General features: G+C 42.2%; 6 protein-coding genes and 1 long non-coding RNA gene across 10 annotated transcripts; 3 read left to right on the top strand and 4 right to left on the bottom strand.

The window, feature by feature from the left end:
* Positions 1-50056: 50056 nt before the first annotated feature.
* On the bottom strand, positions 50057-64520 carry CRLF2 (cytokine receptor like factor 2). The gene is made up of 10 exons (XM_053385266.1): positions 64443-64520; positions 63005-63052; positions 62017-62122; positions 59971-60134; positions 58501-58637; positions 56748-56901; positions 55325-55442; positions 51744-51828; positions 50848-50983; positions 50057-50090 (listed from the first exon to the last, which is right to left on the bottom strand). The coding sequence occupies exons 1-9, from the start codon at positions 64516-64518 to the stop codon at positions 50855-50857; spliced, it is 1017 nt and encodes a 338-aa protein (XP_053241241.1). The 5' UTR covers positions 64519-64520; the 3' UTR covers positions 50057-50090; positions 50848-50854.
* An 8156-nt stretch (positions 64521-72676) lies between these two features.
* On the top strand, positions 72677-79064 carry LOC128412401 (granulocyte-macrophage colony-stimulating factor receptor subunit alpha-like). Its single transcript, XM_053385277.1, has 7 exons — positions 72677-72764; positions 74531-74663; positions 74760-74941; positions 75431-75558; positions 76267-76293; positions 77687-77813; positions 79015-79064. The coding sequence occupies exons 1-7, from the start codon at positions 72677-72679 to the stop codon at positions 79062-79064; spliced, it is 735 nt and encodes a 244-aa protein (XP_053241252.1).
* A 10354-nt stretch (positions 79065-89418) lies between these two features.
* Positions 89419-102658, top strand: LOC128413247 (granulocyte-macrophage colony-stimulating factor receptor subunit alpha-like). 2 transcript variants are annotated; one of them, XM_053387308.1, is made up of 11 exons: positions 89419-89806; positions 90268-90395; positions 91744-91869; positions 93778-93910; positions 93998-94179; positions 94699-94829; positions 96017-96043; positions 97331-97457; positions 98765-98858; positions 99247-99319; positions 101865-102658. In XM_053387308.1, the coding sequence occupies exons 3-11, from the start codon at positions 91785-91787 to the stop codon at positions 101946-101948; spliced, it is 936 nt and encodes a 311-aa protein (XP_053243283.1). In that variant the 5' UTR covers positions 89419-89806; positions 90268-90395; positions 91744-91784; the 3' UTR covers positions 101949-102658. The 2 variants fall into 2 exon arrangements, with proteins under 2 accessions (XP_053243283.1, XP_053243282.1); XM_053387307.1 differs by lacking the exons at positions 89419-89806; positions 90268-90395 and having other exon boundaries at positions 91623-91869.
* An 898-nt stretch (positions 102659-103556) lies between these two features.
* SLC25A6 (solute carrier family 25 member 6) lies at positions 103557-110275 on the bottom strand. The gene is made up of 4 exons (XM_053387310.1): positions 110054-110275; positions 106693-107179; positions 105133-105273; positions 103557-104182 (listed from the first exon to the last, which is right to left on the bottom strand). The coding sequence occupies exons 1-4, from the start codon at positions 110162-110164 to the stop codon at positions 104025-104027; spliced, it is 897 nt and encodes a 298-aa protein (XP_053243285.1). The 5' UTR covers positions 110165-110275; the 3' UTR covers positions 103557-104024.
* Positions 110276-110475: 200 nt separating this feature from the next.
* Positions 110476-121935, top strand: LOC128413249 (uncharacterized). The gene is made up of 3 exons (XR_008330285.1): positions 110476-110893; positions 121324-121382; positions 121669-121935. It is a non-coding gene; the product is annotated as an uncharacterized LOC128413249 (long non-coding RNA).
* Positions 111896-133629, bottom strand: ASMTL (acetylserotonin O-methyltransferase like). Of its 3 annotated transcripts, XM_053387304.1 has the most exons (13): positions 133433-133628; positions 131636-131767; positions 131105-131152; positions 129808-129872; positions 128746-128807; positions 125453-125561; positions 121356-121770; positions 119886-120048; positions 118913-119094; positions 117196-117328; positions 116403-116546; positions 115913-116035; positions 111896-114233 (listed from the first exon to the last, which is right to left on the bottom strand). In XM_053387304.1, exons 1-13 carry the CDS (start codon positions 133523-133525, stop codon positions 114016-114018), a joined length of 1887 nt encoding a protein of 628 aa, XP_053243279.1. In that variant the 5' UTR covers positions 133526-133628; the 3' UTR covers positions 111896-114015. The 3 variants fall into 3 exon arrangements, with proteins under 3 accessions (XP_053243279.1, XP_053243280.1, XP_053243281.1); XM_053387305.1 differs by lacking the exon at positions 131636-131767 and having other exon boundaries at positions 133433-133629; XM_053387306.1 differs by lacking the exons at positions 128746-128807; positions 129808-129872; positions 131105-131152; positions 131636-131767; positions 133433-133628 and adding an exon at positions 127484-127577.
* An 8204-nt stretch (positions 133630-141833) lies between these two features.
* On the bottom strand, positions 141834-143495 carry LOC128413245 (P2Y purinoceptor 8-like). The gene has a single exon (XM_053387303.1). The coding sequence runs from the start codon at positions 143411-143413 to the stop codon at positions 142334-142336; it is 1080 nt and encodes a 359-aa protein (XP_053243278.1). The 5' UTR covers positions 143414-143495; the 3' UTR covers positions 141834-142333.
* Between the last annotated feature and the right edge of the window lie 339 nt (positions 143496-143834).

Below are 143834 nucleotides of genomic sequence, written 5' to 3'. Positions count from 1 at the left end.
AGCAGGGCTGGTGAGATGCATGTTTTGAAAGCGAGGATGTAGCCTCGAGAGTCCCAAAGGCCTGGGGAGCTGTATGGGGTCCCAGGCCTAAGGTTCCCCAACCCAGACCTGAGGGCTATTTAACATATTACATGTTAACAGCTAGATACAACCCCCCTGGTCAAGACAAGACATTTAGAATAACTGTGTCCATGAAGAAGGCAACTGTGCTTGACTTCTTAGTGATATCTGTTTTGCAATTTGGAGACCACATTACGTGACAACTGAGAAAACCATGACCTTTTTTGAGGGCAATACCATAAGGCATAAGCAGTTCCTGGGCATTGTATCTACTATGGTGTCCAATGGTCTTGCAGCAGAGAGTTTGATGCAAACCTCGATACATCTGACCTTTCAAATTATTATTACAAAATTCCAAGGTTGTTACTGTAATGCAGAGTTTCCCAAACCTGGGTTTCCAGCTGTTTTTGGACTACAACTCCCATCATCCCTAGCTAGCAGGACCAGTGGCCTTTGGATAATGTCCAAAAATAGCTGGAGACCCAAGTTTGGGAAACACTGTTCTAATGGATAAAAAATAATGTCATTCAGGTCTATGACTGTACTGTTTTTGACACTGTAAATCCGAAAGACTACAAAAGATAGATAGATAGATAGATAGATAGATAGATAGATAGATAGATGATAGATAGATGATAGATGATAGATGATAGATAGATGATAGATAGATGATAGATGATAGATAGATAGATAGATGACCTCAATTGACTATGAACTGGAAATGTTTATTTGTCTGAAAGACATAGCTAGACTGATGATGAAGTACCAGATAGGTACTGAAGGATGGTTGATATATAACGTTGCTGAAACACTGAGGAGCCAATTACACATTACCTACAAACACATGTAAAGAAGCCTTGGGAGCTCTTGGTTTAATTGAAAAGCAGCTTTGAGGGGGCATAATTCTGAAAGGTGTAGTAACAGCAAGAGGGATGAGCTACTTAACCCTTTCTCTGCTGGCAGCTTTCCTGCTCCAAATCTTGTGCAGCTGCTTTTCACCCCGCTTGGGAATCGAGATTGGGGCATGCATGACCTTCAATATTCTGTGCATATATTTTTGTTAAGTGTGTTAATGGCCACATGATCTGAATAACTAAATACTCTACTGGGCTGGTGGTGGCATAGTATGGGCCTTTTGCATAGATACTTCTTAATCTCACATTGTTGCTGTTCTTATGCTTAGATGCTAGAAGCAGAAGAACAGACAATGGGAAATAATAATAATAATAATTTATTTATTTATACCCCGCCCATCTGGCTGGTTTCCCCAGCCACTCTGGGTGGCTCCCAACAGAATATTTAACAGAATAAAACATCAAACATTAAAAACTTCTCTAAACAGGGCTGTCTTCAGATGTCTTCTAGAAGTCAGGTAGTTGTTTATTTCCTTGACGTCTGATGGGAGGGCATTCCACAGGGCAGGTGCCACCACCAAGAAATCCCTCTGCCTGGTTCTCTGTAAGTTCGCTTCTCACAGTGAGGGAATCGCTAGAAGGCCCTCGGCTCTGGACCTCAGTGTCTGGGCTGAATGATGGGGGTGGAGACACAGGGCCGAGGCTGTTTAGGGCTTTAAAGGTCAGCACCAACATTTTGAATTGTGCTCGGAAACGTACTGGGAGCCAATGTAGGTCTTTCAGGACCAGTGTTATATGGCAGCCACTCCCAGTCACCAGTCTAGATTCTATCCTTCTGAGAGATTTATATAAGATATCTTTCTGGTGCCTTCCAGCTCCTCGTTTGTACGACGATATGGCCTACAGTTTAGATTTCCCCCCTTTGGGCACAGCAGAAAACAAACATGTTAAAGAAGTTGGCATGCTGAGAGTGTGCCAATTATCTTTGTTTGGAAGGGATATTTTTTTGCACCTTTCCCCTAACCACCACAGATACATTTCTGATCCACAACGTCATCAAATTATTTCACATCACAAGGAGGAAGATGCACCTAAGTATTTATCATTGAGAAGGCTTTATCATACCTATGGCTAGAAAATGTCAGAGATGGCCATCCCAAAGACAGTTGCATTGCTGTTTTACGATCATCATTTTGTTACGACTTCCTATGGGATTACAGGAAAACACACTGATCCTGACATAGTTACCATGCTGGCCTAATGTTCATAAATGCCAGGTTGTCAGTCTCATCAGGTCTAAGCAACTGAAATAGAAGGTGCTTTTTAATGCTACCCCAGAGTCAATTAAAATACAGTAATGCTGACATCTGCAGAATATGGAATGATCAAAGTAAAGAATGCCCATACAGCTTCTGACATAAAAACAGTGTGTTTGGCGGCAGAGTGACACGGTGTAACAGGTCAGGTAATTATGAGAAAATCTATGATGTATCTGTTGCAATTGCTTAGCTTCTTCCCATTATCAGAGCCATCAAACAGAACAGCGCTCTCACTTCTCCTGATGGATCGTAAAGAGAGTGACACCCTCGGTCTCCTGATACAGAAGGTATCTCAGGAGCGGCTGAATTAATTTGACAGTAAATAGGTGATAGCAACTGCTGTCTTTCTCCCTCTTATTATTATTTTTTAATTACACCAGGACATATTTTGGCAGTTTGAAGAATAGCTCCAAAAGCCAGCCTTCCATGACTTGCAATCTACCCTTCTCCCCTGCTCAAACATACACACACACAGACACACACGTATGCACGTACCTCCTTCAGCTTGACTGCTGCTTTATAACTACACAATCACAACAATTTCATTGCCCTGCTACTGTATCAGTTCTCATACCAATCCATGTTCTATACCACGGCTTTTCATTATGATGATTAAGGGATCCTCTGCATGGGTAATCTTGATGTGTTTATTAAATTATCCAAAAAAAAGGTGGGTTTGTATGCTTAGAGTATACTTATGTTAATACTCTGGATATATTTGCTCATTTTCTGCCGCTGTATTGTTATAATTGGCTTAATGGATTTTCAGATATGTGTTAACCCTTCCTAAGCACTCTTCTCAAGCAGACTAATTACAGCTTCTTACATTAAATTCTTATAGGTTTCCATTTATCCCCTCTAAATTGTCATGGTAATTGCAGTAATAAATTAGGCACACAGAAGCCATCAATTAAAATAATTTGAATCTGGCATCACAGCACAACACAAACGATGGCTCTTAACTGTGCGTTCAAATATGAGCTTCACAGTATAAACATCATATGGATGTATCTCTTTTGTACCACACAACACACAACTTAGAGCACCACAATTCAAATAAGCAATGCAGAAGGCAAACAATTTCCTAATAAAAAATAATCACGTTTATAATTCACAGAGCTTCATTTCAGAAATATTTTACGCAGATAATATTGTTAGTTAATGTGAATTCAGATGAAAAACTACAATGGTGAAGCCACACTTTGACAATGTTTTGTTGTTGTTGTGACAACTATGCATGTGACTTATTTGATATGTCACAAGCAAGTGATCACAGCCCACTGTCTCCAAGAAATCCTTTGAAATAGGGAGAGAGCCAGGTGATAAGCTGGGATTGCATCCTTTGTCTGTGAAGTATCAGAATATTCAAATAAAGCCTTACCTCCTATTCAGTGAAACAGTGATGGGGGAAAACTGGGCAGATCTGGCCCAATATATTTGGCTTCCTGAGGCAAAAGACAAGATGGTTCTCCTCACTCCCATGAAGTGACTTCCACATACCGTGAAACTGTCCCATTTTAAGTGGGACATCCCAGATTGACAGAAGCTGCATTGAATAGCACCTCATAGTTATGTTCTCTGAATGTCTTCCCCAAACACAGACATGATTCATGGATGCAGAACATGGCTCACATGAAAGAACCTCTGTGTAGATGCCACTGCCAGTTCTTGATTATGATTACTGTGATCATGGCAGCACATTTCTCAACATATTACAGAAATTGCCCCTCAAAATCTGAAGGCTGTAATCCCTTGTGAACTTGATTCACTTTAGACCTTCTCTGAACAAACATGGCCTCCTGGAAGCAACTTCAGAAGGAGACAATAAGTAAATTTATGAACTGACGAACTGATCTATGGTGAAGCATTAGATGTGTTTCATGTTTTTAATTGCTTGTCAGTGTTTTAAATATGTCATGGCCCACATCTGCATTATGATACTATTTTAACAGCCACAGCATAGTTTGTAAACTGTGCTGAAAGTTGTCAAGAGATCCCTATTCCCCTCACAGAGCTACAATTCTTAGTGTGTTACCAGCTTCCCCATTTTCCCATGGAACAATGGGAATTATAGCTTTGAGAAGGAAATAGCACCCTTAACAAACTACAATTCCCATGATTCACTGGGGGAGGCAATGACTGTTAAAATGGTATCATAGTGCTTTAAATATATGGTGCATAGATTTCTAGACTGCAAACCACAGATTTTGACAGAACAATCATGAGGCCTAGGCCTCTTCACAGAACTATGTCTCAGATCCTCTTCACATGTGTTTCAAGCTTCTTAGTGCCTAAAGAACAGTTATTATAAAATTAACCAGTATAGTTCAAAGAGTCAACTATCTCACCTCCTAATTCTTCCGCCACACGCTGCTTATGAATAATGTAATGGCTTCTTGCATTTTGCCTGCCACTTCCTCACATCTTCCAGACCTGATGGAGAATTCTGGAAAGCTGGAAAGCTTTTCTCATCCTCCATCAACAGACAGTGGCTCAATAAAATATCTTACCTGACAACACCCTGTTGCTTTCTACGTGGTGTCATCACCAGATTGTTTATAGCCGCTGGACACCGGGGAGGGGAGTGAAATCATCAGTGAAATGAAAGGCAACGATGCATAATTAGCTTCAAATTAATTCATGACCCAGTTTAAGAGGACACGGAAGGGGTTACTAATTAATTAAGGTGGGAAACCCTGTAGGCTTGTGAGATTTGGAGAGTTGTAGCTCATCAGCCAGGTTAAAAGGCTTTCTGAGGGTATACCCAGCACACATGGAACGCAAAGCATGACTAATAATAAAATAAAAGGGAGAAAATGAAAATAGATTTCAGGGGAAATAAAAGTGGAACAAAAAAAATACAATCAGGAAGAATAGTTAAGAAATTCTTTGTCAGAAATTGTCAAAGATTAAATAAAAGTCCACAGATCACTGCTGGATGTGAATGGCATTTCAAATGTGGACTGACTTGTCGTAGCGCAGTGATCTTAGGTAATAATATGCCACAATTCTATGAGTCTTCTCCCCCCCTACCCTTCTCTCTCTCTGTTTCCATTCTCCTCTTGAACCATTTTCCATAGTGCCTTGAAAGCTTAGAGAAAAGGAAAGGTACTGCAGCTTTCATGTGGGAGAGAGGTTGAAAATTCCTCCCTCTCCCACCAGTCCAGTACAGAAATGCAGTAGTACCATTTGCTCCGGCTGAAGGAAGACATTGATACCTTCAAGACACCAAAACTTACCTCAGACCTATTTGCATGTATAAGCAGCTCACTGGGTGCAGTAGAGCCATCAACAGCTGGATGGTAAACTGAGCAAGGGGTGCACAAGTCATGTGATCACAGCCTAAACTTCTGTGATGAGTTGTATTGTGCTTCTGTTCAAATTAAAGTAATTGTTTCTGTTTCCTGACCTTATTTATTTCAAATAAATAATGTACCATACTTTTCCATGTATAAGACTAGCTTTTTTTACTCTAAAATAATGTTCAAAATCGGGGCTTATCCTATACACGGATAATGCAGATGGCGGACGGGCAGTTGGTTGCAGCTGTGAGCAGGAGGTTGTCAGCGGTCACTGGGTGGGTGATTGGTGGCTGTGACAGGGGCTGCTTTGGATTGGCTTCTGCTGCAGCAATTGGGTTGGTGATTGGTGGCTGCACCAAGGGCTGCTGTGGATTGGCTTCCGCTGTGGCAATTGTGTGTGTGCCTGGTGGCGATCGGGCAGACGCTTAGTGGCTTTTGTGATGCATGCGATTGGCAACATTTATCAGTCTGGGCAACCCTTTCCCAAAAAAGCTCAGCAACTCTGGGCCATCTCCCCCCATTTTCTCAAATTCAAGTCTCCAAAAATAGTGGGCATCTTATACGTGGGGATGTCTTATACATGGAAAAATACAGTATATGTGCATCTATACACATAAATTAGCATGCTCTCTTGTCTCCTTTTTTTTGGTGATGTGCAAATTGCCATCCCACTCCCTACATGTGCTAGAATGTGAGCAAAGAGAGGCACTGATGATGACATCAGAGATGTTTATTTCTGGACTTCAGCCAAAATGAAGGAGAAGCTATCTTCCTAGTTACTTTCACATCAGCTTGTACTAGATTAAACCCCTCTAAATTTTGAGACAGTGAGTGTGTTCATCTTGCACAATTTATTTCACTGTTCATCTAATATAAAATTGACATGTTCAGCTGAGGAAGGAGAAGATGTTTGGTTAAGTTCACATTTCAATGCAAGCCTCTCTAACTTCCACTTCCTGGAAAACACACACACACACACACACACACACACACACACACACACTGAAAGAACACCTATTCTTTGAAAGTCACCATTCTCCCAAATCTCCAAATGTTGTGATTCAGTTCTGTGACCAAAAAATGTATACCAAAAAGCTTATAAAAATGCAAATATTAGTGAAGGTAGCATACAAAGTTTTTTATATTAGGCGAAATTGCTTGCAAACACAGTGCATATTAAGCAAAATTGAATAGAGGTTTCATGAGGACTTTTTTTAAAAAAAAATGCAAACTGATGTGGAAATATGATGAACTGGATTTCAAGCCGATGGAAGAATGAGATACTGAGTGAAACTGAAATTGACAGTTTCATCCATTGCTATAGACACTGAAGCAACAGTTTGCTGTATCAAACATATGAATCCCACCACTGGCCATCATTATTTCTACCATATACCTATGGTCTTCTCTCCATTGTACCACCACATCAAGGACAATGTTGTGAATTTCCTGCAAGCAATGCTTGCATTTGAGATGGAGCACATGGCTCAGAGTTGGCTTATTTAGCCAAAGTTACAACAACTGAATTGTCCGCTTCTAGCAATTATGGCTAATGGCTTTCAGCTGACTTCTAAAGCCAATGATTTGTGTTCGCCAGCATTGGCTGTGTATATGTACTTCTCCAAATCTGGGGGAGGGAAAACCTAATTGCCATTTGAACAGACTCATGTTGAGAGTCACAATGAGAATAACCATTTCCCCTTCCTCCCCAGTTGCCCATCTTGGAATATCAAGAATTGCACAACAACAACAACAACTACTACTACTACAACTATAACTACAACTACAACAAAATATAATGTGCCAGATGAAATTAAATCAATGCAATACTCCAAACCAATAGAAAATTATGGGGGAAATGGAAATGATTATCATGGGAGAAAGGCCTCTGCTAATGGAATTTGGATCTTTTACACATGTAAAAGCTGTCAACTTGGCTGCGTTCTCCTAATGTTCCCTAGGCAGGCAGCAATCTTCATTTCTTTCTTTTTTTGCTGCTCTTTCCTTTATGATACCGCAGCATTTTGGAGTGAGAATTTTGAAATTAAATCTCCTTATTGTGCAGGCAGGATGTCCAGTTTTATTCTATCAAATGCCACAGAAACAAAGGGAACAATCCATTTTTCCTGATAGAAGCCAACAGATCGTAAGAGGTTTGAGATGAGTGTGAGGATACAATTTGCCTAGAGAGTGCCTGAGGATCAAGACAACCTGACTTTCCACGGAATGAGTCTGTCAGCTGGCATCTTGCGGTAATTGCTTCCCATGGCAGGACCTCACCAGCCGAGGGAGGGCTGCTCTCGTCAGCTCAAGAATCCATTTTTTTATATTAAAAAAAAACAACCAGTGCTGAATGATAATTGTTTGCTAAGGCTGAGGGAACTTGTTGCCAAGTCAAAAAAGAAAAGGGTTCTGGGGCTGTGATTGGCACTCGTTAACCCGGGATTTGGATTTGATCGTTTCCCTATTCAAAGCAAGGGTATTTGGGAGGAAGTGGAGAAAGAGGATGCTCTCTTGTTTGGTGAAAACAAATGAGCTCAATCACCAAATGGAATATCAGGATATCATGCCTGAAAGCAAAGAACTGTTATTCACGCAAAGGGGACTGCATAATATGGGCAGTTGGGTAAATCAAATGTTTTTCTTCAAGTGTCACAATCACTTTGGAATTCTTTCCCTCCATCTACACTACAAATTAGCTTGTTTTGTCCATTAGGAGACCTGGATCAGTCACTCTTCAAGTTGTGTCACTTGGCTATGCCAACAAAGAAAGGACTGATAATAATTAAAAATAGGCCAGATTATGCAAAATAGGTCTAATTGGATTTGGTTGGACATAAGAAAACCAATGCTTACCTTTGGTATATGTTGACTTCTGTGCTGTATGATACAGGGGAACCTATTTGAATGTGGTTTTCTATTTCTTCATTTCAATATTTGTTGTGATCCATGTACATTGCTGAGTGGTGGCAAAGCCAGAGGCAACTGCAGTTGTTGACAACCACCATTATATTATTTTTATTCAAACCAAGGAGGGTTTCTTTTAATAGGCAACGTAAATAAAATCAAAATTAATGTCAGACAATTGTAAAAAATAAATAGCCACTTCTAACGTTATTAGAACTTGGTATGTTTCCCAACATGCAACTGATTCAGAACAAATCGGAATACTGTATTAGTTTGCTGCCACTGCAATACGGGGTGAATTAAATAACCTTCTTGGGTTGTATGCAATGTGGTGCTAAGTAAAGTGTTCTGTCACCACAAGGATTTCTGCTTGCACAGTGGAAGTTCCTCCCTCTCCTCCCAACCCTCTTAAATCTGTTCTTGGGATTCCCCCAACCCACCAAAACAAATTTGGGGAGTACATGGGGTGTACATATGAGGAGGAGAGAAGTTTCCATAATGTAAGTGGAAAGCCTTACACTGATTAAACATTTTAGTTGGCTACCACTATATGTCTCTCCAGATTCTACAGCTCTGAGTGGTCAAGATCAAAACTTCATGGTCAGGTGGACCCTTTTGTCCCACATCATCTGGGTGGCTGAAGTAATGGCTGCAAAGCTGCTGCAGCTTAGCCTTCACTGAACAGTTTGTGGAGTTCCTCTTTCTCCCTCTACGGTGCAGAGAGATTTTCTGCGTACACTACACTGTGTGAGTGATGGGCAACAGCATGTGAGGATCTTCTCCCTCATCAAATTATACCCCAGGAAGTATGCGAGACTTATGTTCTCTCGCCTAGGCTTTGATCAAAACTCTTGATTTGTTTGCATAAACAACATGTGCAAAACTTCCAGTCTGCATTTCATGTAGGTTTAAAAGCATCCTAATTGCAACTGTATGTCCTGTGTGTAGTCACTTAAAGAAGGGAGAAAAAAGGCATTTCACATCAGCAGTGATGCCAATTTAAACTACAAACCATAGAACGTTTGCTCCAATATTTCCTTCTTCTTCTTCCCCTATCATGTTTGCAAACATGTTTGCAATATTGGGATAATATTGAACTTCATTCAGCTTATCAAAAGTTTGTTACTATGTGGTTTGATTTCAGCTTTATCACTCTTTGGATCACATACTGATGAGTCATTTCATGCTCTTTAATTGGCTGAACTACCATTATTTATTTAAGTTTATTGCCCATTGGATCCTGATGGTTTGTGACAGAGAACAATATTCAAGCAGGAAAAAACACACAAATCAATTAGAATTAAATAAAATTCAAGTTCGAATTATATATTCCAGCCCAAACAGCAGGAATATACTCAGAAGGATTCAATTTTCATAAAGCCAGTTGCATTCTGCAGCAGCTGCAACTTTTGGACAATCTTCTATTTTAGTTCACCCTTGTCTGGATTCAACTTCAGCTGGCTTGTGTGACTTCCATCCCCCTACATGCATTGAGACCATACCAGCTTCAGAAAGTTAGAACAGCCCCAGCCAACCAAGAGACTCAAATTCCTTGACTGGTTTTTATGGCTCAAAACAGGCATGGGTTTTAGTTGTAAATACTGTCCCAAACAATATTATATATGCACAGCCTTGATTTTAAATTACCTACATCACTTGAACCAAAGTGCCTCCTACATATCAGATAACGCTAGGGATAGTATTATCACTATTATCACCCTCAGGGTTTCATACAACAAAGTCATTGTGGAGTTTCTCCTCCCTCTGTCCCTCATGCACCTTGTCTCCATCCCCAATTATGCTTTTGGATTTCCCTTTACTCTCCAGAGTATATTGGGGTGTGCAAGGGCAGGACGGGGAGTGCTGTAATAAGTCTCAGTAGATTTACAATCTGTGCAGGTTTGTTTGGAGTCCCAAAGAGTTAATTAGGAGCTATTTCTGTTTAACTATTAGACTTTGCTTTTAGAATTAGGTCACATAGCCAAGTGGACACATTCAGAATGTGTAGATCCATGTAACATCTGCTCTGTAGTGTGGTGGCTGCTTAGTAAAGGTGAAATAAAAATGGTAAAGTGTTAAGTTGTGGGTGAACATATCAGATGACACAGCAATTCTTCAAACAGCTCTTGTTTATTCACAGGCCAAAACAGAACTGGGCTGAAGGGTTCAGCCAACCTGATTATATAGAGCTCAACTACAAGGCAACAGTAACAACTTTCTGTAACTATCCAATCACTGAACGTTACTTTCAATTCCTTATTTGCATATGTGGACCTGAGTGAAAACTGTCTACAGTATCCCCCTGCTGACCCACGGTGAGAACTTCAGTACATAACACAAAGCACCCCTGAATGGTTAAGTTCAGTCAAAGGACACTATGGGGTTGCAGCGCTCATATCGCTTTCAGGCCAAGGGAGTTGCGTGTTCAGACCTTTAAACCTATCCCTTAAATAAATTCAGACAAAACTCAAATTTTGGTTTGGTTTTTGGCAGAATTTAGGGCATAACTTTATTGATTGTGAGTGGTTGCATAGGCTCTGGTTCGACTAGCTCCCTGCACCGTTGCAGGTAGCGCTGACCCAGGGCACCAGCATAGGTCAGCCTAGGGTGAACACCTGCATAAGTGGAAAGCTGGGAACAGGCTATCTCCACCACCCAAATGTCCCCCTGGACTCAGGCACAGGCACAACCCCCTCTCAGGGGTTGGCCAAACCATCGAGTCCCTGGATTCCTTTAACAGAATACCCTTCACATAGGGATGGCGAGAGCGTTCCCCCATCCCTATCATCTGAACCAGAGCCTATCCGCAACCTTACAAGTTGTGACAATTTGCTACGTGGCACGCAAAACGCAAATGGCACCAGCCAATCAGCCAAGTGCGGGAAATTCCTGCCATGCCCCTGTCCCAATGACAGACGACACACGACAGCATAGCAAGGTCAAGTGCACAACCCCTAAAAGTAGGGAGAGGTGTGCGGGTATTCCGATGCACGCACCGAAAGAAGAAGCTCTGAGTCACGTGCATGGGCATAAATAGGTCCCTTGATCCGTTTAGCTTGCGTCCCATTTGTCTGATTAAACCCTGCAACAAGGGACCTACCAATTGGGTGTTGTGGCTATCCAATCTTACCCACCCACAACACAGGGTTTGGTTGCCAGGTCTCACTGCAACACGTGCCCTCTTTAAGGGAGGACCCAATCTAGCATTTGTCCACAGACAGCTTTCTGGGTCATGTGGCCAACATGAATAAACCGCTTCTGGCACAGCAGAACACCGTGATGGAAACCAGAGCGCACGGAAACACCGTTTACCTTCCTGCTGCAGCGGTACCTATTTATCTACTTGCACTGGCATGTTTTCAAACTGCTAGGTTCACAGGAGCTGGGACAGAGCAACAGGAGCTCACCCTGTCACAGGGCTTTGAACTGCTGACCTTCCAATCGGCAAACCCAAGAGGCTCAGTGGTTTAGACCACAGTGCCACCCACACTTAGTGCTGCTTAGTGACCGTCAACTCTCATTCCATTGCATTCATTTAGTAAGAGTTTGAAGTTTATATTTTCAGTGTTCTTGTACACCACCTTAAGGCCCAGTAGGAAAGCTCAGATAAACTTATTTTAATTAATAAATCAAATAGCCAGCCATGGTGTGGCCAATGTGAATCAAGTTGTTAGCCAGGCACATGGTAAAAGAATCATCAATGCTCCCTAGTACATGCATTTCATGAATCATCTCAATCCACATACGGGGCTGACTGTATAAAATTGGATCAAATTTGGCAGACATTCTATGCACATTTGTTGTTGTTGTTTAGTTGTGTCTGACTCTTCATGACCCAATGGACCACAGCACTCCAGGCACTCCTGTCTTCCACTGCTTCCCGCAGTTTGGTCAAACTCATGCTGGTAGCTTCGAGAACACTGTCCAACCATCTCGTCCTCTGTCGTCCCCTTCTACTTGTGCCCTCCATCTTTCCCAACATCAGGGTCTTTTCCAGGGAGTCTTCTCTTCTCATGATGTCGCCAAAGTATTGGAGCCTCAGCTTCACGATCTGTCCTTCCAGTGAGCACTCAGGGCTGATTTCCTTAAGAATGGATAGGTTTGATCTTCTTGCAGTCCATGGGACTCTCAAGAGCCTCCTCCAGCACTATAATTCAAAAGCATAAATTCTTCGGTGATCAGCCTTCTTTATGGTCCAGCTCTCACTTCCATACAACACTACTGGGGAAACCATGGCTTTAACCATACGGACCTTTGTTGTCTCTGCTTTTTAAGATGCTGATGCACATTTACTTAGGTGTAAATATAACTGAATGCAGTAGGCGTAGGAGTTGGTTTCAGGCAGATGGTCAAGTTGCAATGCTGGCGTGTTTAGAATGTAGGTGGATCTGAGTATGAATGCATACACTTAGACATGATCTAGGCAATGTTGAACACCATTTATTTAAACAATAACATCACCCACTGAAATATGTGCTTAACTGCTTAACTCTGGCTAACATATTGCTATTGTTGTAAGGAAATAAAGAAAGAAAAACTTATCTAGGACATTTCTAACAAGATTTAATTTTACGTTGTTGGTTGTTGTTTTTTTCTTTTGAAGGATTAGGTTCAGGAAGAGAGGGGATGGAACTTTATTCTTAAAAAAAAAAATATTCATTCAGTATTAACTATGTGCAAAGCATTTGCAAATGGTTGTATATCATTGCATATCAATGAAAGGGCTGCCAGAAGCACCTAAGAGCCAATGGAAAGGTTATTATTATCAGTGAGATAATATCAGAGGCAGGAGAGTCAGACCTGAATGAAGACAAAACATACACAATTGAAAGCAGCAATGTCTTCAAATCTGCTGGCAGGATGCAAGAGGGACAGAGCAGGTTTGAAAGGAACAAAAAGCTGGGAGCTAATTTCAAAAGCATGAGGACAAAAAAAATGAAATTGGGCTGTTGCTGTTAACCTTTGCACAGGGAAGATGAGAGAGAGAGAGAGAGAGAGAGAGAGAGAGAGAGAGAGAGAGAGAGAGAGAGAGATTGTAGGTTTCTTCCATTCACAAATTTCAGCAGATGCTAAAAACCTCAATGTCTTCATTCTGGATCCCTGTCATATGTTACAAGGGTCTGCCTCTTCCAAGACATTGTGCATTCCCACAAAATGCCCTTATATAACTTTATCTACATCTTTACAGTTAAATGTATTGTCTTCTTCCTCGTCATCTCTCTCTCTCTCTCTCTCTCTCTCTCTCTCTCTCTCTCTCTCTCTCACACACACACACACACACTCTTATTATTATTATTATTTTGCTTCATAATGGAGGGGAAAATGTTAGATTAGAAAACTTCAATTAAGCCTTTAAAAAGACCATCTGCTGAATGCTGACTGGGGTTTCATGTAAACAAAATGCCTGTGCTGGTTACAAACAAATGATCTTATCTATTGTATTGTGTTACAAATTAAAATTAGATTACGCCACCTACATGGTACCGCTGCTGAATCTTAAATTTCTTATGGAAACTGAATGTTTGCTGCAAGTGTTCATTCGGCCTGATGAGAGCCTCATTATTTTTGTACCAGCAGTACACACTGGGTATAGCATAATCAAAGCCTGGGGGTACGTATTAATTATCCTTTTGAATAGTGATGAAATTTTAAAAAGATCTCCTTTAGGCTCACATCATCAGCAGATGAAACAAAGCTTTGCACAGCTTGCGAGCAGTGGCTCACATGTGTTTTTACATCTGTTCAGGATATTTCAATTTGAAGCGCAACAAGCCAAGTCTGGGATTAAAGACCAGGATAAAAAATAAAAAGCGAAGGGAGGGGGGGGAAGGATGCAACAACTAACTGCCCACACCCTCCTCAGGCTGGTGGGAGCCGAACTCTTGTTTAAAAATGCACACAGAAGACACCATCATCATCACCATCACCATCACCATCACCATTATTTTTATTATTTTTATTCCTTGGACTAATTAACCAGTCACTTGATATTCTTTGTTGACTAGTGAGCCAAGCAAGATTTCAGTTCTGTGCCCCTGGCGCTAGATGTGGACTTTGAAACTCACTATATATTTTTTATGTGTGGTTTTTTTTAAAATATAAGATTAAAAAGAAAGGGCTAATCTTCCAAACTTAGATGAATTTACAGAGAAGCAAGTCCCCTTGATTTCAGTCTCATTCACTAAGCAGGCTAGTCCTCCAGAATTCAGAGATGTGTGCGGGTTCTTCAAGGAACCCTCGTGGAAGTCATTAAACAGTCTAAATTGTCTGAATGCATCAAATGTAAAATATTAGACAACTGAGAGAGGAAAGTAAGAGGAAGTAAGAGAGAGGAAAAGCAGGGAGAAGGAGTGTTGGGATGGGCATGCAGGCTTCAGATTCTTGGTTTACATGAGATATTTGCTCATAAGGCCAGAATCAACTTGCTTAGGCCTAAGGAGCATAAACTACTGACTTATTGCTTATATAAATGGATCTCTGTGAAGTGACATCCAGGTCCTATGAAACAGATAAATCAATCCTGCACTTAAAAAAAATAATGAAATGCATTCTAGCATGACTCTCTCTCTCTCTCTCTCTCTCTCTCTCTCTCTCTCTCTCTCTCTCTCTCCTTACTTTAGCTCCCCCCATACCTGCTTTTCACTTCTCCCCCACTTCAGTTTTCCCCCTATTACTGGGGGGCGGGGAATAGGGAAAGAAAATTGGGAAAGCTGTCATTAGCTCCTGTGGCTTACCTTAAATATTGAGCTTTTTGAATGAATCATAGTGATATACAAAAGTGTGGTGTTTGTTTCCATGTTGCAAAATATAATGCTTCAAAGCCAAACAAAATAGATACCCAGGTTAGGGATAGGACAGAAATTCAGAGAAACATTAATTCAAGCCTACCTAATTCACACTTCCTGAAATGATGTGTGAACCAAAACACAGCTATACAGAATGCTCTGAATTCAGCAATCCAAACAAAATGTGTTTAAAAATGCAGATATTTATGCACATAAAAATGCACAGATAGTGAAGGCAGCATACAAAATGCATTATATTAGGGGAAATGGCTTGAGATATATATATATATATGCATGCAATATCACATTCTAAAATGTGCAGACACACACTAAAGTGCTACTGAATTTTCACAAGCCCATTGTTGTTATTTTGTTTTTAAAAATGAGACAAACTCAACTTAAGACTGGAAAACAGAGAAACTGAAATAAGACAGATTTGTCCACCTAGCTCAGGAGAAGGAAATTCAAAATTGTGACCACAATGGATGGGGAGAGGGTTTCTAATGCTTTTCAGCACAGTCCCAGCGAAAATCTGCCTCCAGAGCTGTCATTTGCTGAGATACAAGGGCTCAGGTATCCTGGCCCAAGTTGTTCAGGGCTCTCCATACTGTATTAACCTGGCCAGGTAGCAGATGGGTATCCAGTGTAGATGTTTTGGCAGATGTTTCACATGCTGTCAGCTGTCTGAGCCCATCAATAGTCTAGCAACAGCATTCTGCACCTGCTGAAGCTTCCAGACCAGACCAGAGGGCTTCACTACATAAAGCTCAAATTAAGGAATTGCTTGACAGACTACATCATGCTACATTCAAATGGTGCATATTAAGACACTGGTGGCTGCTCCTTCTAGGTAAAGGTAAAGGGACCCCTGACCATTAGGTCCAGTCGTGGCCAACTCTGGGGTTGCGGCGCTCATCTTGCTTTACTGGCCGATGGAACTGGCGTACAGCTTCCAGGTCATGTGGCCAGCATGACTAAGCCGCTTCTGGCGAACCAGAGCAGCGCACAGAAACGCCGTTTACCTTCCCGCCAGAGCAGTACCTATTTATCTACTTGCACTTTGACATGCTTTTGAACTGCTAGGTTGGCAGGAGCAGGGACTGAGCAACGGGAGCTCACCCCGTTGCGGGGATTCGAACCGCTGACCTTCTGATTGGCAAGTCCTAGGCTCTGTGGTTTAACCCACAGCGCCACCCTTGTCCCTGCTGCTCCTTCTACCTCCCCACAAATAGCCTAAAAGGGACCCAGAGAAATAGAATGGGGCACTTGACTGCTGCTGCTTCCCCAAAGCACTGTGGACTTCCAGATGCACATTTGTGAGGACCAACCTGCATCTGAAACTCCATGAGGAAGCAATGCTTCGGGGGTTCTTGCAGTGGGAAAAGTGGCGTGCAGAGAGTTAAGCACCCTTTCCTACCATCTCTTCTGCATTAAACATTGCTTCCTCCCAAAACCACTGTTGCCTGGGAAAACCAAACATCAGGTTTTCAATACTCACATTTTGTATGATATTCAGTTTGACTCTTTAAGTCCCCAAGCTGGTTAGACTTTGCTCATCTAAGTAGTCTCTGGATATAAGACTGTCCAACCTTGTCTTTCATAACAGTGCTATTAATGAGAGTTCTTGATTTGATTGCATGTGCCTCCTTGTGTTAGACACTCAAGAAAGAACATCGCCAACAACACAAATGGATGTAGCCATTGCTGCACCAGTACATCACACGTACAAATTAAGGCTGGTACTCCTCGGATCTGATGTTAGTATTGCAGATAAATATCCCAATGCAAATATTTGTGATTTGGCTGCATAGCCCATGGACTGCAATAGGCCTAAGTAAACATGCAGGCAGAACCATCCTATGGATGGTGTTAAATTGTTGCAACCTGTCCTGGGACCGGCTGGTGAAGAGTAGGGAAGAAATTTGGTGGTATTGGTGGTAGGGGGTCAGATATGCCACTCCAACAATGGCAGAGCAGACTCCATCTCCTACACGTGCTTAGTCCTAAAGAAGGGGTAAATTGTAGACACACAGACACACACCATCACCAGAAAGAAGAAGAAGAAGAGTTTGGATTTGATATCTCGCCTTTCACTCCCTTTTTTAAGGAGTCTCAAAGCTGCTAACATTCTCCTTTCCCTTCCTCCCCCACAACAAACACTCTGTGAGGTGAGTGAGGCTGAGAGACTTCAAAGAAGTGTGACTAGCCCAAGGTCACCCAGCAGCTGCATGTGGAGGAGCGGAGACGCGAACCCGGTTCCCCAGATTACGAGACTACCGCTCTTAACCACTACACCACACTGCACACTGTTTAAGTCCACCAATCATGGAGTGCACCAGTGATGCTGTGATTCTTCCTGCATGCCTCCTGCTTACAGAGGAAGCCAATGAACTTACAATGATAAGGGTATCCCCCTGGCAGCACCACACCCACAATATGCACAACAATATATCCAGCAACCTCAGCTGCACAGCCAGCAAGTACTTCAGCACTGCCAGTCCCCAGCCATCTTCCTGAGCATGGATTCTAATGTTCTTCCATGGCTCACAAGCACCATTCTAGAACACACAACCGAATCAGGTAAGAAAGGAGAGGCCACACAGCACAGCAACCATACAACTCCCTGGGTGTAAGGCCTGCAAAGAGCACACGTAACCCTCTTATGCCTGGGAGAAAAGTTCAAGACCCAGCCAAGGAAGGAAAGACCCTCTTGCCAAGCAGTCAAAAGGAAGGGCTTGGACAAGCAACAAGGGCAGCCAAGCATGCACTGACAGCAGCAACCTCAGGTGGTGTCTTGCATAGGGATAGGAGTTGGCAAGCAGAATATTCAAGCCCTGCAGCACCCATTAAACTTGTGCTCCCTGAGATGCTTCCCCACTCACTATCCAGGGAGTCTAGGGGTGGATGAATCTGTCAGTTTTGGTTTCTCATTTATCCAGTCTTATGTTCAGTCCATCCATCCAGCAGCTCTCCAGAATTTCAGACAGGGGTCTCCCCCTGCCCTACTTGGAGATGTTGGGGATTGAACCTGAGACCTTCTGCACATAAGACAGATGCTCTACCACCGAACTACAGGTAGAAATTCAATTTGTGAATGAGTTCAGAAGGTATGTGTGGGGTTGCCAACCAGTCAGTCTAGCAGAGCTTCTCTGCCTTGGGTGATCACTCAACAGAGACAGCATTGTAGCAGGTGCAGCATCCCACATCATCACCATCACCGTCCAAATGGAAGTCCCATGAGTAGTGGAGACCTCTCACTTCATGAATAGGAGGGCAACAAATGAGTGCAAGGGAAGTGAGCTTAACACACTAATTCCTACTCACCCAGCTTGCATGTAGGATTTACATGCAAGCAGCACACTGAGGATTCAGTTTAAGGCTGGATCCAACTCCATCTGGCTTAAGAATTATTGTTTCATAAATGAATGCAGATATAAACAATTATTAATCAAGTAGGAGAACTAACATATTGACTTCTTTGAGGATGATCCTAACAGTAATAGTAACTAACTCGATTAGAACTTACAAAGGAAGGTTGCATTGAGGGCTAGTGAATTTTGCACACAGGAAGGAGAGTTATTCCCCAAAAAGTGTGCCCACACACAGTTGACGTCAGATACATTAACTAGCATGGGGTCTAGCTGGCCCCAACTGGCAACCCCTCATGCAAATTTTAAATTCAGGATTTGTGTGAACCCTCTATAGGCAAGTGCATACAAGAGAAGTTCTTGGGAAATGCTTTTTCTGAGCAGGATAAAAAAAGAACACCTAATGTGACCTAATATATTTGTCATATTTATTTATTTATTTATTTATTTATTTTTAAATGTGCTTGCAGACTGAGACTTTACATGCCAGGTTTCAGCCTAAAGCAAATTTTAACAACGGCAATTGAAACGCCTAAAAATAGGCGTTTTGTTATGGAAGTGCTGACACAATGTTATCTCTAACAGTAAAAATAGCACAGTGATAATTAAAAGTGCATAGCGCACTTTGACAAACAAGGATTACGGCCTGATCTTGATAAGCCTCTAAGCCCGTGCTTGTGCAAATAAATATATATTGTTGCGAGACACAGTGCTTGCATTGTGAGCGCAAAATCCATACCTGTTGCCCTGGTGTTGTTGTGAGCCAACCTAGGATATTATTGTGTGCGTTGTAGACGACAGCTGCCTTTGTCAGCTGCTGCATGGTGCCCAGCTGTTGCATGGCACAGCTTTGTGGAGGAGAAGGGATCATAGGGATGTCACACCGAGAAGATGCCAGCGTCAACTCATCGACACAGCATTCTAAAGCCATTTGGACCACCACAGAGTCAGATGCTTTGGTACAATGCTGTGCACATAATAATTGGTATCCATCACTTAGAATGGGATAGCTGCTGACATTCATCACAAAGTAGTCAGGATGCTGTTGCACAGAAACTGGCGCGAGCCAGTCTTTCCAGCAGTTCTAATATGTGTATCTCTGGGTTCAGAGTGTCAGGACAACAAACAGCACATTTTTCTTAATATTTAATCAACAACACAAAGAAAGCATGTTATGTTTTGCACCTATGATGTACAGTGGTACCTCAGATTACAGATGCTTCAGGTTACAGACTCTGCTAACCTGGAAGTAGTACCTTGGGTTAAGAACTTTGCTTCAGGGTGAGAACAGAAATCGTGCGGTGACGGCGCAGTGGCAGCGGGAGGCCCCATTAGCTAAAGTGGTACCTCAGGTTTAGAACAGTTTCAAGTTAAGTATAGACCTCCAGAACGAATTAAGTTCTTAACCTGAGGTACCACTGTAGGTTGTATTGAAAGCTGTGGTGCAATTACAGTAAAACATTCAGCAACTAGAAGACACCTACACCTGTGATTTCTTTTACATGTGCACAGGGGATCTGAAAGCATCCTCAATTTCAATCTGTGTGTCTGTCTGTCTGTCTCCAATACATGCGCGTGCGCACATTGCAAGCTTATTTTTAAGTTCAGTAGAGTTTTAAAACCTTCAGGTGTTGGAGTGGGGAGTGCTTTTGGAGTAAATGAAGGCAAAATTGCGTTTCAGATATTGATGTTCCTCTGAGTTGTTCTGCATCATGTCTGTTAGATGTTAGAAAAACCTAACTTTCCAACCTTCCCAGATGCTGGGCAGTTTGAATTATTTCTAGCTCAACTTCATGTTCATTTCCCTCTCCCACCCTCACCCAGAAGGTCAGACCCTTGGCTTTCATTTTTTTTAATAAAGGAAGTAAATTGGACAGCTATAAAGAAAGTTAGAAAGCAAACTGTGGAGGCAACATTCTAATGCTTATAAGGAGGTGCTCTTGTTAAGGATGCTTCATCACTTAATCGCTGTTAGTAAATAAGAATAGGAAAAAATGAGAAACAGAGAGACCAATATTGTCTGATTTATGCATCCCTAGCAATAAATACTTTAATTTTCCCTCTAATGTGGCCACATACAACATTCTGATCAGTTTTAATTTATTTAAATATTTATAAAGCATAGAAAATATAACAAGGTGGTATACAGCATAAAAGACCACTACTACAATAACCGCAACAACAGCAGCAACAAGAGTGTTACTTTCATGTTGCTGAAGGAGCTGTTAAGATAATCTGAGCTGAAGAGAAGGGCCTCAGAAGATAATCTCAGGGTCCAGGTAGGCTCATATGGAGAGGGGTGGTCCTTTACCAAATCACATCACCTTTGGGGGGGTCTTAAATTTTCAGCCCTGAGCAGAAAGGGTATGCCAGATTTTAGTCTGATGCACAGGAAAACAAGCTGCAAACTAATCAAATGCCAAACAAATCAACAAGCAAAATCCCCTTGGAGCTTTAGGCCTGGGCCCATTGGCCCTCCTGACCCCTCCTCTGATGGGCCCCAGTTCTGCATTATCAGTTGCATCTCAATAATATACCTGCCTGAGCTGTGGCTCAGGGTCAGTGCATCTGCTTTGCATGCAAAAGGCTGAAGATTCAATCATTGGCATCTCCAGGTAGATTTAGGGAATGACACCTGGCTGAAACCCTGGAGAGCTGCTGCCAGTCAGTGCAGGCTGGACCGATAATCTGACTCAGTGTGAGGCAGCTTCCTATGTTCCTATCTCCTTTACAAATGGGCTGTATTATTTTAAGACTAAATAGAAGCAATGCAGAACGAAAATTCTTCTCCTGTCTCCTTCCATCATTAATAAAACTGTATTCCATCAAGACTTTTCAGTTGAAGCCTGTCTGCTATATGTCTCTCTGTATTTATAAAACTCTGTTGGACCTAATTTTAGTGGCATAACCTTTTGGGGTGTGTGTGGGGGGTGAGGGCTTTACTCTTAATATTATATTCATAGCTCATAGTAAGTTAATGCTAGTTTTTATTCCGAATTGGGCCAATGCAGGTGGTTTTATTGCTTCTGGCTTGGCTTTTTGCCTGGGCCAGACTATCCAAGGTGTGGAAACAGCCCAGCATAACCCAGGCATTTGTTATGTCTTTTTTTGTTTCAACAACACAATAAGGAAATTAAATAGATTTCTAGCTATGAATCTTATTCTTATGAAATATGAAAGCCCAGAAGAATTTCAGGAAATTGATTGCCTAAGAAAGGATCCTTAATACCTATGGCTGTTTAAAAGAAAAAGGGGGAGAAAGATTCTCCGACAGCACTACAGCTCTTTTGATATTAGTACAAGGTGCACTGCCATGTCCATCTTTACAGATCTAGGATCATACAGCTACGTCGGTTCTTTCATATCTGCAATAATGGGAAACAGCCGTGGTGTTCCGTTTATCATTTCTAAGGCTGGATCAGTGTAAGTTTAATGCCCTCTGCTGGGAGAATCAATAGGTTAACTGATTTCTCTTCAGATCCGTAATCACACAGTCTGATGCCTGAGATGTACAGGCGAAGTCTTTCAGAGACTTTACTCATGTCAGCCACACTCTCCTCTCACAAAAAAAGGAATGTTGTGGAGATGACAGGGCGTGATTAATACCAATTAATAATGGCCTGAGAGTGGACCTCCAGACACAGAAAGGAAATACAGGATGTGAAATTGGATGATGGGATTTCAGCCCACTGAAAAATCTGGTCGCTGATGCAGGTCAGAGACTTGGTAACTCTCATCTTCCCTTGTCTCCTGCTTGTGCCTTCCCTTTCTTCCCTGAGTAGCACCACAAGGGTATTTGGCAAGTGTGGTGATATAGTTTTTGCCTTGCATGCCTAGATCCTAGGTTCTATTCCTGACATCTTCAGGGCTGGCAATATCCTCTGCCTGAAACCATGGAGAGGTGCTGCCAGTCCTAGCAGACCATATTGAACTGGATGGAATGATGGTCTGATTCATAGAATAATAGAATTGTAGAGTTGGAAGGGACCCCAAGAGTCATCTAGTCCAACCCCCTGCAATGCAGGAATGTAAGAGCAATAAACCATTATTTTTATTGGCTTGCTTTGCAGGGCCAACATGCTGTAGAAAAACAATGTATAGTTCATTGTCTTGGAGAAAGCAATAAACTAAGACTGGACACTGTGTCCTATTATGACATGAGGAGTAGATTATCTCAATCTCTCCACATCCCATTGACATGAACTAGGACCTTGATTTCTTGGGAGAAAAGCAATGACAAACCTAGACAGCATCTTAAAAAGCAGAGACATCACCTTGCCAACAAAGGCCTATATAGTTAAAGCTATGGTTCTCCCAGTAGTGATGTATGGAAGTGAGAGCTCAACCGTAAAGAAGGCTGATCGCCGAAGAATTGATGCATTTGAATTATGGTGCTGGAGGAGACTCTTGAGAGTCCCATGGACTGCAAGAAGATCAAACCTATCCATTCTTAAGGAAATCAGCCCTGAGTGCTCACTGGAAGGACAGATCCTGAAGCTGAGACTCCAGTACTTTGGCCACCTCAGGAGAAGAGAAGACTCCCTGGAAAAGACCCTGATGTTGGGAAAGATGGAGGGCACAAGGAGAAGGACAAGATGGTTGGATAGTGTTCTCGAAGCTACCAGCATGAGTTTGACCAAACTGTGGGAGGCAGTGGAAGACAGGAGTGCCTCGTGTGTTCCGGTCCATGAGGTCATAAAGAGTCGGACACGACTAAACGACTAAACAACAAAGGACCTTGATGAAACAAGGGCACTTCTCATCTCCAGGACAGCTATGCAAACTATTAGCCCAAACAGAATGAATGCCTCTTGTTAGCTTCAGGCAGAACTCATTGGCTACAACTTGAAATTTTCATTAAATTGAACAAAATAACAAGGCAAGGAGGAGGAAAAAAAATAGATTACAGAGGATTCCAGTTTAAAGTTGGAAGATTTACATTCTTGGTGGTTGTTAAGTACAGTCGTACCTTGGAAGTCGAACAGGTTAGTTCCTGAATGTTTTGGCTCCCGAATGTCGCAAACCCAGAAATGACTGTTCCGGTTTGCGAACTATTTTTGGAAGCCAAATGTCTGGCAGGGCTTCCAATTGGCTGCAGAAGTTTCCTGCAGCCAATCAGAAGTCACGCTTTGGTTTTCAAACATTTTGGAAGTCGAACAGACTTCTGGAACAGATTCCATTCGATTTCCAAGGCATGACTGTATACGGCAACTTCCTATATATCTTCAACACCCCCCCCTACAAATAAATCACACTCCAGTCTCCCTTTCCCACCCTGCTGAAGTAGCACCTCTGGGAGCAAAGGCATAGAGGTCAGTAAAATTGCTACAGCTGAATGAGACAATTATCAGACAAATACCCCTTCAGGTCTAGGGATGGATGGAGCCATCTATTTTCAGTTTCTGTCAGTTTCTCATGTTTTCCTTCATTGCTCTGTTCTGTCCTGTTTCTGCATTAAACTGCATTTTTAAAAAAATCAACACGAAAATTCATATTTAAATACCACTTTATCTCACTGAGAGTGGGAGGGCAAATTAGGAACTAGTCTTCATATAGATAAATTGTTTTTTTTAATCTTTATTTATACAACAAGAAAAAAAACACACAAAAAAACACAAATACCAAATTACATACAAATTACAAAAATAACCATAGACACATAGTTTTCTTGGCATGAAAATGTTTTATTGTTTGCATATAGATAAATTGTGATCATTATGACCATCCTTTATCAGCAGCTGGAGATCTCTGTCTTTCCAGCAAAAGTTGTCTGCATAATCAGTCTGTACGAAAATATATCATTCAAAACTTCTTCCTGTTAAATATAGAACTCTTGCTACTTAATTTAGCACACACTGTCTGCTGACCTCTCAAATAATAGCCAGACAAAACTGAGCTGAAGCATGCACATTCCCCAAAGCCTGTCAGGTATTATGCAAAATGACTGGATTACTACAAAATTCAGTTGCTATGTGCACATTTCCCATGGTGTGTTGAAGATTATGTTTATTGACCCAGAAATGTGTACAATTCCTTCTTCTGGATTATATGCACATTATCCATGAGGTTTGGTGAATGTGCACAATGACTGACTGTTATGCACATTAACTGTTCTATAGTGACCCTGGCACCTCACTCTGGGAATATTGCCTTTCTGTGGTGCCATTAGGATATATCTGTCCCAGGGCTTCTCTGTGCTACTGAGCCATCTAGGGAAAATCTATGACTCCTGTAGCGATTTAGCTGTGCAGAAATGTGTGGAATCAATGTAGGCCATGCAAAGATGCCATGTAGCTTGTGTGTGCTGAATGAGTGTATATGAACAAGGAAAAAATGCTGTCAAGGAAGAAAAGAAGATATTGGGATGTCATTCTTAGAGTGGACCCACTGAAATCAATTTCTAAATTTAAACATTTAAATTAAAATGGTAGGAAAGAATTGTATGCGGGATACTGCCCCAGATTTAATCACAGGAAATTGCAATGCAAAACTTCTGAGTTATGCAAAATTTTCTGAGTTAGCAGGGCTACAAATTGACCCCCACCCCTGGAAACAATTAACATGGAAATTAGCACAGAACTTCCACTAGATTTCAGGAAGTGGCTTTTTCATTGTGTGAAAGATCACATAAAACACAAAAATTATCAGGCAAGGAAACATCAGGAAAATGAAATGAAGGGCTTGCTTAATGCAGCCTTAGTCTGGCTCCAACCCATATATAGATAGATCTCCCTTCCCTTCTGTTTAGAAACATTGGAAGAGATAATGCAGAGCAGCTCCAGCACCCTCTAAAGTTTGAAAGTGATTGTCTGCTATCTGTGTCAGCATCTCTCTCTTAAATATTTATTATTATTATTTTTATAGCCCTCATACTGGACCTATTCTGCAGCAGTTTTCAGGGCCAAGAAGAAAGGGTAAAACCCCCCACAAAATGAAATCCTTGGCTTCTGACAAGCCTACTCAAGACAAGTCAAGCTAACCATTGTTATTTCAGCTGCTGAGAGTCCCAGCAGGGGGTGGAGAGGTTAATTAATATATTTGTTTTTCCAATTTAGAATGATGTGGTTGGAGTGATCTCTAAGCATACATGCAAAAAATGATAAAACCAGATACGTACATACTGTAATGAGCGGAGACAATGTCAAGTATCGATGGTAACAGAGCAGGAGGAACAAAACTTAGCAACATAGGAAGCTGCCTCACTCTGAGTCAGACCATTGGTCCCAGCTGCCATAGCCTCTACTTTGACTGGCAGGCTGGCCTCTCTATGGCCTCCCACAGATGTTCTGCTTTCAGAGTTCCTTTTAGCTGGACATGTCTGGGATTCAACCTGAAACTTTCTGTGTAAGGGATGGGGAACCTCTGGTCATCCAGGTGTGCTTGGACTACAAGCTCTATATGAAAGTCATTTGCTCTGCTACTGATTCATAGCCCTGCTGCCATCATCTCCATCACCATCAATAACAGACTGCTTCACAGCATTAAGTCATCAAATAATGATAATAATTTTATTTTTTTTATATACCACCCATCTGACTGGTTTGCCCCAGCCACTCTGGGTGGCTCCCAACAAAATATTAAAAACACAGTAAAACATCAACCATTAAAAACTTCCCTGAACAGGGTTGCCCTCAGATGTCTTATAGTTGTTTATCTAAACAAAAAAATTTTTTTCCTTCCAGTAGCACCTTAAAGACCAACTAAGTTAGTTCTTGGTATGAGCTTTCGTGTGCATGCACACTTCTTCAGATACACTAGTGTATCTGAAGAAGTGTGCATGCACACGAAAGCTCATACCAAGAACTAACTTAGTTGGTCTTTAAGGTGCTACTGGAAGGAAAAAAATTTTTTTGTTTTGACTATGGCAGACCAACACGGCTACCTTTCTGTAGTTGTTTATCTGTTTGACATCTGATGTCAAAGCAATGTACAGGGTAGAAACAGAAGGAAACACAGAAACAGAAACTCAAAGAGCAATAGCATCTGTTCAACAAACACTAAAACAATGAAACTATCCATACAAGCTCTAAAAAACACACCATGAAAACATTTCATCAAATATAGAATTGGTCTTCCATAAATGGCTGGGGAGAAAGCCTTCCTGGGCAAAATGTATTCAGTTGGCCCTAACTAAACTTGGAATTAGAGGCCTGGGATCCAAAAAGCAATTTAGCAATATAAATTCAAGGTCCATTCATTCAAGGTGTATCCATCACTCAGTGAAATATTCAACTTACCATACTTTCTTTGGACAGCAGACTTCAATGCAACATCATCAACTTCTTTATGAAGCTGGCTGACAAGCAGTTTCATGTGTGGGACAAGAGGCTGTTGTTCCAGCAAGTAAGTTTCAACTTTCTATGGACACACAGGGTGAATGTCACAGTTCTTTAGCTACTGCTCCTTAGTCTTCCTACCACATGTGTCCCAATTCCTTGACAACATGTTTAAATGAAGAAGGGAACAAGACTCAAAGTCAATGACCTTTTAGCCACCCCATCTTCCTCCCTATTTACACATTTAAATCACCTTCTAACCAGGATCAGGGTGCTTTACAATTGTATAACGTATATAAATTGTGTTGTTGTTAGTCGTTTAGTCGTGTCCGGCTCTTCCTGACCCCATGGACCAGAGCACGCCAGGCACTCCTGTCTTCCACTGCCTCCCGTTTGGTCAAACTCATACTGGTAGCTTCGAGAACACTATCCAACCATCTCGTCCTCTGTCGTCCCCTTCTCCTTGTGCCCTCAATCTTTCCCAACATCAGGGTCTTTTCCAGGGAGTCTTCTCTTCTCATGAGGTGGCCAAAGTACTGGAGTCTCAGCTTCAGGATCTGTCCTTCCAGTGAGCACTCAGGGCTGATTTCCTTAAGAATGGAGAGGTTTGATCTTCTTGCAGTCCATGGGACTCTCAAGAGTCTCCTCCAGCACCATAATTCAAAAGCATCAATTCTTCGGCGATCAGCCTTCTTTATGGTACAGCTCTCACTTCCATACATCACTACTGGGAATCACTATATACATCACTATATAAATTAGTATCTCATAAAACAAAGTCAGATGTGGTATAACTCAATTCCAGTGATCTAGGTGGAGTGGAATAATGAAGAGATCAGGATTTTCCAAAGGCACGTACATTGGTGTTTCCATGTGCAAAGGATATGGTATTCATCAATTACATTAGGTGTGAATTTGACCCCAAAGGGGGCTTACAGGCTGGTTGTCAGGTCTGCCAGTGGGCTTTGAAAGGCACTTTGTAGGCTATGCATTTGCCTGCACAGTTTGATCTCAAACAGTACAGGCAAAAAGGGTTATCTGAGATCATAGTGACACCTGTCAAATTTGTCCTTCAGAGCTGGGGGAAATAATGATCTGATCTCCTGACCAGATCCAGATTCCCACCCCTTTTATAAATGGCATAAGTATCCCTAAGTCTGCAATACCCACAGTGGAACTGACTGCTGAAAAGACATGACTAGGAGTGCACCGTCAGTCTTCCTTAGTTTGTGACGGTCTGAGTTGGAAAGACGATAATATAAAACAGGGAAGGAAACTCAATCCACAAACATTTTTGTGGCACATCTGCACAAAATACAGCACTAATCTGGCTAGTTTTCCATGTGATAGTGCCCTAAGGGCCAAAGAAGACATAACAGGGACAAAACTGTTCAACAAAACAAAATTGATTCTTTAAAACAACAGCAGGAGTGGAGTGGTTCTGATTTTTAGAGTAAAAGTAGTATGTGGGTCAGAGGACCCAAATAACTTCAGATTTATGGTTCCAACTTGGTCTTCAAAAGACTTGAAGGCTACAGAATTTCTTTGACCATCATTAGCTTCCCTGCAGTCTCTCACCCCAACACCCATCTCTCAACCAAATTCACTTATTGGAATCTTGGTGACAGACTGGGGGAGGGGGGGAAGTAATGGGTAGGGAAGACATTTTGCTATCCATGCCTCTCCTGCTCTAAAATTAGACACACCTACTTCATCAGTATCTGAAGCAGATCTGGCTTTAAACCAGGGGTCATCAACACAGCACCCACAGTTGCCCCTGGGTGTGCAAATACTTCCCCTGATCTAGAAACCTAGGTAATTGTCTTCTGCTGAGTTTGACCACAGCCCTACCTTGCTCAGTATTGTCTACACTATCAGCAGCTCTCTAAAGTTTCAGCAAGGGTCCTTTTCTATCTCTTTGTGAAGAGGCTATGGATCAAACGTGGACCCTTTTACGTCCAGTTAGTTGTCAATTCATGAGCTAATGTATTATTTTCATTATTTGTGGGAGGGGTTGAGGAGAGGTTTCACTGTTATATGGATCATACTGAAACAGAATCTGGGGTTGTAGCCTGTTTTGCCTTAATGCAGCACTTGAACTTCACAGCACAATATGCACACGATTCTGAAACACGATAGTGGCGTTAACTATTTGATCTTCTCACTTCCCCATTCAAACCAAACCATTTCCATCAATAGGACCAAATAGGCTGGATTACAAGTATTTTGGGGCTTAATTGGATTGTAGATTGGGCTGCCCATTACAGAGCCCTACTTACTTTCACAGTGCTGGAAATGGGAGTGCAAGTTTGCTGTGCCCTTTCTACGCGCTTTGACAAACCGGGTGAGGTTTTGAGACATAACGTTAAGGGGAGAAAGGGAGAGAAACCGAGGCCTGCAAAAATCCTTACACTTATTTGTTTCTTCTTTCCCCAACCCATCTGTAAACATTTTGTTTTATCCATTTTCCTAATGATTTCATTGACAGGCAACTTCAAAAGGCAAGCTCCAGCCTTCTTGTTGTACAGGCTGCAAAGGGATCTGTCACCCTCAGCAAGCCTCCCTGCCACGAGCCATTTATCGCAACAAAAGGCACCGTGTTAACGACATGGCTCATCATCAGTCAGTCCTGGTGCAGAAGATGTCAAATCCACTGCTGGAGAACAAGGATAATGTGGTCTTTGCTTTTTTTGAAATGAAGAGATGGCAGGGGCTGGGAAGAAAGTCATCGGCAAATTGGTTGATGATTCTCTCCACCGTCAATCCCCACCGCTGACCCCATTTTGTGCGAGAAGGTTCGCCGGCTTCTTAAATCGACTTGGACGTTTTATTCTCCCCTTTAAATATTTGAAGGAAGAATGTAAACAGATAATATCTCTGTGGCGAGCTGTAGAAAAGGTTGCTTTCAGTTAAAAGTTCCTGGCAAAATGTAGAAATTAAAAATACCTGTACAAGCTGATGCTGGGAATCCCCCACATATTACGTCCCTATTGAGAAAGTGGTGCGGAAGAAGGAATTGTCCTCCCAGGCCCAGTCATGTTGACAGACAGACAAGAAATAAATTGCATTAGAGGGTGGCTATGCTTGGCCCATGGTTCTCACACAAATTGCCACTGTGAAGCAGTGTCTGTCAATCTTAGTTTCGTGCAGAAATCTGGGCTTCGGTTTCTCAGTTTTCTTCATTTGCAAAAGGGGCCTCCATTTTCCTGTCCTACTCTCAGGGTACCTTATGGTTGTGGGGTAACCCAAGGGTCTTTAAGGTAAAGGTAAAGGGACCCCTGACCATTAGGTCCAGTCGTGGCCGACTCTGGGGTTGCGGCTCTCATCTCGCTTTATTGGCCAAGGGAGCCAGCGTACAGCTTCCGGGTCATGTGGCCAGCATGACTAAGCCGCTTCTGGCAAACCAGAGCAGCGCACGGAAACGCCGTTTACCTTCCTGCCGGAGCGGTACCTATTTATCTACTTGCACTGGCATGCTTTCAAACTGCTAGGTTGGCATGAGCAGGGACCGAGCAATGGGAGCTCACCCTATCACGGGGATTCGAACCGCCAACCTTCTGATTGGCAAGTCCTAGGCTCTGTGGTTTAACCCACGGCGCCACCCGCATCCCTTTTACTTTCCAGTAAACATTTCTCCAGCACTCTCCAGCACTCATTTCTTTATCTGATAAAGCCCTTCATAGGAAGAGGAAGCTCATGATGTCTTCCCCTGAGCTTTGATTGATGCCCAGGCACCTGGGAGGTGTGCAGAGAGGAGGCCAGGGGTGGGATGATTTGTAGAATGAAAGAAAGCCACAAAAAGAAGGTAAATGCAACAACTCCCTTGTATCCCAAGCACGAACATCTCATTGAAATGTTATTTGGCCTTGGAAATATTTTGAATGTAATATTCGTTCTTTTTCACTGATGGTAGATGGTCGGAGGCGTTGGCATTTCAGCACAGTGCTGGTCAGAGTGGCTCAGCCATTCATTCTTCCATGCTACCACACTCACAGGGACACGCCCGGTCAAACTAGGTATGACATTGATTAAGTGATTGCAATTAACATGGCCATGGGTGTGTGTGGCATAAATAGCCTCCCAGGAAACCCTTTGCAACTTCAGGGCTGTGGAAATGAGGGGTCTGTGGTGTGTGAGAAGAGTTTAGCCCTTTCCCTTCTATCCTAGTCATGACAAAATGACTCTCCAAAGCTGCTTTTGGGACTTTAAGGGAAGCTTCCATTGGCACAGTGGGAGCTTTCCTGTAAATGCGCATAGAAGTGGCTTTATTGTTGTTGTTGCTCCCATGTCAGAAAGACAAAGTGTTAAAGTCTTCTTCCTACCTGCCACAGTCTTGAGGCTGCTGACGTCTCCCTGGGACTGCAATTTCCATAATGGGGAACCATGGCCATTGATTCCATTCACACAATTAACAAGATGCCTAGCTTTACCCTTTAGTGCTGTACAGGATCTGTGGGCGTTTAAGACAGGCTTAGGAGTCCTATTATATGAGGTCCGAAGGACTGACTCCTTAAAGACAGTAAAGGGGAATTTTCACCTAATGAAGAACTAGGACTTGCTTATTGCTCTGTGGCTGGAAATAATCACAAGTGCTTTGAAATAATACATTTGCCCACCTTTCCAATTTACCATTTCAGTTGTACCATGTATATTAGTCCACCTTTCCCCCTCCATTGGATTAAACTGCTAGGATAGCTCAGTCAGTTTAAGCCTCACATTGAATGGATGATTCCTGCATTGCAGGAGGTTGGAGCAGATGACCCCTATAGTTTCTTCTAACTCTACAATTCCATGAAAACAAACCAAAACCTCATTTCCTCCTGACATTTGTGTGACAGTTAACCACAGTAGGACAATAGCTGGCCTATCCATTAGGGTTGCTATGGGGACTTTGCCAGGCAAACATTATGTCAGCAGAGGACTTCAAAACCACTGGTGAAGTACCATGGGCTGATAAGATGTTTCAAACATGTGAGAGAAGGGGGCTAGAGGGCTTGCAATGGAGGCTTGTCCATTAGGTTGAGTGGGACAGAGACTCACAAACTGCAGGTTGCCTTCAGCCAGCCTCCACCTGCCTGTCTTCTGACTTATAACCAGTTGGAGCTTTGGTTATTGGTTCTGGCATCATCTATGGTTAGTCTCCCTGCCTTCTACCCTATCAATCCCAATGGGAACTGGCCTCCACTATTCCACCACACAGAGGAGCCCCATGTCTCTTCTTGGGTTCGATCCAGACTACATTAGTTGCAGCTAGCTCCCACTGATTTAATTAGGGCTGAAGAAAATGTGTTCAGGATTGCAGCCTTAGTTCATGTCCTACCAATGATAGCAAACATGCACAATGGGAAGTCTGAAATCTGCTGTGCATGCAAAAACAAAAAACAGTTTCACTCCAAATACTGCCAACCTCAAAAAAAGTAGAAATAATAAAAGAGCATTGTTTCAGAAGTGTTATGCAGTTCTCTGCCACCACAACCTTTGGCGTTAACAGTTTTACTTTTTAAAGTGAATCATAAATGCATAAACTGAAAGGTAATTACATTAGATTTGGTTCCCCAACTAAAGTTTCCCAGGGCTGAATTCATGAACAATTGATGGTGAGCAAAATCTGGGATCCTGCTTGCGAGATTCTCCCAGGAAGATGATTTTCTTTTATTTATGAACTTGTGAATCCGTGGCCACAAAATGTCACGTTAGAATCAGCACTTCAAAAAACAAATATCTTCCCTGGCTTGTGATTACTACTTATAGTGTGATCCATCCTAGCCATGCTTACTTTGATGCAAGCCTCATCAATTAGCAATGGGACTTTTAATTAAAATGTGATTTCAGAGCTGGATTCTTTGTATGCTTAGTTAAAAGCAAGCCCTGGTGAGTTTACTTCCAAGTAAGCATGCACAGGATTACAACCTTAGGCTTAAATAAATGCATATGTTTTTGGAGAGACAGAGGTGTTAGAAGATAAATGAAAGGATGGATGTAATATATTTGGATTGAGCTAATGCAATCGAAATGATGTCTCCTGAAACTGTTGTCTTTTAATGAATTCAGTTTGGTTTCGATGTGCATTCTTTCTTGTGGCTGGAAGATTGTTCAAAGAGCTTGACAATTTAGTATTTATCAAGTCGAGGTGAAGCGTCTTGTGAGCCACAGTAGGGAATCTGCATTGTCTTCTTTATTTAATATTGTCATTAAAGTTCCGGGATAATTCTGTTAGTGAATAAAAATGATAATGGTTACATAATTCAATAGACACATTATACGAGACAGAGACGAGTGAGGACAAATCATACAGGAAAACATAACCATAGAGACAAAATAAAATAAAATGATAGTTGGCTGGAGGGGGGATCAAAGCTCAGATAACAAGTAGTAAAACAAAACAAAACAAAAACCTACAGTCCAAAATGCAGATGTTGCAAAGTAATAATAAAATGATAATACAGAAAGTGATGGTCAAGTGATGGTAACCAGCAAATTAAAAGCAAGTTATCCTTTTAAGATGGATGGTTAGAAAAGCATTGCCTGTTTATCAGATACCCATCTTTTATTTATATCTGTATATCTGTCTCTGTCTTCCTCAGCCTGGTTCCCTCCAGATGTGGTTGGATTGCAACTTCAGCCCCAGCCAACAAAGTCAATTGCAAGTAGTGATAGAAGTTGTGGTTCAACAACATCTGGAGGACACCTGCCTGATCTATACCTATGCATAGACAAGACTTTCCCAACTCAGTGCCCTGCAGATACGTCAGACTGCAACCACCAGCTGGCATGGCCAATGGTCAAGGATGATGGGAATTGTAGTCCAGAAACATCCAAATTGGGGAACCCTGACAAACTATTGATCTTTGAGCATGTTGATAGGTGTTAATACAGAAGTGAAATTAAATTAAATAATACATGGGGAAAATGCAACTGTATCAAAAGCAGGGGAGATTTGCATGAATCAGACACACAGAGATGCATGTCAGCACACACATGAGTCTGTTCTTGGAGTCCTTTCTGATTGTATGCTAGTGTTGACAGATGCCCACTTGTGTGAGCAATTTGCTCATATGAATGGTCCAGCAACGGAATAACTAACCTCTATGAGACTGCCCTTCTCTTCTGTGAACTGGAAAGGAGTCAACATTCTCTTCAGTCCAAATCTTCTCTCTGCTTTGTCACAATAAGAATGGCTGGTGCCAGGGCTGGCCCACCCATGAGGCATGGGGAAGTGACTGCCTCAGGTGGCAGGATCCATATGGGCAGCAGATCCTGATGTAGGTCTTTATTGCTCTCTTCTTCCTGCTGTAGATCATCACTCACCCCTTCTTCCATGTTGGGGAGGTAAGTGCTACTCTTTGGTCCACCTCAGGTGTCAAAATGTCTCAGGCCAGCCCTGGTTGGACCCTTCTTCTTTTCCTTTTTGGACCTGTCAAGCAGGCTACCAAAAATACCTTTTACCTAGATCACTGGAATGTAGCTTTTCAAAAGCATGTAAAACCTTTAGGCATGAATTATGCCTTTGGCTCTAGCCCAGTCTTCTCACACAACTTTTTAAAGCAATTCTCTCTTGTCTATTGCTCATGAAGCTTAATTATACCCCTTTACTTACTGTTCCTCTGAATTCCAACATGTGTTGAGCCGACGATTCTATTAATAAATCCCCTTCCTTTTTCCTGGTTCTGATTTTTCAGGGTGGGTTCTCCCCCCCCCCACTTTCTCCTTTTAAATTGAGATAATGTTTTATAAGGTATGCCGGGGGATGGGGGCGGGAGGAATTTCCTCTGAAGAAGGATATTCTTACACAAATGCACACACATATGCATGCCTAGGCCCATGACTTTCAGGGGTCATGATCACGCCACTGGTCCATGTGCAGCAACTTCCACATGTACGCCAGAAGGAACATAGAGATATCTGTTTACATGAGTAGCTGGGAACTGCTTAATCGGAGCACCCTATTTTTCCAGAACACCATTCATTTGATTCTAATCTGGACAAGAGGCCACATATTGCATATTCTCTCTGATGCACGCACATCTGGCACATGGAGAAAGCAGAGTTTGCTGTCATGATCGAGAACACCCACTCTGTGTGTAAGTCATACTCTCATACAAGTCATCTGGAAGAAGAATACAGTTTAAAGAGAAATAAATGGCTAAATCCTGCCTTTTCAAAAAGCCTCTCTTTGGTAAGATCACCAGTGTCCTGGGGTTCGTATCTTTGTTTACCTCCACCCAAGTAATTCATTGGGAATAAAAAAAAGAAACAAAGCCCTTTGAAAATCAACAGAGTAGGACTGAAATTGAAAGACTACTTGACATTCCAGGCTGTTCAGATACCCCCCCCCCATGTACCCAACATGGAGGGAGAAGTAGAATGATGCCCAATGGCACTGCAAATTTGGGAGACAATCAAAAATTTGGGAGACAATCCCTCCACAGGCTCTCCATGCCAGAGGGAACCTAGATGAGCTCCTGCTGATGTAGAAAGACTAGACACATGCAATTACACAAGCATAGGCACACTTTGCTCAATACTCCATTGACTGTTCAGTGGTTGGAAACGGGGGATATGCAAATATCAATTCCAACAAGTAGGGATAGGCAAATCTGCCAATTTTGGTTTCTCGTTTCCTCCTTAAGTTCAGTTCTCCACATCTGTTAGCGATTTTATTTATATATATTTTTAGATTCGCCTTTTGCTGCGACTTTCTCCTAAAAGACACGTGCTTGCATGCAGTTCTCCCTTGTTTACACATTTCTACAAAGCCATTTCTCCAAATATAATGCATTTTTTAATCAACACACACATTTTTATGTATGCCTCATTCATTGTTGGGCACAGTGCTTGGCTGGAGAAATACATTGCAAAATTCAGAGAAGTGTGAATTTTGAAGGGCAACTGTGTTTTGGCTCATATATTCATCTTGGATGTTGCGAATTAGGTGACTTTGCTTTCAGGTGTGAAGCCAACTGAATTTCTCCCCAATATCTCCCAGTGCATGCCTTAGGTATGAGTACTAGGTATATCATCTGCACAGCCCGTCACTGTGTACAGCTTGCTAGGAGACAATGGCACTCCTCTAGGGAAACTGCAGCATAACAGGGTCCAGTGTTGAGGCTACATTCTTGCAACTTCACATGATGAAAACTGGGGCAGTGTTCTGGCAAACAGTTATTTCCTGCCACTGAAAATTGAGGACAACATGGCTGTGCATTGATTAAAAACAGCCACAGTTCCATAACACAACAGGTAATGCAGTGTAAAGGGAACACCCAGGATGGAAGTGTGTAATCTGAAAAACTAACACAATAACCCCCATGTCTGAATACATCCTCAGTGTGTCTCTGGCTCCCTCCTCCAAAACCTATGTCTATTCTTTTGGCAGACCTAGATGACATCATTCCTAGCTGGAAGGGAAGTGTGTTCTCTATCCCCTTCAGAAACCTCAAGGAAGATCCAGCTATTTCCTGGCAATTCTGGCTTATTTATTTGTAATTTCCCTGACAAAAGATCTGGCTGCTACAGCTGGTTGCTGTCTGTTAAGGGTTTTAAAATGTCCTCCTGGCCACATTATTCTCCTCTTCTCAAAACCCAGACTCTTTCACGGCAATCATGAAAATCCTATAACAATACTTAGCATAATGGTTAATCCACTCTTGACAGTGCAAGATTATATCAGTCAACTTCTCTGCATCAGATCAAGATAGTTCATCCTTCAGGCTTTTTTTTAAAAACTGTAACAAGCAATAGACTTTTTTATATATAAAGAAAAAACTTTTTCTCCTAGCCATCCATTTAGGAATGCATGGATCTGAAATTTGTTTTAATGCTGAATTTAAGGTTGAACCTTATTTTTAATGTCATTAGAATCCTTACACAATCAACTGAACAGCAACTTTGGAGGAAAAAATACAGTTGATCCCAGACTAAAGCTCCAACTTTGGGGGCAAATGATTCAGGTGCATCAGCTTGCCCCGAGATTGAGGGGGCTGTTGCGGTGCGATGTGCTCGTGTTATGCGTGCATGCCACATAATGTGCAGACGTCTCTGTGGGATATTGAGGGGACTCACCCCCTTCATGAAAACTTGGGGGTGGCCCAAGGCCCCTCAGCCCCTCATAGATGGCACCTCTGATTTAGCTTATATGGTTCCTTCTCAGCTTCATAGCCAAGCAATTCATGTTGATCCATTTAGTACCGTTGTTAAACCTCCACCTCCTTATTTTTTTTTATTATTCATTCATTTTTATCTATTTATCAGATGTGCCTTCCACCCTTCATCCAAAGATCTCAGGGCAGTTCACAGAATAAAAATACAAAATAAAAATACATAAAACACTCCCTTCCCTTTTACAAGAGTGCATGTTCTGCGCATTGTCATTCCTTATAGCACAAGAGTAGGGAAACCTGCAGCTGTCTAGAGGTTGTTCAGCTCAGCCAGGCAACCCCTGACCACTGGCCATGCTGGCTGAGGCTGGTGGCAGTGGGAGCCATGGGTTCCTCATCCCTACAATCAAAAGGTTTGAAGGACAGACACTCTGAAGAAATGAAAATGTGGCAAAGTAGGGAATGGAGGGTGGGGAATGGCTTGTTACTTCTGTTTTCTATTTCACTGTTAATGGCACAAATTATAAGACCTTGTGGGTATAAGTATCTACATGTAGCTCAATGTGGATTAATCATATAATGGTTTGATCTTTCCAGCTGTGTTGCACTCTAGCCCATAAAGCAAAATGCTTTAAAAGAGGCACTTAATCTTAATTGATGAATCGCATGAAAGCCACCCATAGCTGATAGGCCTGGTGATATGCTGAGACTGCTCATTGCCTTTGGAGATGGTAAAGCTGCCACTCAGTTCATAGCTAGGATGGCAGGGCCATGAAATAGGTCCAAATGGACACAAACCAAACATTACATATATTGGAACGTAGAAAAACCAAGGGCTAAAAGTCTGATTTAGGCATCTGTGGATTGGATTCCAGCAAAGGCTGCACTCCTATGTGCATGTACCTGAGAATAAGTCCTGTTATATTTTGCATGTTTCATTCTGAGTAAACGTGAATAAGGTTCACTGCACTTAGATCCCATTGAAATCTGTGGGATGATGACGAACCTGCAGACTTGATTTCAATGGGGCCTTAATTCAATTAACTTACTCTGGATCCAACTAATTGCATTTAAACGGGATGGGGGGACCATTCAGATTAGAATGGGAGGAAGAGGATTCAGAACTGGAAATCCACTCATTTTAACTGTGATTCCCAGGGGCTGAACAAAGATGTTAGGTAAGTAGTTCTCTTCCAGTAGCATTCATTTTTGGTTGGTATATAGATCATGTAAATGAATAAATAAACAAACAACTGCCTCCCACTTGGTAATATATACTGCATTCACTGTTAGCATTCCAGAAGTTGTTTAAAATTTGCTTCTGTTGTTAATCTAGGGAAATATTGGGGAGAAGCATCAGACAAACAGACAGACACATTCCTTGGTAATCGAAGTACTATTTGTAGTCCACACTTCTTCCTTACTTAACTCCCTCTTCCTTCCCCCTTCTCTAATATATACACTTCCCATCTGACTGGGTTGCCCCAACCACTGTGGGCAGCTTCCAGCTGTGTGTGTGTGTGTGTGTGTGTGTGTGTGTGTGTGTCTGTGTCTGTGTCTGTGTCCACAGTCAATACATACCAGACACCTCCTAATTTCGAGTATCTGGCAAAGTCAGCTAGCAATGGCCAACTTCTAAAATGCTGCAGGATCATGGTCGTTGGCAACCAGCTTTTGGGAGGCAACAGTTAACACACTTTTCTGAAGGAATGGGAGGTCTTTTCAACTGCTCAGGAAGGTTTGGGTTGATCCAGTTTTTATTATCCCAAGGCTGCAAGGTGGAGGGTGTTGGAGGCTCACTATCCAGGCTCAAGGAAGAGATTGCTGCCACAGGGGGATAAAGTGTGGGGGACCAAGCGTAGCCTGGAACTTCAGCAAAGACCCCCTACAATTTCAAAACAATATTGTGGACCAAAAATCGCCTTACGGGTACCAGTTACCCATCCCTGCAGGAATTACCTGTGAAAGTTCATGCCAGAACAAAACAAATAGCCTCTACGCTGATACAGGAATGTTTGCATTCCAACACCAGACAAGAATATCAGCGAAAGCTTGCTGAGTTTTTCTTTTCCTTTTCTGGAAATGAAACTTAAGAGAAAAAGGCAAGAGGAAGAGTTCTGCTTCCACCTCCTGGATGCTAGTAAGCACTGCATGCTCTGCGTGCTGTGTGAGCAGAGGAGTTGATGGGTGGTGGTGGATAGCAGGACCAAACTGATTTAGCTCAATGCCGTACATGTGTGGGGAGAGTGAGCTTTGTAGGGATAACAGATTTCAAAAAGTCATATTAAGGGATCCCAATTCATATACTTTGGTCCCCGATTCAACCCCTGGCATCCCATTTATTAAAAAAAGTCAGATAGCAAGACATGTGAACATCCTCTGCTGGGAATTGACCGTCAGTCAGAGAGGATAATACTGGGACAGATAGACAAATAACCTGACCTGGTACCAAGCATCTTCCTTTTTTCCACAGATGCTCATCTGTCTTAGGTCATACCCACAGCATACTTTTCAAAGCACATTCAACACACCTTTAAATGCATGGTTTCCCCCAGAGAATCCTGGGAACTGTAGTTTGTTAAGGGCTCTGGGAATTATACTCTGTAGGAATCCTACAGTTCCTAGGATTCTTTGGGGGAAGCAACATGCTTTCTAACTCGCATTTCTAACTTAGCTTAGCATTTTGTATGAACCAAGCCTATTTACTATTGAAATTCTGAGAAGCTCTTGAGAAGGTGGTGGAAAGAATTAGGAAGATCTGAAATTATTAAAGCAGGACAGTGGGTGCAGGAATGGCTCATGCCTGTTAGGTTAGGCCAAAAGATACCATGATTTACTAAGGACCACTGCAAGGCCCTTGTTTGCACAGTTCAGAGCAGGAAATTCAGGAGTGATAGAGACCTAGCATTGACTGGCAGACTGAGATAATGCAGGAATAATGTCTAGGGACTATAGGCCACCTGTTTTTCTCAACAGCCCACAAATCCTCACAAATATTCTTTGAAAGTGGTCTACCATAGTCTTGAATCTCGAATAATTGTGAGGTTGCAAGCTGCCTGCTCTGGTCCCCCCTCTCCCCAGTGTCTTCTAAAATGAGAACTTTAAAACTGATGACTTCCAAAGGGAACTTTACTTGTTGTCTACCTTCTGCTAAATGTGAGGTTCTTTTGTTTTCCCCAGAGCAGATCCACCCAATGATATTCTGGCAGATCAACATTAACAGAGAAGGGTGTGGGTTGATTTGTGGTTTCGTTTAAGGCAATTCAAAAGGAAATTGTGAATCAGATCTTTGTTTCAGTCCTCAAGGGACTATTTCTGAAGCTCTTATCTTTGGGTTGCAGGAAACAGTTAAGGTGAAGAGGAGATTGTGCAACTAAAAAAAAATGTTCTGGTTCCAGGCAGCACTGCTTGAACTCAAGTGTGCCAGCCCCACTGTTGGCATGACTAAGTCAGTGATCTTGTGCCGGTGGCTGCTACCTTGCCCTTTGCACTGTTCCTGTATCTTGCATGAGCCTGGGGAGCCTGGCTAAGCTATGTTGCAAGAGGGAATTGACCAGATGCTTGCCACATCGGAGGTGGATGCAAAGGAGTGGCACAATTCCTTATGTTGTATCCTACAGGCCATTGACAGCAGAAGGGCTTGCTTTGAACTGTGTGCCTGGCAATTATATTTTCAGCTTAATCATTTGCGTGCTTTCCCAGAAGAAAGATCTACTGAGTAGGGTTTGCCATACATCTGGAATTTCACAGACAGATCCGGAATACTGCAGTCGGCAGCAGTGTCCTGGCAGAAATCGGCAGAATGGCTGGGGAAATCTGGACGTATAGCAGCCCATGTCAGCAATGTCAGTTTTGCCGATTAAAATATAGCTCTAGAACCCCATAAAAATAGCTCTAGAATGGCAAGCTCAACAACTTTTCTTTCCGGATTGTCACTGTTTGGAATATGGCAGTCCTGCTACTCAGCCTGTGGTGAAGGACAAGATAGCACTGCCTCCCAATGCCAACCAGAGAGGCAGTTGACTCTTGCTTTAGTTAATGTAGGAAGCCCAGGACAGGCTGTGTGGTACACCCAGCTCTGTCCTCCAACAGAAGTGAACAGCTGTTGGCTGAGAAGGAACATTCAGGGAGCTGCCTCCCAGTAACTGATGCCTGAAGTGGTTGGTTCTTTCTGCCTAATGATAGAACCATTCCAACAGGTCTGTGGGTCCAATAGTTAGCAAAATGGCATGATTTGGGGGGTGGCGGTGGGGAAGACAACATATTCCCACACTACACTAGGCATGAGTGCATTAGTGTGCATGAAGCAATATGGCGGAAGGATTGTAATAGCCATTAAAATTAAATGATGTCCTGATTTCCTGTGGGCTGGTGCCGTGTTCTCTTTGCGAATGATGTTTGTCAAGTGTGCTGTGCTAGTGTTCCCAGAGGTATTTTGCTGCTGACACACTGATGGTAATCGCTGCCAGGATAAAGGCTGCATCTGTCTCCATATCCTTGGTTCCCTGCTTCCACCTGTAACAATCACGACTTTCCCTCTAAAGATCTTGGGAATTGTAGTTGGTTGAAGTTCTCCTCACAACTGGCATACACTACACTTCCCAGGATTCTTTGGAGGAAACCATGACTGTTAAAGTGGTCTAATAGTGCTTCAAATGTGTGATGTGAATGTGACTCTGGTTAGAATTTCCTTTGATGATAATGTAGTGATTCCTTCTAGAAATAATTTGGTTGCTGCCGTTTAATCACAGTGACCAATGTTTCTTTGGGATATCTGTGTTCTTCTGCCCAGTACAGAGACACTGAGCTGAGCTTAATAAACAGGAGTCGCCCCGGAGCCTCATTTCTCCCAAACAGACTGCTTATTCAGTTTGTGTTTTATGTATGTGCGTGTGTGTTTAATCACATCATCCATCACAAACATTTGTTGCCGCTGTCGCTACAGTTTTCAAACTGTGCTGGTTCACTTCATTACATGGCTTCACGTGCACAAAGGAAGTTTTGTGGTGTTTTATCATTTGTTTGGCGGACATTTTTCAACCCAGCGTAATTGGCAGTCGTTCTGCTCCAGCCTCTTGGGTGGGGTGAATCAAGGCAACGACGCAGCTTGTTACAGCGCTGCTAAGCAGGCCTTGTTTATTTCTTTCTGGGTGAAACATCATGTAAAACAGAAGTCCCCATGCTGCAAAAACAACCCTGGGCATATTAACGTGCAGCCTGACCTGGAGCCAACTTGTTTAATCAAGAAGCTCAGTAAATATTATGCAGTCTCTTAAAAAAAAAAAAAAGAGGTCTATTTGCATACTAGCATCCTCATATTGCATTTCAGCCAGTGCTGGTCTTCATCAATCTGTATAGCACTGAATCTGTTCTGACAAAAGCTAGTGCTGGCTTGAATACTTAGAGCGCCCATTATGGGGCTGCTGTGAATGCTTAGGACAAATATATTGCTTTTGAGACCATTAGTGAGCTTGATAGTCAAGCACGTAAACTGCATAGCACGACATTTTTAGTATGAAGAATAAACAAGTACGCTTTAGTTTCGTAAAGAACTTACATCTTTTCTTTTAGTATATGTGCATATGCTCCAAGTGTCCCTATTTTCCAGGGGCAGTCCCAGAAATATGAAAGCCACCCCAGCTTCTTATTTGATCCCAGAATATCCCTATTTCCCCCCACAAGCACCAGCACCACTAAGCTTGGGAAGGAAGATGAGCCAGTGCTTATCCTGAGCGGTGACAGAAGCAGCAGTGGTGGTTGTCAGAGAGCATCCTGTTGCCTCTCCATTGCCTTCCCACAGTGTCTCCATGACCACTGCTGTTGGCCTCCTCTCTTAGGCCATTTGTAGCGGCTGCTGGAGAGCATGTGAAGAGGCGGTGAGGCTGCCGCCGCCGCAGAAGCCCAGCCTTGCATGACACGCCCACTCCGAGGTGCAGGTAGAGGGCAGGGCGGTGGTTCATCTAGCTCAGTATTGACAACAGCAGCAGCAACAACAACAATTTATTATTTATACCCTGCCCATCTGGTTGGGTTTCCCCAGCCACTCTGGGCGGCTCCCAACAGAATATTAAAAACACGATAAAACATCACACATTAAAAACTTCCCTAAACAGGGCTGCCTTCAGGTGTCTTCTAAAAGTCAAATACAGTGGTACCTCAAGTTACAGATGCTTCAGGTTACAGATGCTTCAGGTTACAGAGGCTTCAGGTTACAGACTCCGCTAACCCAGAAATAATACCTCGGGTTAAGAACTTTGCTTCAGGATGAGAACAGAAATCACACGGCGGCAGCGTGGTGGCAGTGGGAGGCCCCATTAGCTAAAGTGGTACTTCAAGTTAAGAACAGTTTCAGGTTAAGAATGGACCTCCAGAACAAATTAAGTTCTTAACCCAAGTACCACTGTAGTTGTTTATTTCCTTGACATCCGATGGGAGGTGGTTCCACAGGGTGGGCACCACTGCCGAGAAGGCTCTCTGCCTGGTTTCCTGTAGCTTCACTTCTCACAGTGAGAGAACCATAATAATAATAATAATAATAATAATAATAATAATAATAATAATATATTATTATTATTTATACCCCGCCCATCTGGCTGGGCCTCCCCAGCCACTCTGGGCGGCTTCCATAGAAACCAAAAATACAGTAAAATATCACACGTTAAAAACTTCCCTGAAGAGGGCTGCCTTAAGATGTCTTCTGAATGTCAGGTAGTTGTTTATCGCTTTGACATCTGCTGGAAGGGCGTTCCACAGGGCGGGCGCCACTACCGAGAAGGCCCTCTGCCTGGTTCCCTGTAGCTTTGCTTCTCGCAATGAGGGAACCGCCAGAAGGCCCTTGGAGCTGGACCTCAGTGTCTGGGCTGAATGATGGGGGTGGAGATGCTCCTTCGGGTATATACTGCCAAGGCTGTTTAGAGCTTTAAAGGTCAGCACCAACACTTTGAATTGTGCTCAGAAACATACACAGTCTTGGAGCTCTTAGAGTTGGGGCCATGGTAGGAAATTAAAAGGGCAGCTGCATCCAGCTTCCAGGAATGCCTGGTCAGTAAACAAAATAAGGAGGCCCTGGAGTGTGCCCTGCTACAGCACTGGGACCTTGGCTCCTGTCCCAAGTGCTGGTGCTGGTTCTGCTTGGGAATAGCAGCATACACTGGTCGCTGCTGTAGCATTGGGTTCTGAGAATGTGTGTGTGTGTGTGTGTATTAATTTTCAAATACAAAACAGAATTATACACTCCATACATCTTGGTTACATCTTATTTCTCTTTTTTCGACTTCCCTCAACTTGTCTGCAAATCCTTCATATTTTAACTTTTTACACATTTCTATTTTGTTATTAATATTATTACTGTGAACTTCATCCCATTTTAATGCTTATTATAACATTTTCCCATCACAGCGCTTCATTAAAACTTACAAACGTAATCTGATTATCACTTCATTTTTGCAAATATTCAATAAATTTTTCCCAATCTTCTGTGAATCTTTGATCTTGTCGGTTTCGGATCCTTCCTGTCATTCTGTCCAATTCTGCATAGTCTATCATTTTTGTTCTCCATTCTTCTAAAGTAGGTAGTTCCTCCTGTTTCCATTTCTGGGCCATCAATATTCTTGCTGCTGTCACTGCATATAAAAATAACTTCTTTTCTTTCTTATTTATCTCATTACCTGTAATACCTAATAAAAATGCTTCTGTTTTCTTAACAAATGTATATTTCAACATTTTCTTCAATTCATTATAAACCATTTCCCAAAAGCTTTTTACTTTCTTACATTCCCACCACATATGATAAAATGTACCTTCTTTTTCTTTACATTTCCAACATTTATTACTTGTCTTATACATTTTCGCTAATTTTACCGGTGTTACATACCATCGATACATCATTTTCATCACATTTTCTTTTATAGTTGTATATGCAGTAAATCTTAAACCTTCTTTCCATAATTTTCCCCAATCCTCCATTTGTATATTATGTCCTAAATCTTTGGCCCAATCAATCATAACTGATTTTACCTCTTCATCCTTTGTACACCATTCTAACAATATCTTATACATTTTTGCTAGTATTTTAAAGTCATTGTTCAATATTTCTGTCGGTTCTGAGAATGTTTAAATGGAACATCTCCTTAGGAAGTTTCAGGTATACTGGGCCGAGGCTACATCGCCTGGCAGCAGCTCTCCAAGAACTGAGAGCGGAGTCTCTCCTAACCCACCTGGAGATACCAGGGATTAAACCTGGGACCTTCTGCTTGGAACACAAATTCTATGTCGCAGAGCTGCAGAATGGCCCTTTCCAACTATGCTGAATGGACTAAATTAGGTTACAAGTAGCCATTATACAGATCTCCATTGTCAAATAAAACCTGAGCCCAAGAAGTCCATGCTTGTATTCAGGGTCTTGCACTTCAAATGGTCCCCAGATCCTAAGCATGTGACTTGATTTCAAATGGATCAGTATTACATTGTTTGTGGTATGTGCTACTTCATCTGTCAGTGTGCCTCTCCCAGCTCCTTATTTTCTGGATTAGTTGGTTTGAACAAATGTATTTTCTAGAGTTTGAGGTTTATTCTCTTATCCTGAACAGTTGCATCAATGCCAAGTCCCATTGTTGTGCTCAGTGGAACTGCTTCCAAATAATAGGTTTACAAGATCATGGCCTACGTTTGCGTAGAGAAAATCCGGTCGAGTAAAATAATAAGCAACAGAATATCTTGTGCCTAACAGGATTAGTGGGCAGGGGTGGAGGAGAGGGGAAGGAAGTACTGGCCTCACCACAGAATATTTCAATAACAACATGAACAAGTAAAAATGCCTAATGACATTTTTAAAAGATAGTATGTTTCCATTTACTTTTATTTTGATAATCTTTCAATGTATTAAGCAATTATGACTTAGTCTTATACTGTGAGATCAAAAGGGTCTGTGTTTAATATTTTACAGGGGCAAGTGTCCATGTGGTCTGAGATTAGGTATTTGGAACATCAAAGTTGCTTTCCTCCAGCGTTGCCCTTGGGCAGCTCCTATGATCACATGGAAGCTATTGCTAGGACTTAGTTTCTTTTTTATGTGCATGAAATACCTCCCCACTAGAATGGGCTCTCAGGAGAAAGAAGGAAGGAGGACTAAGGGATATGAAGACTCACTGAGGATCCTACATGGACCTTGGCTATTGGCAAAAAAAGGGAATTTACTTCTAAAAATTGTTTTCAAAAATTGTATTTTGAAACTCACTAAATATTAGCAGCATTTGGTATCTAATAATATAATTTCTGGCTTTCTGTACAGTAAATCAGGAGTGATTGGGGAGGGGGGGCAGGATGCTGTTTCACACCCAACCTACCAACTTATTTTAAAGAGTGGGTCATCTTAGGGTCTCAGTATTTAACCCCCTTATTTGTGTTTGATCCCCTCTAGCATTTGTTAAGTTAAAGGTAAAGGTACCCCTGCCCGTACGGGCCAGTCTTGACAGACTCTGGGGTTGTGCGCCCATCTCACTTAAGAGGCCAGGGGCCAGCGCTGTCCGGAGACACTTCCGGGTCACGTGGCCAGCGTGACAAAGCTGCATCTGGCGAGCCAGCGCAGCACACGGAAACGCCGCTTACCTTCCCGCCAGTAAGCGGTCCCTATTTATCTACTTGCACCTGGGGGTGCTTTCGAACTGCTAGGTTGGCAGGCGCTGGGACCGAGCAACGGGAGCACACCCCGCCGCGGGGATTCGAACCGCCGACCTTTCGATCGGCAAGCCCTAGGCGCTGAGGCTTTTACTCACAGCGCCACCGGCGTCCCTTAGCATTTGTTAGGTTAACATAAAACAGTAGAAACATTTAGAAAATTTACTTTCAGATTAGTTTTTTTATTTTATTTTAATCAAAAGATTATAATTAAACAGACAACGGCAGGCTCCAGAAAGCCTTAGAATTTTGTTGCTGTGCGTTTGTTTTGGATTACGTCTTGGATTGGGTGCTTTACCCTGAAATATTATTATTGTTACGGTACTTATTAAATTTGTTAGACACTTTATATTGCCCAAGGCAACCCAAAGCAACTTACAACCAAGATGGCTCTCAATGAGTCACATAATAGCCTGTGGTGACGAAGAAGAAGAAGAAGAAGAAGAAGAAGAAGAAGAAGAAGAAGAAGAAGAAGAAGGAGAAGGAGAAGACCAGAAACTATAGCAGGGATTATGGGAAGTGTAGGACTCCTTTACAGGAAGCTGGCTTCAGGCACCAGGCCTGCCGGCAGACCAATTCTGCATTATAAAGATGTATGCAAATGTGACATGAAGGCTGGCAACATTCATCGCTTGCAGACAACAGCAGTGCCTGGAGATAGAAAGACAGTGTGTGTGTATTCATAGCAGTGGCCAGAGGAAAAATGGCCACTGGGAGGAGCACAGAGGGAAAAAATGCCATGGTGCATCTGTAGCAGTGAAAGCAGATGTCTTCATCTGCCCCAGCTGTAAGAAACATCTATCTCCCATATTGGTCTTTACATCCACAGCAAGTGCTGCAACTCTCCAACAGTTTGACTTTACTCCCAATGGTGCATTCGTCCATTGTCTCTCAAGGCAGACGGATGCCAGTGGAGTCCAATTACATCTGAAAGGCCACCAAACACTCCTGCCTTATGTGTTTTGGTTACTATTCAATCTTATCATGGAGACCTGTTCACATGGAGACATCCACAGTAATACAGCTCCCTTCTTGTACATGGTACACAGACATTTGGCTTAAATTAAATATCCATTATAAATTGGATGCTGCCAACGTGTGCAATTCTAAAAGTAAGGTTCTCGTGTACGGTTTCTGATTTCACTTAGTAAACTAATGTGCGTGAGAAGTGTGAAGGACTCTCAGACAAAACAATGCAGGACTTTCTTTGCTGTTCATTTTTCCAAAATACCCGTAGGCGCTTGACCACATTATCAGAGCTAAAGCAATACAGCTAAACATCTGCTATTACTATTGTGTATTTTGCCTCTGAGCATGTGTGTGTGGTCTGATAAGTTGTAGACATGCAACATTATCGTTTTTCTCTGGAGGCAAAGATTCTGTTACAAAGCTTCTGCCTACAGAGATCTGCTTAAAAGCCAAATTATTAACATATGGAAAAGCAAGAATGACACATAAGCCAATGCATAGAAAGAGCATCACTGCAATTCATACTCTGTTCTTACTGGAGACTGGATGTCCAGTGACCAAGTCAAGTCCTTAGATACTACCATATAAACCTCTGAAATCATCACCATCTTGTACTTTATTACAGTCCATGCATTCAGTTGGCTTCATGATCATGCCCACTACCATGTGCAACATCTGCTGATGGGTCATTGAACAATGTAATTTTTCTGTGACGGCTGGTGAGCTTTGAACTTCTCTTCCTTTAGCAAACTGACAACCCAAACCTGATTATTTTCTAGAAGCTGAGGATCTAAACCAGAGGCCACAGGAGCTCAAGTCCAACAACATCTGAAGAGGCATAGGTTTGCTACCCCTGATCTAAACATGAACTGTCACTGAACCTGTAAAAGGGTTAAAAGAGTATTGGGAATAATCAATAATGAATTGACAAAAGTTATAAAAACACAAAAATCCAGAGTCCTTTTTGTTGGGGATAATTCAGATGTAAATTCCTAGGTGTCAAAAAAGGTTATTTATGTATGCCACTACTGTGGCCTGTGTTTTGTTAGCCCCAAAATGGAAAACAAGTGAAGTTCCAACTAAAGAAGAATGGCAATTTAAGCTGATTGAATATGCGCAGCTTGCAGACTTAACATATAGAATATGAGAACAAGAACAACATACATTTAGAGAAGATTGGAAAATGTTTATTGAATATATAGGGGGAAATTGGGTACACTTGAAAATGTTGGCAGCATTAAGATAAATTCAATAGTGTAAATAGGTTTGATTGATGTAATAATAGAATACTGAATGGTTTAGTTTATGTAAAATATGCAGGGATTTATGATATGCAAAATGAACCATGGAAAGAGAAGAAGGGAAGGCATTGATATTTTAAGGATGTTTAAATGAGTATTCTAAATTGTAAAACAAAAAAAATTAATAAAAACTATTAAAAAATAAAAAATAAACATGAACTGCCTGTTCTCTAATGCCCTTCTCTGGGTAGACCTGTCTTCATAATTTATGTGCCCATGTGCTGATCATGTGAAGTACGCATCTGTGTGATCTGTAATGTGTAAGGGTGTGCTTGTGTGTACACACATTAATTTGGCGCAATGCAGAAAACTAACATGGATTCCTCACATTGTTAACTGGCCCCTCTGCCTCTTCTTGTTTATCCAGTTCCCAGATGAAAAGCCAGCTTGTGCAATGGACAGGCTAAAGTTCTACATGAGGGACAGTCCTATATTAGGGACCAGTTAGATCTCACAGTTTTCAAGCCAGAAGGGTGCGAAGGGAAGAGCTTTCTTGCATTCAGTGCAGTATAGGAGAAACAAAGAAGATCTCAGACCTCATTAATATTGAGATGAATTTACAAGAGAAGAACTCAGAAATATACCAATCAGTCTACTCCAAAGCTCATTGAGGACTGGAATCAGTAACACAGGGATATGTTTTAGGCATGGCTGAATTTCTACACCCTGCGTAAACTTTACACTCCTCCTTGTAACTTGGTGCACCATATAGACATGTAGTATGTGACAGTCTTTGCATAATGGGGGCAGCTTTCTATTAACCAAAGAAGAGGATATGTGTGTTTCTTTATTTTGAAACAACAATGTGAGTCAAACAACAAAGACAGGCAATGGTTATGCATTGTCTCCCTGAGTTAGTATCATTGATTGGCTATTTCTTTTTATCATTTGTGATATGAGTATCATTCAACATCCTCTAGAATGGCTATTTACATATCATCTACCCAACTTACATGTTATCTACCACTTCATTTCTCACTGTTATTTAATACGCATTTGACACTCAGAAGTCTTCTTGGCCTAGGATCCACAGATGACACAGAGGACACGGTGGAGGGAGGATGGAGATAAGCAAAGTTTGGTGGTTGAAATCGCAAGAACGACCTGTTGATGTTGCCTTCAGTGGTTGTACAACAAGCATTGACACGTTGGACCCCTTCAGTATCTTCTTGATTGCCTACCATAATAACATCAGGGAGGGGGAGCATAGTGTTATGCATTTGTGGGAGGTAGGCTGTATACCTGAGCCCCCTTCCAGTTCCTGGATCTGGCATGGATTCAATTCCTGGAATAACCAGGCTAGCTTCCTCATGATGTACTGGCCCCCTAAGTACGGACCATTAAGGTACACTTGGGTGCCTCCCACCTCCCACAACTGTCTGTTAGTTAGAAAGAAAAACAGTTAGAGATTGAACTATGTGAGCTTTAAGCTGGAAGCAAGGGCTGGGAAGCCAGAGAGACAGAGCCATGCCCGATCTCTGCTTGAGTCCAAGGTTGTGCAATGGGAGTAGAAAGACCCTCTTGAGGTGCTAATGCTATGAGTCCTTCCATTGTAGGTTCAGGTTGTACATATGTGTAAATAAACAATATCTCCTAAAGAAACAACTGTCTTCGGTTTTGAGGAAACAGAACCCTGAGTAAGCGCCTGGAACCCCTAGAGTCTCACAACATTTGGAGACTAGGGTGGCATGCAACAATATTGAGAAAACAATGATGCCCTGAATGTATTCTGTGCCCTAGTTCATACATTCAATCAGAGGAGGTGCCGAGACAGTACAGAGAAGGGGCACCATAAGCCCTCTCTACCATTGGACAAACAGTGACATTGTGAACGAGCCCTTCATATGAGCAGTCAACTGCATGTAAACCTGGGTCCTGAAGTTCTTTCTTCTCCTTTTTGAGGGAGAGAACTGTGCAGATTTCAAGAATGTTACCTCTGGCTTATACTTTGGCTCCCTGGAAATCTTTTCCTTCTTCCTCTTCAATTGCACATTCTTCTTCTTCATCATCATCATCATCATATTTTATCTTTGTTTGAACCAGCACATTTTCTGTCTTGCTAATCCATTCCTTTAAAAATGTGGATATCATCATTTGCTTAAGCAGAAATTCTTCCTACTAGATAAACTCAGCTGATGTAAAACCACCTCACAGTTCATTAACACAAGCCAGAGGGCTGACTACAATAGTCTGTAGTATTCATTATAGTTTCTTATAATATTATACTTTGTGCATTAAAATTCTACACCAGATGTCATTTTTTCTTCCTTTCAAGATGCGGTTTTCTATTCCAGTATTTGGGTACCAATGTCTTACCATTTTCCTATAACTTTTCTAACATTTAATTTTCCTAGTATGACTATGGGGTCTGTACTTAATTTATGTCCTGAAATCTTCTCACCTCAATCCAAAACATTTTTTTTACAACCTCTCTAAATATATCTAAAGTTTCTGTGGCTTTACACATTTGTAATGTTTACTTCTTTTTTGCAACTTATAAAGAGTAAGTACGAAATCTTGTAAAAAAATAAATTTTTAACTGCAACATCTGTAAAGTATTTTAGACTTCCTTGAAAAATATTGATCCAATGTTTTTTGGTAATTGCTTTATTAGGCTTAATAAAGATGTGAGTCCTTTGTTGCAGCAAGATAAAACCATGATTCTAGATTTGCTCTCAATAGTCACATATTCTCTGGGGTATTAAAAATCACTAAATGTGCAGCTGGGAACACAAGAATGCATGCATATTTCAGAGGGATCAAACTAAGTTTGAGAAAAAGAAAATCAGAATACAAGGGAAAGAAACCTGGAAAAAATATGGTGCTCTACCTGAAAGTTCCCATTATGATCGCTGAACAAATCAGAATATAGATATTTGGGGTCTGGTACAGCAGGCACTAGGATCTTCCTAATTCTGTAAAAAAAAGGAAATAATTTAAATGATTACAATAAAAAACCATAAAAGAAAAAGAAAAGCTGTGTTCGAAAAGTAGACATTAAATATAGGATCTTCAGCATTTAAATAAAAGCAGAAAGAGACATTTTATGCCCCAGATAATTTGAAGGGTCCTTAAAAACAAAGAAGGGAAAATAGTTTATTCTAAAAATGAATGGCACATATAGCAAATGGGATGGGGAATGGCACCTTTCAGCTGAAGTCAGCTTGAAGTCAGAGCCTAGTTCATTTAAAGGGATTTCATAGAACCAGGCATGCAACTTCCCTTACACTTAAAGTCAGGTTGGGGACAAACTTGGCCCAAAAGTTCAGGATTTCACTCTCCCTCATCATGACCAAGACAAATATTTTTGAAAGTGAACAGGATTTTGGACCCCACATATATGAATCCACCACAATCTGATCATGTGGCTCCAACCCAAAGTCATCATACTCAGTAATATTTTCTTACTACTAAAGTGTCCATCTATTATGATAAACAGAGTCTGTTGAGTTTCTCCAGAGCACAGAGAGAGCACTGATTCCTTGCCAAGGAAGAATGGACAGCTAAAAGTTACATGCAGTTCTAAAAAGAGGGGTTTTAGATACATGCACCCATAAAGGTAAAGGGACCCCTGACTATTAGGTTCAGTCCTGACCAGGGACCACTAGGGGTGCATCAGAAGATGGCTGACAACAACATCTCTCTGACCCACACGAGGTAAATTGGAGGCTGTGATGGGAGTAAATAGCCTCCCTACCCCCCCCCAGGATTGTGGGGGGGACTGCCCTTGCCTGCTGTGCACTATACCACCCCCGAATTTGTGGGGATGAGGGCACTAGGCACAATGCCCTCCTGTGGGATTTTGGCGCTCATGGACGCCGTCTCTGATCCGCACCACTAGCTGCAAGAACTTCAAAAGAAACAATTTGGATGAAGCGAATGCACATATTTCAAGGAAGAAGGGGGAGTAAAGACTGCTAACAGAAGAGATCTCTGATAAAACAAGACGAGTCAGAGGAACAAGTATAAATCATGAGAAGATACGCCAAGACTCGGTATGGCAAAGGGACTGATGGGGGAGGAGGGAAAAAACTGTCCTTTCTTTCCTTTATGTGATTAAACAAGAATCCCCCCCCCTATAAGTCATAAATGTCATTTTAAGGACTTAATCTGTGGATTTAAGGCTGTGTGGAGATAAACTTTCGAACCAAAGCATGTTTTAAGAAGAGCGTGGAATGTATAAGGGCTTTGGAATGACACAGTTAAAAATTCCGTCGCCATATTGGGAAGTTCTGTCGGAGGACTTAAGTCTGAGAGGAGAAATAGAGAAATAGAGCTGTTTTTATATTGTGGGTGAAACTCCTCAGTGGGACTTAAGAACGACAGTTCTGTAATTAATGGTGGAAAGAGCGCTGTTATCTATGAAGGCAATGATATATGGAAGCCATCTCGATTTGAGGATTGGAAGAATGGAAAAATTCACACAGGATTATTATTGGTGTTTATCAGCTTAAGGAGACTATCAGAAGAGATCAGAAAGAAAAAAGAGAAATTATATGAACAAGATGTGATGTGGAAACAGCAAGATAAGACTGGATAGAATTATGAACTTTGTTTGGACTGATTTGGACATTAACGCAGTGGCAAGAAGATGATCAGAATCCCCCTTCGGATCTTGAAATATGGGTTCCCTCAACCAAATTCAAAATTCGGCTTTGTAATTCGGAACTTATGTGATGTGATTTTATTTTATTTGATTGGCCGGTTAATAAAAATTATTTTTTTAAAAAAAGGTTCAGTCCTGACCGACTCTGGGGTTGCGGCGCTCATCTCACTTTATTGGCTGAGGGAGCCGGCGTACAGTTTCCGGGTCATGTGGCTAGCATGACTAAGCCACTTCTGGTGAACCAGAGCAGCACACAAAAATGCCGTTTACCTTCCTGCCAGAGCGGTACCTATTTATCTACTTGCACTTTGACATGTTTTCGAACTGCTAGGTTGGCAGGAGCAGGGACCGAGCAACAGGAGCTCAGCCCGTCACGGGGATTCTAACTGCCGACCTTCTGATTGGCAAGCCCTAGGCTCTGTGGTTTAACCCACAGTGCCACCCGCGTCCCTATACACGCACCCATACAGCATGTTAAAAAGATGTGCAAGGGTGGTTACAATTAGGACTATAGTTAGCCACCTTAAGGCCTTTGAGCCAACTAGCTCAGTGTTATTCATACCGACTGTCAGTCACTCTCCAGGGTTCTGGATGAGAAGTCTCTCATACCTACCTGGAGATGCCAGGGATTGCTTGCCTCTCCCCCAACAGGAAACAGTGGCTCATGTTCTCCTGTCCTGTCCCCTTTATAAAGATCTAAGGAATGAAATCATTACCCCACTCTTACTTCCCATCCCAGGCCGCCCATCTGAGGCCACATTGTTCTTTCTTTTATCAGATCAAAATGATCAGACAACAGCAAAGGTTGCTAGGTTTATCGAGGGTGCACTGAGATTAAGGGCCACTATCTGAATGATAATCTTGGTCATTTGATTGCCCTCTTTACCCATTGCTGTCTTTTTTATTTGTATATATTGCTTGTTTTATATTGCTATGGCCGTTGGCTAATGCAAATAAAGTTTATCTATCTATCTCTCCCCCAACACATGCAGCTGCAATGCCCCGGACCAGCTGGCATGTGAAAGGACTCTAAGCACACACATCAGTATTCACACAAAGCCCCTTCACACATTGGCCAAAGTGTGGAGGCATGCCTTCTCCAACTATTGGTGGTGGGGCTAGCCAAGATGGTTTCGCGATGCTCCCCATGCATTCTTTTATGAGCCCAATCCTTAATTTTATCCAGGATGAGTGAAGGGAAGCCACTCCATATTCTGATTGGCTAAATGACTTTTAAAAAACTTCCTGTACCACCTTGTGACTATTATGTTACTTGTTGGCCAGAGGGCTTCCTTTGAATCTTCTCTAGCGTTCCACCCTTTGTCAACGCCCCTTTCTTTGCCTTCAGGCTCAGCTCCTGCCTATCCAATCTGTTCATTCTTACCTACACACAAAAAACTTCACACAGCTTCTCCGGTAAGGACTTACACAGTAAATCCTGAAGACATAGTTGGCCCCACTCTGACTCAGATCCCATGCATTCGTTCTCTACTATTCTCAAAATTATAAACCTGGAAGACCCACATCATATACTGTATATAGCAAATTCCAAACATTCCATCCCATAATCTGTAATATGGGAGTAAAATTCCCTGGGGGGGGGGGAGTAAACTCCTGCAGATCTATCTGCAACACCTTGATCATCCTCATCTCCACCAGCCAGGATCCAATGGATAGGTGCAGTTCATCCTTTCTCAAAATGCACACTGTACCCATTAGATTCCTGAAATGTGTAGGCCTTCCCGCCACAAATATTGTTCTGTCATTTTGATCAAGGGTTTGTGAGTGCACAAAGCAGCATTTACCTTTCCCATCTGCAAACACACCACAGAAGGGCAAATATTACCAGGATGCCAGCCATCACCAAAGTCAAAGGGATTATCGTAATTGATTCGGGTTCAAAGACATCTATATCACAGGAATCTTTGAAGAATCACAAAAAGAAAAAAATTCAAAGTGTTTTCCAGTATATTTGAAAAAAGAAACATCAGATTCTTTAAAGCATATTTTGGCCAACGCTTTCTTTCGAAAAGCAATTATTAAAAAATGGAATAATATATACTATTAATCTTTAGGCCACCATTCTTTTAAGCTTCTACATTTCATAATAATATGGAATTTTGTGTTGTCCACTGAAGTACCCTTCTGCTAGGATGAAAGAATACAAGAATACCGGTATGAGATTTTTCTGCTTTGTGAATAAAAATTAGCTCTTTATATTGTCATTTAGCTCTTTATATTGTCATTTATATAACTAACCTTCTTCGTTCCAACAGAAAGCGTGACTATACTGGAATAGGAAATATGGTGTCATGTACATGTGCTGATGCCTGCTAATGAATGCTTTTAAAGGAATATATTATAACAAAATGTTGTCTGGAGAGAATATCAACTGAAATTCATTTAAAGTCCTGTGTCCAATTCTCTACTGTTTCCCAGTTGTGAAATGGCCCACTGGGGTGTCACTGAAAACAGGTCCCTGTGTTGACTAATCACCCTCAGTGCTGTAGCATTTGGAAATATGGCTTGGGACCTTTATGGGAGAACTCTGCTCAGTTTGGATCTTGACTTTTATAGTCGCTTACTGGGGTTGGTGGGGATTGTAGTTCCACAATATGTGATGAATCAAAGTTTTCCCCCAACTGCTCTAAAGCGTGCCCCACTTCCAACGCCCTTCCCCAAAACGCACCCTGAAATGGTAAGGTAGCAGTACAGTGGCATAGTTTCACTGGAGTTGTCTGTGCAAAACCTCCCAGCCCCTAGAATACTGCAATGGCAACTTTCCAGTGGAGAACTACATTTCCCAGACTCCTCAGTGCCTGGAAAGAATCATTGAAGGGATTTTGTCATTGCCCTGTTATCACTGCTAAGTTGGGAGTGGGGGGATTTGACAGCAGGGCAGGGGAGGATTAGTTGTTTGTTCTTAAACAATTTAAAATAAAATAAAATAGTGGTTTTGTTGTGTTATGGTGACAGAATGCGGGGTATAATAATAATAATAATAATAATAATAATAATAATAATACACTTTAATTGTGCAAACCTAAAACTTATGTGCTTGAATCCATACTGCAGAAAAGTGGCAGTCTGGAGGCACCCTGTATATAAGACAGCATACGCTGAACACTAAATAAATGACAAAAAGTAGGTCTGCATGTTAGCATTATCTAGAAATAGAAGTTTCAGAAAGAGGATTTACAGTAGCAGTGCATTTTATTTTATTTTTACCTACAGAGCTGCCATTTTTCCAATGTGTTTCTGCTCCCCATTCACTGGAATAAGCAAATACACTGCAACTGTGATTCAGCCTGAATCGAAAGGAATAGCATTTCGCTGGATCAAATCCTTGGTCTTTAATCTCACAACATTCTTGGTCCCTAGACTGAACAGCAAGAGTTACCAGTCATTAATAATTTTGTTCACTGTATATTTTCTAGGCTATTCTTATAGGTTTTTGGAATATTTTGGTTTTCAATAAAGACTGTCTGCTGGGGCCTAATATCAGTACTAGGAAAAGAGTTGTTGCTTCAGACTTTGGAACTCACTCGTAGCTTAATTGTTTGCACCACAATTCTACACAATATATATTGAATCATAGACTACTGAGAGTTTCTTTAAAATCCAATACAGTAGATCACTTGCAAGTTCCACATTTCTGTTTTTGAAGAACAAAGCATTAGGTTTTCATCTTACCTCCCTTTGTATCATATTTTGTTCTTTATTTTCCCCCTCATTTCTTATCTCAGGGTTATATCCTATGCTTGCCTTGCGCAGAGTAGACCCATTGAAATCAATGGACATGACGAACTTAGTTTGATACAACCCTTAGTTCATTATTCTGGCAATGCTTTGAAAGAAAGAAGCTTGTACACCATGAGGAAGTAATCAACATATGAATTAGAACAATGAAGTAGCAACTCTGGGATTTCCCCAGCTTTCTTGCATATAAAGTCCCCAAGGAATTATCAGATCTTTAGTTGCCTAAACACAGCTACCCTTAAACACAGTTTGTGAAATTAAGTTCCACTCAGATAATTGGGACTGTGTGTCAAAATACACAGATGAGGGGGATGTGAGCAACAGTCCACTGGCAATCAATTTAGAGTACACTGTGATGTCACTGCATAACCGCCAACATTTCTCCAATGAGAATTTTTGTTATTTATACCCCACCCATCTGACTGGGTTGCCCCAGCCACTCTGGGTGGCTTCCAACAGATATAAAAACATAATAAAACATTAAACATTTAAAAACTTCCCTATACAGTGGTACCTCGGGTTAAGTACTTAATTCATTCCGGAGGTCCGTTCTTAACCTGAAACTGTTCTTAACCTGAAGCACCACTTTAGCTATTGGGGCATCCTGCTGCCGCCGTGCTGCCGGAGCACGATTTCTGTTCTCATCCTGAAGCAAAGTTCTTAAGGTACTATTTCTGGGTTAGCGGAGTCTGTAACCTGAAGCCTCTGTAACCTGAAGCGTATGTAACCCGAGGTACCACTGTACAGGGCTGCCTTCAGATGTCTTCTAAAGGTTGTATCTCATTGGATCAGGAGTCACATAACTCCATACCCTCCAACATTTCTCCAGTGAAAATAGGGATGTCCGGGATCTAATCAGAAACCGTGGCGGCTTCTGTAAGTCTGGGCCTGTCCCTGGAAAATAGGGAAAATTGGAGAGTCTATCCTTGCTCAGATAATTGTTTTCCCTGCATCCTGTGTCTTGCATAAGTTCCAAGCTGCACATGTGGGCCTCAGCGGTCCATTTGGAATTCTGGACATCTCAGCTTTGCCAGGCTTCAAGGCCTTCTTTCTTGCTGCTGGCAACCCAAGATGATGAGTTTCAAATTCATTGATTCAAGACTATGTTGATGTGGTGGAAAACTCCTAACAAAAAACACCCACATTTATTTCTGCACTGCAAAAGAAAAAGTCCCTTTCCAGGTTTCCATTCTGCAACGCAAAGCTGCACTTATCTACCCACCTGCCAATCTTTGTCAAGTTGGCTTTTGTACTGAAGTTCAAAGCGAAAACAATGTTCCTTGTCAACTCCCTTGCACTGTACAGTTACTTTGTCATCTGCCCATTGGAAAGTAACGTGTTCAGGTGGGTTGGGCTTCACTGGTGAAGATAAAATTATTACACTCAATTACACAGTCTAGCTACAAAATGTTTTAATTGAACACATTGGACTTGTTAGCATCTCATGATTGAAGCCTGCTCAAATAACAACAAAATACAAAATCACATAAGCTATCAGTCAACTAATAACTGCTACGGCATGTTGTTGCATGCTATATAAGGTTAAATATGTGGCGAGAACACTTTTAAATGCAGTCAGATAGCAAAAACTACTGCATACCGAGAATCAAATGCTGTTGTGTATGATAGTTATAAACTGATTCCTGGGGATTCCTGGGTTCTTTGAAAGCATGAAAGGCAGTCCCTCATTGAAAAGATGAGTGAGAGAACACAAGGTTCTTGGAAAGACACTTTGTCCCCGTCATAGATTTTTTTTCCAATATGGTAGTCGTATTTGTCACAGTGAAACTCCAAAGCATTCTGTGTTAACTGAGTGTGTGCCTTAGAACATTAATCAGAATCCTCTACAATACTGAATTCCCAGACAGAGATTGATGTGGAAAGGTAGAAACAGCAGAACAGCTCTCCGTACTATGAAAAACAAGGTACTACTGCATATAAATGGCATCAAAAATGGTAAAAAATTGAAATTAGGCAGCATTGGGGAAAGAAGAAGGAGGAGGAGGAGGAGGAGGAGGAGGAGGAGGAGGAGGAGAAGGAGAAGAAGAAGAAGAAGAAGAAGAAGAAGAAGAAGAAGAAGAAGAAGAAGAAGAAGAAGTAGTAGTAAAGGACCCCTGGATGGTTAAGTCCAGTCAAAGGTGACTATGGGGTTGCGGCGCTCATCTCACTTTCAGGCCAAGGGAGCCGGCGTTTGTCCACAGACAGCTTTCTGGATTATGTGGCCAGCATGACTAAACCACTTCTGGCACAACGGAACACCATGATGGAAGCCAGAGCACACAGAAATTCCAATTACCTTCCCGCCACAGCAGTACCTATTTATTTACTTTCACTGGCATGCTTTCAAACTGCCAGCGTGGCAGGAGCTGAGACAGAGCATCGGGAGCTCACCCCATCACGGGGATTTGAACATCTGACCTTCTGATCGGCAAGCCCAAGAGGCTGTGATTTAGACCACAGCATCACCCATGTCCCATTAATAATAATAATAATAATAATAATAATAATAATAATAATAACAACAACAATAACAACAACAACAACAACAACAACAACAACAACACAGATATTTACTAAGCAGAATTTGAAGAAGTCAAACTGCTGTTGTTTCCCCTTTTTTTCTTTTGTAATCCTAGTGAGGCACTGACACCTGAAAAGGTTACTGCCAGAGTGATAATAGTTGTTAACTTACACAAATTGCTGCTCTCTTGTTCATCAAAGTAAGCCTCCTCTGTCTGATTTGGATTCCTAATGTAAATGTGCAGATATTTCCCTTCAGTAGGAAACAGACATCCACTATTGTATCCTTGGTCATGCAAATATTCAATGCACTGCTTCTCTTCTTGTTCATCAAACCTGCAATTGAAATAATCATACTCAAAAAGATGGCAAAAATCTTTTCCATTGAAAATCAGCATATTTGGAAATGCTTTAAAGGGGATAATCCTTGCCTAGCCCTCTGCACTCTAGAGCAGATTCCTGTCCTGTCAGGTCCTGTTCATTAAATGTAAGATACTTTTATTTTATTTATTTATTTTATTTTATTTTATTTTATTTCAATAATAGAAGGCAGTAGTGTTTAGTTGGCCTCCTTTGAAACACTTTTCCCCAAAAGCAAGGCAATTGACAGGATTTGACAACTACAAGTCATGCGTTGTTCCTTTGAGGTAGGGACAACATGATTTTCAACTACTGGTTTTGACCATCTATTTAATTTCCACCACTTCAATATTAACAGCTTCACTCTACAACAGTTTGCAGTTTGAAATAAATAAAGTTATTGTTTTGGATATTTACAATTCTGAGAGTTCAGCCAGCACAAAGATGCTTGTCTTCTATAGTAACAGGGCTCATCTGCCGCTAAGTTATCAAAAGACAGTGCTGACATCTAGAGCAAGAAGAGTGAATAGCAAGGTTACTGCAAGAAGTCTTGCCTGTTCCAAGATAGCCTTACTCTGCTGGTTCTGCAGCTTCAACGGGCAGCTTGCCAGAGAGCATGAAAAGCCCCACCAGCCAGGAGAGAGGGGTGTTGTGTGTGACATATTCCAGCAGCTCACCCATTTACTCTTGTACTTTTTGCACTGTCTGGAGGCTCTATATTCCACTCAGTGGCTTTAGATACCACCGACTATCCTTCTGGAGTGACTGTCTGAATTAGGGGTGGGTGGCACCATTTTGTGGTGGTTCCAGTCCTACTTGAATGGTCATTCCCAGCTGCTTGGGGAATGCTTTTCAGCCCCATGGAACCTTCAATGTGGGGTTCTGCAGGGCTCAATCTTATCCCCTACATTGTTTAACATCTACTGTACACGAAACCACTGGGTGGGGTTATCTGGAGGTTTGGAGTATGTTGTCAGCAGTATACTGATGACACTCAGCTCTATTTCTCCTTTACATCTGCAGGTGAGGCAGTGGAAGTGCTGGACCAGTGTCTTGCCTCAGTAATGGACTAAGAGCCAACAAACTGAAACTCAATCCAGATAAGATTGAGGCACTGTTAGTGGGTTGTTCCCTAGACTGGATGGGTGGGAGGTCGCCTGCTGTTGATGGGGTTACACTTCCTCTCAAGGAGCAGGTTCATAGCTTGGGGGTACTCCTGGGTCCTTTGTTGTTGCTCGAGGCTCAGGTGGCCTCAGTGGTCCAGAGTGCCTTCCAACTGCTTTGGCTGGTGGCCCAGTTATGCCCCTGTCTGGACAGGGATAGCCTAACTACTGTTGTCTATGCTCTGGTAACCTCAAGGTTCGATTACTGCAATGCGTTATACATAGGGCTGCCTCTGGAGACGGTTCGGAAGCTTCAGCTGGTGCAGAATTTAATGGCCTGGTTGCTCGCTGGAGCAAGATGGTTTGAGCATATTACACCAAGCCTCACATGTTACAAGAAAGTCCAGTGAAACCAACAGTCACATTTAGAATTGGCCATAGGTTGTAGGTTTTTAAAAGTGTTGAGGATACAGCTTTCTCCCAACAACCAAACAGAAAAGCTATTTGTGGCCTCCAGACAATATGGAATGGACAGTGAATATGTGCAATCAGAAGGAAGCCAGATCAATGTTCTTACCAGCTTGAGTTCAGAATATAAATATAAGATCTTACCTATCTCATGCTTTAGTTCCTTTGGATAAAAGGGAGTGAAAGAAAAGGGAAAAGGGGGGAGGTGCATTTATAGACCAATTTGTTTGAAAATTCCCAGCATTCAAACCTAGAAATCCAAAGAAAGTCTGTTTGCCAGTACTTACTTATAAGACATCGTCATGTTCCTGCCTGGAAAATTTTTTTTTGCATGCCATGAAATCTCCATCCTCTTACCATTGACATTCTGTATTTCGTATTCTGGGTAACCATCTAGCAAAGATGAAAGGTTGTAATTGTTTAAAATAATCTGCAAAATAAACGGCTATCAGTCTCATCCAAGTTAGATCTTCTAAATATACATGTTTCTGCTGCACCTCTCAGTACTAAAAAGGAGAAACTTTGGGCTTGGATTTATCGTATAAGGCTAGAAAATAACCAAGCAAGCTTAAGTGCATATACTGGACAACTTGCTTACATTAGACCACCCAGAAAAGGGTCAAGTACTTCACTAGGTATAGTAATTACCATTTGCCAAAAGCTCTTTGCTTTATTTCATTCCCACCACAGCAGAAAAGGCCAGTATGGTGTAGTGGTTAAGAGCGGTAGACTCATAATCTGGGGAACAGGGTTCGATTCCCCGCTCCTCCACATGCAGCTGCTGGGTGACCTTGGGCCAGTCACACTTCTCTGAAGTCTCTCAGCCCCACTCACCTCAGAGAGTGTTTGTTGTGGGGAGGAAGGGAAAGGAGATTGTTAGCCGCTTTGAGACTCCGTAGGGTAGTGATAAAGCAGGATATCAAATCCAAACTCTTCTTCTTCTTCTTCCTATTTGGCACTGCACTTTCCGTGCTCCTCTTTCTCTAGCCTTGAGGGACTTCCAAGGTATTTAGTGCCATTGATGTAACATTTTCATACAATATTATTTGACAGCTCAAGGTTGATATTGCTTAATACAATAAGAAAGTCCAAGCATCTTCTGCTGAGAGATTATTCCTCCCTGTCCCTGCTAGAATGAATGCTCAGGTCCAAATGGGAGTTGTCCTAAAATGGCAACACCAAAGAGAAGCCTATTCTGCTGAAGCATGGAGATTAAGAGGAGGGTTTCTAGGTTGTGTGTGAATATATTTGAGAGCTCTGTTTTTGTATCATTACCTGCTAAGATGTCTTCAGAACCATTAAATTGATTGATGGGGTATAGACCTTGAAAACAAAGCGAATAATAAGACTGAATGTGAAAGGAAGAATGGCAAAAAATCCCACACTGCAGATGAAAAGCATGAAAAAAAAATCCATGTAATTTTGTACAGTATTAACTAGCAGATCATTATTTACCATCATAATCGTGATTTTTAAATGGTAGGTTGTTGTTTTTCTCTAGAATTCATGTAAAAGAAAAAAGAATAACCAGACCATGGATGTAACATTAAATTACATTTATTGAACTACTTCCAGAAAACAAAAGACACAAATTCCTATGGCTTTTAGTTATAAGTAATGCTGCTTAGAATTTTTAATGCAAAAAAAAAAAAAAAAATCCCACCCCAAAACCAAGTACAGTGGTACCTCAGGTTACATACGCTTCAGGTTACATACGCTTCAGATTTCAGACTCCGCTAACCCAGAAATATTACCTCGGGTTAAGAACTTTGCTTCAGGATGAGAACAGAAATCGTGCCCCGGCAGCAGTGGGAGGCCCCATTAGCTAAAGTGGTGCTTCAGGTTAAGAACAGTTTCAGGTTAAGAACAGACCTCCGGAACGAATTAAGTACTTAACCCGAGGTACCACTGTAAAAAGAAAACACTTAATTTATTTAACATTTTTTAAGAAAAATCTTTGCTGCATGTTACAGATCTCTGTAGTTGTAATGAGATCTTCACCTTATGTAACTATTGCATAACTATTGTGTTCTGTCCTGAAAGTTGCAACATACATGTAAAGGGAATTGGGGGTTGCTCGTGCGTGAGGGGGCTGCTGCTCTAGGCAACATTGTCTGGCTAAACCTTTCCCTGGCTGGACAGCCCTTTCTCCGTGGCTGTGTCAGTCACTGGCAGAATCCGTCAGTGGGCGTTTCCTGAACTTCTTCCAACATAAAAGCTCTTTGACGCCAAGTCTCCGCCTAGCCTCCCTGCGCGGAAGTCTTCTGCACAGAGTGGGCGTGGCCAGCGGAGGTCCTGGGCTCTCCCCGCTGGTCTCTGTGGAAGAGTCTTGGAGCCATCTCTCCGAAGTCCTTCCCTGCTCCCCTTTCTTCCTGGTGTCACGCCAATTTCCTTCCCCAAAGGAAGTGTTCTCTCTCTCCCTGCTGGTCCCTTCTCCTGCATCGTTGGGGAGCCTTACCTCCACTCTCCGATGGCAGTTCCCTGACAATACACTATACTGTTTGAGCTTACTTTATACTGAACATTATGAATTTTGCCTCTGACATTTAGTGGTACAAAGACTTGGTTCAAATAAACCTTTACAATTGATTTAGCTCTAAATTTCATTCATGTCTTTGTAATTTTTGTACATTATAAAGTGAATGGTTGCTAATACTGAGTTGTTAATACTGGTATTTGTGCTAAAAATTCATTTTGACAGATTTTAACTTACATGGTGCCCATGACTGAGAAACCCGCAGGAGGATGCAGAGCAGAACAGCAGCAGAGGACTTAACGCTCAACCCCATACCTGGAAATATAGTGTATGATCAAATTATTACCAATATAAACCACAGCAGTACTTTTCTAGGACTGATCTTTACTACTGAATAGCTTTGTATCAAAAATGAAAATCTAGAGGAAATGACTATAGGAAATATTTGCAAATAGTGAGATAATTATAATCTGTTCTCACAGATCTTAAAAGTTGCATAGATTAGGCTTCTTTTTTACTAAGTGACTATGGGTGTCAAATATAAGTCCTCTGAAGAACCTGAACGAGAAATATATCTTTAACAACTCAGCCATGGAGTTTCTTAGTGCCCCTGCTCACAAACCTATCCAAAAGGATTCTGTGACTCACTGCTAGGTAACCAAGCCATAGTTTTGCACACCATCTTCTGCTGTACTTCACAGTTTTCTGACTCGGGGGGGGGTGGGCTAATGTGTTTGGAAACAGGTGGCACTGAGCATTTGCATGAAGATAGGAGAGTTCCCTTACATTTCAGGTGAGATTCAACAACAAGAGAGATTCTGGTTTGTCACTCTTTCATGGCAGGCCAGCCAACGGTGTAACTAGCTGCTTGGGTGCCTTGGGCAGGGCACATGCCCTGCACCTGGGGGCGGAGCGAGCCAGAGCAGGGCACACTGCGCAAAGCCTCTTCACTGCCTCCCCCTCAGCTGTAGGGTGGCTGAAGGAGAGGCGGTTGCCATATGCAAGCCTGCAGGTACCAAAACCACCATGTCACTCCCAGGAGAGATGCGTGGCTCAGGCATGCTGCAGGCCCCGCGGAAAGGACCAGCCCTTGCAGTGTGGTGCCCAGTGCCAGACGTGTTTCATGGTGTTTGTTGTGAGCCCAAAAAAGGTTTGTGTGCCCTTTTTAAACAACAACAACACACACATATTTTTGTCATTTTGTCACCCCCCTCAGGGATGACACCCAGGGCAGCCTGCACCCATCACACACCCCTTCCTATGCCACTGAGGCCAGCTTGCTCCCCAGTGTGACAGGGAGCTAGTTTGCTGTGGTTTAGACCTATGATGTCCCTGGGAACTAATGGACGCCTTTAGCAAGCTCCTGGTCAGGATGCCAACCAGAAAGAAAACTGCACTTCCCCTGGCTTGGACTGCAGCAGCTTCAGTCCTTCCAACACCTCAGTTTGTATCTGTTATACTTGTCATAACTTAGTAGGGGAAGGCATTTGGTAGGATCCATAACTCAAGAGGGATTCTCATAAGGGATATTAGCTGTGGCATAGCAAGTCCCTGGCTCCAGTCAGGGGAACAGTGACTGGATTCCACACATCCAAGTTGCTGTGGGACCCACCGGATCAGTCTGTCTTGCAGAGAGAACCTCCTGTTGGCAATTCCTATGGGTTACCCAGCAGGCAGGCTGGGAAGGAGATTAGGCCAGCAGTCAGGCTGCCCAGGCATAGAGGAGACAGATCCTTATGTCATGTCATGCCCCAATGTTCCCGTTACCAATAAAGTTGTGACCTTGTTATACCCTGCATTGCCGCTGCCTGTCATTACTCCCCACTGTGGCGTTTGCCCTCCTAGGTATGTGACATCATACTGGGTTCATAAGGAAAGGGTTAACTAATTGTAAAATGACTAAGCAATGGGAACCCAAGGGGCAGAGTTAACTGTGTATAAGGTTTTAGCACAGAGGTTTTCTTGGAGTGAGAGAGTTAGAGTTAGGGTGGTTGAGAAGACAGTCTGGAGTTAAAAGAGACAGAGAAGATAAGTCTGTGGGCTGGGCTAGTCTGGTGTGAGAGAGTGAGAAAATTTGTTAAGAGGAGTCAGTCAAACAGTTGAGATAATCAGTCAGAAGGTAATAGGAAGGTATAGGCCGATAAAGAAACTAAAGTTAAGATACTGACAGGAATATAATCTGAGAAACCATAAACTTGTTAATATTTGTAAAATAAACTTGTCTTTTTGGTTCACTTTTAACAACTGTCTGGACTCAGTGTTTTACCAGAGGGTAACGGGTTGGTGGCAGCGGGGAAGCGAGCACAGTGGTGGCACAGGGATCAATAGACCATTAAACGTCCAGGGACCCTGTGTGATCTCCACACCCACCCACGTGCCTCCCTGTGCCTAGTGGTCAACTGCAAGCATGGTTTGTTGTACACACAGACGAACAAACTCAACAACGTAAGTGAATGCTGTTTTAATAGAATGTATAGGATGAAAACCTGATTGATTAGGCTAAGAAAGCAGAAACGGGGTGGAAGACATTCTAAAGTATGGTTACCAGATGTCCCCATTTCCCGGGGACAGTCCCCGGATTTACAAATCTATCCCCAGACAAAATCTGTCCCTGGAATGTCCCCGGATTTCATTTAATGTCCCTGGATTTATATTTTAAGTGTTGTAGATTTATTAGCAGGGAATGAATGTTGTGTGATTGGTTCAACGGCACAAGACACATCATATGGAGACTTCTGGTGAGGCAAAATGGCGGGTGCCATGGCAGCGAGCAGCTCCTGAAGCCAGCCAGAGCCAATTGCACTACCAGGCTGGCTCCGAGCTGCTGAGACTACTGCTGCCACTGCCAAGGGAGAACCAGGGATGCCCAGCGCGTCAACTGGGGGAACTGCTGACCCCCCGTGATCCAAATCAAGCCGGGAGCGAGAGCACCCAGCCACCCGGCCGATTGCCCAGTGACGCTCCGGGGCCAGTAAAACCCCGGAGCTGAAGCACGGAGAAGGAGGAGAGGAGAAGGAGCACCGGGAGGGCAAGGACACGTGGCTGAGCCCAGGCTTGACCCGAGCCTACTCCATGGCAACTAGCGCTCCAAGAGAGCAGGCCAGGGCCCAGAGGAAGGCTGGGCGACAGACGAGACCCCAGAAAAGAAGATATTACTTCTTAATTATTATTATTTTAAATAACTTTTTTTCTCTTTAAAAAAAAAAAGTGTCCCCAGATTCTTTGGAAAAGAAGTAACCTTATTCTAAAGACTATATACATGTAACTTGCTCCAAGCAGCTAAGGATAAGAGGCAGTAGGATGGCTGATTCTAGATGGTTCTATCTGAAGTAAGAAATTTGAGAAGCCAAAGGAAACATCAGTGATCTCCGATAAGTTCACATGCGTACAGTAATCAGACAAAAAATCTCCAAAGGACCAAAATTGTGCTTAGTAGTAAGTTTGAAAGCTTAAACAGCAGACAGGCTGTTTTATCAACGGGGCGGGGGGGGGAGCCTTTTCGAATAAAGAACACATTTCTGATATCTGAGAAAAACCACATCAGCTATTATTTATTTATTTGTGTGTGTTTTTTTGAAAGGTATATACTGCACCTTTACCTAAAAATTGGTTTCAGGGCAGAATGCATAGGTAATAGAATGTATTGTAAAACAAAACCAACAGCAAAGCAACAAAACTAAGAGGAATAAAACTATTCAATCAGCTTAAATACACCATAATTCTCAATGCCTGGGTAAATAAAAAGGTTTTAACCCAGCAGTGGGAAGAATACAGTGCCAGCACTAGGCATATCACTCTTGGAGAGCATTCCACAATTGGGGCACCAACACAGAGAATATTGTCTCCTTTGTATATGTGTGCTTTCCCTAATGATGTGACATGGGGAAGGACCTCCTGCGACTTTCTCAAAGCATAGGCAAGTTGATAAAGGGGCATAGTTGGCCAATGGGTGCCAAAGAAAGATAGAGCATTTTTTATGTATGCAACAACAGCAGCAAGAATACTTCTTGCCAAGTACTGGAAGACACAAGATTTACCCACCGTGGAGGAATGGCAGACGCAAGTGATCGACTACATGGAGATGGCTGAAATGACTGGCAGAATCCGCGATCAGGGAGAAGAGTTGATTGAACAGGACTGGAAAAAGTTTAAGGACTATTTACAGAAATATTGTAAAATCTTGGAGTGTTAATATGATGTGGGAAGTGAAGGCAACAGGGTTTGTGTGACTTGGTTAAAGGTGAATTAAAAGAAGAATGTTAAAAAGGATAGGGGGTTATGAACAGAACATTATTATGTCATAGTATATAAGAGGAGATATGGATTAAAATAATGGAAAATCGGGACATAATAATTAGAAGAATGTAAAATTAAGTATGGCTTAAATAAGGTTTTGAATTTGCTGAATTGGATTGGAATAAAGAGGAACACAAAAAAGGGAGATGTGAGGAGGTCAAGACAGAGGGGTATGGAACTTTAGAAATTTAAGAAAAAGGGTTTTTCACTTTTCTTTTCTTTTCTCTATTTTTCTTTTTTTCTGCTATATATTTTTGTTTTTCTGTTGTATTTGTTTTTTATATGAATCTTATGTATGGAAATGATATATTTTGAAATGATGAATCTTTTGTTTTGCAAAATCTTAATAAACATTTATTAAAAAATAATAATAATAATAAAAAGATAAAGGAAGAGGAACATCTTCAAATATTTGTGTTCAAAGCCATTTATGTATCTATTGCAACTTACATTTTCCTAGGAATCACCCCACTAAACACAGTATGCTTTACTTCCTAAAATACACCGAAAGTTCATTTTTTAAAAAATGTTCCAATTCAAGTTCACTCACTCCAAAAAGAAATTAGTTCAAGTTCACCCCCTTCAGAAGGGAACCGATTCTGCTCCAGTTCAATTGACAGCTCGATCCTCAATTCATCCCTGCCATCCTTGGCATTTTTATTTCAGGCCTTCCTAATTTTATAAGCTTCTCTGATAAAGTGTAAAATATACCTGAAAAGGCCAATTAAGAAAACATCAAAGCACACACAGTGTACTGTGAACAGCAAAGATGCTCTACAAAATGAACTTCATTCTCATTCAGTTCTCATGGAAACTTCAGAAACTGCATCAAGTGGCTTAAGAAAATCATAGAATCCCAACTACCACCTCTTTAGCTTTGCTTTTGCCTTTTCAAACTATATCTATCTCTCTATCTATCATCTATCTATCTATCCACATACACACACATACACACGCGCACACATACATACATACACACACACACACACACACACACGTATATACATATATCTCACATTATTTTCTTGGAGGAAAGAATCCTCAAATTCGGGTGTCCTTTTAAGAAAGAATAGAATCATAGAACAAGCCAGTTCAAATGATACAAAGATCTATCAGACCCAAAGTCATTTAAGATCAATCCAAACACTGAAAGTGTTTTAATAGACCGTTCCATATATACCAAAGTATTGATGCAGTTTTACTTAGAAATGAAAGAAGGAAGTAGTAAAATACCACAAGAAGGCGTTTGGTTTTCAAAACTTTTGTGCGCTCTCTCTCTCTCTCTCTCTCTCTCTCTCTCTCTCTCTCACACACACACACACACACACAAACACACATACACATTTTAAAAAGAGATTTGTGTAAGAGCAGCTTTCCAGATACAGTACTGTCTGTTCTTATTTTATCAGTTAATGATGCCCCTCACCACAGAGAAAAGTACACACACAAAGGAAAATACCACAGTTTTTTAGCTAAAACAAGTGGTGCTGTTTCTGCTGTGTTTCCATGAACTGTAACTTTTAGCAAGAAATTTCTCTTTCATAGTCCCACTCAAACTCCGTGAAACGTTTCCGCACCCAAGTGCTAACAATAGTTCAGTCACCAACCTCTTTGAGCCAGTGGCATAGCTGTCAAGTGTCCCTTATTTGAAGGGACAGTCCCTTATTCCAGCGCCATGTCCCGCTGCTGTCCCTTATTGATAGATGTCCCTTAAATGTCCCTTAAATGATGTCCCTTAAATTTCAAAGGAAGCAGCTCCTCTCCCTCCCTCCCTGCCAGCCAGGGAGGAGGGAGGCTCCAACTCTGTTGCTTGGCTGTGTTGCTCACCCAATAAGAAGTCTAAGAACTACTGGGGGGTGGAGCTTGCATGCCTTGTGTGTGGCTAGTTAATGCAAGCTGAGGGGGTTTTTGAATGCTGGACACCATTTTGTTGCACGTGCTGCTGCAAACTTTGCAGTGCAAAGCCAGGCCGGGGAGCCATCTTAAGTTGAGGCTGCATAGGCCTTGTGGTGCATGTGATTCAGATTCTATTCAGTTGAACCTCTGGTTACAAAGTTGGTTGGACAGTGTTCTCAAAGCTACCAGCATGAGTTTGACCAGACTGCAGGAGGACAGGAAGACTGGAGTGCCTGGAACAGGTGAGACTGCAGGTCCCTTATTTTGACTGCTGGTCCCTTATTTTCAAGGCTGCTGGTCCCTTATTTTCAAATCTGTAAGTTGACAGCTATGGCCAGTGGGCACAGTTGAAATTTTGAGAAAGTGCTGTGGGCATCAGTAATAAAATGAATGCAACTGAGAAACTAGAAAAAAGACAAAGGACCACAAAATGGTGCAGACATGTTGCCACCTCATCTTCAGGTCCCAACTATGTGGAAAAGGTACCTCCAACAACCACCACTGTGCTCACTCATATGAAAGTCTTTGCACCTCACCTTTGTTCGGACTGAGCCCTAGGTGTTCAATCACTCCATCAGAAAAATGTAGGCATGTTTAAGGTGGCCAGTTCAATGCAGAGGAGGCCCCCTTCCTTGGAGGTTCTAAAGCAGAGGTTGGATAGCTGTCTTGTAGGGTTTAGTAGAGATTCTTGCATTGCAGGGGCATGGACTAGATGCACCTGCCAACTTTATGGTTCTATGATTCTATTATAAGGAAAGCATTAGGTGAAGTATTAACTCAGTTGGGTTATTTATTCTTCATGAACCTTAAAATCACCATCAGCAAAACATTTGGGCAAGGACCTCTCTAGGGTTCAGTGAGCCTGTTTAGGGTGAATTATTCTTCATGCACCATCAAAAACATAAGGAAGCAAAAGAAAGTGCTCCATTATACTTCCTTGTTCAATGAATTGGAAACGAAAAAGGAAATTCATGAAAGACTGATGCAACACTCCTCATGAGAACAAGATATATACCCTTGCTTTCTCAGTAAAGCACACTTTGCAAGTGCACTACCAAAGCTTCTCTCAGCTACACATCTCTCTGAGCCCGTATGAGGAGGAGGTAAGAATAACACCCCACTCAGCAGAAAAGGGGCTACATTCACAACCTTTACGACAAGCTTGATGGAGAAGGGGTGGGCAGCAGCAACAGTAGTTCCAGTAACCCCACCACCCAATCCCTATTGCCTTCCATATGTTAAGTGCCCAATCCCTCCATCAGCATGGCAGCAGTCACCAGTCCGGTCCCACCCCAGGTCTTTGCCACTCTTAATTCCTCATCATCAAAGTTCAACCCTCCCCTTCAAACTTCTATTGTTTTGGCCCTCCAGAATATTCCCACAGAGGCAAACAGGTGCTTCAATCTGTTCTGTCAGTCTCAACATCCCTGCCATCCTTCTGGCCTCAAACATCCACCCACCCACCAATCCTCTAAGCTGCCAAAACTGTTCAGTTGCAAGTTCTACACTCCCTGTACCTTTAGATTGCAGCAGTTTCTTGTTGGGGAAATGATTTCAGGTTCGTTTGGTCCTTGCTTGTGGGGGAAAAGGTTACTGCCGTGTTCTATGAGTATTTCTTTCCAAAGCTTCATTGCTCACATGAGCAGTCCCCATCAATGTATTTATTTATATTCAAATATTTATAAATGACATTTTCATATAAAATATAGCAAGCACAGCAGAATACTAGGGGGAAAAACACATGATAAGAAAACTGCCTGGTAAATAATCTGTCATCTGTCTATCTGTCTATCTGTCTGCCTATCTGTCTATCTACCTATCTTATTAGCCAGCTCTAACAAGAAAGAACATTTTTTAAAAAGCTGAACTTCTGTATTGCATGTCCCATTGAGGAAACATTGTAGAACATTAAAAAGAAACCTTCTTTATAAAAGCTACTGAACACAAAACACAGTAGCCATCAGAGTTGTTTTGTCCACAGAAAGTCTACACAAAGTCTTTCACTTATACAACAGAACTTGTCCCCTTCACACCTTTCCTAACACACCCTACAAATCTGTTTTGGGGGCTTTGCTAACCCTCCAACCCAGATTTGGGGAGGGCACAGGAAAGGGGGGGCAGTTGTGTTACACAAATGAAAGTCCTTGCAGCATGATAACAGAATGGCTTTGCAGAATACCACTCAAAGGAAAAATGTACCAAAGGAATGAAATAAAAGAAATCCCCCTCTTTCACTTTAGGACTCATTCCTCCCCACTTATAAAGAAAAGAAAAATAGCATGGTGGCCACTCTAGGATTTGCTGACACAGTTCGGCTCATTGTTCTGTTGTACTCTATTTTCTACAGAACTTTTGCACAGGAGGAGGGTAAGTATATATTTTCAAGTTGATTAGCAGGTTATATTGCAGATATTAATATTGCAGAGATCGAAGTGGCTGGGTGCATAAGAACTAACTACTTTTGGAAATAAACATTGTCCAATCCCGTAAAAATATTATTCAAAGCTTACTTGCAGAAATTTTTCGAAAGCAGAACAAAATACATCAAATGATACATCCAAAACATTCGTGCAATGTCTTGTGCTGTCCAGCACAGGCTCAGCAACTTAGAAATGAAAGATAGTTCCAAAAATCCAAACTGGGTCTCTGTTCCACATTCCAGCCCCCAGTGACCTTAGCTTATGGATGAGTTGGTGAGCCATCTACATCCTTTTGTTCTTTGTGGCATTCAGAGAAAGGCTAAAAGCCACCATTCTTTCAAGATGGCGAATTTGCAACTCAGTAACTTCATCACATGCTCAAAGGTTACATTCAGAAGAACAGGATACATTAGAGAAACAGAAAACACTCAACGGCTAATCATTGACCCATTTAGGAGCTTAGAGTACCTTAGAAAACTGTGGGGGGAAATCCATGTTAGAGATATACATTTATCCATTCTCCATGTTAAACCATCATTAATACACAGGCATTTCCTCATTTCTGTGTAAATAAAACCAATTACTGTATACTTAATAGATGATGCCAGCATACAGATATATGAGTCATTCATTCCTATACCAGCATGTTTGAGTCTATCTGAGTCATTCTAGGCAATCATATCATACCTACAGAAGTACAGAACTGCTGCCAGGGTATGCACAACTCTGGTGACAAGGGGTGTGATATGGGGTTAGCATTCTGACCTCATATTGATTGAATTTAGAACACCCTAGGGAGAACATTGGTAATGGAACTTGTAGAGAAACACCACTTGACCTTAAAAAGGAGACACTTTCATAGAATCATAGAAATGTAGAGTTGGAAGGGACACCGAGGGTCGTCTATTACAGCCCCTTGCAATGCAGGAATAAGAGCTGAAGAATCCCTGGCAGATGGTCATTCCATCTCTGGTTAAAAGTCTCCAGTGAAAAAGAGTCCACCACCTTCCAAGGTAGTCCATTCTATTGTCCAACAGCTCTTGCCATCAGAAAGTTCTTCTTCATGTTTAGTGTAAGCTCATTCAAACTTATAGGATGAGCACATTAACTTAAGGTTACCAGATTTTTTTCAATGAATCTGGGGACACTTTTCAACTTCAATGGATTTTGTATGGGGACTGATTTGCAAATCCTGGGACTGCATTCGGGAAACGGGGATGTCTGGTAACCTTACATTAACTCTTCTCAGAAGAACCCATGCAGGCAGCAGCGGAGCAAGCCGATCAGGCGCCTGGGGTGGCGCGTGTGCCCTGTGCCCAGGGACGGGGCCAGCCGGGGCAGGACGCTCCGCAGGGCCTCCAAGGAGTCTGCCTGCCTCCCCCCACTCTGCTGCCCTACAGTTGAGGGGGAGGCGGTGGACAGACCGTTTGGGGCAGAGCGGAGCCTGCGGGTGTCCCAGGAGAGACGCGTGGCTTGGGCGCGCTGTAGGCCCTGCAGTGAATGCCACCCAGCATTTTGTCACCCACCTCAGTGGGGACACCTGGGCGGATCGCATCTACCCGCACCCCCCTTCCTTCACCCCTGCATGCAGCTACTCAGACTCAGAACCAGACTCATAAACATGGATGACACATATATGAGATGATGATAAAAGTACTCTGAGCACTTCAATGCATGTTACTAAACATGATCTTTCCTAATTTTTCTCCCCAGGACCAGAAGGGACATCAGCTGAAAATTTATCCTGTGTCATTTACACTGTTCATGTTACCTCAATGGATTGCACTTGGGAAGCGGGCAGGAATGCTCCTAATGACGTCCAGTATTTTCTAAACTTGATATATTTGTAATTCATTTTCATTTGTTAAATGGGGGTGGGGAAGGGAATGGTTAGAGTATGCTACTCCTGGTTGGGTTTTTAACAAAATATTTTTGCATGCAGCGAAAACGATGGAGAAAGCATTGAATGTCCCCAATACAAAAATAATGAACTTGGAAGACACGTTGGGTGCCATTTTCCTAATATGAAAGTTCCTGAGAATCATATTACCCTCCAGGTGACTGGCTCAAGCAAAGAATCACCAATTCAGACTTTGGATCACCAAGCCTGGCCTTTCGATTATGGTGAGAGAGGGTGGAGTATATTGGTTTACTTTTTTTCTGCCAGCAGTACTAGAAATCTTGATATAGCTATAAATCTGGGATGGGAACATGTGGCCTCAATATTAGATTCTGACTCCCATCGCCACTGATCACAGGTTAGGTTGGCTGGGGCTGCTGGGAATCCAGCCACATCTGGATAGTCAGATGTCGTGCAACCCTGCAATAGGCTTTTAATTTAAAATGCTTGTAAAATTATCATTAAACAACCTCAAAAACATATCTGACTGCTTCTACATCACAGCTTTTCAGTGGCAGATACACCCACCCACACCCTGTACCCTTGCATGACCTCACACCATAACATTCCTGGCTATAAACCTGGCCACACTCACCCATAGCATATGTGAATATGAAATACTTAAGAGAGGGATGAAAGACTCACCACTCTAATGCCCTTGTAATCTCACACCTCTCCTACTGTCAAGTAAAAGATGGGTTATTTCATTCCAGAAAAACTTGCCCCACCGCAATATATCACTGTGAATTGTCGTGAACTGCTGTTGTATTGTAAAGTAGAATGGAAACCCCCTCCAACTGCTACTACAAATGCAGATTACTGTTTTAAGTACCAGATAAAGGTAAGAGGCCATTGTGGTTCTCTTTGTTGAATTGTTTTTGGTCATCTTTGCTTGTCCCATGTGCATATCTCGTGTAGAAACCCAAAGGGGGGGGGACGGACCATTTCATATTTTGAAATATGTCCAGCTTTCAAATGTATATAGAATTCAGTTTTAGAACCATCCATATCTGCTGGAATCAATGACAATTCTTGAAATATACAGAATGAGATTCAGATTTGTTCAACTTCCATGTTAGAAAGGCTATGACAAAATGTGGGTGGATAGAAGCAACTTGCAATGATTCACAGGATGAGGAAAGTTGTATAGAGAGCCGAAGAGGGGAAAGGTGTTGCAGAGGACCCAGTACTGCTACTCTGGGATTGGTGAGGCACATGAGGAATCAACAAGATTCAACAAGATGGATGGGCTGAGAAAAGGGTCTATCTGGCCCAGGACCTGCAGTGTAGAATTACCATCAGCAAAATGCCCCAAGCCAATCCTGTTTGTCATGTCAAACAGTGGAGCAAAGAAAAGATTGGGAGGAAAGTTAAACCATCTACCAACAAGTAAGTCACAGACACATGTAATCAATTACTGTTGACAACTTTTGCCTTCCTTGCTGATTAAAGTACCCAGCTGAATTTGTGAAATCAAGCATAATTTGAAAATAGCACAAAGAAAATTTGACACCAGTACCAACTAAAAATGTTACCTTTTTCCCTTAAGGATGAACTGAGAAATGGAATTATAACAGTAAGTATTGTTATTTTATATAAACACTTACACATGGGGGAATGAATTTAGGAATGAGAAAGCCACATGTAGGCTGCCAAGGGTTACATATTGGAAGAAAAATGGGGTATAAATGGGCAGTATAGTAAAATTTGATCACAACATTCTGAAATAGGGCCAGTCTAGAAGTTCTATCTAGGTGTCTCCCTGTTGGTTTTGTTTTGTTTAATCTACTTTGCTTTTTGATGTCTTCTAATCTGGGTTAAAGGGACACGGGTGGCGCTGTGGGTTAAACCACAGAGCCTAGGACTTGCCAATCAGAAGGTCGGCGGTTCAAATCCCCATGACAGGGTGAGCTCCCGTTGCTCAGTCCCTGCTCCTGCCACCTAGCAGTTCAAAAGCACGTCAAAGTGCAAGTAGATAAATAGGTACCACTCCGGTGGGAAGGTAAACGGCATTTCCATGTGCTGCTCTGGTTCGCCAGAAGCGGCTTAGTCATGCTGGCCACATGACCCAGAAGCTGTACGCCGGCTCCCTCGGCCAATAAACGAGATGAGCACCGCAACCCCAGAGTCGGTCAGGACTGGACCTAATGGTCAGGGCTCCCTTTACCTTTACCTAATCTGGGTTAATGATAGGTGGCTGGTGAAAGAGGCAGAGAAGGGAAAATCTTCCAGGGTGGGAGACTGGGAACATATAGAGGGAATCTCCCAGGTAAGAGCTAGGAGGGTCCACCCCCTTCTGTGTGTGACAAAGGTTAAGATATGCTTTTGAGAGAGGCCCATTTCTATTTCTATTATTTCTATTTCTTTTTCTATTTCTATTATTACTATTTCTATTATTTCTATTATTTCTATTATTTCTATTATTTCTATTATTTCTATTATTTCTATTTCATTTCCCTTTTTTCTTTTTATTCAGATTAGTTTGCTTTTTAATGTATGGTATAATGAAACATTTCAATAAAAATTTCATGGCAAACCCCCTCCCCGCAAGAAGGCTTTGGAGAATCACAGAAGTAAGGATGTGGACCATAGTTTGAATTGGCTATGCATACTCAAGTAAATCTAGGAAGGACCACAGTTCTCCTCTCCCTTGCCCCTAAGACAATCATATTGTGACTTTTCGACTTCTAATCTCTTAATAGTAGTTGTAAAACTGAAGAATTATTAATATCCTGCCCCTGAGCATATTTACTTAAAAGGCAGCTATAGTGATTTTCCAAGAGGAAAGTATTTTCCTAGTGAGTGAATTAAGGAAGCAGCTTGTTGAATGCTTTTGCACAAGAGAAATAGCCGTCTTTACATTACACAGTGGAATTGGGTGGACACCACTAATACTATTTTAAAAAATCAAATTGTTGAATGTCACTTCACCTACAAAGGAATAAATCAGATCAATATCCTGCTTTTAGGAAAAAACGGGGAAAACCTACCACTTGTTTCCAAAGGATAAAGAATACATCTTGAAGCTTCGTGCAGCTGGACAGTATTGCACTGTTGGAGAAGAATGGAGTGACTGGAGTGAACTAATTAAGTTTGGTAACGTTACAGATTTTTTCTCTCCAAGTACTGCTTCCTTTGGCCTGATCTCTATTATTCTGCCTAAGTGGCTAACTCAGGTTTGAGAAGTGCCTCTATCAGTCTGGGAAACAAGGCAATCAAAAATGGTTTTTTGCACTTTAAACAACATCCTTGGTATTCAGAAATCTATACGGTTTGTGGTTGTTTTTTTAAAAAAATCATTGTTTAATAAACAATAAACAGAGAGAGGCTTAGAAATGCAGCCTATTGGAGTAATGGCGTTGCTCCGAGTAATCTCCACCCCCCCTTCTCTCCTTAATCATCAGCAGCAGCACCCACCCTACGGTGGCTGCTTAGGGCCATTTGCCTCCAAGCCCTTTGCTCTCCTACTTTCAATGTTCACCAGCTTCTGGGGAAGGAGTGTCTGGAATGCTTTCTAGTAATAATGTGTCAGCCAGCTGTTCTGGCTCTGCCTCCTCCTCCTCCTCCTCCTCCTCCTCCTCCTCCTCCTCCTCTTCCTCTTCCATTATTTCCCAACTTTGCCCCTCATCTGCTTTTGAGCCGTTACCTTCCGCAAACCACTGCTGTAAATCTATACTGTCTTCCTCTTCTCTGGAAGGTTCAGGAGGAGGGAGAGGCGGTCTCCACCATTCCTCCTCTTTCCAGTTCCTGACAACTTGATGCCAGTTGAGTCTACTTACTTATTATATATTTATTTCATGGAAAATGTACACTGCTTGCTTGTAAATAAAACCTTAAAGCAGTTCACACACACACACACAAATATTTATTAAATTTCGATACCACCCTTCAGTCAAGGGTCACCGGGTGATATAAAAATATAAAATATATAAACATAAAAATATGTAACATAGTAACAAAGACAGTTTAAAAGGCTATAGATTGTTTAACTAGTCAAAGGAATTTAGTTTGGTCACACAAAATCCACTCCCAGTTAGTCAAAGCTTTTTTTATCTGAGCAGTGTAATTTTGAACCAGAGGGTGAGTCATTTTGTTGATCCTACTGTTTGGAGTCAGAAAAATTCAAATGGACAGTCCCCTTTAACTCCAATGGGATTATTCTAGGGTACAAAGTTTAGAGCTTTCACTTTCCAATAGGTGACGGCTGCAACCCTTACTTTACTTATATGAGAGCATTCCCCCTTGCTATTTTGTAACAGAACTTGATGTTTTGTAACAATTGTCATTGGATTTTCAGGATGCAGAAAGAAACCAGGAAAGAATACATACACCTGTGAAGAAGGTTAATGCTAAAACAATGCTAAAAGATGGATCACATCAACAAAATATTTACCATAGTCATTCAAAGTCAAGAGTTTAAAACTTCTATGGAATCCTGAGACCTGAAGATATAGCGTGGCATACAAATTTATTAATAATAAATCACTGAGATTTCTTGCTGCAAGTGCTGTTCATTAACTTATGTCAGAGTTCCAGCGTGAAATGTATCAGGTTTAACAGTATGCCATAGAGCTTGCAAGTAAATTTGTGATTCTTTCAGAAATATATTTCATATATTTTTGTACCATAATGGAAGATCTGTATCTTATAAAGTTTTCAGTTTCTGTACAATGGATAACCAAGCAGCTACCAATAAAGAGATCAAGAGTTATGCAAACAAAATGTATCTGATGTTTCCCTCAATGATTTGGAAAAGGGACAGGTTGAACTATTCCTTATATGACACTATTTTCCTTTAACCCAGTCGACCCAAATCAAATAGTTGGTGTGGCTGTGGCTGTCCATAGTACCTACCAGGGGCCATATTTGACATAATGCAAGTTAATTCGACCAGGGTGTAACAGGTGTATTATTTATTTGGAAAATTGCACACCTTAAAATTTCCTTTAGCTATCCTTTGCCAGAACTTTCCTCAAAGTGGGCTTGAAAAGAGCAGGGTGACAATGTAACCGTGTTAGAGGTAAACAGACTGGCAAAATGCAAGACTACCATTTTTCCATTTCAAGAAAATGCAGAAAGTAAATGAGTTATGCCTTTTTGAAAGACATGGCCAGCCCACCCGTGAACCAAGGTGAGGTGACCTGCCTCAGGCAGCAGGATCCACAGGAAACCTTTCCTTTCAAAATTGTTCTTGTGGGTCTTTGTACTGTCATAAAGAATGTGTGTTCACTTCCTCTTTCCTGTAGGGTAGGGACGCCAATTTGTTGTTTGCCTCAGGTGTCAAAATGTCTTGGGCCAGCCCTGTTGAAAGGCAATGTCCACAAAGGGCCCTGGCCTAACATTTTCTCCTCCAAGGCTACCCAGTGTTTTCGTACCTTCATCAACCTAAGAGAGGTTTAATGAAAAAGCTTCATAATATAGCATATTGTTTAGGAGTACCCCATCTACTTCCATTGGGTTTTCGTACAGAACTTCCCATGCCATGTGTGGATCAAGCATTGTAGATCAAGCACTGGATTCCCCTGCCTGTTTCAAGCCCATTTGAATCAAATGAAGTGGATTAGCTTCCGCACACCTACAAATTATCTAAGCTTTCGAAACAGGTATTTTAAAAGGAAATTCACTTCAATTGCCAGACTCAGCTTTGTAACAGTCAGCTGTCATCTGCAGATATTTTCATCCATAAAACCACACCGCCAGAGCCAGCGAAATTATGCAACATTGGCTTGTTAAGAGGCTTTCCTCATCAGATAATGATAATCATGCTTGCAGAGAGATCTACAGTATTCTTTAGACTGTGGTGCAGTATAAAAATTTTAATCACTTGGGAGTGATCTCTGAGTGTTGTGAGCTTCCAGGGATTCCAGGCACTTACCCAGGGTTCATGTTTCTCTTTATATATATATATAATTTTATTTATATAATTAATTTTACAACATACAAATATTCAAAAAAAGAAAAACTTAAAAATCAAACAATGTATCATATACTGTATATATATATGACTTCCCTCCTCCTCTTTCTGTAGTTCCTTTTTCATCATATTTTACTGCATTTCCAAATTAAACCAATTTAATTTTTATCCCCTATGTTCCATTTACATTTTATTCTACTACTGCACGTTTTTATATTAAGCCTGCTAAACTCTTAATGTGCTTACAATTATTCTGAATATACTCTATAAATGATTTCCATTCTTAAAAAACTTGATCATTTAGATTTCTTATTCCTCTGATGAAAACCAGCAGTGCAGTGAAAGGGAAGTGCTGCAGCGGCTGCATTTGAGTGGCTAAACCCCACCCCCAAGCCTCCGCCTGATTGGCTGGCTGTGAGGGGGCATGGCACAGCAGCCAGGGCAGCTGAGCAGGGGCCAGAACGCCCCCTGCCAATGCGGGAAATGGCTCCCGTTCACAACTCCTCCCCTCTGGAAGGAGGAGAGGGTTTGCCTTTATATCTAACAAATAACAAGGCACAGGTTTTGAAAGGGGCAAAATTGAAGCTGTGCTGCTCTGATGATCGGCTTCTGTGGCTCTCTGGCCTTTTTGATCACCCACTCTCTCAACTACACAGGTCAAGATGCTGTTCCGTCTCTCTACTTTTTTCTTTTAGAATGGCCATTGTAAATAGTCATCATGACACCGTCTGTACTTTTCTCACCTTATTGTTTCACAATTCTACCCAGCCAGGTCTACATGTACCTACACATCAGGATAATGCTTCATGCATCCGAAGACATGGACTTTTGTATCCCATCTTCCCCATTACAAATGGCCCAGGATTTCCACCTCCCTTTACTTTCTCCATCTTCATACTCTCTCAGACACATACATTTTCTTTCTCTTCCTCCCTTGGCCTGTCTAGACGTAAGGTGGTCAGGGTTTTCTTTTCCCGAACCAGAGAAGCTAGACCCACAGGCACAAGTTATCCAGAAAGCTTTACCTTCCTCTTTCCCTCCCACACCAGCAAAATAATGTTTTTGTGGTAGTTTGGCACCACTCCTCTCCTTAAATAAGCAATTCATAACGCACCAGCTTAATGAAGCCTATCTGGAAATGTGGGGGGTGGGGATAGAGGGAGTGGTTCACATTAGCATGAGACTGGCCAAATATATCCTTCTCAGTAAGCAAGCACAAAAGATTGTTGATAAGTAAAAAATAAGTTTTGGCTATCTAGACCAATGAAATTTATCTGATGGCAATGTTCAAGGGATTCCACAAGGCAAAAATCTGTATCTGTTACTCCTTTAAGAGAAATTGCAGCAGTGCATTTGAATGTCCTGCAGATGTAAAATAAATGCCCCCCCCATGTTTCTATTTTCCTTCATTTTCCAATGGCATTCAGTTCAGCTTTTTCCTTTTTCCAGATATAAATCATTAAGATTTCAGGAGGCTTTGGCCGAAATGGAGGCAGTACAGATTACCTCCCCTCACACACAACTGAAACTTTTTAACTATATGGCACACATGACCATCACAGAATAATTAGATTTGTTTCATGAACAATCCTTCCAGTGTCTCTCTGTGTGTGTGCATATCTATCTATCTAATCACTCTGGGACTTTTGCCACCCTGAATACTGCACATCTGAAAGTACTTTGGCTCATGAAACATCTTGCAAACTTCCTAAGGAGATGTTCCATTTAAACATTCTCAGAACCCAGTGTTAAAGCAGCGACCAGTGTATGCTGCTATTCCCAAACAGAACCAGCACCAGCACTTTGGACAGGAGCCAAGGTCCCAGTGCTGTAGCACGGCACACTCCATGGCCCCCTTATTGTGTTTTCTGACCAGGCACTCCTAGGAGCTGGATGCAACTGCGCTTTTAATTGCCTACCATGGCCCCAGCTCTAAGAACTCTAAGGCATTATGTATGTTCCTGAGCACAATTCAAAGTGTTGGTTCTGACCTTTAAAGCTCTAAACAGCCTTGGCAGTATATATCTGAAGGAGCATCTCCACCTCCACCGTTCAGCCCAGACACTGAGGTCCACCTCTGAGGGCCTTCTTGCGGTTTCCTCACTGTGAGAAGTGAAGTTACAGGGAACCAGGCAGAGGGCCTTCTTGGCAGTGGCGCCCACCCTGTGGAACGCTCTCCCACCAGATGTCAAGGAGATAAAGAACTACACAACTTTTACAAGACATCTGAAGGAAGTTTGATGTTATGTTTGATGTTATGCTTTTATTTGTGTTGGAAGCTGCCCAGAGTAGCTGGGGCAACCCAACCAGATGGGTGGGGTATAAATAAAATGATGATAGACTCAAAGAATTGATAGGTACAGTGCCTGAGCGATGCCACTGCAGCTAAATATGCCAAGGCCACCTGAGGCAGGTGATACCAGAAGACATTTTCACCAGCCCTTCCCCTCAAACCTGGAGCCAGCCCTGTTCTCAAGTGGAGCTCAGCTGGGTGACGGTTATGGAGGAAAGTCAGTGCAGACACCACCTGACTTCCACAGCATTGCCATACAAACTGGGCTGCCAGCACCTGCCTCTCTTGCTCACAACATGTGGTGATGCTGATTGGGGTGTCATTTATGTCATTACATCGTTTATTCACTAGATGGCACAGGCCTTAGTTGTTTCCTGAGTTTGTTCTCTTTCTTTCCTGGATATAATATAATAATTATTGTCTTCTTCTTTGGCGATCACTTGTAGCCAAGTAAGAGTTTCTTCCATGAAAAAGGTTTTAACAGTGAGTCCATAAGTGACTGTGGAGGCTGGTTCTGGATCCACACGTCCTTCCACAGTGGGGACATAGGTTTCTGGGCTTGAGTTGATCACGGTAAGGGTTTGCCAAGCACGCCTTCCTCTTAGCACATTTCTCCCTTTGTCATGGGCGTCTTCAAAGCCCATGACACCTTTGGTAAAGCCTGTTCTCCAATTGGAACACTCGCAGGCCAGCATTCCCCAGTTGTTAGTGTTTAAACTACTTTTTTCAGATTTGCCTTGAGAGAGTTTTAAACCTCTTTTGTTGACCACCAGCACTACGCTTTCCATTTTTAAGTTCAGAATAGAGTAGTTGCTTTGGAAGATGATAATCAGGCATCCGCGCAACATGACCAGTCCAACGAAGTTGATGTTGAATTATTGTCCTGCCTTAATGACTGGAATTCCCTCTGAGCCTTCCATCAATAAGAGTTTTGTTGTCAATGCTCCAAGTTGCAGAAGAATGACAAAAGTGAAGGGGGTAGGTAGATTTCCTTCTTCACAGTTCCCAAAAGGTAAAGGTAAAGGTAACCCTGCCCGTACGGGCCAGTCTTGACAGACTCTAGGGTTGTGCGCCCATCTCACTTAAGAGGCCGGGGGCCAGCGCTGTCCGGAGACACTTCCGGGTCACGTGGCCAGCGTGACAAGCTGCATCTGGCGAGCCAGAGCCGCACACGGAAACGCCGTTTACCTTCCCGCTAGTAAGCGGTCCCTATTTATCTACTTGCACCCGGGGGTGCTTTCGAACTGCTAGGTTGGCAGGCGCTGGGACCGAACAACAGGAGCGCACCCCGCCGCGGGGATTCGAACCGCCGACCTTTCGATCGGCAAGCCCTAGGCGCTGAGGCTTTTACCCACAGCGCCACCCGCGTCCCTTTCACAGTTCCCAAACCACTCCCCAAATTATCGGAAAGTTCAAACTTTCAGCCCACCTTTAGTTTATATACCCAGGGATTTGCCTAAGGCTAACTTCTACGAATGTAGTTTTGCAGCAAGCATGTGATTTAAACTGGAGATTTCGAGATTATAATTCCTGCACTACATTTACTCAAGCATCCATGTGTATTTTTTATTATTATTAGTAAGTAGTTTCCATAATGAGAATGGAGTTGATTGGTGTCAGTAAGAAATGTAGTTTGTTGCAATGGGATTATTGTAGTGAAATTTAAAATGCCATGTTTCTAGGAGGGGGCAGCAGTGGGAGAGAAAAAATAAGCTGCAAACTAGTTAAGTGTTTTTATAGGTGTTTCTGTATCAACAATGCGGGTGTGTTTTTATTTATTGTTTTAGTTTTGTTTAGTTGGGATTTTAAAAGTGGGGGGTTGTATTCTCATATTCTAGTACTTGCATGGGATTTGGGCATGAAAACCTATTGGAGAGAACAGCTGCACCATCTTGTGGTGAATGTTGAAAGTCTCACCAGTTAATACGAAACTGTATTGCAGCTTCATAGATACATGGCTGTTTTAGCATTATCAAACTCCTGGAACTGCTTTTAGGGTTTGATTCTACACATAGCAGAACACACAACATGAAGGGTTTTTTTTGTAATACTTTAAAAAGCATTATGGAGGTTAGTAAGAGGAGTTTAATAAGGGGTTGGGTTAATAAGCCTCTTAAGGCACACAGAAAAGAGTCTGAAACAACTGGGAAGACGATAAGTGATAAAATTGCACATCCATAACTATATCAGCACCTATTGCATTCATTCTGACTTAATGTATTTATAATGAAGTGGGCACGTGTATATGAATAGCTCCAAAGATAGTGTTTTATCGGTTTGGGGCCACATTTACCTTCTGTTCTATTGCTAATTTGCTTTCTGTGTACAAGGCGAGAATATTGAGATTAAGCCAAGTAGAAAGCAGATTAACAGCTGGATGGAAATACAGCCTTGAAATGCAAAGCTATAGATACAAATTACATGGAAATTCAGCTTCTTAGAAAGATAAAAACAGGAAATCAAACAGTGGCCATTCAATTAGTTTTGTACTCAGAACTAGGTTTTCTGTAATTAGACCAGGATATGAAGAAAGACACTGTTCTGTGAAAGGAGGAAAGAAGCCTCTTTCTCATGACGAGTTCGTCTCAGAACAAAAATGAAGCAAGCTTCCATGCAAAGTTACACCTTCCTCTTGCTTGGCATGCAAATTCATCTTCTCTCTTGCCCCACTTTCTCATTCTTGTCGGATGTGTCATCCCCTATGTCCACAGCCTGTGCAGTGGTTTATTTTAGATTCAATTCTCAACCCTAGCAAAGATTCAAGGACAGTTGGACTGTAGGACAGTCCATGATTGGAGAAGAAGGACTCTCTGTCTGAAGGACTCTCAAATGACCTCTATTTGAAAGAGCCCTCTTTTTGAAGCACTGTCTGGTTCAAGTCCACTTTAAAGACCAATAGGCAAAGCAGGCATGCAGACCACCTGGCTATCCGCACCCCAAGGTGACTTGTGTTGTTTGGATAAAAGTAAAAGTAGAGGGACCCCTGACCATTAGGTCCAGTTGTGACCGACTCTGGGGTTGCGCGCTCATCTCGCTCTATAGGCCGAGGGAGCCGGCGTTTGTCTGCAGACAGCATCCGGGTCATGTGACCAGCATGACTTAGCCGCTTCTGGGGAACCGGAGCAGCGCACGGAAACGCCGTTTACCTTCCTGCCGGAGCGGTCCCTATTTATCTACTTGCACTTTGATGTGCTTTCGAACTGCTAGGTTGGCAGGAGCAGGAACCGAGCAACGGGAGCTCACTCCGTCCCAGGAATTTGAACTGCCAACCTTCTGATTGGTTTAACCCACAGCGCCATCCGCGTCCCATCGTTTGAATAAAAGTACTAGCTAAATTTGCACCTGTACATATAAATTAGCAAAAGTAAATCTGATGGCAATGCATAAGTGCAAGGGGCAGCCCATCCCATTTCACTGCCTGAGGCAAAGCAGGAAAGTGTCCCTAGCCGAAGCCTTGCTTACCCTGCTTGCACAGAAGTGGCTTCCAGGGAGATCTCTCCTACTGCTCTGCATTCCCCAGTGGTGGTAGGGGCAGGCGGGGTCCCTGTGTGGGCACTGCCCCATGGGATTCCACTGTCCAAGATGGCTGCTTCAGCCTGCCTCGTGGGCAGGACAGCCCTGCATAAGTGGCGACCCTTCCCCATTCCTAGTCTTCTGCTGGACCAGTGGGCCAGGAACACTCTGGAAAGAATGGCTTCTGTGGTTTGCTTGTATAAAACTGGAAACAATAAAACTATCCAACATCTTTTTTTAAAAAAACCACCAGGCCTTTATTATTTCTGAGGCTCCTTGTGTATGGCAGCACTCCATTGCCCACCCAGTGTCCTATCACTACCCTGAAAAAAATCTGATTGCATTAACAAAACCTCCCCTCCACTATCATATCCTCATGCCACACCTACTGCTAACAGGGGCAGGCACTTATCCTATCTGGAAACAGGTCCTCTGGCTACAGCAAGGGCTGTAGCTTTGTGGCAGAGCATCTGTTCTGTATGCAAAACATCTGGGCTGAGGTGGGAGAGAAACTTGCCTTCAGCCCCAGAATGCCACTGTCAGTCAGTGTAGATAATTCTGATGAAATGAATCAATGGTCTGACTCAGTAGAAGGCAGCTTTCTGAGCTCCTATGCTTCTTCCTAACAATGGTTATAATATAAGCTCCCTCGCATAGAAATAAGTATTTTCCACTTAACATGCTCCAAATTAGGTTATTGTCCTGTCTTTGACCGAGTGAATCACTGAACTCCAAGTCAGGGCTCTCAAAACGGCTGTGTCACATCAGAGCTTCTCTATGTTCCTATCAGACCAGAGGAGCTTTGCTCATAACCCAGCCAACCACTTCTCACCAGTTCCTTTTCTCTTCTCAGTAAGAAAGCTCCGCCCCTTGCCCTGCTCCCTTCCACGACTCTGTCTGAGGCTTATAAATAAGCCTTTAGGACAGGCATAGGCAAACTCGGCCCTCCAGATGTTTTGGGACTACAACTCCCATCATCCCTAGCTAACAAGAACAGTGGTCAGGGATGATGGCAGGCAGTGGCGGCGGGACCAGCGGCGAGAAAGGGCTCCTTTCAGGCCACTTGTCCCTCTGCTGCCGCCTCTGCCGCTTGCAAGAGCAGAGATAGGAGCCACAGTTGGGAGAGGCACAGCGCAGCGCCTCTCCCAACCACAGCTCCTGTGCCTGCCCTTGCGAGAGGTGGGAGGCAACAGTGGGACCAGCAGCAAGAAAGGGCTCCTTTCGGGCTGCTTGTCCCTCCGCCGCCACCCGCCTCACTCAAGTATAAGCTGGGGGGGGGCTTTTTCAGCATAAAAAATGTGCTGAAAAAGTCAGCTCATACCCGAGTACAGTCATACCTCAGGTTGATGTAGCTTTGGGATGAATATTTTCGGATTGCGCTCCGCAAGTAATGGAAGTAATGGAGCGCGTTACTTCTGGGTTTCACCGCTCGCACATGCACAGACGCTCAAAATGACATCACACGCATGTGCAGAAGTGGCAAAACGTGACCCGCGCACATGCAGTCGCGCACTCGTGGGTTATGTTTACTTCAGGATGCGAATGGGGCTCTGGAACAGATCCCGTTCGTATCCAGAGGTACCACTGTCTATACAGTAGATGGAAATATTTTTCAGCTCTAGCCACATGTTCCCCACTGTTTGAGTCACAACTGTTTCCTATAATTTCTGCTGCTTCCCACAAAGAGGAAGAGGTCAGTTGGGGTCTATCCATCAATTGTGTAACACTGTGTGGTCCCACACCACCTGATGTTACATTAATTTGGGCATGGGTTTTAACCAAATAAGTCATGATTAGAGTAGGCACAGTGAAATCCATGGATTCGTTAGTTAATGAGTCTACTCTTAAATATGATTTAATTAGATCCAACCCTATAGTTATGGGAACGGCTTATTATGCAAATCACTGAATATTTTGTTAAAACAGCTCAGTCTTGTGGTACCTTATAAAACCTAGAACCAAAGTAGACATGAAGCAGGAGGTCCTTATCTTCCCATGGGTATTTTTGTGGGGTGTTAATAGCATCTGTGGAAGATGGAGCTTATTCAGATTGGGACAATGACACTTCCAATTGAAATCATCCCTTTTCCATCGCCACCCAGCTTTTATGCACCACTCAGAACAAAACTTGCAGGTTCTCTACAGGTTGGCAATTTTATTGTGCCAAAGTAAACCTCTCTGTGTCTTAAGGGCAGCTTCAGAGGTCTTGCTAGTAGTCCAATTGGTAAGATCAATTAGATTGGTGAGCATGAGAGAAAGAAGCTATTCGGTGGTGTCCCCACAGTTATGAAACACCCTTCAAAGTTGTTTGTGTACAGCTCCATCAGGACAGACTTTTAACCAGGCATTGGAAACCCACTGAGTACAAATACTATTGGCCTGTTTGGGTGAGTTGGGGTTCTATCTTATTATCTATCTACCCCCCCTATTTTTGGAGTTCAGCAAATCTTAGAATTCTTCCAAGCTTGCTGATATCTCTCTCTTGTGCATCAGCTACATAAGCAAAGGCTGAATATCGGAAATAAAGGGAATGGTGACTAGATATGATACACGTCATTTCTGTTGATTAGAATATTATTTTCCTGAGCATAACAGTGGAAATATCCTGGGTTGAGTTCCCAGTGGATATCCATTGCAGCCTCAGGAGCAAAACTGAAGCTCTCCCTCATGAAGTATATTGACAGAAACTTGCTTGCACCTTCAGAACGCCATGGTGACAACTGTCATTCAACAAAAGAACACTCTGCAGCCCACAAGCTATTGTCTTTCCTGGGCTAAGATGTGAAAATAGGAACTCCCCAAAAAGGAAACTTTTGGCTGACATTAAAGACAGGAAGTGGTTGTTCTTAGTGAGGCAACTGTGACAACTGAGATGGCCTATGATGAGAATTTCCTGAATTTCCCTATGTCTGTTACTTTAATTAGAAAACTGTGGGTCTGAAGGCTTCAGACACTTTTCTCCAGGTCCCAACGAACCTCAGAACACCAGGAGGTCTCTTATGTCCAGAAACCCTTGGTGAACCCTGCCCATACACCGAGTTTGGAGTTTTTATTATCATATCATTTATGAACAAAAGCTTTTGACAATGATCTCTTTAGGAGATATATTTGTTCAGTGGGCCTGTACATGGTGAATTCTTCTTCAGGCAGTATCAAGAATATAAGGAAGACACCAGAAAGGCCTTCAAGAGTAAGAGAAAGCATCCCACTACTTTGTTCTTTCTTATTCACTTACTGTAAATTGGAAGTGAAAGAAGGAAGTTCATTATGCAATGCTCCTTATGAAAGCAACTTATATATCCTTGCGTTCTCTCTGCACTGCCACAACTTCTCTTCACTACAATCTTATTGAGCCTGTAAGAAGAGACGGTAAGAACAACTCCCCACCCAGCAGATAACAAGGGGCCACATTCATAACCTTTCACAAATACATCACCCATTTTTCATTGGTGGGGTGGGGGGAGACACAGCAGGGATAGTAGAATATATCTACTATCCCAATCCTTTCAACATCGTGACAGTCATCACCACTCCAACCACTCTAGGTCTTGAGAAACCCTTTGCTATTCTCAAAAACTGGAAAGAGGGTAGTTTGGGTACCCAAGACAGAAGAATGCTACCAAGAAGCAGGAATCTTATTATGACTTAGAAAGGTTTGTGGGTTAGGAAAGAAAATCAGTATTTTAGACCAATGGAAAGATTCTTAGTGAAAATGATGTCTAAAAGAACTAGACAAAAAATATTATTGTGTGCAAACTGTATTAAAAAACAACTGCTTAACAGATTGGACATTCTTTTTTTACTCCCCAAAACATAACCCATTGCTCCAGTACTTGATGATGAAAGATCAACAGATGGACAAGTAGGGAACTTTCATACCTGGAAGGAAAAGGAACTGGATTGCTATCAAGATTAGAAAAAGAAAAGAACTGACAAACAAAAAGCTGGAAAAATACAGGTAACCAACCTATATTTCTATATACAGTGGACCTGCAACTTATACTTACTTTACATACGTGATTGCAACCTTACATGGGGGGGGGGGGTGGAGAGTGGTGGAAACCTGCCATTCCCCACTCCCCGTTTATTCATTTTTCCCCATCTGTACACCCGGGCTTTCCCCCCTTGTTTACCAGGCAATATTAAAATGTCAAATTTAAGAATTTTATGGGGGTTTGTTTTGAAATTTTAGTAGGGTTTTCCATGCAACTTTTTGCAAACAAAAACCTAAGCTTTGTGTATTTTTTAAGCAGAGAGATATAGAAAGAGAGAGAATTATCAATACATTTTTAATTTTTAACTTGGGAATATGTATACAGTGGTGCCTCGCAAGACGAATGCCTCGCAAGACGAAAAACGCGCAAGACGAAAGAGTTTTCCGTTTTTTGAGTCGCTTCGCAAGACGAATTTCCCTACGGGCTTGCTTCACAAGACGAAACGTCTTGCGAGTTCTTGCGAGTTTGTTTCCTTTTTCTTAAAGCTGCTAAGCCGCTAAGCCGTTAATAGCCACTAAGCCACTTAGCCGCTAAGCCGCTAATAGCCGCTAAGCCGCTAATAGCCGCTAAGCCGCTAAGCCGTTAATAACTGTGCTTCGCAAGACGAAAAAATCGCAAGACGAAGAAACTCGCAGAACGGATTAATTTCGTCTTGCGAGGCATCAATGTATATCATCTGATTGTTAGGTGTCAGTGTTTGATAAAACAGATTTACAGAAGAGGGTAATGCTAACATAATACAGAATGCCCTGCAGTGATTTTTTGGGATGGTTGTTGTTGTTGTTGTTTAAAAAAGAAAAACTTCGTCATTAAGTTCAATATATTGGGTGACTATGGGATGCTGACTGTGGGTGATACAAGTTGTAGTTCAACAACAACTGGAAGACTACAAGTTAGTCAGGAGTATTTCAAAGACGTGTTCTCTGAAAACAATGTAGGCATGCCATATGTAGAACTGAATAAATATAAATGAGAACAGAAACAGAAACTTTTTTTAAAAAAACCAAAGCTCCAGTATTACATGTCACCTCATATAAACTAGAAAAAACAAGGCTGGCAACCAATGAAATTGTTCCATTAGCAAAAGGATTTCCATTTCCCCTCACTCTTCTCTGCCTGGTCACCCTCAAACCTTTCCTGGGTTTCCCTCAAATCCTCTGGAGCAGATTTAGGGAGGGCACATGGTGAACACAAGGGGAGATGAGTGGGAGGGAATGTTCCATTCTCCTAATGGAGTAACTTCAAAGAATACCACTCCAATGAAAATGTGGCAGAACAATGAAATAAAACAAACTCTTTTTTTCATTTTAGGATTTATTGCTGTGTATTTATATAAAAAACGAAAAATCAGTATGGTGCCCAATATAGGATTTGCTCACACGACTTGCCTCACAGTGTTCTGCTCTGTTTTCTTCATTACTTTTGCGAATAATCAGGGTAAGTATACATTTCTATAGAACTGTGTGGGACTTACTTTAGCATAGATATGGTTAGAATTGCAGAAGCTCAAATGAGTGACAGTGGAGAGCAGGCAAAGTCAGAGTGGAAGGAAATGTATTTATTACCAAAGTAGTTCATTAATGTGTGGGTGGATCAGGCATTTTAGTTTTGGGGTAGGGTTGGTTCTTATGTGGGTGTAAGATGGAAAGTGAGGAGAGATGAAAAAAGCATATCTCCTTGAAGATCTCTCTCTCACACACACATATAGTACACACATGTAGGCACACAATACACCTCAGGGCAGATGGATACTTGAAGAAGATTAGTTAGGTACCGTAAACAAATAACATATTAGAGTAGGAAGTGTTTGTGTCCGCTGAAGATGATACAAAAACAACTATGAGATATAAAACAAATCATGAAGTTCCCAGAAACTGCAGCAAACAGGAATGAAACTAGCATGAAATTACATGAACAAGCAGCTACATGAACAGGCTCAACGGAAGCTGAAATGAGCAGGTGTCAGACTTCAAGGACTCTTTTTCCTCCCCTCTTGGCCGTATATAAGCAGTACAAAGAGAAAGCAGTCTCTTACCAGTAACAGAAATGTTTAATGTACGGAGCAAAAGAGCAAGCAACCATTCTCAGAGTGCAGGTGATCCCAATTAAGGTTCTGTCCACTTCCTTCTAGTCACATCCGTCCTCTCGCCTCCTAGCCACCTGATCTCTCAACCTTTGAGCCTTTTGCGCAGTCACCTTATCTAATCTCAGAGCCTGCACAACTTCCAGTGAGAGAGTGTCAGCTAGTTCACTCTCTTCCCATTCTTCTTGCTGTTCACCTTCTAGTTCTGCCCAACTATTGTCTTCTGAACTGTGCCCCTCAGCAAACCATTGTTCCAAATCAACACTACTCCACTGCTCCTGTGGAGTTTCAGGATAATAATAATAATAATAATAATAATAATAATAATAATAATAATTTATTATTTATACCCCGCCCATCTGGCTGGGCCTCCCCAGCCACTCTGGGCGGCTTCCATAAAAACCAAAAATACAGTAAAATATCACACGTTAAAAACTTCCCTGAACAGGGCTGCCTTAAGATGTCTTCTGAATGTCAGGTAGTTGTTTATCTCTTTGACATCTGCTGGAAGGGCGTTCCACAGGGCGGGCGCCACTACCGAGAAGGCTCTCTGCCTGGTTCCCTGTAGCTTTGCTTCTTGCAATGAGGGAACCGCCAGAAGGCCCTCGGCGCTGGACCTCAGCGTCCGGGCAGAATGATGGGGGTGGAGACGCTCCTTCAGGTATACTGGACCGAGGCCGTTTAGGGCTTTAAAGGTCAGCACCAACACTTTGAATTGTGCTCGGAAACGTACTGGGAGCCAATGTAGGTCTTTCAAGACTGGTGTTATATGGTCTCGGCGGCCGCCCCCAGTCACCAGTCTAGCTGCCGCATTCTGGATTAGTTGTAGTTTCCGAGTCACCTTCAAAGGTAGCCCCACGTAGAGCGCATTGCAGTAGTCCAAGCGGGAGATAACCAGAGCATGCACCACTCTGGCGAGACAGTCTGCAGGCAGATAGGGTCTCAGCCTACGTACCAGATGGAGCTGGTAAACATGAGCAGGGGGAGGGGGAGGCTCCTGCCATTCCTCATCAGAGTTGTACTCCTCAACCCAGTCTCTGAAAGCAGGTAAGCAATAGAGAATCACATCCCCACCAGGGGTAAACATTGGTGGTGGAAACTGTGTTGAAAAGCCACTTGACATTAAAAAAGGAAGCACTTTGCATAGTTTGATCTCATAAAACACATATAGGATGAGCACATTAATCCATGCAGGTATGCAGCCTCAGAGCCACACACACACACTCACACACACACTGACCATTCCTACTTTTTCTCCCCAGGACGAAACGGGACATCAGCTGAAAATTTATCCTGCATCATTTACACAGTTCGTGTTACCTCAATGAATTGCACTTGGGATACTGGCAGGAATGTTCCTAAAGATGTCCAGTATTTTCTATACTTGATATATCAGTAATTCATTTTCATTTGTTAAATTGGGGTGGGGAAGGGAATATGCTGTTCCTGGTTGGGTTTTTAACAAAATGTTTTGGCATGCAGCGAAAACGATGGAGAAGAGACAGAATGCCCCCAGTACAAAAATAATAAACTTGGAAGACATGTTGGGTGCCATTTTCCTAATATAACAGTTCCTGAGAATCATATTACCCTCAGAGTGAATGGATCGAGCGAAGAATCACTGGTTCAGCCTTTGGATCAGCAATTCTGGCCTTTCGATCATGGTAAGAGAAAGAGGGTGGGGTTTGTTTGTTCATTTACTCATAGTGCAAAAAATTAGATATCTTGAGATACCTTATAAATCAGGGATGGGGAAGCTGTGGACCTCCAATATTGTTGTTGTTGTTTGGTCGTTTAGTCGTGTCCGACTCTTCGTGACCCCATGGACCAGAGCACACCAGGCACTTCTGTCTTCAAGTCTTCACTTCTGTCTTCACTTCTGTCTTCTACCTCCAATATTATTAGACTCTAAATCTCTTCACCCCTGATCACAGGCTAGGCTGGCTGTGGAGTCAGAAATCCCTCACCCCTTCTCTAGTCCTTTGTTTTAAAATGCTTGTAAAATTAAAGAATGCCTGCCTGCATTCACACACCCTGTACCCCTTCAAGACCTCTCACCACAAAATTCCTGGCTAGAATCTGAAATGCTTAGGAACTGGAAGCAGGGAAGTTCACCACTCCAATGCCCTTGAAATTTCACAGCTCTCCACCTGTCAAGTAAAATACTGGCTCTTTCATTACAGAAAAACTTACTCCACCAGAAGATATCACTTGGAATTGTCATGAACAGCCGTGGGGGTGCAAAGTACAATGGAAACCCCCTCCCTGTGCCTTTAAAGATAACGCAGACTATTGCTTTAAGTACGAAATAAGGGTAAGAGGTTAATTGTGGTTTTGCTTGTTGAATAGCTTTTTGTTACCTTTGCTAGTCACATGCAGATATCTGATGTAGAAATTCGTGGTGAAAGAAACATTTCACATTTTGAAAATTTGTCAGATTTCAAATGTACACGGAATTTAGTTTGACTGCTATTCCCTATCTACCGGGGTGAATGGTCATTCTTAGATAGGTTTTTGGTTGGTAGAGATGGAGTTGTGTACAGTTCTTTCATGAGTAAAGAAAATCCTCAGATAAAAGAGAGCGATACTTTTCTTGTGGGATGACCTCCCAACATATTATGCATTGCAGCCTCGCTTTTCAGTTCATTTGTTGAGCCTCCCTATTAGGAAAAGCTTATGTCTGCAATCTAGCGTAGAAAGTCCCCATGAGGCTAGACACATCATCCGTTTTTCATGGTGATGTCAAGGTTCCAATGTGTGAGCTACATTGACTGGCATATACCATCAACCCATACATGTGGGTGCATCAATGTACCCACGCGCAGAAGCATCCTGCAACAATGCTGGTTTCTGAAATCTCGCCCTTCCTAGCTTCATACCGTATGGCTCAATTTAGGTATGCATGCTGGTACACAAATACCAGGTCTATCCTACATATTTAAAATAATGACTGGATTGTGGCGAGACATTTATTTGCTGAGTTCCTGTATACATCCCAAGCTGGTCTGCCAAATCCTTGCACTATAACAGAGGAGGCCTATTTGTGGCCCTCCTCACAGCCCCAGTTGGCATAGGCCAATAGATGACAGGATCCCCCTACATCTGGAGGATCACAGTTTTCCCACCCTTGGTCTATAGGAATGCAAAATGGTTGCTTAGTGCTTTATGGTCAGCATTTGTGGGAAGCCAAATACCATTTTGTAAAGTTTCACATCTATTAATGTATGGAAAAATGTGAACTTCTATAACTCGCTCGTCTTCTTTTAATATGTATGTTTATAATGTGTTTATGTTACACAATGAAAAAAATAGAAGATTATGGGGGAAGTTAATAGTCCACCCACAAGGAAGTCAGCCCTCTGTCCTCCGATATTATCAGTTACTCTTGACAACTTTTGCCTTCGTTACTAATGAAGGTATACAGCCAAATTTGTGAAATCTAGCATACTTTGAAAAAGTACAATGAAAACCAACTAAAAACGATACTTTTTTGTCTCTAAGGATGAAATCAGAGGCCAAATTTCAACAGTAAGTATTGCTATCTTATACAAACATGAGGCATATGAACTGAATTTAAGAATGGGAGAATCATGTGTATGCTGCCTTGGAAGAAAACTGGGCTATAAATATTAAGAAGGCAGCATAGTATTCTTTGTCCACAGCATTCTGAAATTAATTAATTTTATTGCTTATACCCCACCCATCTGACTGGATGTTCTATCTAGGTGTCCAGATTTGGTCCAAAAGGGAAAATATAGCAAAAAAAATAATACCCAGAATCCTCAAAAGATGGGTGACACAAAATAAATAAATATTTGGTTTGGAACCTGCTTCATTGCTTCAGATATTCAATGTGATATTATGCTTCAGAGCTGATTACCTTCCATTTCCAAAGCCTTAGGCGACTTCCACATTCTAACGAATGGGGAAGTCAACAAGTGCCTATAATCTTTTCATTTTCTGTACTTATTTCAACTGTTTATATACCGCTTAACTCCTTAGTCTCTAAACAGTGCCCAATAAGGTTTAAAATGCAAGAAAATAAAATCAGAAAAAATACTTTAAACACCTGCTGAAATAAAGTCTTTACTGCATGACAGAAGTTCAATAGGCAAGCGGTTATGCTGTGTCTGTCTGTGATGAAGGCACAGAAACATATCATGGCCACCTCTGAAATTTCTGCCTGCGGAGGCAAGACTGTTTGGTGCTATGAATGCAGGGCTGGTTTAGCTCACATCACAACTGTAGCACTTTACTTGTGTGTTAGAAAACAAAGGATTGCTGTCTTCGAAGAAATAAGCTTGATATACAGCAAAACAATTGAAATGCCCCCTGCACTGGCACTACTTGGGCTTAGGATCCCGCCTGTTCATGATTATCCTAAAGATGACCTCTTAGCCTTTCTACTGACTGTTGCTCGTATGGTTTAATGTATGCTTTAATCTCATCTGTTCCTTATACTTTGAAACTCCCTGCCTATTGAGATGAAGCAGGTGTCCCAGAATCACAGATTTGTAGAAGGTGGGAGGGACCCCAAGAGTCATCTAGTCCAACCCACTGCAATGCAGGAATCTTCACCCCAATGTAGGGCTCAAACACACAACCCTAATATTAAGAGTCTCATTTAATCTGTTTCAGTATGTTTTAAAACATGCCTGTAATTTTTTCTTGATTTTATCTTTCTTAACTGTTTGAGGTTTGTTTCCTTTTACAATCAAATGGTGTGTAAGTTTATGAAATAATAAGTTGATGACTATGAATTGGCATGCTATTTCACCTACAAAGACATAAAGCAGATTAATGTTCTACTTTTAGTTAACAACAGGACAAACCCACCAAAATTACACGGTACGTGGGAAATACTCATTGAGGCTCCGTGCAGCTGGACAGTATTGTCCCATTGGGACACAGTGGAGTGACTGGAGTAAACCAATTGTGTTTGGTAAGATTACGGATTTATTTATATTTTTTCCCATTGGCCCTTTCTCTATTATTCTCTCTGCTGGCTAACTCAGGTGCTTGTGTGCCTCTATCAGCCTGAGAAACAAAGCCATCCAAAAATGTTTATATATATCTATTCAGAGAACTCCCTCAGCATGCAGAACTATATAAATTTGTACATTAAAATATTTTTTTTGAAAGAAAACAGCCCATACTTCCAAGACTTCCAGCTTCTAGGACTTACAGAAAGTTTCTGGCGGTTGAGCCTTACAGACATCAAAAATGATATAGTGTCAGTCCCCCTGTTGCTTCGAGATGGAACTTTAACAGCAACAACAATTTATTTATTTATACCCGCCCATCTGGCTGGGTTTCCCCAGTCACTCTGAGCGGCTCCCAACAGAATATTAAAAATACAATAAAACACCAAACACTAAAAACTTCCCTAAAATGGCTACCTTCAGGTGTCTTCTGAAAGTCAGATAGTTGCTTATTTCCTTGACATCTGATGGGAAGCAATTCAACAGGGTGGGCGCTACTACCGAGAAGGCCCTCTGCCTGGTTCCCTATGACCTCACAGTGAGCGAACTGCCAGAAGACCCTCAGAGCTGGATCTCAGTGTCTGGGCTGAATGATGGGGTGGAGACAATCCTTCAGGTGTACTGGGCTGAAGCCATTTCGGGTTTAGAGGTCAGCACCTACACTTTGAATTGTGCTTGGAAAAGTACTGGGAGCCAATGTAGGTCTTTCAGGACCAGTGTTCTATGGTCTCGGCGGCTACTCCCAGTCACCAGTCTGGCTGCTGCATTCTGGATTAGTTGGTTTCCAAGTCACCTTCAAAGGTAGCCCTATGTAGAGTGCATTGCAGTAGTCCAAGCGGGAGAATAACCAGAGCATGTACCACTCTGGCGTAAGGTTACCAGATTTTTTCCAATGAATCCAGGGACACTTTTCAACTTCAGTGGATTTTGTATGGGGACTGATTTGTAAATACGGGGACTGTCCTCGGGAAACGGGGACGTCTGGTAACCTTACTCTGGCGAGACAGATCAGTTGATTGACACTGCCGTACGTGTGTGCTTATATAAGACTGATGCTTGATTTGCAAAACACCATCCTGGTTCTTCCCCAAAAACACTACTCTGGAAGCCCCCATCCCAGCAAGCAATGTGGACAGAGCCAAGTGGCAAGAGAGGCTGTGGTTGTTACCAGGTCTGGTGCTCCTTTAAGGACCAGAACCACGTCACAAGCTGATGCTGGACCTGTGTTTATGATACACTTAGCACTAATGCCTTCCTATCTTTTCAGGTATCGACCCCAATCCATTTCCTACAGAATTATTAATATTTGTAGTACTTGGGACCGTCATAACAATCTTGCTCCTGATTTTGATCTGGAAAAGGTAAAACACAATGCATTTTATCTGCATCTAGAAAATGGATAGCATTTTTAATTACCAGTTCTGAGATTTGACAAGCCTGAGTATTCTTTGTTAGGATTTTAACCAAAACATCTGAAAAATTCAACATTTCTAGAAGACCTGAAAACACAAAATGAAAATCTAACGTATTAATATTCTAATCAAAATGTTGAATAGGAGGATCTGTTAAAGATTTAAGACAATGCAGTACGTATAGTGCATAATTCAATCTATGTCCTATCTGTGCATGCTGTTTGGGCGAGTGCTCCCCTTCTAAGCATGAAGCTCTCCATCTGCAGGCAAGAGGATATGGATTAGGGAGAACAGGATTTGAGACCCTGGTCAAAGCCCCACATTTTCCTTCCTGCAGATTCCACATATGGAGATGCCTAACTTTTCCAGTTCCACAACCAAAAGATGTTCTTTGGCAATATGAGAATGTGGTAAGTTCTAGAATGCCTTGAATGCAGTATTCTGCCAGTTTTTAAAACAATTTAAAGAAGAATGGCTGTAATTCACAAAGTAATGCTATGCGATTGCTTACTGCCACACGGAAGGTGCCATGAAATTGCTGAACTAGCAGTTTCCCCCCATTCCTAGAGATGTTTGCATGCTAAAATTTTATCTAGTCTAGTAAAATATTTCCACAATTGTGTAATTATTATTATTATTAATTTATACCCCGCCCATCTGGCTGAGTTTCCCCAGCCACTCTGGGCGGCTCCCAATCAAGTGTTACAAACAGTACAGCATTAAATATTAAAAACCTCCCTAAACAGGGCTGCCTTCAGATGTCTTTTAAAGATAGGATAGCTGCTTATTTCCTTCACATCTGAAGGGAGGGTGTTCCACAGGGTGGGCACCACTACTGAGAAGACCCTCTGTCTGGGTCCCTGTAACCTCTCACTTCTCGCAATGAGGGAACTGCCAGAAGGCCCCAGCGCTGGATCTGAGTGTCCGGGCTGAACGATGGGGGTGGAGACGCTCCTTCAGGTATACTGGGCTGAGGCCGTTTAGGGCTTTAAAGGTCAGCACCAACACTTTGAATTGTGCTCAGAAACGTACTGGGAGCCAATGCAGATCTCTCAGGACCGGTGTTATGTGGTCCCGGCAGCCAGTCCCAGTCACTAGTCTAGCTGCCGCATTCTGGATTAATTGCAGTTTCTGGGTCACCTTCAAAGGTAGCCCCACGTAGAGTGCATTGCAGTAGTCCAAGCAGGAGATAACTAGAGCATGCACCACCCTGGTGAGACAGTCTGTGGGCAGGTAGGGTCTTAGCCTGCATACGATGGAGCTGGTAGACAGCCGCCCTGGACACAGAATTAACCTGCACCTCCATGGACAGCTCTGAATCCAAAATGACTCCCAGGCTGCACACCTGGTCCTTTAGGGGCACAGTTACCCCATTCAGGACCAGGGAATCCCCCACACCCGCCCACCCGTCCCCCAAAAACAGTACTTCTGTCTTGTCGGGATTCAACCTCAATCTGTTGTTAGCCGCCATCCATCCTCCAACCGCCTCCAGGCACTCACACAGGAGCTTCACAGCCTTCACTGGTTCATATTTAAAGGAGAGGTAGAGCTGGGTGTCATCTGCATACTGATGAACACCCAGCCCAAACCCCCTTATGATCTCTCCCAGCAGCTTCATATAGATATGAAAAGCATGGGGGATAGGATGGAACCCTGAAGCATCGTGTATGAACGATGGAAGTCTCCAAACACTGTAACCACTTCTCCAAACCTATCTGTGTGGTCATAAGCTGTCCATGGAGCTTATGTGTGTGGACTCACAGCTGTCCATGGAGGCACAGGTCAAATCGGTGTCCAGGGCAGCTGTTTACCAGCTCCATCTGGTACGTAGGCTGAGACCCTATCTGCCTGCGGACTGTCTCGCCAGAGTGGTGCATGCTCTGGTTATCTCCCGCTTGGACTACTGCAATGCACTCTACGTGGGGCTACCTTTGAAGGTGACTCGGAAACTACAACTAATCCAGAATGCGGCAGCTAGACTGGTGACTGGGGGCGGCCGCCGAGACCATATAACACCGGTCTTGAAAGACCTACATTGGCTCCCAGTACGTTTCCGAGCACAATTCAAAGTGTTGGTGCTGACCTTTAAAGCCCTAAACGGCCTCGGTCCAGTATACCTGAAGGAGCGTCTCCACCCCCATCATTCTGCCCGGACGCTGAGGTCCAGCGCTGAGGGCCTTCTGGCGGTTCCCTCATTGCGAGAAGCAAAGCTACAGGGAACCAGGCAGAGAGCCTTCTCGGTAGTGGCGCCCACCCTGTGGAACGCCCTTCCAGCAGATGTCAAAGCGATAAACAACTACCTGACATTCAGAAGACATCTGAAAGCAGCCCTGTTCAGGGAAGCTTTTAATGTTTAACAGACCACTGTATTTTAATATTTTGTTGGAAGCCACCCAGAGTGGCTGGGGAGGCCCAGCCAGATGGGCGGGGTATAAATAATAAATTATTATTATTATTATTATAAAAACAAAAAATGTAAGAGTTTCTAGTTATAATGGGTGGGATTCACCTAACTAGCTCCATCAGTGGAAGGCCTGTGTAAGAAACTAATAATTTTACTGAAATTTTAGTGCCAAGGGTAGTTGCTTAGTTTCATCTAAAAGAAATAGGACTTTCAAGTAAGTTTTAACTTTTGGAGATATTGAAACCATAATAATTCTACCCCGCCCACCTGGCTGGGTTTCCCTAGCCACTCTGTGGAAATTTGAAACAGGGCTGAACCGAAAATATATTACAGAGGAAAAGCTGCATTGCAAAGAGTGTTTGCTGCAGCTTCCATTTGTCATTTTCTAAATGTTGAAGGAACTGTGGAAAACTCAACCACCAGCACACCATTCTTCAATACTGGCTATGCTAGCAGAACTTTGTTATGAGCTGTAATAAAGAAGTGAAACTGAAGTGGTCACGGGCCTTAGGAATTAACCTTAAGGGGATTTTTCTTTTCCCTTTTTGTAGAAAACATGGGTGGACCTGATGCCAGCAGATGATGAAAAAATAACAGTGGTTGAAGAAATGAATTGCGAACTGCAAAAACAATGAGATTTTCACTAGCCAGCTGCTACCCCAAATAAATTAGGGAAATGCTATTATTTTGGTGCTTCCTTTCGTCTCAGCTGCAAATGCATGTATACAAGTACAAAAGCTGCTACTCAAGCACACTGGAAGACAATGCCAGGGATAGGTTTCCTATGCAAGTAACAGCTAGAGAAAGAAGCTTGTGCTTGTGTATGTGTATATATATATATCCAACTGTAGGGGCCAACACAGAAATCAAGTCAGGTGTCATTTTGCTACACAAGGAAGTGGCAATGACGACAGCAAGGAACATGCAGCTGAACTATCTACACAAAATTTCCATCCCCTAAAATATAAAGGGTTACAGATTGGGTGCACTAAATTCAGAAGGGTTGGGGGACTTAACTGTTTGGGAAACACTACTCTAAAGGACAGGCGCTACTGTAATGTTTGTAGTCTTATCTTTGCCATGCTTCATCGAAATCAAGAACTCAACATTTTCTTAAGATGCCCACTGCTCCAATAAATGAGCCTTATTGGCCAAGGCTTTTTGACAACAAGCCTGTTAAGACACTCAGTTGATTAGCTAATCTTACATTTTGCTGATTTTTATTGCCAGCCAAGCTTTAAGTGATCATTATTGTGATACTTCCACATTCATGTGTTGTGATTTTAAGTTTTAGTGTACTGATGTCTTGTGCCCTGCACTGAGATTTTACAAATATTAGCGTTTTTAGCTCTTAATTCCTCTTGCTAAAGGAGTTAATAAAGGTTTATAAAAACCATTTCTAATGTACTGTGTAATCCTAAGCATACTAGAATAGTTGCATCAGAGCTAGTCATGCTGCAAAATATTACTGTGTTGCAGGGGGTTAGAATAGATGACTCTTGAGGTCCCTTCCAACTCCACAATTCTATTATTTATCTAATGTTTTTCAAAGCAGAGAATCTTGAATTTGGGCTATTAAAATGCTCTTCTTGTACTATGCATACACAAAGGAAACACTGAATATACCTTATCTATTTATGAATGAACTATATTGCTCTGAAGTGCTGCTTCATTCACTTTGTTAATTTGACAGCTGATGTCATCAGTACAACCACCAGCTGTACAAATCCAAATTATTTCAAATCCACCTACCTGCTTTCCAATGTGGTCTTATACCGCGCTTCCCACCACTTCTCTTTTGGGGCCCAATTGTCATAATATTGCACAATGAATTATGTACATAAGCATTGCCAAGCCATTTTTTATTATTATTTTGCAGGTTCTAGTGTTACCATATTCAAAACAGGTTCCTTGGATTCTAAATCAAACTATTTTGCCCATTTGTCATAAAGATGTAGTCAAACCTCTGGAAGTCTCAAAAAGTAGATCTCATTTACTCTTTTAATTTAAAAGTGGAAGTTCAATCATTAATGTCCAGTGATCAAATGTGGTATTAGCAGTGCCAAGCAAAGTCAAATTCAAATGTTACCCACCCCTCAGCTAGGCCCACTCCTCTACAAAATCCTGCTGCACCAATTTAATTTTTCATCCGTGTTCCCTCCCCTATCTGAAGCTGGTAGAAGTACCATACTGCATAGCAGGTATGACCCTGAACATCACGTTATAACAGTAAATTCAATACATCAGAGTTAATTTTGTTTATTATTTCACAGAATGCCTCAATTCTGAGAACACAAATGCTAGATGTTCAGCTGTGCAAACAGTACATAGTGCTTAAGTACAAGTGGAAAAACATGATTTGTTAAATGAATACTTCTCAAAACATGATTTTATGGTCCTCTAAGATAGGACTTGAAACTTCAGGCTGCTCTTCAGTGAAGCTCAGCTGCCTTGGACCCAGAACTGCTAGCACTACGATTATCACCAAAAATAGACAAACTCAGTAAGCTGAGTTGTCTGTTTCAATGCCGGAATAATGGTATCTCAAAGTGTTATCAGTTCACTGAAGGCAGTTTCTAGCCCTACTTAAACACAATCTGGCCCCAATAAATAAGACTCCACACTGGAATTTTTCAAAGATCAATGGTCCATAATGGCAAGTTATTCTACATGATCTGTCAATTTAACTTACAATTCTAGTAAGGGTTTTTTTAGATGACTTTCTTGAACTCATCATACAACACAAGCACAAAAGCACCACCCATGCCTCGAAGAACATTAGACCATGCACCCTTGAAGAAAGCCTTTCCACCTTCATCTTTTGCAATCTTCCTCCAACAGTCAATTGTTCCAGAGTACATGATGTCAGCTGTAGGAAAAATAAGTTTATTATTTGAAGTATTTATTCTGTGAACCACCCTGAGATCTTTTGATGAAGGGCAGTATATAAATTTAATAAATAAAAAGTTTCAAGGACAGCAGAACTATCATGTTAATTTCTGTCCAGAGAAATGTAAAAGCAGTACTGAGCTAACACATTGTAGAACTTATGCACAGAAAGTTGTTCTTCAAATATTACTCTGAAACTAGATAATATACTGCTTTTATTGGGGGTGGGTGTAGGGTAGAAGAAGGATCCCAGTTGTTATTACTAAGCCGATTTTACAACGCTTATATGAGGACAGTCTCGTCCTGTGACCCCAGAAGAACTAAATTACAATGAGTATTAACAGGAGTTAAATATTAACTACTTATGTAGAATGAATGTGAAGTCTATATATATGGTGTCTGAAGCACAAGCTTACTAGAACAGAAACAAATTTGAGACACAGCGCCAGATTCACCTAACCTAGTGTGCTAGTGGAAGCCAGAGCAATCACTTCCACTAGCGCAATGGGGCATTTCCCCTCTCTCTCCCCCCCCCTGCACCTCTCCCAAATCAGCTCTAGGGGGTTGGGAGAACCCCCAGAACAGCACAATCAAGAGTGTGGTATTGCATTCCGCCCACCATAAAAGTGCTCACATCTGCCACCAAAAATAATTAAAAGCCACATAGCCCATAAACATTACTTATTACCCTGTTAAAGTCTTGGCAGGACTACTAGCAGAAAGATGGAGAGTTCTGACCTTCTTGCAGCAACCCAGTGATTTCAATGTGGGAAATGCAGAAGCGATCTAGCACTCTGCTCTCTCCTCCATTAGCCTGCTCACTAGGTTTGCATTCAATTTCAAGCAAACATCTGCATGAAATTCCTTGCAGCACAGGACTATCAGGCTGATGCTTAATGTAAAATTGGCTTATTTTTATGTGCTGCTTACCTGCTTTACGTCCAGACTGCATCATCATTCGACGTCGCACTGTATCAAATGGATAGGAAACCACACCAGCTACTGCAGTCACTGATTGTGCAATCATCCAGCTTATAAAAATGTGAGTGTTTCTAGGATCTGGGAGCATACCTATAATGAAAAAACAGAACTTCTGCATCATTTTGAAAATTGAAGAAAGGATCTGTTTACCATTACGCAACATTTGAATACGTATTTTGGGGCACTTTATGGTGTATCATGAAATAATGCTCAACTGTTGAATTTTGCCTTCCTGGTTAATATAGAAGATCATATTACAGGCAACTCTGTTTACCTCTGTTTTTTGATTCAACCATTAACACACAACTGATGGTGCCTTTTCTCAATATCTAGTTACTAGAGATGGTTCATAATCCCTTGTGACTAACACTGCAGCTAGTATGTGTGGTCAAATCTGAAGTTCTAGTCTGCTTATGTCCAAATGGACAATAACTTCTTTTACTCAGGGAGTAAATCTATATAGGGGAATTCACTGACTGCTAGTTATGAACTACAGTGGTACCTCGCAAGACGAATGCCTCACAAGATGAAAAACTCGCAAGACGAAAGAGTTTTTCGTTTTTTGAGTTGCTTTGCAAGACGAATTTCCCTATGGGCTTGCTGCGTCTTGCAAGTTTGTTTCCTTTTCAATGGAAATTGATTTTCAATGCATTCTTATGGGAAACCGTGCTTCGCAAGACGAAAAAACTCGCAGAACGAATTAATTTCATCTTGCGAGGCACCACTGTACATTTTAATGTTTTGCTATTTTTAACTCCACCTCTGATCAGGCAACCTCAGTTCTTTTAGTGTCTTGTTTTGTTTTTAAAATATGCTCCTCCCTGTCATCTCTTTGGTAGACAGTGAGATATGTGATACCGGAAAGATACTGCATTCAGGTGTCAACACTTTTTTATTTAATTAACAAAAATACCGAACATCTAAATACAGAATCACCACTAAAATCCATCTGAATAATATGAGCTTTGGGATTACGGCAGTTAAATTTAAGCTCTAGTCCTCTGCCCTAAATGAACAGCCTTGGGTAACTTACATACTTGGTTACAGTTAAAATTATAGGAACAGTTAATGCAACCACTTTAGCTTTTACAACTTTTCCTTTAGTATAAGTAACATTTCAACCCCTAGCCTTTGATCTTTTTCCTCCTAGTCTCTTTCATAACCCTCTTCAACCGTGACTGCCCAGGGTTCCACTCCCTGCATTCCAAGAGAGGTTTCCATCATTGAGTACAGAACCAAATAGTGACACACAGCCTAATGCCTATTTAAAGTTAGTTCATTTTGTCAAACTGATTCACATGGAGTTTTCTTCCCTAGATAATCTGCGTGGCTTTGTAAACCAACACTTTCTGTGGTTTAGCTCCCTCCCCCCGCCTCTACGTGGATAGTATAGCAAATGAGTCTATCGGTTTCACTTGTGCTACTAGGCACATCTCAATAGTTACATGGGTGCTATTCAAAAACACCCGGCATGTTGCTTGTCAGTATCAGGCTGACCATCACATTTACCTTTTGCTGTGTCATAGATCCCAAAGTAGGCAGCTCTATAGATGATTATTCCCTGGACAGAGACATTGAACCCTTGATATAAGCCCCGCAGACCATCAGACCTGAAGATTTTGACTAGGCAGTCCCCCAGGCCTTTGAATTCTCTTTCAGCGCCAGCTTTTCCAACATCAGCAGCCAGTCGGGTTCTTGCAAAATCCAAAGGATAGACAAAGCAGAGGGAGGTTGCTCCAGCTGCACCACCAGAGGCCAGGTTACCAGCAAAATATCTCCAGAACTGTGTGTGCTTGTCTACTCCGCCTAAGAATACTTGCTTATACTTATCCTTGAAGGCAAAGTTGAGCGCCTGAGTTGGGAAATATCTGATGACATTGGCAAAATTCCCACGCCAAAAGGACAGCATTCCTTGCTCTTTAGGAATGCGGACAACACAATCAATGATTCCTTTGTACTGCTTATCAGCAGCAATCTGTTGACTTGCATGTTGTACCTGCAAGAAAAAGATGTTCACAGTTACTCTAAATGAGAAATTGTATGGTTCCAAATAAGCTTTATTTTTTCAGGTTCAGACTGAAGTATACATTTCAAAGATCTGAGGTCACAATGGGAGTTAGAAAAAATGGGATAGAATTTAATCCAATTAAGTCATTAAAGGAACAAAATGACTTCCACTCATACTATAAAGCTTCCACTCCTTTCCCCCATCCAATCTGCTTTTGAAGATTGGTGAAGCCCTAAGAGCAAATTTGTGGGGGGAGAAGGGAAATTCTGTTGCATGGGCAGAAGTCATTCTGATCATGCAATTATTTCATTGGATATAACACAAAGTTAATAAATAGGCAAATGCAACAGTACAAGGCTATTGAATACCATAACTGGAAAAACAGCTAAGCAATCCATATCAAGCACCTAAAAAATCAGGGCTACATCCATTTTTTGTTTCCCCTCCATCAATAAGGAATAAAGTCTACATATAAACTATTTAACTAATATAAATTATGGTTATCTGGAGAAATCCTCCTGACTGTCCCAAACTTATCACGTATACATTTGTTTCAACTCAAACTATGCTTTAGTATAGTGACATCAGTACTTTGGAACACCATTCCTATTGAAATCAGATAAACACCTACAATTCTGGCTATGTTGTCATTGCTGAAAATATTTGTTTCAACAAGTGTTTCCAGAGAATTAATTTGATTCAGTGTTGATTATTTGTTCTCTAATGATTTTAATTTCCCCTCATATTTTCTATGAATTGGCAGTTTAGAAATGCTCTTATTAGCTCACTATGTAGTTAATCTTCCAATGAGTCTTGTTAAAGTCACAAGTAGACTGTGAAAATATCAGCTTACTGTAAAAATTAAACTAATGAGCAGGGATATAGCTATTGCAAGTTAATTTCTAAAGGAAGTTAAACCAGTAGAACTACAGCCATTCCTCATTGCTAATTGTGGGATTTTCATTTAAATAAATATGTTTATATTTCTAAACTAAGTGCCCTTTTGCTTCCATGTAGAAACACACATAAAACTGACAGCTTTGGTTACCATTCTGTACATCAGTGGTAGAGAATCTTTTTGGTCTGGTAGGCCAGATCCTTAACTCTCCCACTCATGGGTCAATTTTGTGTGGTTCAACCCCATTGTCAATCACCTAACATCATAATGGTTCCCATGTGTCTCTGAGTATCCACTGGTTGTTGAGTTCTTAGGAATCTCTGTATAACGGAGGAATTCCAGGCACTGCTAACTGGCAGGGCCTACAAAGCCCTGTTTGGCAAAGCCCCATCTTTAACTTCCCCACACCTGACATCAGATGCACAACAGGTGGGTATAGCTTGCTCCAAAACAGCTTTGTGGGCCAAATGGGGATGTGTGGCAGGTGGCAGGTTCTCCATCCCTGCTGTATGCAGTTACCTCAGAGTAAAGACCCAAGGAACTCAATGGGGTCAACTTTTTAAAACAAATGTGCATAGGATTGTACTGTTCATCACAGGTTCTGAAGCTACCAAAGAAGATTCTCTTCTGCCTTGTCCTTTCGTGGTTTTTGCCCATACTTGTAGCGTAGGCTGTAGATGCAGGACACACCTTATACCAAGTCAGTGGCAGTGTGGTATAGCGGCTAAAGTGTCAGACAAGGACCTGGAAGACCAGACTTCAACTCCTCACTCTGCTAGGAAGTTGACTGGGTGACCTTGGGGCCAGTTACTGCCTCTCAGCCTAACCTACCTCACAGGGTTGTTTCTGGACATTAAATGAGAATAAGGAGAGACATTTAGGCGACCTTGAGCTCTTTTTTGGGGGGGGGGGAGGTTGAAAGTGTGATAAAAATGCAATAAATAGAAAAAATAAAGTCAGCCACTGGGTCAATTGTCTACAACGGCGGGCAGGGACTCACTAGGATTTCGGGAAATGCTGAGGTTTAGCATTAAAGTCATGCCCTTCTTTGTGCCAGCCGGATGCTCTGGACGGCCCCTATCCGTTCAGAATATATCCTCCCCATTTAAAAGGAGAAAGTTATGTCCTTTGGATGTGCATGGCGGAACTAGTCTGGAAAAGGTCGCGCGCTATGTGACCCTGTGCAGCGTGAGGCCTGCTCTGCCTGCCCGCATAGGGAGTCTTACAGCCCGCCCCGCCTCAGTCACGCATCCGCCCGGCTGCGGCTCGAGGGGAGGGGCTTGGGCTTAGGCCCCACTGCAGTACAGGCGGCGGTGACCTCGCGCGCTCCGCAGGGGTCACCCGCCGAAGCCTCGCGAAACGAGAGCAAGGGCGGGGCCCGGAGGCGGGAGGCCGGCCGCATCCAATCGGCGCGGACGCCCTACGCCGCCGTCGCACCAATCAACGACACGTCGCCGCAGAAGATGGCGGAGGCAGCTTCCTTCGACCTCTCATTGCGTTCCCGCCCTCTACATCTTAAGTACACCGCTACACAAAAGGGGGGGCATAGGGAATGAAGCGGACGCGGCCCCCCCCCGCGCGTGAGGAGAGAATCCTTTCATCTGCGCGTTGGTTGGCGGGGGGGAGAGGAGGGGAACAGCGCCGCGCGCATTCAAACTGCCGCCAACGAACTTTCTACAGCGGAACCGGCCTAACGGCAGCCATGCGCGCGCGCGCGCACACACACAGACTCACACGGGGCGGGCGCCTCTCTTGTCCTTGCCGCAGCCGGCGTCACGGGCAGCCTTTCGAGGGCATAAGTAGTTCCTCACAAACATACACACATGAATGCGTATTAAAATAAAATAAAGAAACCGCGCAGCGGGGGGTCCGGGCCGCGCACCCCAAACGCCTCATTCCCAGCCCTGCCCCCTCTTTCAGACCCCCCGTCCCACAAATAAAAGCGCCCCGCGAGGAGGCCTGACCTGAAGCAGCAGCTTGACCCGCTCGATGGGCGCCACGGCCGTCTTGCTGATGGCTGCCGCCACGCCGCCTGCCAGGAAGTCCTTGGCGAAGGAGAGGGCCTGGTCTGCCATGGTGGTGGTGGTGGTGCTTGGTAGCGGCGAGTGTGCGGGGAAAGGGGCTGCGAGGCAAGAGACCACGGGCGCTGTCGCAACTCAGGCCGCCGAAAAGGGAAGGGCCAGCCCGGCTCGTGAGCTAAATGGCCGGCTCAAGAGGCTCCGCCCGCCGGGCTCCATTGGCGGGGCAGCCGCAAGGAGGAGGGATCCGCGGCCTCGCAGACGCCGGCGGAGGAAGAGGCGACCTCCTGACGCGCTTCCTTTGCCCAGGAAACCCGCCCATGAAGAGCTGTTGAGTGAATTTATTATTATTATTATTCTTTATTAAATTGGAATGGCGGACCCCGGTGGGTGTTATGACTGGGCTGCGGTCCTCGTCGGAGCTATATCCCCGTTGTGGCTCGAGGGGGAGTTACAGCGGACGTACTCCCGTGTAAAGTGCACGTGTGAGCGCTCCAAGTGCTTTGCTGCGGGGAGCGGAAGCGCGGGCTGCATGGGCCGTTGTGTCAGTGAGTTGGCACGAAGTCAGGCCCGGCTCATGTTGACTCGGGCCTTATACCCGCTATGCCCCGAGGTTGCAGCACTAAATTCATGAGGTCAATCCCATTGAACTCGCCGGGACTTAATTTGTGTACCCGATGTGCGTTGGGCCGGGAAAAGATTCCGCATTGGGCTTGCTGTGCCAGCAATTCACCCTGTTGGTTATCGTGGGTTATATTATCAGGACTCATTTAACCTGGATTGGAGGTAACGTCATCCTGTGGCCTGAACGAGCAAAGTTGAAATGGGTTCTAAACGCATTACAGGAAGGCACTCTGAAATCCCTAATGTTAGTAGATTCCGTTGTGCATGACAGTGTTGCAGTTTAATTGCTTTGTAGAGTCTATCCGTATATTACACCAGTTTTAGATTATGGTCCCATACTATTAATATTACACTGCAAACAGTGCTGAGTCCTGACAGCTTCTGTTTCAACAGGAAATGACAGGGAAGGGTAGAAAGATTATAGTGTTATCACTTATGAAACCCTGCACTTTCATATATAATTGTTGCAAGTCCTTGGATATTTTGTATGTAATGTTTCCTTATATATTCCAGAGGACCAGCCTGTTAGTCTGTAGCAGCCAAAACAAGGGAGTCTGGAGGTACAGCCAGAAGACTACAGTGGTACCTCGGGTTAAGTACTTAATTTGTTCTGGAGGTCCGTTCTTAACCTGAAACTGTTCTTAACCTGAAGCACCACTTTAGCTAATGGGGCCTCCCACTGCTGCCGTGCTGCCGGAGCATGATTTCTGTTCTCATCCTGAAGCAAAGTTCTTAACCTGAAGCACTATTTCTGGGTTAGCGGAGTTTGTAACCTGAAGCGTATGTAACCCGAGGTACCACTGTAATAGATTTATTGTCATGGCATGCTTCTTTGTAGACTTTAAGATGCTGCAGGACTCTGTTTTTACATATTAAAATATGTACACATTCACATTGACAGTTACTGCTTTACTGAGCTGTGATTTCACCCCACCCCACAAGCTAGGATGGTTCAAAGTTTCATGTAATATTAGTTTCTCCTTTACTATTTTTAATTAAGCACATACACTTTATCATCATCAGCAGATGGGCTTGGCTTAAGCTTTATCATTTTAACTTGTTAGCTTGCTTTCACAAATTTTTGTAAAACCCTTATTTATTCAGAAGCACCCTTGGTTTTATGGGACTTCATAACTAGAAAATAACACAGGATTGCAGCCAAACTACTAAACAACCTTTTTATTTGAAAGCTGCAGTTACCAAGAAAACATCTCATTTAACTCAATGGGCCTTCTGAGTAAACATGCCTAGGTAAAAACAATTTATCAAAAACTGTTGATTTGTTTTGAATTGATACTTTGAATTGATACTTTGACTATTACTTAGCACTAACAGCGAAATGATTAAGTGATTTCAAAAGAAAAAGGAAATTTAAACATAGGCTAATTGTAAACAATGATAATTTATAGTTTCACTAATTTGCATAGTGCTTTTCAAAGAACGAAAGAGACTCCTTTGTATTAACAGTAAAAATATCAGGAGGCTCATTTTTTATTTCAGAAATGGTTATGCAAATATATGGTAATAAATCATTTTTGGAACTTAAATCGTTAACACACTGATTGGAAAATTTCATTTTAGATATCTTTGAACAATCTTAAAAGAAATAAGAACTAAGTTTTTGACAAATAGACAAATAAACAAGTACTACCACACATTCTGTATATAAGTTGCATGTGGAACATGAGGGTGCACAGAAAGGAAACACAATGTAAAAAAAAAACAACCAAAAACCTTTCAGGAGAAATTTTCTATGGTTGAAATGCAAATTAAATGGTTACAATATAAAGTGTTCCTTGTTTGATTCATCAGGGAGACCTTTGCTCTGCACATTGCATGTTTTATGAAGGAACGTTGCTAATGCTTTGTATTTATGGTTTCAAGATTAGCTCAAGAAAATAAAAATCTGTAACTCACCTGCTGATAGTCTTTGGAAAGTTACTATAGTGAGCTTTGAGTAGCTCTCTTCCCTCCTTTTATCAGATGAGAGGAGACAGTATTCTGAATGATTGTATAGCATGGTTCAGGGGGTGAACCAGAGGTCAAAGAAAAAACTTGCATGCCTCCCCTAAAAAAACCCAGTCCAGTCAATTTTAGCAAACTAAACTGTATATAATCATATTTTGAAACCCACAAAACAATAGAACTAGTCACAAGTTGTTTTGCCAGATCTAGAAAGCAATTTATACCTATTGTTTTAAATAAAAATGGTCATTTCTCTATACAGCTTCCTAGGACAGAGAACTGGGAAGGAATACTACACTGAGAACATTTGATTGAATTCATTTCAAGTTCTCTGAAAAGACATTTTTTTAAAAATCAACGAGATATGTATTCATGTCTTTTTTTGAAGTGTTATTTAACTAAATTATTCTGGCTCAGAGAGGAGGGCCTCATCACCCACCATCTACACATTTTGATGCCATTACTGAAATGGAGTGGGATATTTTATGGTATGAAGTTTTATTCCATGCTGACCCACTCCAAATATGGATGTAGTTTCTCTTACATGCCCACTAAACCTGGCATGGATATTCACAGCAAATTGCTAAGTCACATACCTGTTCAGTTTGGGTCCCTAGCTGTTGTTGGACTGCAACTCCCATCATACTTGACCATTGGTCCAGCTAGCAAGGGATAGTGGGAGTTGTAGTCCAACAACTGGAGAACCCAAGTTTGAGAAACACTGCACTAGTGATACATTGCTGCACAAGAGAATGTGTGATCTGGTTGTTGGCAACTTTGTTGCACAATAGATTTCACAATCTGTTGGGCAACAAGTTTCCGCTAGTGCTACTGTTGCATTGGATTCTTCTTCTGTGCCACATTTTACATTGCACAGACAGACAATATCTGATACAGCCCTGAACGCACACCTATCCCTTTCAAAAACTGCTGTACAGATTGCATGAGAAACTACATAGTAGTCCTGCTGAAGTTAGTGGAACTGTAGCTTTATGCACAGTTTGTTCTCCCTTGTTTCCTTGATGTTTCCTGACTTTTAAAGAGTGGTTGCAAGGGGCACATGGTAAGAAAAAGTAAGCATGGATTTGAAACTAAATTGCCATCAATTATATAAAGGAGCAAGCAATGCATTTCCCAGACAGGGAAAAAAATAGGTCACTGGATTTTCATAGTACTGTTTTAATCAAGAAAAGTAGGACAAGGTTTTATGCACAGTTCAAACTGTAACATGACAACCATTAGTGCAACCCCAAAACAGAAACATCTATACTAATTCCAGCTGATGGTGGCAGTAAATCAAATTACTTGCTCCATCTAATTTAATGGATAGATGTTTTCTTAAAGCACAAAATTGCATCTAGCAGGTTTCCTGTTATCTTAATCTGCACATTGGTGAATCCGTGTTTCTCCAATAACTGTTTATACTCCAAGCCAGTTCTTTGCTTGCCTTCCGTCATACTAAGGGACTGCAGGACAGCTCTAGCAGGGCTTGTTCGTTTCTCATCCAGCACAATTTCTGCTACCAGCAAAGCACTGCCTGCATTTAAAGGAAATAAAAAAGCAACAACACAGTTTAGTTACAAATTTCTAACTTCAAGTTAGCATTTTGTCTTCTCTTGCTCTACAGGAAGGTTTTTATTTTATTTTATTAAGAGTCAGGAGATTTGTTTCTTTTCCTAAAGTTGCTCTATCTGACTAGAGGTGTTTGTACAGCTAAACTAGAAATGTGCAGTTTGAACTAAAAAGAGCAACTGCTGCATGAAAGAGTCTCACCAGGACTGGGATTGCTGCATGTATGTGTGTGTAGGGAATTCAACCCTTTCCCCTGAGCCAATAGCAGCTTCATCCCACTCCTCAATTTTTACCTGGACCTGAAGTGTGGGGAAATCCTGATTCCCTACAGCTGTTTAATTGTTGTGGGCAGTGGGTGTGTGTGTGTGCTTACAATTTACATTCCTCAAAATTTACATTGCTATCTGAAGTGCTGTAGGCACTTTGAAGGTACGCACCACTGTCTTTGCTGATGACACAGACCCTAACTTTTTTCTTTTACATGAAGATTTAGTTTTAAATACAGTGGTACCTCGGGTTACATACGCTTCAGGTTACATACGCTTCAGGTTACAGACTCCACTAACCCAGAAATAGTGCTTCAGGTTAAGAACTTTGCTTCAGGATGAGAACAGAAATCGTGTTCTGGCGGCGCGGCGGCAGCAGGAGGCCCCATTAGCTAAAGTGGTGCTTCAGGTTAAGAACAGTTTCAGGTTAAGTACGGACCTCTGGAACAAATTAAGTACTTAACCCGAGGTACCACTGTATATTGTTCTTGATTCAAGAGTCCGGCTGCTTTGTAATGTACCACTCCAGTGCCTTTAACGTTGAAATTTAAAAATAATAAAGTGCCAGCGATATAAAGCTTCATTATCACATTCATTCCTTCATTCACCACACTGTGGCAGGGCAGTAAAATCCTGCTTTAATAACTGGCTGTACTTGTCTCCTTTCCAGCTCTAGAGTTTACATCACCATGTCTAGATATACCCCCCCTTTTTTTAGGTGGGGGAGAAAGCAAGTGATCTCCCTGCATCATAATCACTCCACTTTTTCTTTTTTCTTTTTTGAGAAGACAAAATATGTAACGCACAAAGTTAGGTGTGTTTAAGAGAAGTCCTACTGTTTTCATTTGCAGATAAGTGTGCACAGGACTGCAACTTAAGATATGTCAAGGGTGTACTTTAAAACCATTCTGTGAAGCTCTAATCAAAACTGCCATTAGAAGGATGTTAATAGTTCTTAAGAGCTAATATTCAACTTTTACATGTTTGCAATTGTCCTTTGATACACTACTTACTGCAATTTTACAGTGAAAAGGACAATTCTCCCCAGAGCCTCTGTGTGGAGTTAAACATTATAGGGGGAAACACAGACAAGAGGTGGCCACATGTAATAGCAACCTTACACTCTCTTGTAATATTTAATTTTGCACAGTCTTTGGGGAAATGACCCTTTTCACTAGTATTTAATATATTTTTAATCTTTGTTGGAAGCTGCCCAGAGTGGCTGGGGAAACCCAGCCAGATGGGCAGGGTACAAATAATAAATTATTATTATTATTATTATTATTATTATTATTATTATTATTATTATGTGCTAAAATAAACTTATTTCATGATATACTAATACAAAGGAAAATGGGAAAGAGCAGCCAAATCTTACCTGGCTTGCAAACAGCATATATTTTGCTAAAGAGTGTGGAAATCTTCTCTTCTGAACAGTCATGTAGAACTCGTGAAAGTATATAAAGGTCTCCTTTTGGAAGATTATCTTTGAAAAAGTCACCTGTTTCAAAAATACATTTTCATCAATTATAAAACGAATAAACAAATCTTCATCTCAGCAGCTTTACATACACATCAATACCCCAAATATCAAGTTAGTTTTTGAAATAGATCTAACAGCCATGTTCATTAATTTTAGTGGACCTACTCTGAGTTAAACTTGGTTGAATATCACCCTATATGTTATAAGCAGCCCTTTAACACAAATGTTCATCACATATATTCTTTACCAATAATACTTTCACAAGAAACTGAGTATTCAAGGAAACAAAGATGACTCAACATACAAACTTTGCCTTGTGATAAGCCTCATTTATATCCACATATGCCAAGATTCTATACACACTGTACCTAAGAGGTATGTTTACCTGACATGAAGGAAACCTGAGCTGGGTTTTGTCTTGAAGGCTGACAGCTGGAGACACTCGTGATGATTTCTGGAAGGTCAAATACTGTGACTTTCATCTCTGGGTAGATATGGACCAGCTCATAAGCTAAAGCTCCAGTGCAACCTGAAGAGAGCAAAATATTATCACGATAGCTCCTGTATTTAGTTCCTCGTTTAGTTAAAACTTACTTCTGATGATATTAGCACTCAATGTTTACCCAGCAGCAACTATTAAAATCTGCCTAATTATAAAACTTGCAAGATGCTTTCACATATTTTCTTTTAGAAGTGAGAAAATGCATTTAAGCTGGTTGTATGGATCATAACATCCTCAACCACTGAGATTTGCTTATGGTGGTTGTCAGGCTGTAAGATTTTCAGAGAAAGATCTTAACCACTCTTTCTCTAAAAACAAAAAAAGTACTCCCAACACTGAGCTGTTCCAAGCTGCTATGCATTTGCTGTTAATTCTAGAAAGTAATAGCTGCATTTCCATCTCAGAAGCTTCATGTACTTTGATATTCCACCATTAAGTCTGCATTTAAAATTTACCTAAGTGAACCATGAACAGGCTTAACTACACCTACAAGAAAACAAAGAGAGTTTTATTATCTATTCCACGGATTCTCTTTGAAGCTCAATGCTTATAATAGGACCAAAGTTATAAGGAAGGATACCCAAGAGGAAACGAATAATAGAGAATTACATATTCAATGACAACAGGAATTATAATGAAATTTTCCATCAATGCACCCAGATGTTGGAATGCCTACCTCCCAAATCACACGCAGCTCTGAACTGTGAAAGGTCAAAAGCCACGGCTACATCTCTTGCTGTTAGTTTGGAAATGCTGTGCATGGCACTCATAAAACGTTGCTTCGCCTCTGTAGTTTGGCAACATAAATCCTTAAAAACAGAGCAGACCAAAGTTTCTAGACTCAATCAAAAGAATTAGGATATAGGATATAAACAGAACATATGCAGAGGTGTTAAAAAACACACCTTGAAAACGACTTGCTTTTTCATCTTAAAAAAGAAATAGCCACACCACACAAAAGAGAAATGTCATATTTCTTTTTATTAATCTTAATATGACCAAAAAAGTGAGTTTCCTTTGCAATTTAAGAGTGATAATTCAGACATTTCAGATTATTCTGAAGACCATGTCGAGAGAACAGAGAAGTCTACTCTCTGGATCATGTCAGAAAGCAGTGTTCACTGAATTCACTATATATAACATTAGGATTGCCTTACACAACTATTTGCTGCTGCTGATAATTTACTATGATGTAAATAATTTTTTTGTTGCTAATTATAATAAAATTCATTTGGAAAAAGTAAGAAAGAGCCCAGAGTGTTTCTGGAACTCCTATGGTTTTGAATGATCTTCCATATAAAACTTCCTTCCACACCTAAGAACTAGATGACAGGGAGAAGAAGATCTCCTTAACATGTCTGTGTACTATAAACACAGGTGGTTTGTTTTCTGTTATACAGGAGGGGGCATTCTACCATGTGATGGGCAGAAGTGGTACAGCCCAACAAAGTTTCCCACCTCAGTAAGAACTAAGCTAGGACTCCACTTCATTGCCCAAGAGCTCCAAATAACTGATGGAGGGAAATAGTTTGCAGATCATAGTAGTTTTAGGATCTGACATTGAATACTTGATTTTAGCTTGTATTCAGAGTCAGGTATTTTCCTCAATTTAACTACTACAGTGGTTTACACAAAGCATTTATTTGTCCACTGCTTAAACCTTACTAGCATAGGACTTTGGGATTATTTTTTGGCAGTTTTCTATTAATAGATAGATAGAAACTTTACTTGCATTAGCAAACTAACATATACCAGCCTTTATGGTACTATACTGGGCGGGTGTGTGTGTGTGTGTGTGTGAAGAGCCCATTTGATGGCTGCCAGTATTACAATGTGTAGCAATATAATCATTCATATATATATATATATATATATATATATATATATATATATATATAAATAAAACTTTGGTTAACTCTGAATATTTTGTGTAATTGGTCTGTAGACTGTATCTAATTTGTGTGCCTCCTCTGACAGAAAGCTATTTAATTCAGTAGTCTTCTGTAAGTGAAATGGGTCGAGGTGATCTTCAAAGATTTGCCGTTCCTGCTCCAGTTCCCTGCACATCCCCTGAGCATCAGCTCTGGAGCTTTGGGAGAGCATACACCGGGGAGCTGGTGAGGAGAGCTGAATGGGAAGAGGGACTTGACAAAAATTGCCACCTTCCCTTTTCTTCTTATGGATAGCTCTGCTGGCTCAAAGAAATTTTACAGCACAACAGGGACCCAGTTGCATTATAGGCACCCAGCTCTTCAAAAAAATAATTCCTGAGCATACTGTGGCAGCTCACAATCAAAAAATGAAAGTTAAAGTTGCCCAGTAGTGACCATCTCCAAAGCATGTAATGTTTTAAACCAAAGCTCTATATAAAGAATGTGTGGATTCTACACTACCTGAATACAATCTTCTGCTTTCTTCTCAAATATCTGGTTCAGCGGAGTCCCCTCTTTGACTGCCAACTCCAAATGTTTATACAGAGGCCATGTGTGATCATTACAGTAGAGAACGTAGTCATGAAGTGAACATTCGCCATCTGATGCTAGATATAAATTTGCCATATCTGTATTGCTGTAACCTTTGAAGACAGAGAATTTTGCAAGATCCATATTATTTTTCCTTAGTGTCTCTTTTTTCAATTCATTAAGCTAAACCTAACCAGCTGCAAGGGTTTCACAGCTCAGTTGATTTCCACAGATCGGCACAGCTCAGTAAAGAATTTAATTAAACCCAATATTAAAATTGCTTCTTATAATCAGTTTGCACATTTCCTTGCCACTGAAAGATGCAATGTGATGTTAAGAAAACGACACTGCAGCCCTAAAAATGCATTGTTTTCAAATGACAAAGTTCAACCTGAGTGCAGTCGTGTGCAAGTGGAAGCATGGGAAGCGTCCCAGGGACAGACAGGCAACTTCTACCTACATGACATACCAAAGTGTTGGCTGGGGTAGGAAATACAACCTTCCTACTACATGCCCCTAAGTTAAGACCCCAAGCTGTGATTTATCTCTGAAGAATGCCAGTGTAGCATGTTTGAAGGCAATAGCACCTTTTGAGAAACTTAGGAAATGGCTTCTCCTCCCGCTATCCTGAATAAGATCAGGAATCCCTGTCCCCCATGGCTGCTATTTAAAAACAAAAAAGGGAGTCACAGACACTAGAATAGTTTGGCCTTAAGTGTTGCTTTTTCTAAGGCTGTGCTAAGCTCACCTGGAAATCATATTTGACTCATTTCTCTAGACACACTTTTTTGTTCTTCTCCATTACATATGCCCATAGTCTAGCCAACAATCCAATTGCATTAAGGTCCTGCTACAAGTTCCTTTTCGTTCCCCACCCCCAAATGTTTTAGAGAAGAAGACTCACCTAGATGGTTCTTGTCCAATAGGCCAAGAGAAGTACAGGCATCAAGTAATCTTTCTGTGCCACACACCGAGGTTTTAAGTTTATTAGCAGCTTCCATAGCTGTCAAGGTGCCCTTATCTTTCAGAATATCAAATACTTTCAGCTTAGATGCCACAAACAAAGCCTGGGGACATGAAATGTACATTGATTACTAAAAGAAAAACTAATCAAGGCAATCCATAAGCTACTAAGTCACATCAATGCCTGGGTTAGCTGCTTCAGCCCCACTTTGGGCTGCACTATTTTGGATGGAAGTTCAGCTGCTGAAATTTGTTACTGATCACAACATCCAAGAGATTATGGGAGACAAACAGTAGTCACTTGAAAACAAGAATATGTGGAACTGTTTACTGATTTTTCTTTCACTGTCACTTCTGTCAGTTCGTTCTGGTTATCTATCAAAATACAAGCCACGGTAAGGATATTACAGAGGAAATGATGGTTGCTAGCCTTGGCTGAAACAGACACCTGTTCACAAGACTTCATGGCTGCTTAACGTTTTTAATGCTGAATTTTAATCTAAAAATGTACCTTGCTGAATACCACGGGTATCCAAAAAAATGTGTAGTTGCCAAGCATTCACAACAGAAGAATCTAGATATATTTTTAAAGAGAAACAAGAGGTCTATAAAGGCATTTTAAACTATGAAGCAGTTGTCTGTGAGTCAGTAGATGCCAATTGGTTTTTCATTCTGTACCAAAGCTGCCTGGTATAACTAGGTCAGACAATTTTTTTCTATCTGTCCAGAATTGTCTATTCTGATTGGCAGGGGCTCAGGACTTCAGGCAAAAGTCTTTCACATCACCTTCCATCCGATTCTGGATAAGCTGGGGACTGAATCTGAGACTTGCAGCAATAGACTTGGGCAATATATGATGGTTTGCCCAACAACCAAGCGGAGAGAAGTGATAATTTCAACTTTTTCTTAAAAATTAATGACCAGCTTCAATTTACCTCATTGCAGTTCCAGGTAGGGTAGGAGAATGGAGAAGGGAGAAGAGAGCCCACACTGGGTATAGCAATGATGAGTTAGGGCACTGAGTCTATGTCGTGTCAACAGCCACCTCCCATTTGCAGCAACAGATGGAGAGTTTTGTAGTGGTATTTACAAACATCTCAGGATGCTTTCAGATCTTCACAAAAGATCTCTTATTTACCCTTGACCAAGTATTTGAGCCACTAAGAAATGTAAGAACCAGCATATAAAGAACTGCAGCTGTAAACATACTCATGTTCACTAAAAATTCATTGTATCCTAATGGATAAACCTGTACAAACAGAATAAAACCTGTTTATTTCAAGGTCCCTGGAGCTCAAGTTATTGTCCTTAAAATGCAGGCACATTCCCCAAGCCCACAGGTGCCACATTCCATAAAATTAACAAAAACTTTTTTACAGATCTATATACAAAAGAACAAAAGATGGGATACCTTTGATGCTCTGAAGCCATCCAGAAGGTGAGTGAGTTTAGCTGGGAATTGCGTTGCATTTTCTATTACTCCATTCTGACTTTCCACAGGTGTGTTGCAAGAATGACTGCTCTTTATGCACTTTTCCAGGCTGTGGGGGGCTCCACCGCCGTTTCGCTTCTTAACACCTTCAAACTGTGTGTGGTTATCTGAAGAGTCACATTCCCCATCACTTAGAATCTCAAAAGTCTCTACTGAAGGGATAGAGTCATGCTTTATGTGATGGATAGTGTGCTTTGGGGGCGGATAATATAATTCTGCTAACTTTTTGCAGAAGCGATTCAAAGGAAACCCCACCACGTTCAAGAAGTCTCCGTGAACATATTCCACTAACATTCCCCCAAGTGCCTGGATCCCATAGCCACCAGCTTTGTCCCTAGAGAGAAATTTAAAAAAATAAATTGAAGCAGCACTTGGATGGAAAAGGATCGGGTATTTTAGTTTCACCTAGACATTATTCTGCATTACATATTTCAAAAGCTAAACATTTTGTCCAGGATCTGAAAATACAGAGAACCAAATAAAGAGTTTATGCTCAGTGGATTTTTTGTCTTGTGAAGTTGACCCAACCATGAAACTGTTTTGACACTTCCCTTGAGTTCGAAAGCAGTTCAGGGGGCATAAGGGGCAGCCATTTATGAAAAACATGTCTAAAGCCTTCTGGAACTCGTAAACTAGTTTTGCATTTTGGACTCACAGTTGCCCATGGAGACGCAGGTCAATTCTGTGTCCACAGCAGCTGTCTACCAGCTCCATCTAGTATGCCAGCTGAGACCCTACCTGCCCGCCGGCTGTCTTGCCAGAGTGGTACATGCTCTGGTTATCTCCTACTTGGATTACTGCAATGCACTCTATTTGGGGCTACCTTTGAAGGTGACTCAAAAACTACAACTAATATAGAATGCGGCTTCCAGACTGGTGACTGGGAGCGGCCGCCAGGACCATATAACCTCAGTCCTAAAGGATCTACATTGACTCCCAGTACGTTTCTGAGCACAATTCAAAGTGTTGGTGCTGATCTTTAAAACCCTAACGGCTTCGGCCCTGTATACCTAGAGGAGTGTCTCCACTCCCGCTGATGTCCAGCTCCAAGGGTCTTCTGGCTCATTGCAAGAAGTGAGGTTACAGGGAATCAGGTAGAGGGCCTTCTTGGTAGTGGCGCCCTCCCTGTGGAACACCTTCCCATCAGATGCCAAGGAGATAAATAACTTTATGACTTTTAGAAGGCCTTTGAAGTCATCCCTGTATAGGGAGGTTTTAGATATTTGACATTTTATTGTGTTCTTATATTTTGCTGGAAGCTGCTTAGAGTGGCTGGGACAACCCAGTCAAATGGATGGTATAGTATTACTATTACTACTACTACTACAGGTCTGAACCTGGTTAACTTCAGCAACTCTGTGACAACAAGAGCACCTAGGACATTCAATATGACTCTTTGCTAATCCATAATACTATATGGAGCCTTCAAGAGCCCAGATGCAGAAAACAGTCAAATGGCTTAATTAAGAATGCATCTGTGGTGTAATAGTATATAGGGTTTTCACAGCTATTTATAGCCTTCTAGGCACAATTCGAAATGCTGGATTTGGTGTATAATGCTTCTAATTCCTTGCTCAGTGACTAGCAGGCTCAGCAAGACCCAAGGGCCAATGTAGCATCTAAACAACATGTCTTAAAGGTGCCACTGAACTCTGCTTCAGCAAAGTAACACTGCTGTTAGCTGGTTTGTTAACTGCTTAAGAAAAGAAGAGCAGAATAATAGTGTTCTAGAAGCAGGTGTGGCTTGTTTCTCTTTCTCCTTCAAGGAAGAATGTAGTGTTAAGAACCCCCCAATTTCTGCTTCATATCCACATACATAAGCAGACATCTATTTTTATATCTGTGCCGGATGAGGTGATACGAGCTAGAGGAGTAGATAAATCAGTTTCAGTACACACTTTCATTACTCTTAATGGACGGCAATAAATCCAGGAAGCCCTTTGGATTTTTCCACTGCTCACAAAAGGAGAAGAAATGGTACACAGTCTAAAAATAAATTCAGGTGGAGAACACATAAGCTTGCCTAAATTCTTGTTGCAAAAGACTTTTCCCCTTTGTTCTAGTCAGGCAGACAGAACTGTAAGGCCCTAATGTGCCATGCTGAGGCTGATTTCTAAACCCAGAGGGTTTGGGTCATTCCGTTTAAAGGCTGATTGACTTCTGTTTCATTTTGAGATCTCATGAACTTTTGACCCGTCTAAAGCACACGAGTTTAATTATGGGCAAGCCACAAAATCCTGGCAGGAAGGGAATCAGCTAAATCCATCACCAATCCCTCCCAAACACTGTGCCAGGGCAGCATTTGCTTATTGATTTGCACAGAAAGATCAAGGCTTGAACATCTGTAGCCTAAACATCTCTCTCGCTTGCAAGACTGAAGTTCAACCTAAAAATCCCTAGCATTTTCTATGCAAATGACACAATTCTGATCAGTCACATGCTCTCAACAAAGATTTAAAAACATACTAGTTTGAGCACTAAAAAAATAATAATCAGAATTTCCCACCGGCAAAAATGGCAATACAAAGGTCCATATAGTTAAAGCTATGGTTTTCCCAGTAGTGATGTATGGAAGTGAGAGCTGGACCATAAAGAAGGCTGATCGCCGAAGAATTGATGCTTTTGAATTATGGTGCTGGAGGAGACTCTTGAGAGTCCCATGGACTGCAAGAAGATCCAACCTATCCATTCTGAAGGAAATCAGCCCTGAGTGCTCACTGGAAGGACAGATCCTGAAGCTGAGGCTCCAATACTCTGGCCATCTCATGAGAAGAGAAGACTCCCTGGAAAAGACCCTGATGTTGGGAAAGATGGAGGGCACAAGGAGAAGGGGACGACAGAGGACGAGATGGTTGGACAGTGTTCTCGAAGCTACCAGCATGAGTTTGACCAAACTACGGGAGGCAGTGGAAGATAGGAGTGCCTGGTGTGCTCTGGTCCATGGGGTCATGAAGAGTTGGACACAATTAAACGACTAAACAACAACAAAGCAACCATTTGCATCTCATTTCTTTAGTCACCTAGATATGACACACAGACACCAACATAAGTGAGGAGTTCACAGGCACTAGGAATTCTGAGCTCCCTGCCTTCCTAAAGCAGTTCCCTGTGATGTCTCCAAAAACTCAGAGGCCTTTGATACAGAAAGGAAAACTACAGTCAGGATGGGGCATCTTGTATGCCTCAAGGTAGTTTTTTAAAATCATCATCCAATGTGATGTTGGTTTTTCGGGGACCTTGAAAAATCAGGTAAGTTCAACAGGCTCATTTTTAATTCTATTGGATGAGACTTTCACCCAAACCCCACAGAAAAAGAAAGTATGTGTATGTGTGTGACTGGTGGAAGAATAACCCAAGAGAGAGAAGCCACCTTGAGTCCCGTCAGGAAAAAAGGCAGGGAATAAATAAATATAGTAATAATAATACCCACAGGCTCCAAAAGATCCAGCCCTGGCCTAGATGCTCAAATCATGTTTAATAATGCACAGGGTAACATTTAGGAAGGATGGGGGGGGGCAAACTCCTCTTCACTTTGATTTTCAGGCCACATGTGGTTATTCTTCAGGAGAACCTATGTTTTTGGCTATTCTACTCCCCTGTATGACTGTCACATACAACTAAAGTATGTCTGCAAAGCTGAAACATCAAAGGCACAAATCCAGCTTTGCTCAAGATAAAAAAAAGGAGGGAGAGAGAGAGAGACTGGCTGTCTTGATAACAGTGTTATATCTATGATGCAGACTAAACAAATGCTTTTGATATATCCTGTTTTCCACATTCATTCTTTAACATATAGTAGGCCTTTGAATTCTGCTGCCCTCACCCTCAAAATCCAAAACTGTTCCCTCTCACTCTTGCTAGATGACAAACCAAACAGATTATTTTATGCAATGTTACATATTCCCAGACTAAACTCCCTTTTTGTTTCATGTGCTACACAAACAGCCGGTTTTCCCCACACAACATCTAGAGTGATTAGGTCTGCATTCAAATCCGCTCCCAACTATTGTGCTTACATGGGCTCACCACTGTGAATATACTCCCATAAGAGTTCTTCGGAGAGTGCAGAAAACTTAACTTTGGTTTCTTCATAGAAATCTGTGACTTCAGTCTCTAGCTGATTATCTAGAAAAATAAAAACCACTGGTTAAAAAAAATGACATATCTGATGAACACCAGCAGTTTTAAAGCAGTTTTATTATGAATATGTTACACTGCAATCAGTAGGCCTGCATTTCCAAATCCAAATCCAAATTATGCTGCAATGAATACATGGATCTTATACACATAAATGTGCTTCCAGTTACTTCAATAAAATGAGATGCTAGTTTATAAATATCCCTCTAAATATTGGTGAGGCATTTGATGCAATCTGTTGAAAACTGGCTTTATATTTCTCTTGCCCTTCAAGTCAAGGATGTTCTTCTGTACTGATCTGCAGTGCAGATCTTTGTTAACATTCTGGTGGCAGCAGCAATATACAATGAGCTAAATAGCTGCAGCATAGATTGGTGCAAATGATAGTGGAAGAGAACCATGTTACAAACATTATTACAGACTGAAGGAACATCATAATTTGGCGTTAACTTATACGCTCCTCAGTACCAGCATGCATAGTTTAATAAAAACAAAACATGCTTTCCAAAGGCTCACTTACTCATTTAAATGGGATAAAATGCAAAACAGTGGGATAAGTTATATTTGGCAGCTGTACCACGAACTCTTTTACACAGGATTGGGCATACTCAAGTAGGCTTTTGACTCTCTCTCCTTTGAACTAAAGGCACATTAAAAACTGCTTTTAAAAACATGCTTCATTTTTTATTTTTTAATGGGTAGCCTTTGGGTACAGAGGGCTCCTTTTTGAGAAACAATTCCAAAACAAAAACAAAAACCCAACCTTTGGGCATGTGAAATACGTTGTGCAGCTCTTTGGAGACTAGCCTTTGTTTTGCATTAAAAAGAGAAAATCTTATTCAGGTTGAAATGTTATCATTATCCGGATAATCAGTTCTGGTACCCACCCATAATCTACAGCATGTTTCCCAACAGTCAACACTAAACTCTTGGTGCTGCCGCTGGAGATGAAGCCCATTGCAGGGCCTGTGAGTTAAAATCCACCTGCCTCCTGGGCAGAGCTCCAGAGAAACTATAATCGTCAGAGCTGGAACTGAGCTTTGCTTTCCACCCAGCCCAGTCTGCAGCACCTTCTCAAACAGTCACCATTATCGCTTTTGGGAGAAGGAGCAGCATCGCTGGACCTGGGCTGCCTTGTGGGATGTTCTCCATATAAACCAACAACAACCCCATCAATTATGCAGCAGCTCTTTTAATGCACAACTAGGCATTTCGAAGGTAGTTGCCTGGCAAGAGCACTGTCCATTAGATATATTTTTGTATCAGTGCTACGGCTTGCTTGTTGCTGCATCATTTTCATTTAGTTTGGCCTCTTTTATCCCACAGAACATTTGATTTCCTAAGCCGGAAAGCCTTTTGGGAGCAGGCATATTAGCACCAAGGAAAAACTACTGAAAGCCACTTTTGAGTCTTTAAGATAGAAATCAAATGAATAAATACAACTTTATTGTTCTGGGGCTATGATATGACTTTAAACTCCTCAATGCTGCAACATTTGGAGTTTATCCCCTGTTTTGACAAACATTGTGGCTGTGATCCTATACATATTTTCCTGAAAGTAAATCTCCTTAATCAATGGGATTTGCCTGAGTAGACATTCAGGGCCACAATGCAATGCAATGCAATGCAATGCAATAATCCATTTTATTTTGAGGGGCAAGGATAGAACATGGGAACAAGACATGTTCAGTGGGAATGCATGTATCGGGTTGCTGTGAAAAGGCAAAGATTCTGATTTATGCTGGTGATACTGACTGCATGTTCTGTTTGGTGCTTCTGGGCTGCCTTCAGCCACTAGAACAATTCTAGTTGTCTGCCTACAATCACATCTGATTCTGCGATTTACTGCCATTGTGTTCATGTGAGCGGGGAGTAAATAAAGGTTGACGTCACCTTGCCAAAATAATCACCTAGGTTGGCTTTACTGTCTTTTGCCTGATCAATCATATGCTCCTCAGTGACCTTCAATTGAGATCAGCATTTGGGGGAAAGGGGATTAATTACTGGGAATTTCTGGAAAGATAAATACATGAAACTGGGTCACGGTGTGAATGTCAACACGTTTGCAAGCAGAATCAACATGGAAGTTGTCAAGCCAAGTCACAGCCAGCAAGGCAACAAATTGGCAAGGACAACAGATACAAACCCTAACTCAAAGTGTTTTACTATGAATAGGAAGTTGACAGTGCCCAGTTCTATTATAGTTAGATTCAATTTATTTCTAGATCTGAGACCTGCTTAAAATGCTTGCTATCATTTTGCCTGTTACTGTGTTAGTTCTCCTAACCTTCCAGTGTCAATTTTGGGGTGGCACGTGGTTTGGGGAGATGGGGTCCCACTACACTAGCAGACATCCTTGAATCCAGCCCTTTGTGTTTTCCAGCAGATGCCACAAGCCTCTACAGAAGCCACTGAGGTGCCATCACATACCCTTTGGGCTGGGGTGTCTGATATCCACCCACTTCAAAATGAATTCTCAAGAAGAATTTGGATTTGATATCCTGCTTTATCACTACCCGAAGGAGTCTCAAAGTGGCTAACATTCTCCTTTCCCTTCCTCCCTCACAACAAACCTCTGTGACGTGAGTGGGGCTGAGAGACTTCAGAGAAGTCTGACTAGCCCAAGGTCACCCAGCAGCTGCAAGTGGAGGAGCGGAGGAGCGAACCCAGTTCACCAGATTACGAATGTACCACTCTTAACCACCACACCACACTGGCTCTCAACACTTCTAAGCAATTCCATTCATCACAAAGTGCTGTCCTCTAAAAACACTGGATGCTATCCAACTCAGAGCAGACCCACTGAAATATGAATGGACTTAACTCAGTCATGTTCATTAATTTGAATGGATCTACTACGAGTAAAACTTAGTTGGCTATCACCCAATGTACTCCTCAGTGTGAACAAAGAGAGAAAAGCCAAACTCCTGCAGTCTTCCGATGCACGCAGACACTAAAGTCCCCCACTTGGTGACTTTCAAATGAGGTTAGACTGCAAATACCATCATTCCTTACCCTAATGGCCATATTGACTGGGGCTAATGGGAGTTGCAGCCCAACAACATTTGGAGGCTTCCGGGTTGGGGAAGATTTCACTGACAAGTAAGTAGGCTACAGGGTCAAATGAGTCTTTGATTCACCACGAGCACCTGTATTTGTTCTTACCAATTACCTTTACTGCTGCAATGAACAATCGCGACACCCGTGAAAACACTGTGCTCCTTGCCACTTAGCCTGCGAGGAAAAACAGATATATTTAGGCTGCAGCCAATTTGCACTAATTTCTTGGAAATCTAACACTTGAATTTGTTTGAAAAACAAATTCTGCTTATTTATGAACGATGTAGCAATGTTGGCAATCTACTCAATTTTATAGCCTTACAAGCCAGGCAAAGCTAAGCACTTCACTTTGATTCTGTTTTATTCTCCCACCAAATTGAATGGGGCTTCAAAGGCCTTGACTTTGGCTGGATTTTGTTTACATTGATTGCTACCTCTGAACTGAAGTACTACTGAAAACATGAAAAAGGCATGAGAACCAGGCACAAAATGATGCCTTTCTCCCCTTATCTAAATGAAAAACAGACATAAAATTTGAAAGCATTGGTGAGAAAAACTAACTGGTGTGCTATACTTTGGGGTTGGTTGCCTTTGACTCTGATGGACGTGAGGTCTCATTTTATGTTTTTAACCATTAGATTTATAAACTACTTAATCATGAAACTCTCTAAGCAGTGCACATAACAAAATATTGGTAAGTTCTCTTCTAATGTGTGACTAGGCAAGAGAATCTTTTATAGGAAACTCAACTATGCAATAAATAGCCATGGTCAAATTAGGTCCAATTTGATTATGCAAAACAATAGGTCCAAGCATGGATTAAAATAAAAGCTTGATGCTTTCACAAAAATGTATCACAGCCTGCCTGCTGTGATTCACACACAGGTGTGTTTATGGTTGTATTTGACAAGCAGATTTAAAAAGTGATCCAGAGATTAATCTGAAACAGAGCTAGCCTGTTATGAGCTGTGGGAATAACTACACAAGAAATGCAGGTAACTGTAATAGATGCATTTCCCCAACAAATGAAACTACATGCTTATCATTCTTATGAAGGGCAACTGAAAAGCATATCCCAATCAAGTAATTTTTCATTTGCTTTCCATATCCACAAATAAGGCCGACAAAGGCAGTATAACATGGTTAGAAATAAGCAGTGATCTGAAGTACAAACTTTGAAAGCATCCTATATGCATCTTGTTTGTCCACTGGTTTCTCCAAAATCTGTTCTTCTATTGTCTGAAATGGGAATAAATATATTTAAATATGTATATTTGCATACACTTGTCAAGGGAAAGCCTAGTTCTCTCCCATAGAAGAGTTGCTACTTGAGGTGAAATAAGGACATAGGAAGCTACTTTATACCAAGTCAGTCCAATGGCCTATCTAGTTCAGTGTTGTTGACACTTACAGTATTGGCAGCAGTTCACCAGCATTTCAGACAGGAGTTTTTACTATCCTGCTCTGGACTTTTTGCATTTAAAGTGCCGTATTTTTTGCTCTATAAGACGCACCAGACCACAAGGCGCACCTAGTTTTTGGAGGAGGAAAACAAGAAAAAAAAATATTCTGAATCTCAGAAGCCAGAACAGCAAGAGGGATGGCTGCGCAGTGAAAGCAGCAATCCCTCTTGCTGTTCTGACTTCTGGGATAGCTGTGTAGCCTGCATTCGCTCCATAAGATGCACACACATTTCCCCTTACTTTTTAGGAGGGAAAAAGTGAGTCTTATAGAACAAAAAATATGGTATCTACTGTACAACTCAAGCTACAGTCCTTCCCCACTTAAACTCCTTTTCACCCTGGGATATTTTTACATATTAATGATTAGCTACTTTGCTTTCTGTCTGTGTACAAAGCGCTTAAAGTAAACACTGCAGGTGATAAGCGTTTAATTCAATGCACAAGTAAAAGCAGGAAGTCTAGGAAAGAGGTATTTAAACCCTGGAGTTAAAAAAAGCACATTGATGGAAGCTTAGGCTGGATGGTTTGGCATACCCAATTTCTATCGTGCAATTATAAGTACATGCAACTTCCGCATTCCGAAAAAAATGTGTTCCTAGGAAATTGTTCATTAGGTGAGCGTTTGCATGACGAGCTGACAATTTCCATTATTTCCTGACGATTTCCATTATTGGCTGCAGCCAATCAGCAAAAGAGAGACAAAAGAAAAACTGATTTGTCCCATCCCTCCTGCTCTCTGATTTGTCTGATCTGTCACCCATCCCTCGATTTCTGCCCAAAAACGATTGCCATCAACCAGCAAAGCACAAACAAGTAAGGAAATGGCAAACTCTGGCTGTTTGGACACCTAAATCAGTGGGGTGTGTCGCATGGTTTGGGAACAATTCTTTCTGTTTGGATAAGTGAATTTCTGTATTGCGAGTGAAAGCGGGACCTGCGTGTGTTGATAAAACAAGAGTTGCTAATTAGAGAGATTCTAGTTTTCAGCTGCTGGTGTCTATGACTTACCACTATGGTGTCTGCCCCTATAACGACATCGGGTGTTCTAAGATGTTTCTGAAAAAATAAAAATGCATTTTGTTCAGTTTTCCACCTTAACCATAACTTAAACTAACAGCAGGGAAATTAAACAGCAAGTGGGGAATAAGCACAATAGAAGCAATCTTTAACTGATTTAGACTGCATCCAGCTTTCCCATCAACCATTAAATAAAAGAGTTATGCTAAAGGTGTCACATGAGGGGGTTCTGTGAGGACTTGGCACCTGCTTGGTCGAATCCCTAGTGCACAACTGTCTGGAACAGGAAGCCTTCCTGTACTACTGTACTATAGATTAAATGTCACCCTAATGTCACATGGACACAACTAATTGTTTGCATGCCCCATCTCAAACACTCATGCACTTCTGTAGTTAAATAGTTCGTTGTTAATAAGCCAAGTTCAATAAACCAAGATGTAGGGATCTGGACTGCAACAGCAAAGAGTTTGACAGCATTTTTAAAGCATCGTCTCAGACAATGGAAGTCCATATATGGCTTACCAGATGCATTCTGTTTGCCACTTCAAGCGCCTTTTGCCTTGCAGTTTCTACAGCATATTCAAAAGGAGCTGCGAAAGAAGACTTCTCAAGCGTCTCTTTGAACCAGGAGGGAACAACTTCAAACCGGAGGCCCTGTTAGAGACACTAAGTTATTTCAGCAATAAATCTTACAAAACTTGAAGGCTATGTGGATGCTCTCTGCTTAAGGTGCTGGTGGAGGGACTACTGAACTGGCTAGCGGCTACTGAAAGCATTTATCTCCATGACTCTGGAGGCATGGTTGGAAACCAGCTGCTGGAAATCATGGGAGGGGAGAGCGCTCTTGTGCTTGAATCCTGTTTGCAGGTTTCCCACAGGCATCTGCTTAGCCACTGCGAGAACAAGATGCTGGCTTAGACAGGCCATTGGCCTGATACAGCAGGATCCTTGCATGATCTATTGTCTAATCCTCTTTTAAAGGTAAAGGGACCTCTGACCATTAGGTCCAGTTGTGGCCAAATCTGGGGTTGCAGCACTCATCTTGCTTTATTGGCCGAGGGAGCCGACATACAGCTTCCAGGTCATGTGGCCAGCATGACTAAGCCGCTTCTGGCGAACCAGAGCAGCGCACGGAAACGCCGTTTACCTTCCCGCCAGAGCGGTACCTATTTATCTACTTGCACTTTGATGTGCTTTCGAGCTGCTAGGTTGGCAAGAGCAGGGACCAAGCAACGGGAGCTCACCCCGTCGCGGGGATTCGAACCACCGACCTTCTAGGCAAGTCCTAGGCTCTGTGGTTTAACCCACTGTGCTACCCGCGCCCCTTAATCCTCTTTTAAAGCCATCCAAATTGGTGACCATCGCAGCCTCCATTGGGAGCAAGTTCCACAGCTGAACTAGTGGATCAAGTACTTTCAAAGACTTCAAAATGTGTGAGAACTGAATGTACCTTTGAAGACCTGCCATCTCATTGCACTCTGTGCCACTGTCTTTCCCCCCCTTCCCTCCCCCCTGGAATGTTGTGGGGGGGGAGCTGTCTTTAGTGCAGCCTGCTATCCTGGGTCTGAGTCCAACCCATGGTGAACTTGCACAACAGCACCTTCATTTCATCTCATAAACTATTTTACAGGCTGCAGACATGAACTTTCCATCGCACTCAACATCCATTTATTTCCTCGCCGCACTTTTAGCCAGATGAACTTGAAAACTGTGCTGTTTGTGGCTGGGGCAGTGGCTCCAACACATGCCGAGTAGGATTTTAGGACACTAATATATCCTGAGCACTTCATTGTTGCTTCCCAGGACCAGAAGCAGAGTGCTGTGTGTGAAAGAGCGAGAGCGAGCGAACATTAAGCCCTGGCTCAGAGTAGGGTTGCCACAAAATGAACTTGTTTTGGGGGAGGCAGACTTTTGGGGGGGGGGACAGAACCGCAGATTTGTATTATTTTTTTCCTGATAAGTAGTTGGGAAGAAAGTGGCTGCCAATGGGATTCTCAGCGTCCCCTCCCTCTCTCCCTCTTGAGCTGTCAACCTGGCAGGCAGGAATTCAAGCGGTGCAGCTTTTCCAGCAGCCAAGATGCAATGATGGGCTGTTTATTAATATCGTTGCAAGTTATTTATCAATCGCCTTCCAAACCACCATCTCAAGGCGACTTACACGTGAAGTCGCCACCTGTGCAGCCGCCCAAAACGCAGCAGCCCCCCTGGCGGAAAGGAAGGCAGGGGCCACCGGGGGGGGGGCGGGCGGTGCCAAGCGGGGCGCAGGAGCCGCGTGAGAGCACAGGCTGCCCCGGCGCGCAGCGAAGGCGGCACACTCACCGCGTTGGTGAGGATCTCCTGGCGGCGCGGAGAGGCGCTGGCCAGCACCACCCTCTTGTGGACCAGCTTCCCGATGACGGGGTTCAGGACCATGGCTGCGGCGGGACCGGACGGCGCGGGAAGGACCAGCCGACGGAGAGGAGAGGAGGGAGCCAGCCGGCGCCTTTATCGCGGCGCACTTGGGGGAAGCGGCGAGGGGCGGAGTCCTCCAGCGTCTCCTCCCCAGTTTGCGCGGAGGGGAGGGAAAGAGCAGCTTCTCTTTCCTTCCCCCAGTGGGTGGCTGCTCCTGCTGTAGTTTAGGAAAGACGTTTTTCATGCCTTGTAGACGGGGAGAAGCGCCCTAGAGATTATTGAGCAAATAAGGAGCAAGATTTGTTTGAAACACAGACCAACCAACAGTATCTCAAGGGGGTGGGGGGTGCATTTAAAAGCGCAGCAACTAAGCATGGCATTGTTCTCTATTTCTGTCGCTTGGTGGCACTGGGCGTAGTGGTCTCCAACTAAGCAGTTCCTTATTCTGTTCTTGCTGCAGAATGAGGGGGCTTTCCTTCCAAGGCAACCACAGCAAAGCACGCACGACTTTAGTTGGAAAATAAGCACCACCTAACCCCAGCCACGTTTGGAACAAGAGGGCGGTCTCCCATTCCGGGGTTCAAATTGGGAATCTGCTTTGGAATGCAGGATGTTTTCAGTCCCACGTTTTATAAGGGAAGGAATCCCCATGAGAAGGTGTAGGAAAAATCTTTGTAGATGACTTTTATAAATCTACAAACAAATATGATGAGTCCATAGCACACGAAAATCAGCAAATCTCAAAAGAGTCTACCTTGGGACCAGCGACAGTAGGGAGAATTTATATTCTGGTGACCAGGAAAGCAACCAAGGAGCTGGGAAACCTCTTGACTCAAAGATCCCCCTCACCATGAATTTACAGAGTGGTCTTAATTTAAGTAAGAAATTATTCCACAGTATCGGACGTCACCACACCTCTGCCACACAGTAATATGGAGATAATAAATGCCTTTCCCCACAGAGTTGTTATAAAGCTTTTCATTTTTAGAAAAGAGATGCTGGACTAGATGGATCCTTAGTCTGATCCACCAGTACTACTGAATCAAGTTGCTGTAATTCAAAGTGGTGTTGAAACCCAATGGAAACAACTAAATATTTATTTATGTATTCGTTTCTTTCAAATCTTGCTCGCTCATTCCTTTGGAACTGACAGCTTGGAGTGTTTATTGCCACATTTTGTACCCAATCTTTGCATAAGCTTACATCTAACAAGAAAGTGTCTTTTCAAAGTGCCAGAATCATACTGGTATTCAAATGCATACTGCCTCTGAGCAGTTGCCAAATGTTCCAAACGGCCAGTACCCAGGAGTTATGATTTGTGGTGTTCTGAGCATTCAAAGCAAGCTACATTCTAACTGCCTCAGAACTCCAAGGGGCAGTTGCTACAGTGCTCAGACCGGCTTCACTCTTCTCAGGTCTTCTCTGAGGTTAGGCACACAAAGAGAAAGCCCTGGGGAAACTCCTTGTGTACCAGAGACTGGTTGAAGAACTGATTTCATGTAGGTGCATATATGCAGCACCCCTCAGTTCCCCACCAACACAGCAGTGTTTTCTCAGATAAGAACAAATTTACTTTTATTTCCTTTTGTCCTGTCTGAGAGCCACTTGGCAGGCTTTTCACATTGTGTGTGTGTGTGTGTGTGTGTGTGTGTGTGAGAGAGAGAGAGAGAGAGAGAGAGAGAGAGAGAGAGAGAGAGAATGAGGATTAAGGTCAGAAAGGATTCTGTCCTGAACAGTAGCTGTATTGGTCTGTTGCACCAAACTTTCTTTCAAGGGTAGAATGCGTAACTTTGGTTGGCTCATGCCTGACATTTTAACAAAGAGAGGGAAGGGAGGGGAGCATAGGAATGCAGAGGAGGAGTGGACAAGACAAGAGTCCAATTATCTGCATGAAGGGGGTCCATGCAACAAAAGGGGTTGTGTGGTTGTGCAATTTCTTCGCCCCTGGGGAAGTCTGATTCCTGGCACTTATGATTGCAGGTACAGCAGACTTTTCCATTCCTACGTCTCAAGGAGGAAATGTAGAATTTGCCCTAGAATGATGGCATTGTTTTAGCTGCACATCACTATTTGCTCAAATTTTAGGAGATGTCCATATGATACTGTGCCTAACTATCTACCTGTTATCTTTTGTCTGTTTTTCTCCAGCATGCCTTCTATCACCAGCCTTCCCAGTACCAAAGCTCCAGTTCCACCCCAGGCACATTATGGCTCCTTTCCGGTACAGCTGTTGTGCAGGGTGTCCTGTTTTCAACTGGGTGCTTTTGTCCTGGCTCTTATCGGCTGAATTATGGAGCATCTGCTCCACAGCCAATCTTGAATGGAGAGTGTGGCAGGTTGAGAACATCATGGGCAGCAAGAAACCTGGCATTGAAGGAATTGAGATCTGGGGCACCTGTTCCGTGTGTAGAATTACGATGAAGAAAATCAACATTATATGCATACCATTAAACAATGAGGAGTCCCTACCCTCTGAAATAATCATTGCCCAGGACTTGATGCCATTGGCCTCAATTGCTAATGCGGTGACCGTTTTTTGTATGGCCTTTGCGCTACATAACATCTTTAAGCCTGGAAAACACGACAATTTCATCGCTACCTTCTTGTGTGTGTTTGCAGTCCGTTTTACAGAGAATACTAGCCAAGCCTTTGAGTGCCTGCGTGCTGCTCTCAGCCCTGGCTAGCAAGAACAATGATCAGGGATACTCGGCTTCAGTGGTACAGAGAGACGTAGGCCGCTTCCAGCTTTAGGCAGAATAAAAAATTAAAAATGATGGAACACAAAACAAAATAGCACCACACACCAAAGAAGTATGACGTAATTAAATATGATGAAATATCTGTGAACCATGTCTTTTACCAAATCCTATCTCTCATTTGCTTACATTTTCAGCTCTAAGCTAAGAGTGTGTGCCACATTTTGGTCTGCTGCAGGCAGAAACAAGTTGAGAGAAGAATCAAATACCAAAAAATTAAGAAGTGACTAAATCTAAGGCCCACATAATTATATGAACTATAATTTTGAACAGATCCATGATTATCTTAGAGTCCTGTAAAGTTTTCAGTTTTTAGGCTTCCAGAAGGTTGGGTTTTCTGCCAAATTTCACTAGATCTTATTTTATTTTATTGCTGCCATAAATACAATTCTGCCCCTTACAGCTTTCCCACAGTGATTTGCTGTTAGGAATGACTTTGACAGAAGACCACAGGTATTTAGGAACAGATTTCCCTGTACAACACAGTAAAATTGTTATCTATACAGACTGTCCTCTCTGTGTCTATAATCCATACTGTGAAAGGAAAAATACATTACACATTTGTAAAAGTCAACAGTTTCATAACGAAACCTTGGACGTAGTAATCTTTGACCTGCGTATCCAGCCTAGGCCACTACTTTCCTGATAACTCCTGGTGTCATTGTTCTCCATCTCAGTCAACTTGCTCACTTCATCCTTTGGTTTCTCAAAATTTGTTCTGGAGTAAGTTATAATGATTACCTGTCAGGGTCACCTGGTCCCTGTGTTAGCTTATTAGACATGGTTTACTTTGTTGACATTGGGGTATTTGAACTTTTCCATAGAAAGCCTAGCAGAGAGGATTTTGTTTCCTAACACAAACTTATTTTTGCTTTTTGCTTTGCCAGAACATAGCAACATAACATTTGTATAGAAAAGCATACAGTTACTTTATTATTTCATTATTATTTATTTTAAAGCATCTTTGTCCTTCACACCCCAAAACACTCCCAAATGTCAGCTTACAAATGTCAGTTGCTGCCCGCAGGATTACGATTTCTATTCCGCTCATATCTCATCAAGGCTCTCCAAGAAACTCAAGGTGACAGAAACACAGGCAGATTTAGCGACCAGTTCTCTTGCCCCGGGTGCAAAACTGAGAGGGTGCCACAGGGGGCAATACAACAATGATGAACAATGGAAGGTGATTCTGTGAGATGCGGGGGGGGGGCATCAAATTTGGGTGTTGCACAGGGAGCCACTGAAAGTCCACCAAAGTCTACCACTGACATAAGTGATTTTCACTCTCCTTGTAGCCTCTCACCAACCCTGTGAGATATGGAAAGCTTAGTGGGTCTCTCACTGAGGACTCAGCTACATTGGCAAAGAAAAATTGCTTTATTTTCGTTGTTTATGCATTCTAACACAGTGGCACCAGATGGTGCTGTGGAGTTTTGCTTTTTGCTCCCCTGATTTCTCACCGAGGACTCTCACTGCTGAAATTTGAGATTCTGAGGTCTGCCACTGGGATGGTGGTGGGTGTAGCGGAATTTGTAGAATACAGTAGAATCTGTAGAATACTGATTTTATTTCTAATTTTGGAAGCCTCATTATCTGCTGATACCTCCCTCTTGCACATGACTTTTGACTTTTTTGGCTGCAGAATTGATCAAATGTGGCTGCATAATGGACCCCACATAACTGATCACATGACACGGCACACACACACACACACACACACACACCCATTTGAGTGGCATTGCCCATTCAAATAGTTTATTGGGGGGGTGGGGCGGGCAGGCTGAAGGGACCTCGGCCCACAGCAACTGGCTCCTATGCATGGTACAGAACACAAGTCTGCCCTACCTACCCAACATCTAGATGTTCTCTAAATAAAGGAGATCCAGTGGGAGATCATTTTAAATCTCCTATACAAAATATCCTAAGGTATATATTAACATATTTCTATCGTTTCATTGGAATAGTCATTGGAATATTTATAAACTGCCAACTCATGAAAAACTCAAGGCAATGAAATCATTAAAATATTATGAAATTATTCCTATATTACAATACACATAACACCGAATCAAAAATAAGTGTCTAAAAACGCCAGACGAAAAAAACGTTTCCAACCTGTGACAGAATTCCAGAACTACTACAGGTGCCTACAACTGGGAGAAAAATCACTTGGGGTTCTTCATTGAATTGACCACAAGAGGTCAGTCTAATTCAACAGTGATATTTTAAGACTATTCTTTTTTTCCTGAATCCTCTGCACTCCCATGTGGCAGCTCATTGTGGTCTTGGTTCTGCTCATGCTTGCAAAGTGTGCACAGGATTAACATGCCATCCTCATAAAAATGCTGCCACATATTATTTCCCTCTTTAATCCAGATTTACCATTTCAATAAATAGAAGCACTTGTGGAAACTTGTGGTAAATCTCAATTACATTGGGGGTGGGGGTGATGGGATGGCATTTTGCTGAAGACATCATCCTGTGGACGCTGTAAGAAAACCAAAAAACTTGCATGCCTAAGCACCACTCAGGTGGTTCCATGCATCAGTCTGTTGCAGACTTGCTGCACTGACATCCCATTCATTTGTTCAAACAAGTGCCTAGGCAGAAGGTATCTCTGCTGCTTCTCAAATGCAGTAGAATCAGCAAGCATTTTTATTATTATTATTCCCTGCTGCTTAATGATAGCAACAACAAAATGTGGGCATTCATCCTGGTTTGTTTTCAGGGAGATTAGATCACATTGGCTCTTTCAAAACCATCTGTTCTGATTTGTTTACAAGGAGGTTAGATGATGTTGTGTTAAAGCAAGTGTTACGCCACACTCTTTTCAGTGCAATTTCCCTTCACAGTCCTTATTGCAAAAAAATAAATTAAAAAAATCATTCTTTGGGGGAAGTGGTTTTGTTGCATAAGACCTCTCAATGAACTTCAACGTTCTTCAGATAGGGACATTTCTTACTGTACCCCAACTCCCCATCTCAACCCTGCCATTTTTTCGGAAGAAGGGCAATTCGCCACCATCACATGGGACTCAGCACACATGCCCTGTGCCATCCTGAGAAAACCCCTTAATTCTGATTTTATTTTATTCTTTGGTAGATTTACAAACACAGAGAGATAAATAAGTTTTAGGAAGGGGCAAGATTAGACATGGATACACAAAGTGTTCCTTAAAAATATAGTAATCAAGACTCCATGAGGTTCGCTCCGCTCCCCCTTTCTTCCCACCCAGGGTGACCCTGCCCTCTGCCTCTCCCTCAGAGCCAGTTTGGTGTAGTGGTTAAGAGCAATAGACTCGTAATCTGGGGAACCGGGTTCGCATCTCCGCTCCTCCACATGCAGCTGCTGGGTGACCTTGGGCTAGTCACACTTCTCTGAAGTCTCTCAGCTTTACTCACCTCACAGAGTGTTTGTTGTGGAGGAGGGAGAGAAAGGAGATTGTTAGCCACTTTGAGACTCCTTCGGGTAGTGATGAAGCGGGATATCAAATCCAAACTCTTCTTCTTCTTCACGCAGGGCTGGGCCTTGGTGGCAGCAACCTCACCTCCTCACCTGCTCTCCAGCAACCACTACGAGCTGCTGAAGTGGGTAGGCCAGCAGCAACAGCCATAGAAAGGCCACAGAGAAGCAATGGGATGCTCCCTTTGCTGCCACTGCTCAGGACACACACTGATTCCTCCTTCTCCTCGGCAGCAGCAGTGGCAGGGGAAATAGGGACATTCCAGGATCAAATGAGAAGCCGGGTTGGCTTTTGTAATTCTGGGACTGGTTCCTGGAAAAACGTCACACTTGGAAGGTATGCTATGATTGCTCAGCCCAGTATGTTAACAAAGCCCACCTGGAAATAGTGAGAGTCTGAAAGTGCACTGAGTCTATATAAACACACACACACACACACACACACACACACACACACACACACACTTCCTGAAATTAAGAAAGCTGGGCATGGTGGAGAGGTAACCATGGGTGGGTTTTGTGAGAAAGAAGGGGAGTTCTATTCAGACAACTGACCTATCTAACTCTGTCTGCAGAGGTGACCAGCAACAACCACCAGGACTTCAGATGGAGCTGTTCCTAGTGCTACTCAGAAAGGCTGCGTATTGAACTCAGGATTTTCTGTGTGAGAAACACATGTTTTGTCACTGAGCCTTCCCCCATGCATTGCTTGTCTGCATGTCTGTGAAGTACCATTCAGACATGCCTGTGCTACCTTTTCTACAAGGTGTCCACTGCAGTAACATTACCCGCTGCTTCCTATCACCCAGGGAAAACTTCTCTTTAGTGCTCAATTGGAGCAAACAGCAATCGGGGTTTCCACAGATTACTGTTTGCTTAAAGAGCTGGTTTTCCACGGGTAAGGAGTGGGGCAAGGGGGAAATTGTTTGGTCCCATGCCTAGGAAGCATAGGTCGAGTGGAAAACAGCTCAGACCCATGTTTTCTAGACATGGGACAAGTGGAAGTTTGGACTTTTGAAATTATCACACATACACGCGCACACTTAAAAGCAAGCAAACTTTTTCTTTGGATAACTGGCTCAGGATAATAAAGTGCAATCCTACAATGTCTTGTCTACTCAGAAATAAGTCCCATTGAGCTCATGGGAGGTTACTTCCAGCAAAGCTTGGGTAAAGGAATACAGCCTATTTTTTTCTAAGCACTTCATGTAATTAAATGAATTCTGCTTATGAAATTGACATCATTCACCATTTTTTACCACAGTATATTGATTTTAATAGGAAAAACACACACCCAGAAAATCCCAACATTGTACTTTCAAAGAACTGAAAAACTTACAAAACATTCACCTTTAGTTAGGACTAGAATCTTATAAATGGCTTCAGCAACTTCTAAAATTAGCTACAGGGTTAAACTCAGCTCAGATTCACATTTTCTACAACCATGAATTATACATTGGAGGGTCCTCACACTTCTGGTTTCTAGCTCTGTTTGTTGCACTTATCATCCAGAAGATTTCTGAAAAGATTGCAGCTGTGGAATGAGCCACACCTTTACTTATTCCATCAATGAAACACTTAATATGAAATCTCAAATCTCAGTTTAAATCTCATGTAAGACTGCCTAGTGTGTCTTAATATTTTTGTTTACAGTGCCACCAAAGGTCAGTAGTGCTTGCACTCACTGACTTGTCTATGAAACAAGGAAATATACTTTATTGATCCCTCCATATTAAGCTTGAAAGTTCTGTTGACCAAATTGTCAACATTAAGTGGAAATTAAAATTGGAAATTAAAAACAATTACTCAAACTTAGAAGCAAGGCCGGAAATGATAAAAAAAAAAAGAATAATTCAAGAGACAATGGAGCTTGTATTTGTACACATACAAAAGTGCAGCCATTGAATGTTTCATACTTAAGTAAGTGGGTGAAGGTGTTACTGACCTTTGGCGTCACTTTCAAGCTTAATATTAAGATCTCCATAAAGTAGATTTCCTAGATACTATAGCCACAATATGTCAAAACAGAGAGGATTGAGTTGCAAATGGCTTGACTGCCATGAGCTGAAAAGAGATGTGAAAGTGGTGAATGTTAAACATTTATTTTCAGCCAGTAAGTGAATGGCTTTTTAGAATTGGTTCCTTAGGACAGAACTCCACATTACAGCACATTTGGGCTGCCACAAAAGGCCGTAACCCTGTCTCAAACTCTACTCCAGTCCCTCATAATTTATATTACTTATCCCTTGCCATCATATCATAGTTTTTCCACCCTGGTCCCATATCACGAGGTGATGTTGAGGCAGGCACTGAAATGCATGGCACGATGACATTTCTTCACATGATTAGCTTACTGCCTTTTAAGGGAGGTTTGGGGAGAACATAATATTTGGATGGATATTTAATAAATAATAAAAATAATGCCATTTGAGGGGAGCAGCACCCTGTCTCTCCAGTAACATGTAGTTCTGCCTTTGGTGCGCAAGTCAAGGTGTTCCTTGATATCTATACCTTCCAAAGACACCAGCAGTGGCTTCATTCAGTGACACCAGTGCTATGGTTTCATTTTACGGAGCAAAGATGGCACCCGCTTCCCATTTGAACCCCGGTGTCAAAACACACTTTCACTTCTTTGCAAACATGGTCTATGTTCCGCCACCCCTTCTGCGTGTCCGCTTGACATTGATCTTGCCGACGTCGTCCTGGCAGAGAACATGCTTTCCCTTCTACTTTCCCAGCTTTCCGTCAGAGGTACCTTCTTGCCGATCACCTGCATGAATGTTTGATAGAACTCCTTGGATGCAAAGTAGTAAATGAATGGATCAATGCAGTTGTTGAGGCAGCTGAGGCACAAGGTGAGTTTGTAAATGTAGTAGTAGCCTTCCTGTTTACGGAGGCGGCTGATGATGTGCACCAGCAGGACAAAGTTGTTGGGAGCAAAACAAATGATGAACACCAAGACAACTATGGTGGCCAAGTAGATAGATCGGTTCTTCTGCCCATTGCCATATTTCTTAGAGGCCTGGATCAGCTTCCGAATAATGCTAAAGTAACAGATTATGGTCACTATAAACGGGAGCAAGAAGAAGAAGAAGAAGGGCAGTAAAAGGAAAGCTGCCCATGCCCCAATACTAGGAAGCATTTTCCACTTAAGCACATCGAAGCATGTGATAATGTTCAGTTCTTTCACTTCGAAAGTCAGGTCTTCCGCTTCTAATGGCCATAGGGCTAACAGAACAAGAAACCACATTCCAAGGCAGCAGGCAATCGCGTATCTCTTTCTTCTCCATTTCTGGGACGTCATTGGTTTTACCACTCCCAAGTATCGCTCCAAGCTGATGCAGGTCATAGTGATTATGGAGCAATACATGTTTGCGTAAAACATCACCGTGACGAAGCTGCACGTGCGCCTGCCGAAAGTCCAGTTGTTCCCACCATAGTGATATTTAATTTGGAAGGGGAAACAGGAAGCCAGCGCAAGATCGGTGATGCTAAGATTAATCATGAAGATGACCGAGGTGGTTCTGGGCTTGATGTGGAAGAAGAGTATCCAGAGGGAGAAAACGTTTCCAGGGATGCTGATGATTGCTGTCAGGGAGTACACAACTGGCAAGGCAACCATGATGACTTGGTTCTGGAGCATGTTAATGGTTGCGTTGTCCAGAGTTGAATTGGTACTATTTAAATGCATTTTGTATGATGGGCTTGTTGGCACTTGAGGCTCTGCAGAATTCTGTCATGTGACTGAGGTCTGCAACCTAGGGTGGAGAAGAGATAAGTGAAAACAACATGTAGCAACAATTCACATCGACTTTCCAGCTTCCTTTATGGCTAAATCCATTTCCAGCTATATAAAATCACCACCACCACCAAGTTGCCCTTATATCTTACTATTATGCAATACTGTGATATCTTCAGATTGTTGAGTAAAAAATACTTACATGATTCTTATACCTGATGTTGCTGTCATAAGTAAAATGCAAAAGCAAGTTGTTCCTGCTATGAACATAATACAAACACAAGCAGTGCAAAAACGCAATATTGCATCAATAGGCACACCCTGAGATTATATTGGATGATATAAAAATAACTGCTTTTATTATAATTATTTT

The sequence above is a fragment of the Podarcis raffonei genome, chromosome 4, assembly GCF_027172205.1.
Source record: "Podarcis raffonei isolate rPodRaf1 chromosome 4, rPodRaf1.pri, whole genome shotgun sequence".
In the NCBI taxonomy this organism is placed as follows: domain Eukaryota; kingdom Metazoa; phylum Chordata; class Lepidosauria; order Squamata; family Lacertidae; genus Podarcis; species Podarcis raffonei.
The sequence above is the reverse complement of the archived record's forward strand: the minus strand, read 5'-3'. Positions and strand labels throughout refer to the sequence as shown.

Bases quoted from the DNA above. Each gene is read 5' to 3' on its own strand.
- CRLF2 (XM_053385266.1), bottom strand. From the start codon at position 64,518: ATGGGGTTGAGCGTTAAGTCCTCTGCTGCTGTTCTGCTCTGCATCCTC. The intron at 63,053-64,442 runs GTAAGTTAAAAT...TTTGTTTTCAAG, and splicing joins TTCTCAGTCATGGGCACCAT to GTCTATACCCCATCAATCAA. The intron at 51,829-55,324 runs GTAAATGCTGCT...TTTTTTTTACAG, and splicing joins TGTGTTTGCAGATGGGAAAG to AATTAGGAAGATCCTAGTGC.
- LOC128412401 (XM_053385277.1), top strand. From the start codon at position 72,677: ATGGTGGCCACTCTAGGATTTGCTGACACAGTTCGGCTCATTGTTCTG. The intron at 74,664-74,759 runs GTAATTCATTTT...TTTTGCATGCAG, and splicing joins TTTCTAAACTTGATATATTT to CGAAAACGATGGAGAAAGCA. The intron at 77,814-79,014 runs GTAACGTTACAG...TTGGATTTTCAG, and splicing joins GAGTGAACTAATTAAGTTTG to GATGCAGAAAGAAACCAGGA.
- LOC128413247 (XM_053387307.1), top strand. From the start codon at position 91,647: ATGTTCCATTCTCCTAATGGAGTAACTTCAAAGAATACCACTCCAATG. The intron at 94,180-94,698 runs GTAAGAGAAAGA...CTTTCATTACAG, and splicing joins ATTCTGGCCTTTCGATCATG to AAAAACTTACTCCACCAGAA. The intron at 99,320-101,864 runs GTAAGTTCTAGA...CCCTTTTTGTAG, and splicing joins TTTGGCAATATGAGAATGTG to AAAACATGGGTGGACCTGAT.
- SLC25A6 (XM_053387310.1), bottom strand. From the start codon at position 110,164: ATGGCAGACCAGGCCCTCTCCTTCGCCAAGGACTTCCTGGCAGGCGGC. The intron at 107,180-110,053 runs GTCAGGCCTCCT...TTTTTCTTGCAG, and splicing joins GGGTCAAGCTGCTGCTTCAG to GTACAACATGCAAGTCAACA. The intron at 105,274-106,692 runs GTAAATGTGATG...TTTTCATTATAG, and splicing joins GATCTATGACACAGCAAAAG to GTATGCTCCCAGATCCTAGA.
- ASMTL (XM_053387304.1), bottom strand. From the start codon at position 133,525: ATGGTCCTGAACCCCGTCATCGGGAAGCTGGTCCACAAGAGGGTGGTG. The intron at 125,562-128,745 runs GTAATTGGTAAG...TTATTTTTCTAG, and splicing joins TGTTCATTGCAGCAGTAAAG to ATAATCAGCTAGAGACTGAA. The intron at 120,049-121,355 runs GTATCCCATCTT...TCATGTCCCCAG, and splicing joins ATGGCTTCAGAGCATCAAAG to GCTTTGTTTGTGGCATCTAA.
- LOC128413245 (XM_053387303.1), bottom strand. From the start codon at position 143,413: ATGCATTTAAATAGTACCAATTCAACTCTGGACAACGCAACCATTAAC.